Source organism: Plasmodium brasilianum, chromosome 12 (assembly GCF_023973825.1).
Source record: "Plasmodium brasilianum strain Bolivian I chromosome 12, whole genome shotgun sequence".
NCBI classification, from domain to species: domain Eukaryota; phylum Apicomplexa; class Aconoidasida; order Haemosporida; family Plasmodiidae; genus Plasmodium; species Plasmodium brasilianum.
The window spans coordinates 1,769,384-1,876,818 of record NC_090125.1 but is presented as its reverse complement, the minus strand read 5'-3'; the positions used below and the strand labels follow the sequence as shown (position 1 = coordinate 1,876,818).

General features: G+C 26.4%; 26 protein-coding genes and 1 pseudogene across 27 annotated transcripts in view; 14 read left to right on the top strand and 13 right to left on the bottom strand.

Moving 5' to 3' along the window:
- Positions 1-1,152: 1,152 nt before the first annotated feature.
- On the bottom strand, positions 1,153-3,623 carry MKS88_004381 (transmembrane protein 43; the record flags this gene model as incomplete). Its single annotated transcript, XM_067217552.1, has 6 exons — positions 1,153-1,557; positions 1,740-2,024; positions 2,318-2,515; positions 2,913-3,167; positions 3,247-3,366; positions 3,468-3,623. 6 exons carry the CDS (start codon positions 3,621-3,623, stop codon positions 1,153-1,155), a joined length of 1,419 nt encoding a protein of 472 aa, XP_067071969.1.
- Positions 3,624-5,531: 1,908 nt separating this feature from the next.
- Positions 5,532-12,726, top strand: MKS88_004380 (uncharacterized protein; the record flags this gene model as incomplete). The annotated part of the gene is made up of 3 exons (XM_067217551.1): positions 5,532-9,278; positions 9,377-10,859; positions 10,943-12,726. 3 exons carry the CDS (start codon positions 5,532-5,534, stop codon positions 12,724-12,726), a joined length of 7,014 nt encoding a protein of 2,337 aa, XP_067071968.1.
- Positions 12,727-13,869: 1,143 nt separating this feature from the next.
- On the top strand, positions 13,870-14,628 carry MKS88_004379 (uncharacterized protein; the record flags this gene model as incomplete). The annotated part of the gene is made up of 1 exon (XM_067217550.1): positions 13,870-14,628. The coding sequence occupies one exon, from the start codon at positions 13,870-13,872 to the stop codon at positions 14,626-14,628; it is 759 nt and encodes a 252-aa protein (XP_067071967.1).
- Positions 14,629-16,111: 1,483 nt separating this feature from the next.
- Positions 16,112-23,423, bottom strand: MKS88_004378 (uncharacterized protein; the record flags this gene model as incomplete). Its single annotated transcript, XM_067217549.1, has 2 exons — positions 16,112-20,857; positions 21,585-23,423. The coding sequence occupies 2 exons, from the start codon at positions 23,421-23,423 to the stop codon at positions 16,112-16,114; spliced, it is 6,585 nt and encodes a 2,194-aa protein (XP_067071966.1).
- Positions 23,424-24,012: 589 nt separating this feature from the next.
- On the top strand, positions 24,013-25,322 carry MKS88_004377 (pre-mRNA-splicing factor ISY1; the record flags this gene model as incomplete). Its single annotated transcript, XM_067217548.1, has 4 exons — positions 24,013-24,149; positions 24,434-24,578; positions 24,779-24,830; positions 25,036-25,322. The coding sequence occupies 4 exons, from the start codon at positions 24,013-24,015 to the stop codon at positions 25,320-25,322; spliced, it is 621 nt and encodes a 206-aa protein (XP_067071965.1).
- Positions 25,323-26,228: 906 nt separating this feature from the next.
- Positions 26,229-27,602, bottom strand: MKS88_004376 (protein transport protein YIP1; the record flags this gene model as incomplete). The annotated part of the gene is made up of 4 exons (XM_067217547.1): positions 26,229-26,330; positions 26,529-26,615; positions 26,720-26,801; positions 26,983-27,602. 4 exons carry the CDS (start codon positions 27,600-27,602, stop codon positions 26,229-26,231), a joined length of 891 nt encoding a protein of 296 aa, XP_067071964.1.
- Positions 27,603-29,304: 1,702 nt separating this feature from the next.
- On the top strand, positions 29,305-35,681 carry MKS88_004375 (histone deacetylase; the record flags this gene model as incomplete). Its single annotated transcript, XM_067217546.1, has 3 exons — positions 29,305-33,727; positions 33,837-35,313; positions 35,627-35,681. The coding sequence occupies 3 exons, from the start codon at positions 29,305-29,307 to the stop codon at positions 35,679-35,681; spliced, it is 5,955 nt and encodes a 1,984-aa protein (XP_067071963.1).
- Positions 35,682-37,000: 1,319 nt separating this feature from the next.
- MKS88_004374 lies at positions 37,001-44,392 on the top strand (annotated as a pseudogene). Its single transcript has 12 exons — positions 37,001-37,205; positions 37,539-38,337; positions 38,542-38,612; positions 38,730-38,842; positions 39,022-39,099; positions 39,264-39,331; positions 39,733-39,892; positions 40,121-40,165; positions 40,406-40,440; positions 40,994-41,497; positions 41,704-43,960; positions 44,114-44,389. Coding segments are annotated over exons 1-12 (4,611 nt in total).
- A 579-nt stretch (positions 44,393-44,971) lies between these two features.
- Positions 44,972-45,932, bottom strand: MKS88_004373 (uncharacterized protein; the record flags this gene model as incomplete). Its single annotated transcript, XM_067217545.1, has 3 exons — positions 44,972-45,159; positions 45,311-45,472; positions 45,623-45,932. 3 exons carry the CDS (start codon positions 45,930-45,932, stop codon positions 44,972-44,974), a joined length of 660 nt encoding a protein of 219 aa, XP_067071962.1.
- Positions 45,933-46,689: 757 nt separating this feature from the next.
- On the bottom strand, positions 46,690-49,125 carry MKS88_004372 (protein disulfide-isomerase; the record flags this gene model as incomplete). The annotated part of the gene is made up of 4 exons (XM_067217543.1): positions 46,690-46,773; positions 46,997-47,103; positions 47,370-47,697; positions 48,001-49,125. The coding sequence occupies 4 exons, from the start codon at positions 49,123-49,125 to the stop codon at positions 46,690-46,692; spliced, it is 1,644 nt and encodes a 547-aa protein (XP_067071961.1).
- Positions 49,126-50,668: 1,543 nt separating this feature from the next.
- MKS88_004371 (DNA-directed RNA polymerase) lies at positions 50,669-53,371 on the top strand (the record flags this gene model as incomplete). Its single annotated transcript, XM_067217542.1, has 1 exon — positions 50,669-53,371. One exon carries the CDS (start codon positions 50,669-50,671, stop codon positions 53,369-53,371), a length of 2,703 nt encoding a protein of 900 aa, XP_067071960.1.
- Positions 53,372-54,300: 929 nt separating this feature from the next.
- Positions 54,301-56,591, bottom strand: MKS88_004370 (HSP20-like chaperone; the record flags this gene model as incomplete). The annotated part of the gene is made up of 7 exons (XM_067217541.1): positions 54,301-54,438; positions 54,720-54,817; positions 54,960-55,015; positions 55,178-55,233; positions 55,368-55,715; positions 55,864-55,932; positions 56,316-56,591. 7 exons carry the CDS (start codon positions 56,589-56,591, stop codon positions 54,301-54,303), a joined length of 1,041 nt encoding a protein of 346 aa, XP_067071959.1.
- Positions 56,592-58,089: 1,498 nt separating this feature from the next.
- MKS88_004369 (dihydroorotase) lies at positions 58,090-59,172 on the top strand (the record flags this gene model as incomplete). The annotated part of the gene is made up of 1 exon (XM_067217540.1): positions 58,090-59,172. The coding sequence occupies one exon, from the start codon at positions 58,090-58,092 to the stop codon at positions 59,170-59,172; it is 1,083 nt and encodes a 360-aa protein (XP_067071958.1).
- Positions 59,173-59,799: 627 nt separating this feature from the next.
- Positions 59,800-60,207, bottom strand: MKS88_004368 (uncharacterized protein; the record flags this gene model as incomplete). Its single annotated transcript, XM_067217539.1, has 1 exon — positions 59,800-60,207. One exon carries the CDS (start codon positions 60,205-60,207, stop codon positions 59,800-59,802), a length of 408 nt encoding a protein of 135 aa, XP_067071957.1.
- Positions 60,208-60,471: 264 nt separating this feature from the next.
- Positions 60,472-60,826, top strand: MKS88_004367 (uncharacterized protein; the record flags this gene model as incomplete). The annotated part of the gene is made up of 2 exons (XM_067217538.1): positions 60,472-60,590; positions 60,709-60,826. 2 exons carry the CDS (start codon positions 60,472-60,474, stop codon positions 60,824-60,826), a joined length of 237 nt encoding a protein of 78 aa, XP_067071956.1.
- A 1,039-nt stretch (positions 60,827-61,865) lies between these two features.
- On the bottom strand, positions 61,866-63,826 carry MKS88_004366 (GTPase-activating protein; the record flags this gene model as incomplete). Its single annotated transcript, XM_067217537.1, has 2 exons — positions 61,866-62,605; positions 62,803-63,826. 2 exons carry the CDS (start codon positions 63,824-63,826, stop codon positions 61,866-61,868), a joined length of 1,764 nt encoding a protein of 587 aa, XP_067071955.1.
- A 2,681-nt stretch (positions 63,827-66,507) lies between these two features.
- MKS88_004365 (DnaJ protein) lies at positions 66,508-67,398 on the top strand (the record flags this gene model as incomplete). Its single annotated transcript, XM_067217536.1, has 1 exon — positions 66,508-67,398. One exon carries the CDS (start codon positions 66,508-66,510, stop codon positions 67,396-67,398), a length of 891 nt encoding a protein of 296 aa, XP_067071954.1.
- A 1,279-nt stretch (positions 67,399-68,677) lies between these two features.
- Positions 68,678-72,864, top strand: MKS88_004364 (CKK domain-containing protein; the record flags this gene model as incomplete). Its single annotated transcript, XM_067217535.1, has 7 exons — positions 68,678-68,916; positions 69,039-69,588; positions 69,745-70,066; positions 70,793-70,907; positions 71,159-72,270; positions 72,447-72,601; positions 72,718-72,864. The coding sequence occupies 7 exons, from the start codon at positions 68,678-68,680 to the stop codon at positions 72,862-72,864; spliced, it is 2,640 nt and encodes an 879-aa protein (XP_067071953.1).
- A 2,678-nt stretch (positions 72,865-75,542) lies between these two features.
- Positions 75,543-78,248, top strand: MKS88_004363 (uncharacterized protein; the record flags this gene model as incomplete). Its single annotated transcript, XM_067217534.1, has 2 exons — positions 75,543-77,983; positions 78,164-78,248. The coding sequence occupies 2 exons, from the start codon at positions 75,543-75,545 to the stop codon at positions 78,246-78,248; spliced, it is 2,526 nt and encodes an 841-aa protein (XP_067071952.1).
- A 1,778-nt stretch (positions 78,249-80,026) lies between these two features.
- On the bottom strand, positions 80,027-82,489 carry MKS88_004362 (uncharacterized protein; the record flags this gene model as incomplete). Its single annotated transcript, XM_067217532.1, has 1 exon — positions 80,027-82,489. The coding sequence occupies one exon, from the start codon at positions 82,487-82,489 to the stop codon at positions 80,027-80,029; it is 2,463 nt and encodes an 820-aa protein (XP_067071951.1).
- A 23-nt stretch (positions 82,490-82,512) lies between these two features.
- On the bottom strand, positions 82,513-83,404 carry MKS88_004361 (uncharacterized protein; the record flags this gene model as incomplete). The annotated part of the gene is made up of 2 exons (XM_067217531.1): positions 82,513-82,631; positions 83,305-83,404. The coding sequence occupies 2 exons, from the start codon at positions 83,402-83,404 to the stop codon at positions 82,513-82,515; spliced, it is 219 nt and encodes a 72-aa protein (XP_067071950.1).
- A 1,616-nt stretch (positions 83,405-85,020) lies between these two features.
- On the bottom strand, positions 85,021-85,353 carry MKS88_004360 (uncharacterized protein; the record flags this gene model as incomplete). The annotated part of the gene is made up of 1 exon (XM_067217530.1): positions 85,021-85,353. The coding sequence occupies one exon, from the start codon at positions 85,351-85,353 to the stop codon at positions 85,021-85,023; it is 333 nt and encodes a 110-aa protein (XP_067071949.1).
- A 1,406-nt stretch (positions 85,354-86,759) lies between these two features.
- On the bottom strand, positions 86,760-88,301 carry MKS88_004359 (uncharacterized protein; the record flags this gene model as incomplete). The annotated part of the gene is made up of 1 exon (XM_067217529.1): positions 86,760-88,301. The coding sequence occupies one exon, from the start codon at positions 88,299-88,301 to the stop codon at positions 86,760-86,762; it is 1,542 nt and encodes a 513-aa protein (XP_067071948.1).
- A 2,078-nt stretch (positions 88,302-90,379) lies between these two features.
- MKS88_004358 (uncharacterized protein) lies at positions 90,380-92,761 on the top strand (the record flags this gene model as incomplete). Its single annotated transcript, XM_067217528.1, has 1 exon — positions 90,380-92,761. One exon carries the CDS (start codon positions 90,380-90,382, stop codon positions 92,759-92,761), a length of 2,382 nt encoding a protein of 793 aa, XP_067071947.1.
- Positions 92,762-95,912: 3,151 nt separating this feature from the next.
- On the top strand, positions 95,913-99,192 carry MKS88_004357 (splicing factor 1; the record flags this gene model as incomplete). Its single annotated transcript, XM_067217527.1, has 2 exons — positions 95,913-98,618; positions 98,815-99,192. The coding sequence occupies 2 exons, from the start codon at positions 95,913-95,915 to the stop codon at positions 99,190-99,192; spliced, it is 3,084 nt and encodes a 1,027-aa protein (XP_067071946.1).
- Positions 99,193-103,203: 4,011 nt separating this feature from the next.
- On the top strand, positions 103,204-103,752 carry MKS88_004356 (protein transport protein SFT2; the record flags this gene model as incomplete). Its single annotated transcript, XM_067217526.1, has 1 exon — positions 103,204-103,752. The coding sequence occupies one exon, from the start codon at positions 103,204-103,206 to the stop codon at positions 103,750-103,752; it is 549 nt and encodes a 182-aa protein (XP_067071945.1).
- A 3,391-nt stretch (positions 103,753-107,143) lies between these two features.
- The window catches only part of MKS88_004355 (uncharacterized protein), a gene marked incomplete at both ends in the record, with an annotated part of 879 nt that continues 587 nt past the window's right edge, over positions 107,144-107,435 (bottom strand). Inside the window, one exon of the mRNA XM_067217525.1 lies at positions 107,144-107,435. This exon is cut by the window's right edge and continues 587 nt beyond it. Within this exon, the coding sequence (XP_067071944.1) occupies positions 107,144-107,435 (292 nt within the window).

Sequence of the window (107,435 nt, the reverse complement as noted above, 5' to 3'; positions counted from 1 at the left end):
ATTGTGTGTTCATCATATATTCATTATATATATATATATATATATGTACACATATATACACGGTGTATAAGTGTTTTAACCAGAAAAAAAAATTGTAAAAAAATTTTGTTACTATACATAGTATTTAATAATTACAGCTATTTTTATATTATTTACATAAAAGAAAAAGCAAAGGTAAGTAGACAATAAAGTTCACCTTACTTTTTTTTATCATTAACAAAAAAAAAAAAATTAACAAAATAGCGAATGTTAATCGGAAAAGCAAAGAAACAAAATAAAAAAAACACTACTAAAAAAAAAAATAAAAATTTTTTTAAACACTGTAATAATAATAATTCACACAAATTAGAAAAAACAATGAAGGTGTACCATCAGCAAAACTAAAAGGAAAAAATATAAAAAACAAAAAAAAAAAAAAAAAGCAAAATGCAAAAAACGAAAAACAAAAAGTAAAAAGCAAAAAGTAAAAAGCAAAAAGCAAAAAGCAAAAAGCAAAAAGCAAAAAATAAGCTATTAAAAAAAGCGTTACTTTTTTAAAACAAATATTATTAATAATAATTCTAAATTTTGAAAACTAAAGATAAATCGACAAAAAAAAAAAAAAAAAAAAAAAAAATCAGAACTATTTTTAAAAAGTGAACCAATAATTATAAATTCACAATTTACGAAAAGAATGAAGGTGTAATAAGAAAAAAAAACATATATATATGATTTATGTATATATTTACATAATATATATATAGATAAAATTTATGTATATAATATATATGTATTTAATTTATATGTATACATATAAGTATACATTTACATGTTATGTGCATGTATGTTTTTTCAAGTTTACGTAAAAAAAAAAAAACATTTATGCCATAACAAAAAAGCAAAAATTTATGAGAACTGTAGAAGTTCTGTAACAACAGTAGTTTTTAAGTTATGCGTAGGGGCTTTGTCATATTGTAGTATCATTAAATGGTGCAAACACGTGAATCATAATTAAAATAATATTACATCCTACTATTATTAATGCATATATTTATATATGTATATGTATATGTATACATATTGAAGTCATTCAATTTTTTTTTGTTTTTATATATATATTATTGTTATATATTTCCCCGTACGGTGTTTTGCACATATACATTTAAACCGCAGTCACATGTTGTGATACATTCCAGCAGGCGAAGATTCAAATTTTGGCTCGTTATTTTTATTTATAGAATTATAAAAGGAAGCATCACTATTTGAATCGAATATTGAATTAGCCTTATTTTTTTTATTATTATATTCTTCGTATATATCTGTACAGCCGTCTGGAACATTTAAAAATGTATAATTTGTTGGTTCTGTTTTTGCTCTCTTCATATAATTTTTCATTTCATAATATCGATTATCTATTTCATTATTATATAAAAATAATAAGGATATTGACAAGAAAAAAATTAGGACCAATAAAAATAAAAAAACAGCAGTATCACAAAAGAGCCAGAAAATGCATGGGAATAAGCATAATATGATTGCTGATATAACGAAGCTTATGCTAAGATTCCATGTGAAATTCTAAAAGTTTAAAATTAAGTTTTACCATTTGAGAAATTTTGCAAGCTGTTGTGGAAGCATATACAAGTGTATATACATATATATGCATATGTGTATACATGTATATACCCATGCGTATAAACATACAGACACATAATGTTATATATATATATTTATGTGTATTACATGCATGTGTGCATTACCCTTGAGCTATTTTCGATTAAAGAAAATATTTGCACGGATAGTAGGCAATAGGCAATTAATCTAAACAGCCACAATGATTTTATATTCCCATAATTTATATGAATGAAATCTTTAGTCTGATTTATCATTATTTTGTTGTCTTCAGATAGTAATATCACATGTTGCTGCATTATGTTAACTCCGTCTATTTCGAACAAAGTATTTAATAACCTTGATCTTTGAACACCTATAACTGTTGCATGGGTAGACGAACTACCATAAAAAGATATTCTCATGTCACCGACCTATAAATAGACATAAAAAATATTCTTGTTTAGCCCTCTATGTGTGTTTCTTAAAGAAAGAAGAAATATTAAAAATGGCAAATTTTGAATGTAAAATATGATACAAGTGTTTTTTTCTAATTCACAGTTCATTCATTTATAATATTCTAGTTCATAATTTCTCTATCTTGTTAATGTTCTTTCTTTTTTTTTTCTTTTTTTTTTTTTTTTCCCCCCCTTTCTATTATGTGTGTATTTTTTTTGGGAAAAAAAAAAAAATATATCACAACTTGCACATTGAACAAGAATTATACTTGAGGGTTTAGTGGATCTCCAGTATATAAATAATTGTCGTAAACATTAGTATTTAAATGGTCAACAGTAAAAGGAGGTTTTATTTCGGATTCATTAAACCAGCCATCATCTACTAAGTCTAATTTTTTTTTTTTTTGGAAATTTATGAGGGCATTTCGTGGTAGTCTATAATTTCCAGCTTTTGCGTAATTAGCATACTAAAAAAACATGTATTAAAAATGTATAATAAATTTTAATTAAAAACATTTAGTTCTTTCCTAAAGTGAGAATAATATGCAGTTATCAACATTCAAGAGATTCCATAAAATATTCTATTATTGTAAAGCCCATGTATATGTGCATATATATACGCACGCGCTCATGTACAAATGCAAATGTACAAATATATCGATATATATATATATATATATGCAAGTATAACATAATTCCCTATTCGCTCTTTTCACAAGTATCATTTATAGAAAAATTTGTTAAATGACATTTGCATATACAAACAAACATATATGTGTTTTATATATTATATATGTGCATGTTCGTAATTTAAGTGTAGTTCTTGTTCTCTAAGTTATTTCACTGCAACATTTTTTCATTAACCTTTCTCCCTACATTTCCAATAGATGGCATGTACGTAGGATTTTTTTTACTTCTAAAGAAAAAGAGAAAATTGTATGGTGTTTTTACTATATGATCCTCAAATTTTCCTCTTGCAAATAAACCTAAGTATCCTCTATCTCTTACCCACTGGTACATTTCAACTTTTATTTCAAAAAACACACCTCTGAAGGAATATATATTACTACTGAATTCTGGTGGTGCATAAAATATTTCCTGATCTTGTAATGGACAATTCTGTTTTAAATTATTTAATTAATATTTGTTATTTCGTATGCATATATGTTTTTTTTTTTTTTTTTTTTTTTTTTTTTACTTTAATATAGTATCTCTTTTTGAACAATTTTTTTTTCTCATTTATATTGTTTTCCTTCTTTTTTTCTGTTACTATATGTATGATTTTTCCGTTATTTTCCTCTAGAGGAATGCATGAAACCTAACATGAAAAAGATGTTTTAATTTTGAAATATAAAATTTAAATTATAATTTCTTTTTATTTTTTTTAATTTCATATATATATAATTCATGTGTTCCTACTGGTGTAGCATTTTTTATTATGGGTCTTAGTTCTTTAGAATAAGTAACGTATTTGTATTCATTGACAATAGTAAATATTAAAAGTAATATAGTAAGTCCTGTTACAGATATAGATAAAATCCTTTTAGGAAAACAAAACTCCTCATTGTTTATCATTTTATGTATTTTTTCATATGTATATATTAATTACAAAAAATGTAACAATTAAAAATACAGTTTTTCTTTTTAAGTTTATTTTAATTTTTAGACAATCATTTGATTATACAAATACCAGAATAATTTAAACATACGAAAATTGAATTATTAAAGGTATGAGAACAAAAAAATTTCAGAAGGATTTTAGAGAACACTTTTTAAACAAAATAACAGGCTTATGCATGATGAACTTAACCCTTCAATACTTTTAAAAAAAAAAAAAAAAAAAAAAAGGTTAAAAATAAACCTCTTTTTCAAACACACAAGTAGTTATTTATGTAAATAAAAAAAAAAAAAAAAAAAAAACGCATATTCTGTTACTGGTAGAAGAAAGAAATTATAATTAATTTTCTACTGAATGTAAAAAAAATATAAAATTTATTAAACACACTCTTGTTTAATAGTTGTATGCATATAATTTGGTTAAGACAAAACTATATATATTAAAAAAAAAAAAACTTCATTTTATATCTCAGAACTTTTAAATTTTGTGATCATTAATAAATGTAGCAAACGAAAAACTTTGTTTTAAACTTTTCCTCTTAATTTCTTATTTCTATTTGAAATAATAATTATTATAGTATGCACCTATAATATTTTAATACAACCTTTAAGAAAAAAAGCCCTTGTAAAAAAGTCCTTTTAAAAAAATATACTAATTATTTTTAAAAAAAAAATGTGTGTTTATATAGTTTATATTATAATTCCTTTCACATACAGATTTGGAGTATTATTAGGTCTCTTCATATTATATTAAAGAATTTAAGAGCGAACTGTTAAGGTCAATTTTTTTTGCTTTTTTGTTTTTCTATTTTTTTTTTTTTTTTTATGTATCATTGAGTTCCTAAAATGTATATATATTGCATTTATTTTTATAGTTTCATACAATACATTCTACTTATAAAAAAATTAACGTATGTATAGAGATATATAACTACAAATGGAACTAAATGTGTAACGTTTCTGTAACAATGTTTTTTTTTTTTTTTATGCACATTAACGTTTCAATGTACATACATAATTATTAGTTCATAATACATGAACTCTTCTAAATTTTAATTACATGTACATAATTTTTTTTATATTTTCATATGCTCTTTTGAGAAATATTAAGAATATATTTTTAAAAAAATATATACCTTAAATAATGTTTTTGTAATTCCTTAATGATTACTGTTTAACATTCCTCTGTCTGAAAATATTTGCAGTAACGGGAACTAAGAATTTTTGGAAATTGTTTAATATATACTTAGCTGTAAATAAAAAAATATACATATTTTACGCGAAATTTTTCTGAACAGTTCATCTATATAGCCAGAATTTTCTTTTTGTACACAATAAAAATAAAAAAAATAGTTGCAAATTTTGCTAAATTCTAACTGCTACACATCGCTGTATTTATTAAAAAAAAAAAAAAAAAAGAGAAAAAATAAAAAATAAATAATAAAAACAAAAAACATACACATTCGAGTGTATGGATACATACATAACTATCAATTACTCATAAATATATTATACTGTAAGCTGCGATTATGAGAATAAATACATACAATATAACATTTTTTTTTTTTCTTTTGTCTTTTTGTTATTTTATTTTTTTTGTTTTTTTTGTCATGTTGAAACATGAAGAGTAAATTCTACTACCAAGTGGCATGCATATTATTAAATATTTTAAAATTATAAAATTATAAAATTACAAATTTTTCGCATATAAAGAAAAATATTTAAAATAAACTTTTTTATTTTTAAATTGAACTATATAATCCTTTATGTTATAATTTTTGCGCTACTATAAATGTTTTAATTTTAACGTAAATATATGAATCACTTTTTTTTTTCTTTTTATCATTGTCAATGTGTTTTTAAATTATGAAAATACAAAGGGAAAAAACAAAGTCATCAACTCCTCTTAGAAGAATACCTAAAAATAGGGGAACCGTTGTAAAAAATGCCAATGAAACAAACCCATTGTCTGAAAAAGAAATAAAAAATGTGATTGAGGTATACTCTGAAGCTAATAAAGCTTATTATAAAAATTACATAAAAAATGAAAATAACAAAAAAAAAAAAAAGAAGAAAAAGAAAAATGTTTCTAAAAAAACGGAAAGTGAAGAATTTAATTCCCTGAGCCTAAATCCATTAGACTATAGAAATCAAAAATTTGAAGAAAATGGGACTCTATTACATTTACCAGGATCTAGTATTACTCCAAAATATACAACTCAAAACATAAATGCAGATTATAGAGTGGCTTCAATGTCATATGGAACACTTCATAAATCGAACCCTTTATCTTGGGGATGTGAATACAAAAAACATTATGAACTTCCAACTATTTGTTCAATTGTAAAGTCAAAACATCCTATTTATTCAAAACCCCAAAATACAAAAATAGCACGAAACAGCTCAAAAAATAAAATAAATATTGGGGAAAAATGTACTAATAAATCTTCGAGAAAAAATTACAAACAAGACAAAAGCTTAACGATTAAAAAGGTTCCTACTTTCGGAAATTATAAAGAAGACGATTTTTCAGGCTCTTTAAGAGATAAAGATAATATAAACGAACATTCCCATGAGTACAATAATAATATAGAAACCACTATGAAAGATAGTTATGATATAGATAAATATAAAAATACTTCAGAAAATATATATAATTACTCCGATTTTTGCAACAATTCAAACAACAGAAAATTAAAAATAGAAACAAAGAATGAGTTCAGAGATAAGGGAATAGATTTAAATTTTACACTCAAAAGAAACGATAATATTATGGAAGAAAAAAGTGGTTTTTCCAGTATTCAAGATATAGAAAAAAACAGCAAGGACCGAAATGGTGAATTGAATTTTGTAGATCCTAAAAATGAAAATTGTATTACAAGTATACATTCTAATCGTTCTGTAGATAGTAATTTATCAAACTCGACTTTAATGGAATTCATAACTTCAGATACAGAATCAAAAAATGAATGCTACCCGAATGAGTGCTGTAATAGTGGTGTTTCCAAATCTTCAACCTATTTATTACATAGGAATAGACATACTAAAGGTAATGATGCTGCTGACAACTCTAAACGAGTTAAGACTAAATTTTACGATATTACAGGTACACAGGAAAAGGCTAAATATGATGTCCACTATAAAGATAAGAAAATACTTGATAAAAATTTATCAAATTATAAAAGTGAGAAAGAACATAATTTGAAGCCTAAAAAAAATAAGAACAAAGAATTATCAGCAGTACATAAGGAAAACCATTATGAATCTTCTGAAAATGCATCAGTAGAAAATTCAAAAAAGTACAATATGTCAGTAAAATGTAAAATGGATCCAATCACAGATGAAAGTAAACACAAAAGCTGTTTAGGCGAAATTAGTAAAAAAAAGAATAGCAGTAAACTAAAACAGAAAAAACCATGTAAAAATTGTAATTATTTAAAAAATAATTTAGATCATGAAGCGAATCTATCAAGGGATATTATATACAATAAAAGTAAAAAAAAATTTAAGATAAAAAGTTCAAGATACACTAATTATCCGGAACATAAAAATATTCAGAATGACAATATTAGGAATAACAAATTGTATAATAAGATAGACCTATATACGTCAGGGTCACACACCACTCCATTTTTATCTGGTCATCACGATCTTACACACCTTAGCGTTCTAAAAAATCAGCATCTTCACGGGAAACAAAGTCATAATATTAGTATATCTAAACCAAATATTCAAGAATCTTCGAAAATAGGGCAAATTAATATGTGCACAATAAAAAAACCACCTAATGAAATATTTCACATGAGAAATGAATTATCTAATATAGTGCATAATGACGTTCCAATAATGCAAATGCAAATAAACCAAGGAAAGGGAGCATATATACCTAACATACCAGTATATTCATATTCTACTCCAGCATATACACATAAAATACCAACTACCATAAATAATATATATGGAAATATATCACCGAATGGAAAAATAGATCTATCACATGACAGAATAGCTGAAAATAGTTCAGAATTAACTAAGGATAAATTATGCAAACCTGAATATAATACAGAGACATACCAAACAAATGCACTTTTGCCTAATATTCAAACTAATTTAGTTCAAGAATATGGAATCTCGGCAGTGCAAAATCGTCAGCCTGGAACACAATCCCAGATGTTTCATATGCCTATAGAATTATCTCAAGCGCAAATTCAAATACAAACACCTTACACACGAACAGAAGCACCAATCGCGCAAACGCAAGTGCCAACGACACTGACGCGCGTACCAAGTGTGCAAACACCCGTACCGATGACACTCACCTACATACCAATTGCACAAACGCAAGTACCTATGACTCAAACACATATAGGAACTTCCCAATCCCAAGTACCTATGACGCATACGCACATGCCATCTGTCCAGACCCAAATACCTACATCCCAAAGACAAGCTGATTTTTCTGTAATGCAAGAAAAAGTTCCTCAAATACATGCTCAAAATCTTCACGTGCAAAATCAAATAGCACAAACACAGCAAATTCCTTTTATAGAAAAACCTATTGTTATAGACCCAATAACACTGAATGAAGTATATTCAAATAATGAAATGAGAAATGTTGATAAAACATGCAACATTGTAGTATTACCAAATCCATTAGTAGATTATAAAAATTACAACAACGATAATAGTTCATGTATTAATCAAAACAAGGAAGAATCTAAAACAGATAATCGTTTTATTAAATCATTTGATATAAATAGTTATGCACCATATAATAAAACAGAAAACAATTTAAATGATTTAAATAGGGAGCAATATAGTGAAAGGAGCGTTTCAAAATTGTTTACCAAATGCGGTGATAATATTGATGGTATGAATACAAAAAATATTAAACAGAATAACTGTATAGAAAGAATTAAAGCCCTTGACACAGGGATAACTTTTTTAAAAGCGGAAGATGAAATTTCATCATGGCTTAAAGCATATGTAAACATACAACCACCAATTGTAAATGGCAAAAAACCCAATAGGATGAGTTACCCAAATGTATATTCGAATAACGGCAATAAAAATGTTTATTATACTAATATAAACAATAATTTAGCGGAAATTTTTAAAGGTCCCTCGAATTTTGATTCGCTCATTATTCACAATAATAGTGATAATAGCAACGACAACAACGATGGCACCAATAGTAACAGTAACAATAATAACAGTAACAGTAACAGTAATAACAGTAACAATAACAATAACATGAACATTCACGAGATCAATATTCCCCATTATTCGGTAAACAGCAAATGTACTAAGGAATTAAATACATCTCAGATAATTAAGGCATCAAATGAAAAATTAATAAATTTACAAAATAAGCAATTACTGGAAATTTTACATGAAAAAAATGATGTTAAATCAAATAATTCTAACATTATACAAGAAAACAATTACAGTTACAATGATATAAAATATCATGCTAAAAATAACGCAAGTGAAAAAAATGGCCATAATGTTGTAGATAATACAAGTAATTGTTTTTCATTTATAAGTCCAACAGAAAATTCCCAAAGTTTTGAAAATAAAACAAACGGCACAATTTTCTCGGCTATACCTCAAGTTATAAGCGTCCAAAATCAATTAATACAGAATGAAGCTCCATTGACGGGTCATTTAAACTAGTTAATCCCTCCCCTATGGAATGTCAAATTACTCAGAAAAATCCAGGGGAGGGGGAAAGGCAAGAATTACATGTGGTTAAACAAGAAGATAATTTCCTTTTAGAAAAAGAAATAACAAATGAATTGCACAAATCAGACAATGGAAATTTGTTTATTAATGGTTATATTAATGAGACTTCAAAAATGAAAATCGAAAAAAAAAATTCATGTCATCACTCTACCCGATTAAATGATGAAACAAAAATTTTTACACCTACTCAAAATAGAAACAATAATGGGAATACGAATGATAGTATTCACATATTAACAGAATACAATAATGGTAGAGAAAGTGACTCTCATATGCACAGCACATACTCTCGTTGTAAAGGGGGAGATAACAATAATATTGATACTGATATTGATGCTGATATTGATGCTGATATTGATGCTGATATTGATGCTGATATTGATACTGCTATTGATGCTGATATTGATGTTGATATTGATGTTGATAGTAGTAATAATAATAATAATACTAGTATTAATAACTATGGTAATGATTATACACGTATAAATATTAACGCTACGTGTAATAGTGACACCAACGATAATGGCGAGGGTGCAGATAATGCTTCTACTCATTCTGATCATGCTGTTGATGCTGTCCGTGAAGAGGAAAAGGATGGCCTTACCAACAACAGTAAAGATGTTGATAATATAGGTGGAAATACCTACAACATCATCCGTGGTAACAACAATATGAATCACCATATTAGTAACGACTACAATACGAATACACACGTTAGTATCTCTGGAAAGAATGATGCTACTAGTTATAAATACAACGATGGTAATTACACTGGTAATGGTTACAGAGGAAATAGCTACAATAATATCAGATGTAGTTATAGTAACAGCAGTAGTAGTTGCTGTTGTAGCGTTTGCAGTGATAGTGGAATACTTTACGACAGTTCTAAAGAAAATAGAGAAAGCACATACGGAGATAAAAATAACGTAAACACGAGTGAGGGTAGTATTGACCAAGGTAGTATTAACAAAGGAAATGTTAGCAGAGAAGTCAAAAAGGAACAGGAAGTAAAAAGCCCCAGAAATGATGACACAACAATGCTACCACTTTGCTTCAACAAAAATAATAAAATAGAAGAATTAAAAAAAAAAAAAAAAAGAAATGTAAATAAGCTAACAAATAGAGAATGGTTACAAAAGCCGGAAGCTCAAAAAAAGATTAAAAAGAAAGACAAAAATATATGGATGCATGAGATGATTTATACAAAAGAAAATATTAATGAAAGTAGAAACGTTATTGAATATAAGAAGATGAAGAAGAGCAGGTACAATAGACATCCTGAAATGTTAATTGAAAATATGCAAGAGATAAAGGGTCTGAAAAATTCTCTATCGGAAAAGGAGAAAAAGGAAAAACTAAATAATAATAGGGAGTTAGAGCTAATTCTAAAAATTTCATCTTTTTTAGAAAACCACAAATTAAATATTTGTGAAAAGGATAATATAATTAGTAAATATGTTAAAAAAAAAGTTTGTTCAAAAAAAAAAAAAAAAATGAAGAATTTTCTACGAAATTACCAATTATAACAAAAGAAGATATAAAAGAAAAGGTGAAAAATGAAATTTTGCAAGGAATAAATTCACCAGGGAAATCCTATTCTGACGAAAATTCTCTAATTCGGAAAAATTTAATGGATAAAAAAAATGTAAACAAAATAAAAATAAAATATAATTGTGATAAGGAGAATGAGTATGTAGAAGGAGCTTGTGACGTAAATGAAAGCTCTGTTGAAGTAGGCAGTTCAAAAGAAACAAAATTGAATGATATAGAACAAGGTAGTAAAAAATTGTGGGAAATAAACGACAGTGTACCTAATTCGAATTATTCTTTTAAAAGAAAAATAGACACTGTACATAGTAATGAAGGGGAGGAATATATACATGAGAGTGAGGTACATTACTCTGATAAAAATAGATACATTGGAAAAATAGATAAACTGTTTAAAGACTCCAACAAATTTCAAGAAACATTAATAAGTAACGATCAAACAGTTTCTTTAAGCAGTAATATATCATCATGTAAAAATGAATATGAAATATTTAAATATAACTCAATGAACTTAAAAAATAGAAGACGAACAACTGAGGACAAGTGGACGGATACAAAATTATCTAAATGTGGTACCAATCCTATTAATACACTTTTTGAAAAGGAGGAGGTTAAAATGAACGCGTGTGAAATTGTTAAAAGAAAAAATTATATAAGACACAATAAAGAAAAAAAAGATAAAAATACGATTTGCATATCTAATTTATTTTCTAATCAAAAGGATGAATATACAGAATATATGCTGAAAACAGAAAACGAAGCAGAGGAAGTCGTCAATGATAGGAATAAAAATAATCTTAAAGCTGGATATAACGACAAAATATTAGGGAATGTATCACGGATCTCTGATATTCCAGAGAAAGTAGATTTTAATTGCATTCCATTGAAAAAGAACCTGTTACTAACAGTTGTGAATTGGAAGGAACCCTTAAAATTTAAGGAATTAAATGATAGAACCGCATCTTCACTTAGTACTGTAAATAATTTAATGAAAAACAATAGAAAAAATGAGTTCATCGAGAATAAAAATATTTTGAGTAAATACAAAGTTGACATGGAGGAATGCGATCAAAAATATTATAACAACAACACTTTTTGCTGCTCTGTGAAAGCAGACTCTACTGCTATCGCTGCTACTACCACTGTCTGTGCTACTACCGCCGTGACTGGCACTACCCCTACACGTTCTAGAAGCTTACGTTTCATAAAACAGTTATTCAAAAAAAAAATACCTAACGGTGCAGATATCTTAAAATCAAAGAGTGATACTCATTTCAAATTTAAATTGAATATCAATGAAAAATTAGCTAAAAAGAAGTTTACTAATCCTAAAAATATGTTATCATCACGTGGATGTTCCCCATATGACGTTAAGCAAAAACCTAAATTATTTGAAGTACCCATGTTACCACTAAAAAAAGAAAAATATATTAATTTATACTTACAAAATAAAGAAGAAAGTTCTAAAAAATTACATACCTATTATTGCGCAAATTCACATGTACTAATGAGAAATAACAAAATTAAAAATATAAGCCAAAATGATAAAAAACGTATGAGCAAATCTAAATATTCCAATAGAATAACTCATACTAAAAGTTGTAATAGTTTATTAAATAATACATCATCTACTTCTAAGCTTTACCCCCAATGCGAAATTATATGTAGAATACCAAATAAAAATTTTATTAATTATTTTTGCAACTCAAATAATACACCTAAGGTCTTAAATAAAAAAAAGAGAATATATAATAACAAAATGTTGTAGTGTCCTCTAAAGAGCGTATGTATGTTGACACGTATACAGTATAGGACGAGCGAAATTGCGCGTAACGCAACGTAGCGTAAAATGAAATGATAAAAAGAAGTTAGAAGCAAATTTTTGAAAAAAAGAAAGTTCACATATATACATATATATATATATATATATGTAGTAGCGGAATTGTGTTAGAGAGTTCTGTCGTTAATGCGATTAATCAAATAATTTGTTCGTTAAATAAGTGAAGATCAAAGATATGAAGTCACACATATTTTATACTTATTAAATACATTTTCACGAGTAAGAAAAAAAAAAGCTTAAATTTTTAAAATAAAAGCGCTCAAACAGTAAGGTGGCAAAATAGTAGGATATCATATCAGTGAAACAGTTAGACAACAAAACAACAGGCAAGTAAACAAGTTCGTCCTTTTTACAATTTAGCACTATTTTAATTATTTACAAAACGAATGGCAGAATTGAGAACACCTGCAAAAGCAAAGTTTGTTTAACGTTACATATTATCAAGAGAAATGCTGCACAAATAAAAAAGAATTATATATTATCCTGGGTAATAATATAATAAATAATACGTTAAAATATTTTATATTCATTTGGAAAAGAAATATTAGAAAACGCATCAATAAACGTATACATTCTTTAAGAAGTACCATAAATTCCGAGAACAGAAGCCCCTAAAGTGCGCATTAAAGAGCTGTTCCGTTCAAAAAAGAAAAAAGGCAAAAGAATAAGGTGTACCTACACTAAAAAAAAAAAAAAAAAACACGCAAAGTAGCATGCAAAATTGTGAGCACAAATAAACATTAAATGTTGATCACATGAAAATAGTAAAGAAGTTTTTTTTTGAAAGACAATAAAAATTCTGGATCAGGAACGTGTGCATTTCGCTTAAGGGTTTATTTTAGTAGAAAAAAAGGGGTAATGCACATGCGTGTGCACATATATGTATATACATATATATATATATATATATATATGTATACGTGTACATGGGCAGATATATCCTTACATGAAAAATTTATAAACAAATAGTTTAAAAAAAAACAAAACATTAAAAAAAAAAAAAAAAAAAAAAAAAAAAAAAAAAAAAAAAAAAAAAAAAAAAAAAAAGTAACATGCAAAACTGCTTAAAGGATGAGCTTTCAAGAGACCAAGTCAGATTTTTACCCGCGTGATGACCTTCATAATTTCTATCCTTACATATGCCATACAGGAAATGAAAAAATAATTAATAACTCGCATAATGATCGAACGCTATATGGTGCAAGTGATATGTTAAATTTAGAAAAATCGCATAAAAATAATGATATAAATTATATTAATAAAATGTACAACAAAACGCAACTATACTACCCACATGATAGAACAATTCAAAATGATGCAACCAACGTGTTTTCAAACTCATTTTATGAAACTAAAGAACATTTAAATAAGCATATAACAGTAAGTAATGGGAATAGTCGTGATAAAAAAATATTTCGGAAAAATGCCTGTACGCATAGTTGTAACAGATATTATAACTGCCCAGTTGATATTGGCGATAGTGACAATATGAATTGTGTACATAATAAAAATAATAAAGGGAAAAGTAAAATTAAGCTGAAGTATCACTGTGATGATTATGACGATGATAATTATAACGACAGCGGTGAAAGTGACGATTATGATAGAGTTAGTAGGAATAAGGATTATAGTTCTTGCTATGAAAACTCACACAAATATACATCAAAAAAGGAAGGTAGAAATAAAACAGTAATACATATTACAACTGATCATAACTTAAGTGAAGATGATTGTAGAATGTACAATGATGAAAATATACTTAATTCCGAAAAAAAAAAAAAAAAAGACCTAGAAAAAAATTTATGGGGAAATACCTTTTTTCCGAAATAAAAAATTGCTTCCGCTCCCCATGGAATGTGAATGATAAATCTCGTCCATTTTTAACTCGTCCTAATCTTAAGTGTTTTCATTACCTAATAACGGAAAAGGAAAAGGAGCACAGGGGTAGAAAACCAGAAATTTTCGTTCGGTTTTAGTAAGAAAAAAAAAAATATATATATAAAATAAAAAACGTTAAATTTTAAAATATGGAAAAAGCACACTATCACTTAGCTTCTAATGCTTATGTGAGCGTGAGCTTAAAGCCGCTTATGCGTTAATTTGCTATACCATAATTTTGATGCATGGCTTGCACCTACGCCCATGTATATATAGATAAGTGTGCATGTTGATATATGTGGATGCATATATCTGTACATATATATATTAATATTTACACTTATTGCTTGCTACAATTTTAAAACTACACAGTCTTTTCTTATATTTTTCCATAATCGCCATGAATATATTAACGATTTTACGTTGTTCTCATTTAGTAAAAATGACATAATTATTTATCATTTAAAATATTTGTTTGTACATTTGTCTGCTTTCTTTGCCGCTTGTCTATTTTTGTCTATATTTGTCTTTTTTTTTTTTTTTTTCCTTTTTTTTTGTATTTTTTTTTCTTTTTTTTTTCCTTATTTTTTTAATGTTCTTTGTGCCCCTTTCTTACCAGTAAATGTTAACTCTACCCTCAGGGGTGGTTCATAATAATTTATATATTTTTATTATACGTAAATACGTATATATCATATATATATATATATATATGTGTACGTGTATAGTATGAGTGCTTAAATCTTAATAGTACATCTGTTTCTAACAAGAATGTGTAATACATCATAAAAGTGAAGTAAAATAAATGCGTTCATTAGACTTTGGAATATTCAGCCTTCTGAGAATATATCAGTTTGATGATAAAAAATTTTAATCTTAAATTAAAATAAAAGTTAAAATGTTCAAGTAAAATTAAAAATGTAGCTTGTATATATATATGATAACAAATAATGATATATTTAAATATTTATTAAGCCATCACGAAAAAAATTAAAAATGAAAACAAAAAATTAAGTACGAATTACTCAAATTTTTTTTCTAAAATCATTAGTTATACAAATTTATTTTGGGGTACTAAATACTTTTTACCTATTTACTTAAAAAAGTACATATCTCAAAATGGTTTTACGCGAATACATTAGAGTAGGTTTGTACGCAGGAATAAACGTACGCATATTTACACAAGAATAAACATACGCATATTTACACAAGAATAAACGTACGCATATTTACACAAGAATAAACGTACGCATATTTACACAAGAATAAACTCCGCTTATTTATATACATAAGTAAGTAAGTATGTATGTATGTATATAGACCCGCGTAAAACCCCCTTTAATGGCTAAAAAAGGCTAAGCACTAAACAATGGCATGCAATTTATGAAGACAAGCGCAGAAAGGACAGATCAACGTTCTGAAGTTAAATAAATTATTATACACTGTCCATTTTAACAGCTGAATTGTCAAGTATCTTATTAAAAATTTGCTGAGAGTCCTTATATATATTTTTATAATAATCACTTAGTTGAATAGTATTATCATTTTCATTGTTATTATCATTATCACCATAATGATCATCATTTTTAAGTAGATCTGTACATGTTTGGAATGATTCAATAAATAATTCTTTATCAGTTACAAGTTCTTCTATAGTGACAACTTCATTATTTGTAATTTTTTTTTTTTTTAAATTTTCATTACGTTTAAATAGTAATTTTATATTAGTTAACATATCCAATACTATACAATGATTTTTAATAATTTTCATTAAATCTGAATTGTAAATATTTAAGTGTAAATCTAATCCTCTTTTATATAGGTCATTTAATCCCTCTGATTTCATGTTTTTAAACTTTTTAGTTTTTATATTATTTTTTACATTTTCAACATATATCTTTCTTTCTTTAATCATTTTGGTAATGTTTAATTTCTTATTTTTAATATCATATATTTCTATGTACTTGTCTATTTTTTTTACTATGCCTATCATATCTTGTATATTTACGATGGGTACATCCATCTTAATACTGTCACATAATTTAGATTTTGTTTTATTTGTTGAATCACTTTCATGCTTATTTATTCCGTAACAGCCATTTGTTATGAGCTCTACTGAAGAAGATGAAACAGTTTGCCTGTTCGTGCTATTTCCCCCGTATTGTACTCCAGACTTCAGGTTATTACTATTATTATGACTACCGCTATTACTATTATTATGACTACCGCTATTACTATTATTATTACTACTACTATTATTATTATTGTTAGAAATTTTTTTTTTTATATTTTCTAAATATTTATAGTTTCTTTTAAGTACATCTTTAGTGCAACTGTTTCCACTAATATTGCCACAAAATTTGCCGCTATTTTTAACACTATTATTTAAACTGCTTCTGTATTTTCTCGTATCAAATTTTTCATTATTATAAATACTACTTAAAAGATAAAAGGCCCTTTCCGTTAGCTGTAGCTCTGCATCCATTTTTACTTTCAACATATCCATATCATTATTTTTGGACTTAGAATAAGACTTAATATCATCAACAGATTTTTGCACTACGTTTGAATATGATACCAAATTGTCAATACGATAGTCGAAATCTTTATCTGTGAAAACTTCCATTTTGTTTTCCTTCTTCTCTTGCTTACTGCTGTTTGAGCTGTCTTCTACAAACATCGTTATGGGATATTTTTCAAATTTTTCAAATTTTTCCATTTTCACATAATCGCCTGTGTTATACACAGATCTAAACATCTGGATGAATGTGTTCATGTAAACTTTATTGACATTCCCTTCTTCAAAATATTTCGTTTTTACAAAATCGAACCAATCATTATGAAAATTGAAAAGTGATGACAATATTTGAAGGAAATCATCTTTATACATATATAATTCTTCTCTTCTTATAACATCATCATTGATGAGTCTCGTACATAAGAGGCTGTTATAATTGTTTTCCAATCTTCTATAATAACAAATGTTCTTTTCAACATTACTATGTTTTTCATTCGTTTCGTTGGCAGTGATGTCTACAACATCGTTAGTATAATTTGACTCATATTCTTTTTCTTTAGGTAAAATACTACTTGTCATACTTGTACTGTTCTCCCTTTTTTCGTTTAACAGACGAGTAAAGATATTCTCATAATTCGTGCTTTTAAAATGTAATAATAAATCACTTCGAATGGAAAAAATATTGTCTACTCTTCTATCTATATGATGAGCTTTTTTTAAACCATCTATGCTAATTTTATTGAATGCAAAATATTTTTTGATTTCCTTTTCCATATCTTCGTTTGAATTGTTATCTGTTACCGAAACATCCTCTGAGAAGCTTAAAAATAAATTTATAGTTATATTTGAAAAGGGATTAATTGGTACATTTAAAAATTGACTTTTTTCACTATTTTCCTCCTCATAAATAATATATTCATTTAATGTACGTCCCTCCCTTCCTCTTAATTGTAATATATTCCCTGCTAACGGTTTTACCTTAATAAGCATCATATATGTATCATTTGTATAAAACTCCACATGTTTAAAGAAAATATTTTTTCTTTTTCTTTTTTTTAACATAATATCTCTTTGAAAATTTTTTATAATAAAATTTAAGTCACCATAATCATCATCAGTTAATTTTTTTTTTTTTATTCTTACGATTTTTACCATCATATATTTGAATAGGTGGTAATTTTTTAATTCAACAAAAATACTACCAAACGTAAAACTATTTTTGCTATTTATGACAATTTTTTTTAAAAACTTGAACGTTTTCCTGTTACTTCGGTTATGCACATTTAGTTTTATTATATTTCCCCCAATATCATTTTGATCATCGCTTTTGTTTTTTTCTTCTTCTGTCTTTACACCCATCTTTACATCCGTCTTTACATCCGTCTTTACATCCGTCTTTACATCCGTCTTTACATCCGTCTTTACATCCTTCATTATTTCCATCTTTATATTCGTATTTATACCCGTCTTTACTTCCGTCTTTACTTCCATCTTTACTTCTTTCATTTCTTCTCTTACTTCTTCAACATCTGTGTGCAATTCGCTGCTCCTTAACCTTGTCTCACTGCCATTTTTCAAATCGCTTACATCCGATTGGTCCTTAAGTGTTAAATCATCTATGCCTAGTGTTCCGCTTTCTAATTTTGAAGTCTCACTACATAACCTTTGTGTTATATGACAGTCCATCTTTTCCTCGTCATCTTTTATTTGTATTTTCTTAAATTCGGTAGAAGCTACTTTCCCCGTATGTCCCTGTTCATCATAACTGCTATGACTGTCCATACTTGTAAAAATATAATTTTTGCAATACGACGAAATTTCATCAATTTTTATATAATTTTTTTTCTTTTTTATGTTCTCTTCATTAGAAGTGTTTTTACTCTTAGGCGGTGGCAATGCTGCGGTTATTTGAAACTTCAGATCCTTCCCCTTCAGTTTCTCGACATTTTTAGATACCACCAAAAAAAGATAAGAGCACTCCTGATCCTTTTGTCCCTTCTGTGTTTGTTCCAGTCGCTTTTCCTGCTCTTGCTTCCTCCACTGCTGCTCTCCCCCACTATTTATGTCAATTTTGAAAAAAAGATTTTCTAATGGGTATTTATAAAATCCCCCCACCACATTAATGCAAGTATTACTATCCTGTTGTGTGCTATTGATATTTTTATGACTATAATTTTTTTTTTTCTTTCCATCCGTGTACTTTTTCTCATTGCTTAAATTACATTTATGTATTTTACAAAAGTATAAAGTAAGATAAGGTAGTAATTTTAAATTATTTATTTTATAAACTAGATAAAAAAAAGGGAGTCTATTCAAATTGGTGTGTACAAATATGTTTACAGTAAATCTTAGTAAAACTTTGTTCAATTTTTCCGTTTTTAAAATATTAACATCTTTGTTTAAAATGCTAATTTGCATTTTCAATTTTTTTTCAAGATATTCTTTTATCGTCAGAAAAGTGCACTTAACAATTGGCTCGCTCTTCTCACTTTTCTCATTGTTCACACTGTTACCCTCTTTTTTATTATTATTTTTTATTATTTCCCCCTTCATCCATTCAATGAATAAATTGCTATTAACCGAATCCTTGACGAACAAAAAAAAAAGGTGCTCCCTATTCCCTTTAAGGAGCATATCCCTTTTACAAATTTTGTCCGAAAAAATGTAGTTCTTGTACTCATTATTCGATAGGTTATATATAATGCTATTCAGATCAGGCAGAAGGCACGCTTCATCATAACTATTATTACTATTACTTTTATGATTACTTTTGATGTATTCCTCTGAAGGAATGTTCCACGAAACATCATAGTCATCATCATATACCTTTTCTGCTATTTGTGTTATGAAACATTCATAGTCAAAAATGTCCCTAAGCAATAATACATTTTCCAACTTCTCTTTATATTGCTTATTCTTACCGTACATTTTAATATGATTCTTCCCCCTCTTTGTTTCTTCATACCTGCTTTTTATATTGACCAATTTGGCTTTCACCTTTTCGTATGTTCTAAAGTACTGGAAAGGTGCCTCCTCTGCTTTTACAATTTCGTTTTGTTGTCTAACTGCTGCTGACAATTTTTTTTTTTTTTTTTTTATACAAGGAAAAAACGAAAAATAAAATGCGTGCAGCCCCTTAGATGGAACCTCTTCATTTTTGCTTTTTTCCCCATCGACGTAATTATTGTCAGTATTACTTCTTTCACTGCTACTGCTTCTACTTCCAGCATTGCCAGAACCAGGACTTACCATTTGCTCATGATCATCTGTTTGGATTACTTTGCTATCCTTTTGGCTGTACTTTATAGAGATATAACATATTAAAATAAGATAGGGCAAATTATTCAAGTGAGCACATTGTTCAGCATTAGTTGGTTTCCTGTTACTCTCTTTATGTTTACTTTTGTCATACTTGTCACTCTTATTATTATTTTTGATTGCCAGAATTTTGGATGGGGCATTCCGTACATATTCATTTACACATACAACATTAAATTTATTTTTGTACACATAATAAAATATCTTTCTCTTTTTATTATTTTCAAAAATGAAATCGTCATCTATTTTTATTATATAATCACTTGAGTAATTTACGTTGACCACCTCGAGGATCCTTTCGATATCATTTTCGCTAAGCCATTTGTTGGCGTCTTTGTTTTTACCCTACGAGGAAATTCGTACATACATATAAATATAAAGAAATAAAGAAATTATATATATATATATATATATATATATAGGAGGTAAAAAAAGGAGCAATATAAAGGATCACTGAGAGTAATGGAAAGAAGCAACTGAAAAGTGCAGTGCATATGAATGGAGAACACTAATGGCATATGTAAACAGTCAAAGGGGAGACAACATAAAGGCTCTTTTTTTTTATTTTCGACGAAGAAATTCACGGTAAATGACTATAGTGCAATGATAATTAGGGACATATAAGTGTACAAACTACGATATAGCTTGATATATATATATACATACTAAAATGATAAATGATTGTAGCGGCTAAACTTTCATAAGGAATTACTCTTGAAGCAGATGTTCCAAAGGTGCGTACATAACGATTCTATACAAATATATACATATATACATAAGTACATACGAACATAAGTACGTATTCACTCACAGTATCACGTACGTGGGTGTATATAGGGTACCCCCTAACGAAACAAGGGCTATATTTCGTCCATGACGCAACTCAGAAGGAATGGTCTACTCTGAACTTATATGAGTTGAGTTGTATGATTGGTGTGACTATTTTTGCCTAGCAGAACTAATTGATAACAATTGAAAATGAAAGAAGAGAAATTTTTCTTTTTACATATACACAATTATGCTTATATATATGTACGCGTGCACGTGTTCAATGGTGATAAAAGAAGTTTACCCTTTTGACTTGCTTCAAGCTGCTACATTTGATATTTTTATTATCAGAATCTTCATTAATATTTTTTGAATGTTTCAATTTTCTCTGTTCCAACGATAGTATTTCTTTGAACATCTTGAGGACGTTCTCTACATTCTCATTTATGATAATGCTATATTTTCTACCACTCTTATTATTACAACTGATATTATTAGTTCCATCATTAGTACCACTGCTTACATTTGTAGTTTTTTTATTTTCTAGTAATAGCATATTTCTTTTTCCTGTTTTTGAGTCACTGCATTCACCCTCGGAATCATTTGGGTAAAAAGCAGGATTTTCTACAGGTACTAATTCCGCATTGAATATTATAATATGTCCTTGATTGTCTATATATTTATAACCTTTTAATATATCTTTTTTTTTTTTATTAATTAAATATTCAGATAATTTTATACAATTGCGTGGCTTCATATTTTCGCATTTTACCTTTAAATGTTCCTTGTCTTCAAATGGGCATATGAGGAAGTAAAAAGAATTTTCCTGTTCCTCCCTATCACGCGTACTTACGTAGTGATCTCCTTTACCATGGTTATCACTACAACAACCGTTACTATCACCATCACTATCACTATCACTATCACCTTTGTTCATATCATTGATTCTTTCATTACTAGTGGTAATTACTTCTTCCGACTGAACGTTTCCTTCACTAGCTGCCTTCTTCTCCGCCTCTTTGACAAAAGGATAATTTTCCTTATCGCATACGAGTACGGATTTTAAATTGCGTCTATCGCTTAGGTCATTCTGTTGGCGCATCAAAATGCTCTTTATAATATTCTTGTTATTGTAAAGGGTATGATTAATACTATATGCGGAAGTGTTGATATATTTTAGACCAGTTAACATTTCAATAATGAAAAAATGATAATTCGAAAAGCGGAAAACATGGAAGCACTTGTATAGTGCTTTCATAAGAATATGTGTCCATATTTCTCGTTCATTTAATGAATAACATGATATTAATTCATTTTTCTCATCATATGGTAATGTCAAGTCTACAAATACTAAATACCAAGAATTATTTATATATAACTTAACGAAATAATAATTTAATTTATTTATCAGAGGAAATGAGTACACTGTTTGTGGATATATTAACTCGTATAAATAATGCCCACATGGTATAAGAACTTTATTTTCTTTTATTAAACATATGGATGAATAAAAAAATTTTAAAAATTGGATATCTCCAGTATATGTTGTTATATTAACATTTCTATTAATGTAATTTTCGTACGTTACTATACACGCTTCTCCATTTTCTTCTTCTTTACTTCCTTCATTTGAGTAGTAGCTTTCGGGGTCTTTGCTCAATTTTTCGAGCTGTTCTTCATAAACGCTTATATAGTGTAGCAAAAATTCTTTTTTTTTTTTTTCTGCAGAACTATTATCACTGTCAAAGTCATAATTATTATGTATATGATTATATTGTTTTTTCTCTTTTTCTTCCTCTAGTTTCTTGTTATTACCGTACTCGAATTTTTCATTATTATTGTAATTATTATGACGCCGAAAAAAATTTATTTCCCCCCACTTGTGCACATATTTATCAAAATTTTTTATCGATTTGGACTTCAATTTTTGCTTCAATTTGGGCTTCAGTTTTAACGTAAGTTTCGATCTTATTTTATTATTCCTACTTTCATTATTATTATTATTATTTTGTTTTGTTTTGTTTTTTTCATTTTCACTGCACGATGTTAACACTTCATCGGTTACATACTTCTTCCACAACTCAAATGTTTTATTGAAGCTTTCAAATTCTATAATTTTGTTTTTTTGAAATATGGTTTCCATAATAAAAATATTTTATTTTACAAAAATTGTTCATGTGATATCTATCATTTCGGGTTTTCTCTATCATCCTTTGTTAATTTTGTTTCTTGTTATTTGTTATATTGCATTATTATGTATTAAACTGTATTGTATTGTATTAATTTAATGTATTTTTTTCTTTTTATCCCTTTTTAATATGCTATTACCTTTTTCCAATTTTTCCCTCTTTTTCATTCCTTTTTTTTTTTTTTTTTTAAAGTACTATAAGAATGTACAATAATGCTTGTACGTCAAATCCTATTAGTGAAAGTGAAATGGATGAAGGACAGCAAATATAAAAAGTTTAATTACATAAATATATAGAAGCAAAAGCAGAAACAAAATACTTAACTACATAAATTACAATTTTAAAAAGTATGACTCGAAATATTCGTACAATTTTAATTTATATGAAAGGACATAAAACATTTTGGGTTAAAACGTGATAGTAAAAAGTTTTGTTGTCATCCCTGCGTATATGAAAATATATTATATTATATCCTTAAATAAAATTTTTGTAAATCCTATGAGCCATATTTTTTTCTTTTAAAAAAAAAAAAAAAAAAAAAAAATGGCGAGAAATGTTGAAAAAGGAAGATCTATGTTAAATCAATGGCTAAAAGCAAAGGAGTTAAGCGACAAGAAAAGTTTTTTTAAAATTCCAAAGAGAGTCCACGAAGTAGATGACTTGGAATCAGCCGAATCGTAGTAAGCATACAAAAAAGGAAAATTAAACAAAAAAAGGGAAAGCAAAGGAGCGCAAAGGAATGAAAAGGAATGCAAAAAAAAAAATGCAATTTTACAAATTAAAAAAAAAAAATTTTACCATGCCGAATTGCTGCATCCAATATCATTCCTGTCTTTGCTTATTTATTACATAATTTTTCGAACATACGCGGGAAGGTGCATAGATTTACATATATACACATATATATATATGTATATACATATGAGTGTTCATTTGTGTCTGTAATTTATCACTCATTTTGCAGCCGTAAATACATAATCAAAGAAATATGTAGCAAGATTAAGGAAATACAAAATTACAGTTTGAGTGATCAACACATACGAGAATTAAATGATCAAATAAATAAATTAATTTCTATAAAAAATAAATGGGAAATAAGAATTATAGAGGTACAAAGAGGAAATTTTTTTTTTTTAAATTATATGCAACTAAATGAACACTATGACAGTGCCGCAAACAGGTGTTTTTGTACCTTACCTCCTTTTCAATTTTTATTGGCAATTTTTAGTATTAACTTATTCATCTGCATTATTAGTATTATCATCATCATTCTTTTCTTTTTTTTTTTTTTTTTTTTTTTTTTTTGCAGCTTGGTGGACCTGATTATCAAACTGAGTCGAACACATTGATCAACGCGCATTGTATGTTTGAAAAGATCAAACTGAAAGATTTTGCCATTTTTATTAAAATTTCATTTGTACATTTTATTTATTATTATTACTGTTATCATTATGTATTGCATTTTATGCTTTTATTTTATATAAATTTCTTTTTGTACGAATTTCATCTACACTATTCTTGTCTTATTTCAGTATGTATGCTTTTACCCCCACCCCCTTTTTGCAGGTAGTGAACTAAAAGGAAACAATAATTATAAATACTTTGGAGCAGCTAAAAATTTGAAAGGGGTACGAGAGTTATTATTCAAAGAGAGCGATGATCGGAGGAAGTTAGTTTTAAAAAAAAAAAAGGAAAAAAGAAATTTAGAAAAATTTGTAAATATTCATTATTTTGGTTACTGTGATGACGAAAATGAAATTCTGCTTAAGGAGGAATTAAAAATTCAAAAAAAACTAGAAAAAAATGACTTAAAAATATTAAAAAGAATAAGATCACTAAAAAATAATAATTAACGCAAAACAAGAGTACAGTAAAAATATGGGATAAGCCACAAGATATCTTTGGCTGTTCATCCGGAGTGCCTAATATGAGGGGGTGGGTACAAAGAAGGAGAAGTGGTACATATATAACATACGAGGGTGTAGGTGTGCACATAAATATACACACACACATGGGATACAGATAAACAAGTACATGAACACAAACACATGCAAACATGGACATATACACAAGTGTAATAAACACACGCATTTGTAATCACGTAGCAGACGGGGTGCTACATACACGTATGAGTAACTATACACACCACATTATTCTTAAAAAAATATTTTTTTAGTAATACCACTTCAAAAAATCTTGAGGCCGTTAAAGCAGACCATGATATGCAGAAAAAGGAAATGGAGTATCCCCTATTTGACCTGTGTAAATAATAAATTTTTTTTTTTTTTTCATGTATTTTGTGTTTCTCTTATCAGCTTATTCTGATTTATTTCGTACTTTGTTCTGTATTCACATATTTTCATTTTCTTTTATAGATTTATTATTTATTTATTATTTATATATTATTTATTATTTATATATTATTTATATATTATTTATTTATTTATTTATTATTATTATTATTATTATTATTATTATTATTATTATTATATTATTATTATTATTATTATTATTATTATTATTATTATTATTATTATTATTATTATTATTATTATTATTATTATTATTATTATTATTATTATTATTATTATTATTATTATTATTATTATTATTATTATTATATTTTTTTATTATTTTTTTTTTTTATTATATTATTATTATTATTATTATTATTAATTTCTAGTGTAAACTATTTTAACGTAATTCTCAATTTTTCTCATATGTATATAAATATATATACTCATGTAAACATCTCATTTTTACCGTAAATTAATAATGATCGAAATAAGAGACAAAATAACCAAAGGGAGCAAAGCGTATCCTAACATACTTATTGTTCGATACAAGTCCAATGTAGCATTCTGAGAAGTGTTAACAAAAATTCGGAGAAAACACAAATAGACATATATGGTTACTGTTGATGGTAAGTTTTAACGCATACAAATATGTGTACGTACAGATATGTATACGTACTAATATGTATATGTGCATGTATGTATATATACGTCCACATGCAGTATGCACATGTGTGACAAGCATATTTTCCTTCCATTTCTAACCTGGCTCATCATATTTAGTAGCAAATATATACTAAGGCTACTGACAATTCCAATTAAGTAAATGTAACTGAAGGATGCTTTTCCAGCCTGATGAAAATAAATTAAAAAAAAAAAAAAAAAATAGAATCATCCTTTTTTCTTTTTCTTTTTCTTTTTGTTATATGACATTTTCGTAATTGTTTAATTCTTACTAATAATAGTATAAATCCTAGGGAAAGAACAATAATTAAAGGACCCGATAAATCCGAATTTTCAAATAAAGTATCATCAATTCTACGGGAAAAAAGAAGAGTAGGAAATGTTAAGTTGACTACTCCATGCTAGTAACGTCAACATGGCAAATACGCACATGTGCATATGTACAAACGCGTACATGAACAATCATGTAAACGTAAATGTGAACGCATGTATTAATAGGAAGTCTGGTGTGATGCATAAAATGACTGTGTCTAACTTGTAAAACATAAAAACTGATTTCATTCTTTTAGAAATCAAATCAAAGTTAATTCCAAGTTCTTCCAGTAATGGTAGTTCGTCTTCTTCATCCTCGTCTTTTTCCTGTTTATGTTCATTTTCTTTTATGTTACTCTTTTTTGAAGAACTATAATTACTGAAAAAAGTATCACTGTCTTTATTAATTACATCACTGTGTGCATTTGTCTGATTGTTGAATGGGTTTGTAGCTACCACGTTAATGTAGTTACTACCACTGTTGCTATAGTTATTATTAATATTAACATTATTATTACTGTTATTTTGTATATTATGGTTATTATGTATACTGCTAGAGATAATACTTTTACCGTAGCTGTTTATGTTACTGTTACTGCTAGTGTTAATGTCAATGTAATTTAAATTTTTCTTTTGCGAATTATTTGTATATAAATTATTTTCAAATGGTGTACTCGGAAATATGTTACTAGGTTTGCTATAAGGATTGTTGTCGTACAAGTTTTTATTTAAACTAAATGGACTTGTACTTAAATTATTTTCAGCATTAGCAAAATTTGACTCTTTATTATTATCGTTTCTATTATTTGCCCTATTAATGATTTTTTGATTGTAGTAATTCATTTTTTTGCCTTGTTTGCTATTCGCTTTTATTCGGCTGTTTCTCTATGCCGCTTTTCTCCCAATATGTTCTTTAAAAAAATCAATTTTTAAAAGGGCATGTATAATGTACAATTTTATTACTCTCTGTTTGATTTGATCGATTTAGTTCAATTTTTTATTTTTGTATGTACAGTTAATAATATACCCTTTGAATTCAAAAAATTCGACGTGGATTTTTTGTATATATATTTCATAATTTATTTTTTTTTTATTTAAAATTACAATGAAATGGTTAAAAGGGAAAAGAAGTACAGACCAAAAATGTTTTGTACACATATGGTATAAATCGTATGCATATATTACATGTGTATATATTAAATATTATGTAAGTATAATTAGTTACAAACGTATACAAAAAAATGTCCGATAATTATTTACAGCTTTGTTGAGAATATCTCTTTGTATGTAAATAATAATATTAACAAATTTAAAAGAAAACAATATTTATGCATATTAGTCACCTGCTCTTTTTTTTTTTTTTTTTTTTTTTCCTTTCTACTAGTAAAAAATGTAAAAATTTTTAACATATACGTACTATATATTAATTTTATTTATTTTATTCATTTTTTTATGTATGTACGTATGTATGTATATAATAATGGTATTATTTGGCGTATATGACGCAATCAGTATTTTTCTTTCGTAATATTTTTTTTTCGTATTTCTTGCTATTTTTTTCGTATTTTATCTTGTTATTTTGCTTTTATTTTTTCTTATTATTTCTTTTCTTTCACAATTTGTTTTTTTTTTCTTGGATATTTAAAATTATTATTTACTGCTTATTTTTTGTGAAACTATTTTTTTAAACTTTCATATTTTTTTAAGATTTTTAATCAGCAAAGTTTTATTTTTCTATATAATTACGCTTGATATATTAGGTATAAATATATGTATAATATGTATATATATATGTATGTATATGTATAAATATGTATATGTATAAATATGTATATATATATGTATGTATATGTATAAATATGTATATGTATAAATATGTATATGTATAAATATGTATATGTATATATATGTATATATATATATATGTATATGTATGTATATGTATGTATATGTATGTATATGTATGTATATGTATGTATATGTATGTATATGTATGTATATGTATGTATATGTATGTATATGTATGTATATGTATGTATATGTATATATTATGTATGTATATGTATATATTATGTATAGGTATATATACGTATACAATGTGTTGTAAAACGTTTCATTTTTTGACATCGTTTTTAGGTTTTTCCTTTTACCTGAGTATGCTAAAATTTTGACTTGTTTCATTGTTATAATTATTTCATTATTTGTTGTTTCCCATTTGTATGTTTACGTTCAAGCGCTAAATGCTTAGACCTTCACTGGCAGGTTTTTTTCACGTTACCTTTACTTTTTGTTGTTATATTTGATTGCAATAAGTATGTACAAGTATAATTTGTACATAAAACTGGCTCTATGAAATAGTAGTATATAAAAGAATATACATCCATACGGAGGTATATACGTTTACAGTTTAAGAGCGTATATTCTGATATGCGTATGCCGTACAGCATTACGTTTTAACAACCCCTCCCTCTTCTTTCTTTTATACTTTCATTCGTTCATTCTTTCCTTTTTTTTTTTCCGTTTACAAAAATATGCTGGTGAAAAAATGGAAATTTTAAAGGATAAACGAAATATTCGTTACGAATATGAATTGGATAAACTAAAAAAAAAAAAAAAAGATAATTTGTTAACATTAAACATTATTAATAACAAAATAAGCTACATTTGTTATATATTAAAAAGCGAATATAGAAACATTATTAATGATGTCAATTATGAAAATAAGAACGCGCTAGAAACTTGCTTTTATTATTGTAAATCTTATATATGCTTTTTACTTTTATATTACCCGTATATTCATCACTACATAAAATGTCTAAGAAATAATGACTTGAGAATATATAAAAATTTTTATAAGCATATATTAAATTTGCCCAATAATTTTTACACTCTAATTTTTAAGTTAAGAATATTAGACGAAATAAAAGCAAAAAACTGCTTAAACTCAAGTAACGATTTTGACGACTTAAAAAAAATTCACCAGGGAAGTAATAATAACGATAACAACAAGACGAGTAGCTATAACAACGGTAGTAACGAATTCAGTAACACCGACAACTTAAGTCGTCATAACAGTATCAGTGTGTTATGTGACAGCTGCAAATACGATTCAAGTGGTAGATCTCCTCTTACACTTTGCACAGCATACTTTTTTGACGTATTTTCAAACGAAAATTTTATAAAAATTTTATTTTCAAGAATATACATAAAGAAATATCATGAACGTATTTTTAGGATACTCAGAAATGTATTATTCTATCACGCTCTGCCCTCGTTTTCTTTTTCCAGAAACTTTTTTGAAACATATCACAATGTGAAGAAAAAAAGAAGAAAAAAAAAAAAAAAAAAAGAAAATAATACTGCTACTAATAATAGTAATAAAAATGGTAATAAAAATGGTAATAAAAATGGTAATAAAAATGGTAATAAAAATGGTAATAAAAATGGTAATAAAAATGGTAATAAAAATGATAATAAAAATGATAATAAAAATGATAATAAAAATGATAACTCTGTGGTGGAAGCAAAATATGCCAACTCACTAGAAGATGAAAAAAAGAATAATTTATTGGAGAAGGAAAAATGTACGAAGACTTTAGAAGGAAAGAAAAAAAAAAAAAAAAGCAATTTTAAAAAACTTTATTTTAAAACCCCATTTTTTAAACATGTTATTATACCAACGATTTATATTAATGATTACTATAACAATGTAAAAACATTAGTTAAAAATAAACTTGTTAAAGTTAGGAATAGAAAAAAAAGGAAAGATAAAATAGATAACTACGTTCTCTTGTCAGATAACAGTGGTAGTGTTAGCAGTGCAAAAAGTATAAGTTGTTTAAGTAATTCCTCTGATGAAAAAGAAGTAGATCAATTTTTAAAAAAAGAATTTTACTGTTCATATGATGAGGAACAAAATGAAAAACACGCAGATGTTATACCTTACGATGTATGTAATGAAGAGTGCACACTGAAGGGAAAAATGTCGAATGACCATTTGTGTAGTAGTGTTAAGCAAATCAATACAAGTGTAGTTGCTCGCAGGAACTGTAGTCGTGATGATAACGAGGTTAACATTGATGATAAGGATATTGGTGAGGAGGACTATAATGCCAGCTTATGTACTGGTAAGGGAGGTACAGATGCCGATGTTGTGTTGACCCAGCTGAAGGAGGAAGATTGTAAGCCCTCGAATGATAACATGCCCTTATTAGGGAAAGACATAAATGAGCACTTTTTCGAATTCGTAAAAAGTAATAAAAAAAAAAAAAAGTCCTTAAAAGATTTAGAAAAGATTTACGGAAATTATGTTTTAAGAGATATACAGAAAAATTTAAGTGAAAAAAAGGGAGTTGTTAACTGCAAGGATAAAATGTTTGTGCATGATGTATGGAAGAAGTTAATAAATTTTAATATTAGGGATGATAATGAAAATACGTTAATACATAAAGCTTGTTTAATTTCAAATCTTAATATTATTTTTCTTCTTTTAAATTTAAACGTCAATTTAATAGCATACAATGAGAAGTCGGAGCTACCAGTGCACTGCACATTGTACAATTGTGATAAGTATATTTTTTTATTACTACTTCATAACACTGTGGAGTATCTTTTCTTCTTCCTTGCAGAACAACACAAAAGGCGGAAAAAAAAAGAAAAAGTTAAAGAAAAAGAGAAAATAAACGCACGGACGCGTACACGGACACACATGAACACAAGCATAAACACACGTATAGACACACACATAGATACGCATGTACATGTCCACAGTAACACAGCTAATGATAACAATATTTCAAATACAGATAGGAGGGGGACCAGTCAAATGAATGTTGTGGTTAAAAATGATATAACAATGAACCATAAAGAAGAGATTAACGAGGAGGAGGGATTGACTAGAAAAAAAAGAAAAGAAATAGACCTAATTGAGCCTTCTAACGTTGGCAGTAAAGACATCACTGCAGATATAAGTCTGTTCTATGAAAAAAATAATGCGTGCTCACAGGGGAGCAGGGACGATGGCTCTCTTTTGTTTAGAGGCAGAATGGAAGAAAATAAAAATGAAGACAACAGGAATAGTAGTAATAATATTAGTTATGGTAGTAGTAATAATAATAGTAATGGTAGTAGTAATAATAATAGTAATGGTAGTAGTAATAATAATAGTAATGGTAGTAGTAATAATAATAGTAATGGTAGTAGTCATAATAGCAGTAGATATAATAGTATCATTTGTAATAGTGCCAATCGCAATAGCGCTAATCGTAATAACTCTAGTCATAATGATATTAATTTTAGTGAGAAATACATCAAGGACGACTTTTTTTTTTCCCATTACAATAAGAAGACAAATAGAAAATTTATTCACAACGTTGTTAAATTATTTATAAGTGTAATTATAAAAATCATAGAACTAGGAAATTTTGAGTTTTTAAAGATCCTTTTTAATTATAATAAATATATTTTTTGTTATATTGTGCAAAAAGAGATCATGTTTAATTTCTTGTGCTCTTTTGCCAATATGTACAATTGTGCAAACACGTTTATAAAATGGTGTGATAACATTATTAGTCGGAACGTGCACATTTCTAATGTATATAAGAAGAAACAAAATAAGAAAAGAAAAAATGAGGACATAAAATATCTCGAGGAGGAAATGTTTTCCATAAAGAAAAACAAAAAAAATTCTGGATTTTCAAACTGTTCATTTCATATAAACAATTATAAAGATATAGATAATATGTACAATGGGTATAATGCAAAGACTAATGAATCAATTAGTTGTATTAGTTCTAAGGGAGGAAGTTATAGTCAAAATGTTGATGAGCATACTATACATGAAAAGTTATTGGATACGAATTGCGCTTTGGTAGAAAAACAAAAGGAAAGGAAAAGAGAGCAAAATATGGTAGTAAATAATATTAGAGTGAAAAAAAGAAAAAGTGTAAACTTTATAAACAATTATATTATAAAAAAAAGAATAAACAAAGATAATAGATTAGAAATATTTTATTCTAATGAATGTGTAAAACATATTTTTGTACCAGAACCAAGTGACTATCCATATATAAGGAACAAAATTAAAAGTAACATTCCAGAAAATTCTAGTAGATTAGATGTATTAATTTCAGATAAACATGGAATATTAAAGATGAATACATTTGTTAATTTTAAATTAAGGAGGATTCAAAGAAAAGCTGTGGCTAGTGATATCTTAAGAGTACATGACATATCCTACTTAAAAATGTTGTTGCATAAAATGAAGAGATGCACTTTAAATGAATATGATGATACATATAACAACTTTTTACAACAAACAAAAAGAGAAAAAAAAAATTATTTAACCATGTCGGCGCAATATAACAATAGTAGTACTGAGCACAAGGCTTTAGAGCATTTGCTAATGCTGGCAAACAATGACGATATTAGAGGCTTGTGTGAAGGAGCGGGGGAAAATGCTCAGAGTGGAAGTAATAATGTGAGTGGTGATATGAAAAATGGTAGCATGCAGAATGTCCATGTTGATAACAACAATATTAGAGGTGCTAATACTGGGGAAGGACACGCGATGGGAACTGCTGACGAAGCAAAGGAAAAAAATATATTTAATTATGGTTATAACGAAAGGGAAAAATTGAAGGATGATTATCATAAAAAGGAAAAATCAAACGATGGTTATCACGAACCCAAAATAAGCAATGAGGGCTCACACACAGAGCGTACTTGTAAGGAATACTCTTACGAGAGAAAACGTAGTGAGGAAATATCAGAGGGAAACAGTAAATCGAATGAAAAAGTACCAAGTTATAGTAATACAGTATACATGAAGGATAATGTAGAAGTGAGGAATAACATTAGAAGGTGGAGTAGTATGAGTATTGGAAGGGAAAAAACTGAAAAATTAGTACTAATAGATAATGACACATTTGTGAATAAACATTCTTTTAATTGTGCACTAAATGCAAGTGGTGTCGTTTTAAAAGCAGTTGATTATGTATATTTCAAAAAAAAAAAAAAAAAAAAAAATTTTTTGTGTAGTTAGACCACCTGGACATCACCTAGGAACATTTGGTGCAGCACAATTTAATTTAACCGATGAAGATAGAGCAGCAGGAAGTCAAGGGTTTTGTATTTTAAATAATATAGCTATAGGTATATCATATGCGAAATATAAATATGAAAAATATGAAAGAATTGCAATCATCGATTTTGACATTCATCATGGTAATGGAACAGAACAAATTATTAGAAATTTAGGATTAAAAAAAATAAGAGTTAATAATTATGTTGATATATATAGTTGGAAAGGATGGAGGGATCAAAATGACAGGAAAAATATTTTTTTTAGTTCCATTCATGCGTTTGATGGTTATTTTTATCCTGGAACTGGTTATGATACAGTTGAGTTGGAACCTTATATAATTAATGTTACCTTAAAAAAAAATATGAACGAGCAAGAATTTTTACAATTATTTCATAACAATATTTTGATTCATTTATATCATTTTAAACCCAAATTATTATTCTTATCAGCTGGTTTTGATGGTCATAAATTAGATTATGTTAACAATGGATTTGTTAAGAAAAATACATCCACATATTTCTACTTGACAAATTTAATTGTATCCTTACAAAATCAATTACATTTCCCAATAATAAGTGTTTTGGAAGGTGGATATAACACTTCAAATGATATGGCTTCCGTCTTTAGTTTGTCTGTTCTGGAGCACGTGCTGTCTTTCTACTACAGTGATATGTACTTCGTATCGCATAAAAAGAAGCGTGCTAACAGTGGAAGAACGGGCTCAAAGACGCCCAGAGTTATTGGTAGTATTACAAATGGACGCATAAATGGATGCATAAATGGGCGTGTAAATGGAAGCGTAACAAAAGCATGTGGCAGTATTATCCCAGACCAGTACAAGGAAACAACAGCTAACACAAATTGTTTAAAAGGAGCGTGGAAGGATGCAAATTGCGCAAATTGCGCAAATTGCTTGGCCACACGTGGTGATATGAATGTGAAATATATGAAAAATCAAAATAATCAGAAAAAACAAAATAACCAAAATAGCCGAAAAAATCAAAAAGTCAGAAGAAATTCTTTCCTCCGATTTCCTCATATCAGTGTAGGAAAAAATAAAATACATATTATGTTTACAAATTACTTTACTGTTTTTAAAGAAAAAACAAGGGAAACCGAAAATTTGCATTTAACAGAACAAGTAACTGAATATAAGAATTATATGAAAGAATTTGACAAGAAAGAGAATAAAATGAAAAGGAAGGTAAATAGCCTTTTAGTTAAACACAAATTATATTTCGAAAATTTACTAAATCAAGGAAATATAGATTTTTCCAGAATGAAAGAGATTAAATTACCATATGAGTCGTACTTTTATCAAGTAATGAGCCATTTTAAAATTAATTTGGTTGAATGTAAAAATTGTAATAATAAGGACACTCGCACTTTGTCAGAAGAAGCAAATCATTATTTCTCTACTTTGAACAGCCCATCGGATTTTTCCAATTTGGCATCCGACCTCGCTCAGCGGTAACTATAAACGAAAAAAATAGGCGTCATATATATATACGGTTATGCTTATGTATATATCTATGGAAGTATATATGTGTACGTGCGCATATACATGAACATAATATACGCTTTGTTTTACCTAATTTTTTACCACGCATAAAACTTAAAACAAAGAACACATCTCTATGCGAGGATGCATAAGTCATGCGCTTATTCCTGCTTGCGTGATTACATGTGTGCGCAAATGTTTATATATATATGACTAGTTTGGCAAAGCATATTTATATATCTTTTTTTTTTTTTTTTTTTTTTTGTTTATCACATTATATAGGCACCCAAATACGAAATTTGAATTCAGGAATTTGTGGAAGCCCAAGAAGAGTTAAGGAAAGCCTTTTTTTTTGCTATTTTCTTTTTTCTTGCCTTTTATTCGTTTATTTATTTGTATATATGTATGTATATATGTATATACACACATATATATATATATATATATATTTATTTATTTATTTATTTTATATATTTTTATTTTTTTATTGTTCTATTTTTCTATTTTATAATTTATTTATTTTTTTTTGGCTGATTAAAAGGATAAAAATGCTAGATTTATTTTCCTTCGGCATAGTAACCAAATGTGTGTGTGTATATATATATTACGTATACGCGCTTCCCTGTCTCTGTTTATACGCTTAATCTTTTAAAAGATCTAGGTTTATAACCTTTGCTTACGTTCACTTTTCGTTTGTCTTTTACAGTCATTTTATTTTATATTTTATTATTATTATTTTTTTTTCTTTTTTACTTTTTATTATGAATGTATTTTAGTAAAAGGAAGAATATTTTTAAAAAGTGTCGAAAAAATTCATTATAAAAATTGTAGCAGTACGAAATTGTTTTTTGTTTGATTCTATTTAACTTCGTTGTTTTTACCTGCACTGTGCATGTATGTTAATTTCAAACACTTTTCCCTTTTATTCATCTCTTTTTCCTGGAATTTATTTTACCCTTCTCTGAATACTACTGCTGCTTTATTTTTCCATTTCTTTTATTTCCCCCTATTTTTTTACGTCACTTTTAATTTACTTCTATTTATTTTACGTCGTTTTTGCATATATATATATATATATTTTTTTTTTTTTTTTTTCCGTAAAATTTCAAAATATTATATAAATATTGTACGTTAAATATTTGTACTGTGTGGGCAGTTTTTTTTTTTTAAGTTTACGTTTTTACGTTATCCATATATATGTATATGTTTATATATGTATATGTTTTTTATATATGTATATGTTTATATATGTATATGTTTATATATGTATATGTTTTTTATATATGTATATGTTTATATATGTATATGTTTTTTATATATGTACATGTTTATATATATATTATACTTATGTATGTGCATATATAAGTATATACGCGCATTAGAATTATCATACAAAATTCAAGTTATTTAAACTTTTTTGAGTTATCATTCGTCGTATACTGCTTTCTTCTTTGTTCTTTGCACATAAATATGTTAATAAAAGTTAATTAGAAAAACCTATGCTATTTTTTAAAAAAAAAAAAAAAAAAATTGTAAACTAATAATAAAATCAAATAAAAAAAAATAGATTTCCAAAAAAATGTTTTATTATATATATATTTATATATATATTTTTTTTTTTTTTTTTGTTATATGTTATAAAAATGCCATGAAAAGATGAGATTGAAAACGCGTTATTTTAACATAGGTATATTATTACTATTCATATGTTTCATTTGTATTAACAAATGTAAGGGTTACATATTAAACATCAATGTAGCTGACAAAGATGACTTATTTATATTTTTATATAAAAATGAACATTTGTTAGCCGCAAGCTATTACAATTTTAAACCGTCGTATTTCTTTTCGGTCGATGAAGGTACTGTACCGCGTATATGCATATATGCTCCTGTACGTATGTATATATATGTGTATATTTATATATGTATATACACACAAAATGTATGCATGCAAATACTTACATATGTATGTAAATCCATATAATGTATACATGTGTGACAAGTTAGAACATTGAATGTTCGTACGTACATTTGTAAGGGTATATATTAAAGCGAAAAAAAAAAAAAAAAAACATTGAAAAAGTACATCCGTGCTATACGCATTTGTTGCGTGTGCCTTCTGTGTGTTTGCTTTAAATGCTTGTGTGTATGTTTCTATACCTAAGCATATTCATGGAATTCCCGCTTTTTAGGAGAAATAAACATCGACATGACAATTGATTTTAAGGAAAACAAACTGGTAAAAAAGAAAAGCAAAAATCAAGAAATATTAGCAAAGGCAAATAAGAACTCAATAAACATACTAAATAATTTTAATGTTGAAAGAGAATATTTTAGTAAACGGGGGGTAAGTAAGAGTATTTGTAACTATGGGGATAAAAATAAATTGATCATTAAAGCTCATAACAGTAGCAATAATAGCTATAATAACGCTAAGGATAACAGGCACAACGACGGAACGGTAGAGAACGAACTCGACTGGACCGCTGACTACAAGTCGAATAACCTATTTCTAATTCTCATAACTGCGGATCAGTGGTTAAATTATATAAGACTGAAAAATAAACTAGAACCTTCGTTAAAAAATGATGAAAATTATATATTTACATCTCACTTCAATAGTATTAAACGTTATCCATTAAATAAAGGAATAATTAAGAAAACCATAAAAATTAGCCAAAAAAATAGATATATGTTATTTTTAATAAATAATAATAAATTAAAAATTAACTTAAAAGGGAATATTGTTTTTTATGATTATAAAACAAAACATTTATCGCACGATTTTCTTTTTATACCCAATGTACTTTATTTTACAACCATTATACTACTAATTATATTAGTAATATTAATATTATATTTTATTAAATATAGAGAAAAGTCAGATTTATTTATGATATTAAATATGTTGTTCTTTCTTCTTTCAACATATTTTAATTATAAAAATGTAAATTTCATAAGAGATAAGGGATATATGTACCTGTACTTTTGGTAGGAAAGACGACACAAAACGGTTGTACCTTGGCTAGCAAATTTTGCTATTCTTGTCATGCTCGTCCCTGTTTGTTCCCACTACTGTGCTATGCTCATGACTTACTTTGTTATTTTGCCCTTTTATTATTTTGTCCTTTAATTATTTTGTCCTTTTATTATTTTTATATTTTATATATTTTATTTTTTTTTGTTCCGTTTTAGGGTATCGGCAAATATCATGAAGAAAATTCAAGAGATAATTTCCTTCATAATATATTTGCAAGTTTCTCTAGGTAAAGAGTATTTTTCTTTTTTTATTTATTTTTTGATGTTGTGATATGTCTAATTACTTTTTTTTTTTTTTTTTTTCCTCCTTTCATTTAACTTCTATACTTTGCTTCGTTCTTAAGGCGACATGTACATAAGGAGCCACCTAAGCAGAATAGAGATACAGTTTATGATTTGTTTTTCAGTCATTTCCTTTTACACAGGAATATTTGAAATATTCTTGGGAAATTTTCAAGTAAGAAATATGGGCTGTGCACATTTGTGTGTGTATGTATGGAAATGGAAGTGGAAATTTCTTTCGTTCGTATTTGCAGCGGCAACAGGGATTTTCCCACATGTGTACACACGTATATACGTATATGTGCAGTTATACACTTCTTCATTTTACAATTTCTTCTTGCTCCCACTTATTAGGCCCCCCGATATATACTCCAAGCCTTTGCATATTTATTTATTTTTATTGCCATAAATTTTACCTCAACGTTCCTTTCGGTAAAAACAAAAATGGATCATGAAATGTGGATAAAAAAATGCAATTCCTAATAATATCATTTACGTTTATTTGTATTATTTTAAAACGTAATTGTGCAAAATTTGAGCGTTTTTGTGTGCGTACAATTAAAATTTTTGTTCTTCTTTTACTGTTAAATATTCAGGCACGTTTATCAGAAGAAAATTTATCTTTTCATGTTGCTGAGTTGTATAAAAAATATGATATATACAAGTAAGTAGAAATAAAAAACAACGAAATTGTTAAAAAAAATTTTATTGACGTTAATTTTGTCATTTTGCTAGATATCACTGCATTTTGTTACAATTTTGCTAAATTTTGTCCAAACGTGATATACTTTATTAATTCCCAACCAGTTTGCAGCCATTGTTTTTTTTAAACGTCGTAATAAATGGAATACTTGTGCACATATATTTTTTTTTTTTTAAATTCCCTTTTTGCCTTATTCTCTATTTTGTTATTTTTTATCTCTTTATTTTGTTATTTTTTATCTCTTTATTTTGTCATTTTTTATCTCTTTATTTTGTCATTTTTTATCTCTTTATTTTGTCATTTTTTTATCATATTTCCTTTCCCCTTATCTATTTTCATTTCTGTCTTCTTTGAATTAACAGAAAATATAGGGTCATATTTTTTGCTGTAATAATTAAGCCCATTTTGTTAATTATTTACAAAGTTTTGTGCCTATCTCCATCGAATATTGATTTATACAGCTCACATGAGTTTTTGTATGTTTTTTTTGACATTTCCTTTGATATTGTTTTATATGTCACAGTAAGCTAACAAAATGTAAAGAAGAATTTTGTGTATCACCATATTATATGTGGCCCTGCTTATTTCATTTTGCATTTTTCGTTTTTCATTTTGCATTTTGCATTTTTCGTTTTTCGTTTTGCATTTTTCGTTTTTCGTTTTTCGTTTTTCGCTTTTCGTTTTTCGCTTTTCATTTTTTCCCTTATTGTTTTTCCTTTTTTTTCTTCTTTTTTCCCCCTCTCCCCGCAGCTTTTTGTTTTATTTCGAACAGTAAAGCCTATCAAGCTTTTAAAGGTGAGCAACACATTGATACACCTGCATATAACATACTTTTGCATATGCATATATACCTATATATATATATGTGTACATGTGTATATGCAGAAATGAAGCTCAAATATATGTTGTAAGCGTCGACATGTAATACTTGTGCATATGCTCATATACGTATATACGTATACCAACATATATATACATACATGCATAAACATATGCATACGTATGTGCATTTTTTTTTCTTTTTTTTTTTTTTAGCATATTTTAAGCAACGAAAATTTCCACATCGATTAGTTAATAATTCTTCCTTTTTTTAATAGGAGCCCTTTTTAAAAAATGTTCACATTGATATGTATGCATGTTTATGTATATATATGTAATATATGTATATGTTTCTTTTAGTGTTTATTTATTTAATCCTTTTTGTAATTTTATGGTTAATATATTTTTTTTAATTTTCTTGTTTCTTTTACTATCTTTATTTTCTTCTTTTTCTTCTTTTTCATAATTCTCGTTTTACTTTTTAATTACCTAAGTATAATAAAAAAAAAAAAAGTATAATGAACACAAAACAGCTACATTTGTACCATTTAAGAAAACATATAAGAGCAAACAGACTAATAAAACCTTTAATGTATTTGCTGAAAAAGAGCCACAAAAAGATAGAGAAATATATACGTACACGTGTATGTACGTATATGTATGCATATGTATGTACATATATATATATAGCATCATTTGTAGGTTGATAAAAAATGGGGTAGTGTTATAACCAAATATCGGAAGTGATCATCTTTATTTTTTTTTTTTATTATTTTTTTTTTTTTCTTCTTCTTTTGCGTGCAGGTATAGTGTTCATTTACTCTTTTTAAAATTAAAACCCTGTTTAAAATATTATGGGTATTCTGAAATACATTTTTTGAAAAAAGCAGAGAGTGAAAAGAAGATAAGAATTTATAGCGACACAAAACATTTCCATATTTTGAAATGTGTGCTTACCAACCCGTCTTGTGATATATATACAATAATAACAAAAGATGATGTAAAAAAGGGGAGAAGCTATTTTGACATTCACATGAAAGAGCTTAATGAAAAAGGTATATATAGACTTATTATTTTTTTTTATAACGAAAATGATGAGAATAAAGTAGAAGGTATATATATTTCAAATGTTTTGAAAAATTTAAATAAAAAGAAAAATTCATTAATTAGTAAAAATAACAAGAATATAAAGGATGGGATAACTACTAGCCACAACAACTGTTACCACTTATGTTTTCAAAATGCGGAAAAGAAGACATTAAATTTTGATTTTAAAAAAATGAAATTTGAGGATAAACATACCTATACGTATATAAACACTTTTTGTGAATTCTTTTTCCTTCCTTCAATCTTTCCATGTATACAGAGTACTATTCATAGAGTCAAATTTAAATTAAAATTATCGTTTGAAATTAAGTCTAACTATATAAAAAAAAAAAAAAAAAAAGAGACGACTTTTCCTTTTTTATGCCCTACGTTAATTTACACTTGAGAGGTACTAAATGGTCATGCAGATCCAATGTGAAAAAAGGGAAAGAAAAATACGAAGATGAAAGGGAGTTTTACAAAGGTGAGAAGAGGAAAAGGATGAAAAGGAGTGCTGTTAAACTTTTAAGGCCATCCAATCTAGTGGTGAGTAACACTAAGTTAAAAGGGGTGTACCACAGTAAGTGCAACGAGTGTTTTACTTGTTTTCTTTTATGTAGTTGCTTCGGTTACGTGCAGCGTCCTGAGTACGGGCATCGACTTGAGGAGCATACCTGTATAAAGAGTAACTACGCAAGAAGAAAACGGACAAAGGGGGGAACATGTAGAAAAGAATTGTGTAAAAAAATTACAAACCAAGTGAAGAAAGAAAAAGAGTATATAACTTTCGAATTTTATACTACAAGTAAAATAGCAAATTACACTTTTTGTTTATTCATTGGAATATATCACAAAATAGAGTTTAAAATTAAAGGATTTCCTATTTTTATATATATTGAAAATTATAGAAAAAATGAAATGAGTAAGTACTCATATTTTACAAAAATTTTAAGTAAGATATTGTTAATGTTCATGAATATAAGTATATTTAGAAAAAAGTTGTTACAAAATACCTTCTTACAATGTATACTATTAAATAAGTACAAATATGCAGGTGAAGAAAATTACAACTGTGTTACGTTTCTTATATCATTTATTCAAATCAATGAGGAAAATGAAAATGACAATTTGGATAAACTTTTCTTACAAGTCAAATTAATTGTTCATGAAATTTTTCATACCCTTTGGGGAAACTGCCTATATTTTAGAAAAGAAAAATATTTATGGTGTAAGGAAGGGCTAACAAGATATTATGAATTAAAATATACTAAATATATTTTGAAAAAATTGAAAAATAGGAAGCATATAAAATTGACAGTATTTATTTTTATTACGCTTGAATATTACTTCTACGTCCTAACGACGGATGTTCTGAATGCTTACAACCATGCGTTGAACATAGATAGTAACTTATACAAACTTCATGACTGTCCTAGAGTCATAAGCAGAAAAGGGGGTTCACCAACAGCAACAGCTACCTTGGAAAACCTACGCGTAAGGGACGTGCACCATTTTTACAACATTCTCACATACAACAAAGGAATGTACGTTTTTAAAATTATAAGTATCGTGTCGAGACCACACTTTGATACGATCATGAATTTGCTATATTTCACTTTTTACAATCGTTCTATAAACTGGAGCAAAATTGTAACTCTTTTTCATTTTTTTTTCCAACTTTTTCGCATTAAACCTTTTTTCCTTAATTGCCATAAATATAGAAAAATAGCTGAACAGGTAATAAAATTTATCAAAAAAAAAAAAAAATTTTTCACAAGAAGCTTCGTAAAGCTAATAAGGGTTAAATCAGCATGTAAAAGAAAATGGATAAATTATACGAAAAAAAAAAAAGCACACAGGAAAAATAAAAATTTTGCAAGTACTTACAATTCTGTGATCATTCCGCTTTTCTGGTCAAACTTTTTAAAACCATCTTTTAAGAAGTACTTTCTAACCTATTATAGGAAAATACATAGAAGGTATAGAGCCCTTGGAGGGGTTACAATATATAAGGGGAAAATTAACAAAAGGTGGAAAAAGAGCCAAAAAAATGAAAAATGTTCCAACATCCGAACGAACGCAAGGAATGAAAAAAGCCTAGACAACTTTGCACGAGTAAACGTACAGAGTATCACGAAGAAGGCAAAAGTAGCGTACGTGAAGAAAAACAATTTGAAAAATATTCTCGAAAATTATATAAACATTGTTGGCCCTCCGAAGATCTTTTTTAAATTTTTAAAAAAAAGGAATAAATTATTAATTACTCAAAGACATTTTTATTATGATAATTATGAACAAGAGTTTAAGGAAACTAATATTTTGTTTCAAATACCAATCACTTTTACATTTAATAAAAGGATTTATAAAATACTTCTTACAAACAAGTTTATTTTATTAAATGTTGAAATTAAAAGGGGAATATACCCACATAAAGGAAAAGAAAAACAAGTCATAACAAGTGGAAATATATTTACCATAAGTTTAAAGAATATTTCCTATTTTTCCTATCATTTTGTTGATATGTTCTCATTTAAATTTATCGTAAATGCAATAAAAAAAAATAAATGCTGTAAATTTGATATAATTCATATCATCGTAAATATAATTTTGTACCTTCTAGTGCGCGTAAAAACTTTGCAGCACGCAAGAAATTTAACTCTCCTGATATGTAGGCAGTTGTTTTTGGTAAGTCATCCTCATGTATCTGTGGAAATATTCATATCCAGATTAATGTACGTGTACATCGATTCGATATAATGTTATGGCATGAATAATATATGTATGTATGTATGTATATACGCTTACACATGTTTATGCACGCAATACTTCCCTTTTAAGGTTCACAAGTTGCTGAAAACGAAGGTAAGCACAAACGGTGAATTATATGCTACTGGCATTATATTATGTATGGAATTTTTCAAATGCTACATACATTTTATTTCGTCCTTCAGCAAAATTGAAAATAGAAAATTAAAAATAGAATTAGAAAAAGAACTACGAAAGAGTGATCATTTTGATGAAATGCATATAAAATGCTCATTTTTATTAAAAGATTTTAGGATCTATTTATCGAACATTTTCTTCTATTTTAAAGAATCTGCAAGCACATTATCTTGACAGTTTCTGGAGATCGCGTATATTTTTACATTAAAAAATATTGCAAATATAAAATGAAGTTAGTAAACAGTATCATGAACAAAAAAAAGGGGGAAAAAAGTAAATAAGCAAAAAAAACAAAAAAAGCAAGAAAATTCATCTCTTTGAAGCACTGCGTAAGAGTCAAATTTACATAAAATGCACATAAAAGTGGGAATCTATATGTTCATGTAAGAATAAAATAATGTATAACGTAAATATATGGGATATTATGTATAGCTCAAAAAGTATTGTACAGGTATTTTTATCGCAATTCTGTATATTTAAAAGAGTATTATGGGGGTAAAGCCCATGCGCGATATGTCAATAGACATCATCAGGAATAAGTGGAGACGAGTATATATATATATATATATATGCATAACACATAATGCATATATTATGTATAATCTTAGAGGATAGTCTTCACCTCTCCTTTTTTAGAACATGCAGTTTTTATCTTTTTCTTTCTTTTATTCAGGGAAAAATAATCATTGTACAAATGGTTCATAAATTAAAAAAGGAAAATGAGAAAAAAATAATGTATTAATAGTTACGTAGTTACAGCATAAAAATGAAACTACATGTTTCATCATTATTTGATACCGATCTGTCTGAAGCTGTCTTTGTTTGTAACGTTTTCATAATGCTATAACTTATATGTCTTACTTGCTTTATATTTATAAACAAGTTTCCTAACCCACCAATTTTTTTACCGTTTGTAAAATATATACCGTAGTATCCATATCCTGTTATGAGAAAAATTAGTTTATGTATATTTATTTACGTTTTAGCTTAACTTATATATTTTTTTCGTCATCTATTTCGTTCGTTCATTCAATAGTTCCTTTTTGTTTATGCCAATTTTTTTTTTTTTTTTTTTTTTTGTGAACTTAGTACCTGTTCCTGTCAATTTTTGAATTAAGTTTTTGCTGCGACTTATAACTATATAATGCTTGCAGTCATAATAGGTATTTAAGCAATGACTTATAAAATTATAAATATAACTATTGACCCAATATCTCTCTTCTTGTAATTTTATTTTCTTACTTGATGTTATTCCTTCAAAGGAAAATATAGGATTCTTATTACAGGACATATAAACGCGCGTTATACGTATATATAAATATTTATACGTATGTATATATTATTTTTTCCTTTTTCTTACTATTTTTCAATGTTTAGATTAAAAAAAAAAAAAAAAAATTTTACCTATTTCACTGAGGATGTTGCTATCACTTTTTTTCACGTACGCATTTACATATTTCGATATATCTGAAATAAAAAATTTGTGCATAATTTTTTCAAACTTCAATTTATTTTTCTCATTTTTTATTTTTGAATACTTTGAAAGGTCTTCTGCATAATCGTAATCAACTTTATCAGTCCTTATTTCTATATTATCTAAATTATGGAATTCATAATTTTTAGAAAAGTTATTCACTGGATGTATTTCATAGTTATCTCTTTCTTTTGCAAAAGATTTCTCGATACTTATTAATTCCCACACACACTGAGACATGGTGTAAAATATGAACTAGTCAGGTAACTAATTACTATTATTAGCAAACCAATATACTTTTGCCGATTACATTAACAAGGAATGTTACAAGCTGGAATTATTAACAGATTATGTTGAGATATGAAATTATTAACAAGACATGTTACAAATCATAATAATCAACAAGTCATGTTAAATGTAGTCATTATTAAAAAAAAATTCCTTGCTAAAAAATATTATTAATAGGTCGTGTTATTACCCACTATTATGAACAAGTCAGCATATTAGCTATTATTGTATGTTAAAAAAGAAAAAGATTTTAAAATATAACTTTTTGCTAATAAATATTTTTAACGAATAACACAAAAAATTTAAAGGAAACAAACAAATATATTAATAAATAAAATCAAAAAAAATAATCAAATAGAATCAGCAAATCCTTGTTAATTAAAAGAATATGGATTAATGTAAAAATATAAAAAAAAAAAAACCAAAAATGGAAACTTTCAATTTTGATGTGTACGTTTGTCCAAAAATGTCAAATTGCAAAAAATTTGTAGCTCAAGAAAAAAAAAAAATATATAGGTGACATTTAAAACGCAAAAAAAAGGTAAAAAATTATATAAGATAATACAAAAAATTAAATATAATAAAATCAAAAATAAATCATTATAAAATATAAAATAAATCATAATAAAATATAAAATAAAAAAAATGAAACTACGAAATATAAAACAAACGTCTGCAAAAAAGTTAATTGCACAAATTTTTTAATCATTCACAGTTCTTCATAATTCTCGAAAAGCTGCTCATCATCCAAATTTAAGTTGAGAAATTCTAATATATCTATGTTTGTGTTTGTCTAGAAACAAAAAAAAAAAAAAAAAAAATTGTAATTTCAGTTAAAAATTGGTTCATTTCATCATTTAATAATTTAACTGCATTATTATATATACTCAAATTTTTTTTTAAAACTTGAAAAACAAATTGGTGGCATTCAAGCAAAATGATATATTATGTACATATACACACATATATATGAATATGAAGAAATATCACTTTTTTTTTTTTTTTTTTTTTTTTACTTTTTCGCATATCCAAGTGATAATTCTTTCTACAGTCCTTGGTCCTAAATACCTCATAGGCGCCATTTTGTTTTCCTTTGTATATAGATAAACGGTAGGGTATCCCTCTGCCATAAAAGGTAAATATATATGTACGTATGTATGTAAATAACATGTTGCAAAACTCAGATACATTAGACATTTTACGTGAGCAGTGCTCTACCACGCGAATTCGTGAGAGTAAATAATTTATTGATTTCTTTTTTTATTTGTTTTTAAGGAATTATTTGTAATAAATATTTACACATAGGCATAGATATATTTATATATATATATATATATATAGATAGATAGATACATAGATAGATAGATACATATATAGAATAACTCTCACCGATGGGTATATTATATATTTCGTTGTTTACTGCGTCTATTTTTCCTATTATTATATCATTATTAAAATCTTTGAATTTAGCTGCGTACAACTTCAATCTTCTTCCAACTTCTCTGTACACTGGCTCAAATTTATAGCAATGCCCACACCATGGTGCATAGTATAATACTACAACATTTTTATCATTGTTAAATATATATTCATCGTACGTGTCAGCAACTATTATTTTTACATATCCATTATTGAATTCTTCAGGTAATGGTCTTTCACTTTTTCGGTAGAAATATTTTTTTCCCGCCATATATCCATTGATGAAATCCTCTATATTCTGAAATGAAATGCGTGTATGTGTATACATGTATACGTGTGCAAATGTGTATGTGAGCATGTATGTATATGCGTATGTGTGCGTCTATATATGTGCCCCCACACACATGCGTATTTTTAACTTTCATTTACTTCAAACATAAAAATATAAGCTATATGAGGGTACATCATGCAAATATGAAGCGAGACGAATGCAAAAAGAAAAAAAGGTGATATGTATGAATTTGGAACACAATTTGATACAATAGCATGTAAAAAAAGGTAAGTGGTAAAATGCATAAAGAAGCGGTACTAATAAATTTACCTTTTCATTTATTTCTAAATCGTCATTGACAGGTTTATATTTATATGGAATAGTTATATTATTTTTAAATTCAGTAATTCTCATGAGTGGTTTTTTTAATTGTTCTATAAGTAACTCAGATAATAATCTCTTTTCATACACTTGTAAATTTCCAGAAATTGAAAAAGTAATATTTTTATATTTCTTTGCACATTTAATAATATCTAATTTGTTTAACTCATTTATATCGTTATATAATATAAATAAGGTAACAGTATTACTTGAAAACAGTAATGGAAAATAATATTCAGAAAATTTAATAACTAATGGTTCAACTTTTTTCTGAACCCACTTTACTAACATTTCTATTTTTTCTTCTTTTGAACATTCAGGGTCATATAATTTATTTACACTTTCATCAGTTATATAAAAATGTTCATCAAAATCATCATTTTTAAATAAAATCCCATAAATATCTTTCTTTTGTAACTCCACAGTATCGTAATGATAGTTATTTGATATTACAGTGTTTACAAGAAAATGAATTACATTTTCTTGTTTTATATAAAAACAAAAAGTTTTACCTATTAACGTACATATTTCAACTAAGTTATTGACTAGATTTATATCTTTATCTTTTCTGCTTATAAAAAATAAAATAGAATTATTATATTCTTCTAACTCTAGCAATAATGTTAATTTTTCTTTATTATTTATTTCATATATACTTTTGTCTAGATATTGATATATCCATAATAATATTTTTTTGATGCTATTTACACCGTTATATTTATGCATTTCGTCTTTCTTTATCATATACAAAGAAGGATAGCTATAGACACTTAGTTTTTCTATTATTTCACTATTAACTGCAGCATTTATTTTTGCTATCCTTATATTATTATCATACTTTAACAAATTCGATATTTTTTCTAAGTTTTCTAATAATAAATTCGATCTATAGCACCAATGAGTGTATACAACTAAAAATGTAAATTTCTCTTGATCATATAAAATATTGTTGAAATCTTTCATAGTTACGCTGTATATTTCATTTTTTTTCTCAACTCCATCATTTCCCGAATATCCATTTATTAAAAGATAAAGAAATAATGCTAAGAATTCTTTATATATTATTTTTACCATCTTACCTTTGAACAAATTTAGTACGGGCGTAATTAAACAAAGAAAAATGCACATAAAAAAAAATGTATATATATTAAAATTCGTTTTATCCTGAGTGGGTGTTTATCTGAACTGAGCATGCACATACAGGAATGCGTACACACATACATACGTATATATACATATATATACATATATACACATTTATGCAGGGGTCAATTAGATTTTTGCGTTTATGTTCTTTTGTCTTTGTTTTGCACTGCTTTATTTTATTTTATTCTATTCAGTTTTGTTTCTTTGCTTTGTTTTGTTTTATTCGGTTTTTCTTTCTTTTTTATTTTTTTCACATCCTTTGAGCATTTTTCTAATTATTTAATTTCATTTTATATTTTGAAAAAATGCGACAATTATAATAATAACAAATAAAAGGAAGAAAAGAAAAAAAAAATACTAAAAGCTGCAGCAGGTAACTCTCGTTTTATTTTAACTTTTACTCCTGCATCAATATAATAATTACAAAAATTGAATAAAAAGAATATATGTAGACATTTTACCTAAAAATAGACAAAAAAATAAAAATAAAAATATTCTTTTATACGAAGAAATATTATGTTAATTTTGTTTCAGCATCGTCATTATTGCTTCATATATTTTGTTTTTCTAAGAATATAATAATTATTTTATTAAAGGTAAAATAGTGATATAAAGTTGCATGTACTCATTTTGTTAAATCCCTTTAACATTTCAGATTATTTTTAATTTTTTAAAATAAGAACAAAAAAAAAAAAAAAAAAAAAATATACACATATACTTGTAAACATATATGTATATAATATATATATATATATATATATATATATATATATATACTAATGGAAGAACAATACACGTACAATATGAAAAACGAAGGAGCGCACAAATGGACTTAAAAAAGGAGTAACAGCATAAGTTCAAGCAGAAAGGTAAAAATAAACTGATAAACAGAAGTAGAAATATTTAAGGAAGATATAATTTTCCATATTAATTATCCAAACACTTTTTTTAATATTTAATTTTTCAATTTTGTAATTTTGCGATCTTTTAATTTTTAAAATTTTCGAACAAATTAAAAAGAATTTTTTTTCTTGCTTCAAATAAAGCAATATGTTTCATTGTCAAGCAAAGAAAAATAAAAAGTCTGTCAGCGTAAAATATAATAATTGTATGTATGTTTACATGTATATATAATATTTATGCTACATAAATTTTTGAGCATATATATATATATATATATTTTTTTTTTTTTTAAGTACATTTTCCCCTTTTGAAACTTAAAATTTGGGGAAATTAGTAAAGAAAATGCCCGCATATTTCAGTACACATTTTGAATGCGCGCAAGGGCACGTACATTTACATGAGGGTATACATTATAGTTAAAGAGTTAATCGTAAGTTTCAAAGATGAATGGAAAAGATAATACGATAATCTTTTATGGCAATTAAAAAATGGTAACTTGATATAGGACTTCACATATATATGTATATATATACATACATGTACTTACGCATTTATGCATATATGTATAATGCGGCTGATCACAATTTCGACATGGATATATACAGCATTAATTGCTACGTATGAGTCCCTAAAATTTGACAAATATTTGTTCATCCATAGTTGTCAAAATGCAATTTTTAAAGGGGCAAAATTGGGAATAGATAATTATTTTAAAAGGGGAGCAAGAGAAAATTTTTTGTCCTTACAGGTTAAGGGGAAAAAAATACTAAAAAAAAAGACAATAATTGTTGTAGGTAAGAAAAAAGAAGATAGCGGATTAGCAGTAAATAGCCACTCAAATGAATTAGATGAATCAAATAAATTAGATGAATCAAATGAATTAGATGAATCAAATAAATTAGATGAATCAAATGAATTAGATGAATCAAATGAATTAGATGAATCAAATGAATTAGATGAATCAAATGAATTAGATGAATCAAATGAATTAGATGAATCAAATGAATTAGATGAATCAAATGAATTAGATGAACCAAATGGCTCAAATGAATCAAATGGATCAGGCGAATCAAACAAATCAATCGATGAGTATAAAATATTTCAAAGAAGAAATTTCATAAAAAAATATGAAGTGAAAAAAGAAGAGATAGATACTTATATAGAACAAATAAAGAACAGCAGAAGCAGTGGTTATGAACCACAATTTCCAAAAGATGCCTTTAGAACACCAGATGGACTAACTAATATTATTCTAGATTACAAATACAAAAATGATAACCTAAAAATACATAACTATTATTATTTTTTTATGTATTTTTTAAAAAAGATATCAGAGAAAGTGGGAAGGAGGAAAGAACTGGAAGAACAATTAGAAGAAGATGAGGTACAGGATGACAAATTGGAGGATGGAAAGAAAAGAAGAGAAAAGAACACTGAAGATGATAGATTAATAAGTTTGCAAGATCTATTATATCTAAAAAAGAAGGGTTTTTTTGAAGGAGATTTATATACATGGAAAAATTGGGTCATATTGAATAGAGGGGAATGGAAAGATTATATAGGATATCAAGACCATGAGAATAAAGAAAGTGATGATGAATATGAAATAAAGACGTTAAGATCATTAGTTGAACCTAAAATGAAAAGAATGCCTATTGAATATTGGGGATGCTTCAGAGCAATAGATTTTAATGTAAATCATTACCCTATATATAAGAAGTTGTTTGACTTTTTTAACAAGGCCAGTGTAAGTGGAAATGAACCCACGCATGCTCTTTATCCTTTTCTTTTTTATCCTAGATTTAGTGTCGGAAGGGATAGGGCGGGATTAGGTTATGGGGATGCTAACTTTTTTGGAGATTACTCAGATTTTTACAAAAAGAGGAAGGAACGACTGAAGGGAAAAGCAAAGGAAGCAGTAGGAGTGAAAGACGCGACTGGAGTGGACCAAGTGGTCGAAGCGGAGGAAGGGGTCTCAGCTGAGGGTCTGCCTGACGGCGGGGAAAAGGAGAATGTGATAAACACGAATATCCACCGGGAGAATTTTATAGACAAGTATGATTTTGGGCCGAATGATATTAAAATAGAAGAAGCAACTGATATAATAAAATATCCACAGAATGGGAGATTATATCAAAAGTTTTATATAGGACCATTAAATATAACGGATGGACATACATTTGGTTCTTTATTAAAATATGTGTGTCAGACACAAATTTATGGATATGCAATAGTTGCTATAAAAATCCATAATATGAATGAAGATACAAAAATTGATAACGTGCAGGAGGATTTACTAGAAATAGCTTTAAATATATCAGATGTATGTATTTATAGTAAAGAAATAAATATCGAATCCAATATAAGATTAATATTTAAGGGACCATTAATGTTAGTAGCTGGAATGATACCTTTACCTTCTCATTTAAAAATTGTTAATAAAGAACAATATATATGTACATTAAAAGAAAATGGGTATATTGATATATCATTAAAAATTGAATATGGTAAAGGACATTGGTTAACTTATGATAAAGGATTATATAAAAGGGAACTAGGGTCAGATAATGAATGTATGAAAAAACGACAAGTATCAGAAGTTGTTCATAAAAATTATATGCCTATAAGTGCTAGTTTTGGTACATGTAGAATGGTACGTATGGCTGTTCATAAGATTGCAACTAAATATTGGTGTGAAGATAGATGTGAATTTACGGATCCTAAACAAATGTTAGTTATAGAAATTTGGACTGACTGTAGAATGTTACCTAAAAATGTTCTTCTGTATGGTATTAAAAATATTAAAAAAATTTTAAGAAAATTTAGAGAAATGATTATAAATGATCATGATTTTCCATGTGATATTGAAGATAAGGAAATAAAAAAATTATGGCCATATATTGATAGATATAAATTTTTACAAATAAAACAAAAAATGGAAGGTGGACCTCCTATTCAAAATATTGATGAAGATGTTAACAACGAAATGAATAAAAAAAATTTATTAGATCCATTTACTCAAAAATTAGTGGACCCAGCTAATTTCCCCAAACATTCCAACATTCACTTACCCTTACAAGATACCCCTCCTCCTTACCTTGATACCTTAGAATGGTTAAAAATGGAGGTAAAAAAGGAAAAATATAGGAAAAAAACAAAAAATACAAAAAATACAAAAAAAAGGAGTAATTACAAGTTTTCCAGTACACGTACTTTTGACTACGATGATTACTTAAGTGACAGGCTCAATAACATACTGGATGAAAAATGAAAACCTAGCAGTGCGCATACTGTTTTGTGATCGTTTGTAAAGGAACCGTCTAGGAACGTGCATATGTATACATGGTTGCATGTATGTACGGGTGCGCATATGTGCTACAAGTTTGTTGAGCCAGTTTTTTACACCAATTTATTTTACAACTGAATTTTCAAATTAAACGGAGCATCTCCTATGTAGTTCATGCAATATAAGCCAAGTTTATTTCTTCTCCTCTGAGTTTGCTCATCATCAGGGGTTTATATATGCTCTTTGTTTAAATGTTTTTTGCGCTGTCTTTTTAATCCAAATATGAGAGTATAACCATGGGTTCACTGGCATGCTCGCTCGCTCGCTCGTTCATTCATTTACGCAGTGGTTATCATTTTCACTGTTCGTCATTAGCACAAAAATACTTACACACTTCATATTTTTTTTTATAAAGTTAAACCACGTAGAGCATATTATTTAACAGCCTTTCGTTAAAAATTAAAATGAAGAAGACGAAGGGAGGAAGCTAACATAAGCAGTTGTTGTTGAATAGGGTATTAATGCAACATGCAACCAGTATGCACAAGATAACCCTTATATAGTATAAGTGATTATATCCTATGTTAGGTAGCTATTTTATCAGAGTGTATATACATATAAATTTTAGAGGTATATTGCACATATCTAAAAACGGCTCGGCACTTTCCAAAATACTGTAGTGATAAAATGAATATCATTTTTAACAAATTTATGCGTTTATTAGGTTAAACAACCTGTTTTAGCAAAACATGTGTGGAAGTGGCGTATGACGAAGTGGAGTTCAAGGAGGAGATGTATAATGAAGCGAAGTACAACGAAGAGAAGTACAAAGAAGCCAAGTATAATAAAACCAAGTATAATGCCACAAAATAAATGAAGTTAAAAAAAGGTCACTGCCTTATCTTATGTTGCATCTATCCCTGAAACAGTTTTTCCCATATATATTTAAAGCGTCCTAATTTGGGCAAGATCAAATTAACATGTTTTTCATTATCTTTGTAATCGCTAGTTATAATCCAATATGCTTCATCATAAGCTATCTTCCCACATAACTAAAAAAAAAAGGGAACAAAATTTTATTAATTTGTTAATTCTCTGTATTCCTTTTTTTTATTCATCAAGCGAGGTTTTTGATCATTATTTATACTTCTCTTAGGTTATTTTTTTAAATCATTATGTTATTCAATTTTTTTTATTTTATTAATATTTTATTCTTTATTTTATTCTTTATTTTATTCTTTATTTTATTCTTTATTTTATTCTTTATTTTATTTTTTTTATTTTATTTATCTATTTTTTTTTTTGTATTTTTTCTCCCCATTTAATATCACACCTTATGGTCTAACAAAAGAATTTTAACCTTGTTCCTCACAACTTCCAGCTTTATATAATCATCTTTGAAATGAAATAAAATGTCTTCAAAATTCGTTTCTTTTGTAAAAAAAAAAAGGAACGCAAATTAATCATTATAGAACGTTGTTGAAGTTGAACATACATATATATATGCAGTAAAAGAATAAAAAATCTATAGTAACATTCAATTTTTTTTTTTTTTTCGTAATTTAAATTTTACCTTCAAAAATGGGGATATTTATTTCTATGTGATCTAAAGATTCTCTCCAATCGAAACTGCAAGATGAGGGAGACGGAGGAAATATAAAGGAAAAGAAAATTTTATCGATATCCCTCATAACATATGCAAGATATGTACATGCATATATATATATACGTACATATTTACAAAACGGCAACAATATTTGTAAAGAAAATAAAAAAAAAAAAAAGTCTTACTGGACATTATTTAACATAAGACACTGCTCAAAGGGCATATGGAGCAAACCTTTATACTGAAAATTGTTAAATGAAAAAAAAAAAAAAAAAAAAAAAGACATACGGATTCAATGAAATAGTGAATTTTCGATATAGTGAATATTCGACACAGAAAAGGAACGAGGGGGCTGACACTCGTATAATTTCTCACCTTCAACAATGTTTTGGCAGTATCTTTGAATGGTGTTCCTAAATTGTTATCATCGTTCATTGAATTAATTTTTTTATAAATTTTGTCCATATCTAATTTTTCTTCTGGGTTATTTATGTCATCTATTTCATCAAAGGTTTTTTCAATTTTATTCATCATAATGTATTCCTTTTTTACATTTTGATCATCATTTTCATCAATTTCTGTATTGTAAAATGCTTTCCTAACACTTTTTTTTAAACTTTCATCTGTGTTGTTTATTACTTCTTCTACATTGTACATATTTATTTTTTTATCTTGCTCTTCCATCTCCTTTTTTTCTTCTTGTCCTTTGATTGTGCTGCTATTCTGAAAAAGAGAAAGAAACGGGAACTCCGTTTACGCGTTCTAGCTAGACATATATGCACACGTTTATCCCAGTATGCATGCAGGTTTGTATGTGTGTATGTATGTACGTATATCCAAATGATATGGCTTTCGTGTCCTTCTTATATACCTCAATTTCCCTATACAGTTTTAAAGGATCAGCGCCATATTTTCCCTCTTCTATGTCTTTGACTAGATTCTGTGATAATGAAAAAATAGTGAAAAGGGGATACATCAAAATAGTACGTTTTGGTTGGGGGCTACAATTCGTACCCACAGATACATGCGAATATGCGCACATGTGTACATACATAAATACAAACATACATGAATACACACATACAAACATACATGAATACACACATACAAACATACATGAATACACACATACAAACATACATGAATACACACATACAAACATACATGAATACACACACAGAAACATGCATTAATACACACATACAAACATACATTAATATATGCACATTTCTCCGCGCTCATGTGCGCATTTATGCATTTATACAAACTAACAGTGCACCACTGTGTGTGCCATATATGAATGGTTGAGCACTTCATTCTTACCTCAAGTTCGACACCCAAATTATCATCTTCTTTCTTTTTACTAGAACAGCATTTTATCTTATTTTTCTTTTTTAATAAGACTAGGTCATTTTTATAAAATTTTATAAATACATAATTATTCAGTAACTCCTTATCTACATACAGCACATTGTTTATTATTTTTGTATTGTATTTTCTTACATTATAAGGAATATAATTAAGAGTGTTAGATGTTTTCCATCCAAATGAGAAAAGAACGATTAAGAAGGTAATGATTCTTTTCAATAATTTTAGCATAATTTATTTCGCTTTTCATTGTAACCTTATAACACAAATAATAGGAGTTCAAAAAATAGGGGCATGTACCTGGGGAAACATACTTGATATATACAGTTAACTTTTTATCCTAAAAAAAATATAAAATGATAAATATGAAATGCTAAAACAACGAAATGGTAAAAAGGAACAGGTTAGCCTAATAAAACGTGTAACTTTTATTTAATCGCCGTAGCCACATGAATTTTAAATAAAAGATTGCACATGTACATATGCTTATATATACATATATATGTATATGCATGTACATCGGTAGCTAATGGTTGAGAACCCACATTTTGTTCTTCCGTATGCAGAATAAACATACATTTATTTTATGCAAAAAGTAAAAACGTTTCTGATGAATGTCCCTTTTAACTGTTGTTGCGATAGTTTTTTTTTTTTTTTTTTTTTTTTTTTATCTAAAATATCGACAAAATGTAAAAATATATAATTCATATCGTTAACAAACGTTCTTGTTTTTATGTCCTTCATTATTATACTTTACATGTTACTTTTCTTTTCTTATATTTTCTTATCTTTTTTTTTTTTTTTTTTTTTTAACACATTTTTGGGATTCTCATTTTAAATATTTTTCGTTGCTCCAAATTTTATTTATTTCTCCTGATATAGGTAGAAGAACAGCTTAGTATATGACCCAACTGTAAAAACAATTTCTCCATAAGCTTAATTGTAGTTTATTTTTTTATTTTTTTGTATATATAGGCACCAATGTATAAATTTACGCACATATGTGTGTACACCTACCAACACCCGCGTACATACATAAGTAAATCCTCATACGCATAACAGTTATTACTATTTAAGTTACCCAGACGAGGTAAATTAAAATATTAAAAAAATAAATGTACTATATGTATGCACACATATGTATGTTTGGAGGTTGCCAGAATTATTTGCAGCTTATGGTACTTTTATTCTCCATGTAGCTACGTAACATATTTTACTTTTTTCCTAACTAAATGAACTTTCGCGGAGTGCGTTAGGCATATATGAATATGCACATATATATACATGCTAATGTGCACACATCTCCCTTGTTGAATTATAAAGAAAGAGGGTTAAAAAACGATCTTGTAAAAAACTGCCTTATCACACACACATATGTGTAATGTGTTCCCAAAAAAAAAAAAAAAAAAAATAGTAGAACTCACGTCATTTATATTTTCAACATTTTAAATAATCATTGACCATTTAATGTTACAATTAATATTTCATTTTACCATTTGTATTACATTTAAAGCGTAATTTTTCATCCCCTCATTTTTGATTAAATAATAAATAAAGCAAGCCTATTTTACCAGATTTTGCTGTTTTGCTATATATTGCTTTATATTACTATATTTTGTCTAATTTTTCTATATTTTACCTTATTTTACTTTTTTTTGCCTTTCTTTTATTTTTTGTTTTCTTGCTTTTTTTTAATTCGCAAAATAAACATAATAATTACTGCCAACAAATGGGGGAGTCATTTTTCATACCTATGGCGGATGACATGCACTGTCATTTAAGACAAGGAGATATGTTGAAATTTACAGTAGATGCAATAAGAAAGGGAGGGTGTAATAGGGTACTAGTAATGCCGAATACAACCCCTATAATAAGTACGTGCGAAGAAGCCAAGAATTATAGAAATGAATTATTAAAATATGATAATAATATAGAATATTTAATGACGTTATATTTAAATCAGAAGATAGATGAAAATGATATTATGAATAATTATAAAGAATGTAATTTCCAAGGGATAAAAATATATCCTAGTAATGTAACAACAAATTCGAAAGAAGGAGTTACAGATTTAGAACCATATTACAAAGTATTTCATGTACTTGAAAAAATAAATAAAAGTCTTCATATACATTGTGAACAACCAAATATAAATCCCTTATATGCTGAAAAAAATTATTTAAATCGTATATATGACTTAGCTGTTAAATTTCCTCAGCTAAAAATTGTTATAGAACATGTAACAACTGAGGATATGCTAAATGTCATAAAAAAATTTCCAAATTTAGCTGGTTCGATTACACCTCACCATTTATACCTAACTATAGATGATGTTGTAGATATAGATAAGTATGATTATTCAACTGATAATACATCTATTGAACAATATATAAAAAATGTATATAATTATTGTAAACCTTTAGCGAAAACAATAGATGATAAAACTGCTTTATGTAATATAATAAAAGAAGGTTTTCCAAGAATATTTTTAGGTTCTGATTCAGCCCCACATTATAAAAGTCATAAGCATGAACCATATTATAAAGCTGGTATATTTACACAACCTTTTCTATTATCTTACTTGTCACACATACTCAATAAATTTGACGCATTAGATAAACTAGAGAATTTTGCTTGTAAAAATGCTGCAAACTTTTTAAACTTAAACGAGAAAAATTGTTCAAATGAACAACTTGCTCTTTACATAGAAAAGAAAAAATTCAAAGTTCCAGATGAGTATTATGACGTCGTTCCATTTTTAGCTGGACAAACTCTGGACTTTACAATATCGTACAAGAATCTAAGTTTATAGCTTGAGCGTTTTGCTTGTGCTTCGCCATTTATGCGTAACTCCGTACATACATACGTCCATGTGTTTGTACATATATATATATATATATATATATATATATATATATATATATGGATGTATATTTATGCATATATATATTGCTGAAAAAATGTCTACTTTTTTTGCTTTTTTTTTTTTTGTTTTTTACGAAACTCAACTGGAGGGATTTTTAATTCACGCTTTGTGCATAAAGCACAAAAAATCTGTTTGTGTGCACCTTGGCATATGGGAATAAAAATAGCCAGTAATAAGAATGAAATATATATTCATTGTGTTGTTTAAAAGTAATACGCCACGTTAGATACAATGTTTGCGGTGTGAGGTGAAGTGCATACCGCGAAAGGGGAATTAATCCGATAAAATTTTTCTAGTTGTATGTTTTACTTATTGTAGATTAAAGGATAAGTTACGCAAAAAAAAAAAAAAAAAAAAAAAAAAAACAATAGTAAATAAATCAAAAATTACATTTTTAATGTTTAAAAAGTTGAACTCTTATTATTTCTTTCTTTTTTTTTTTTTTTTTCATTTTCTTCATCTTTGTTCCCTTCATATATTTTTTTTTTTTGCGTTTCATAAACCGTCTATTTTTTATAGTACTTCCTCCTTTGCATTGATAGATTTGTCTTCTACTTCTTCATTGTTCTCTTCGTCCTTTCTTTCTTCTTTCATTTCGTCCCTCATTTCTCCTGCAGAATGTGGAGAGTCAGGCCTATCGTTGTCATTTTTCTTTCCCTTGGTAGAAGAAAAGACAGAAGATTCTTTTTTTATTATATATAAATAAGTTTTTGGCTTTGTATCCCCTTCTATATCAATATCTAAATCAGCATAAGTTGCACTTTGATCTTGTGAACATATTTTAACGAGTACAATTGATAATATGGATAAAAAAAATGTTATTGTGCTTAGTAAAAAAGCAATTTTTATAATTAATTTTTTGTATCTTTCTAATGTATATATATTAGTTGAAACATCCAAAAATGAAAAGTGCCCTCTCATTTTTTTCACACGTTCCAGTAACCAGCGTTTTAAATAGTACAAATAAGTTACATAAATGCACAAACAAACGAGTACACAAACACATATATATATATATATATATATATATATTCACGTATGCAGAAAAAATAATTTAAATGATTATTTCCGGAGCATATATTTTCCAACATTAACTGTCTATTAAGTCATTATGTACACATAAAATTTATATACATAAAATAAAATTTATGACTTAGTATTTTTTATTTCACATTTGTAAACAAAATGGTAAAACAAAAAAAACAAAACAAAAACAAGAAAAGTAATAAAATATGTGAAACAGAAAAGAAAGTATTTAAACATATGGATTATGCTTATCATCATTTCATCTTCCCATTTAATTCGTGCGATTTAGTATATACATTTATTTATATATACATATGTATATTTTTATTTATTTATTATTTTTTTTTTTTTAATATAGCCAAATTTGTGCAGTATTTACCTGACTTTGTCATGTAGAAAAAACAACAAAAAAAAAAAAATAAAAATAAAAATAAGTAACAGTAACAGTAACAGTAACGATAATAATAGTAGTAATAGTGACATTAAGAACAAGAACAAAATTTTAGAAAGATAGCTACATCCTATAAATGCTAACTATAAAGTAGGAGCACTCACGGTAAACCCACAAATACATAAAGTACAATACGTAAATAAAATGTACACACATTTATTATATGTTAAAAATGAAAGAAGAAAAATACGTAGGGATCGAAGAATATTTCAAGCATTTTCCATTAAAAATATACATATATAGATATATACTGGTACATGTGTATATATATATATATATATATATATATATATAGACAGATATGTTAGCAAAGAAAGTATGCAACAAATCGTATATCAGTGTATGTCACGAAAAAACATGCATAAAATGCAACCCCTAGAAAACAGGAAATTATAAACTTGCTCAATGTTAAGCATTTTTGTCTTTTTTTTTTTTTTTACCCTTTTTGCTTATCATTGTTTATTTTTGTTCATTTTTGCTTATAAACTATATTAAAATACTAAATTTCCTAAAAAAATTTACTTCGTTACAATTATTTGGTTAGGTGTCTCCAATTTTACGTTCTGAACTTTGAAAAGTACAAAATTTATAAATAAAATAAAACCAATTAATTTTTACAGAATTTTTTTTTCTTATGACAAATTTGTAATATTTAAGTTCTTTATAATTTAAAAAATGTAAATAAAAAAAAAACATTAAAAATTTATTAAAATTATAAAATCAGCGATATAATAAAAAAAGGAAAGTGAATATTATATAAACGTTTATAATTCACCTATTTCCTGAACAATTTTTTTTAAAAATTGTGTGAAATAAAAATTTTACGGTACATAAATACGTGTGAATCGAAAAATATCGAAAATTGAAATAAGCAGGTTAAAATGGCAAAGGGTTACATGTGTACATATCTGTGTAGGCACACTATATATATATACATGTATATGCACATGTATGTATATATATACATCCACCCGTCCATACATGCATGCATATTTACATAAATATGTATAATTAAAAAATTGGGTGAAAAAAATGTGGGCATTTTTTTTGGCAAATCTCTTATACCGTGTAAGGTTAAATTTCGCATAATACGTGTAAATAGCTAGCCAAAATATATTGGGAAATCTTCATTTCTTTTGTTAATTTTTGTGCCCTCGGATTTAGTTTCTTCATAACCATGTTCCATATTTTTTAATTCAAGAAGTATTTCATTCAAATGAAATACATTTTGTTGAAGTTCTAAGCGATGATTATCACTCATTAGATTAAAAGATAAGTTATTTAAGTTGTCTATAATTTTATTTAGCTTATTATTAATGTGAGCTACCGTTGTTGTGGCACTTAAATTTTTGGATTCCTTATTTAAAGGATGAATATTGACGTTAGATTTGTACCTATTTCTTTCTATGTATTCATTTGCTGTATTATTATTAACATTATTCTTTATACTGTTCTTGATTTGAAATGTACTTAAACTATTATTTATATTTGTATTCATGTGTACGTTAAAATTATTGGAATTCATCATGTTAACAGTATTGATATTATTTGACACTGGTGAGTCATCTTTTTTAAAATTTTTCTCTTTCTTCTCACTTCTTGATTTGAGTTTAAATGATAAATCAATTAATATCCTTATATTTTCTACTGGTGGGTATTTAAATAATCTTTTTAAACAATAATTCTCATCACTTTCTAATAAAAAGGATCTAATAAATAAAATCATAGATATGGCAAAATAATCTACTAAAGGAAAAACATTCGATGTCCTATGAGCTACTTCTATTATATCTCCATCGAATTCAAAATGAAATCCATTTTCCCAATTTTTCAAGTAACAGTCTAAAAAAAAAAAAATAAATAAATAAACGAATAAATAGGATAAAAATGATACACGCATATATATATTTACCAAATATATGTATGAAGTATCGTACACATGTAGGCAAATAAAATCCCATGAACAGGTCATAATTATTTGCACATAATTAGGAAATGTAAAAACATGCGCTCGTTCATGTACAGTTAAAATGAAAAACCTGAAAAAAAATTATCCCATAGAATAACTGTGTCGTCAATTTGAAATTCTCTACAATAAAAGAGGCGAATCCATCTAAGTAAAAAAATTTGTGGTTCTATACTTAAGGATATTAAATGGTTATATAATAACTTGTCGGAATTTTTTAATAATTTATGAAATATATATGTACACTTTTGTAACAATACAGTTTTACAAGAATTTTTTGATGACTGTATTTTTTTTTCTTCCGGGGATGTAAATAAATATTTCAGCCCCATATGCATGAAATGGTCAAATATTATATACGTATCTGACTCAATTTCTTCTTTGTCAAATAGTGTACAATATTCTTTATAATACTTTTTATTCTCAAAATTTAAAAAATCATTATAAACTTGTTCCCGATAATTAACAATAAAAAAAATAGCTACAATTTCATTCATACCTTGTTTATAAGATATGGATGGGTTTTTTTTGGCCCATATAAATAATATTTTATTTAATATATCTCTTATTACTTCATTTTGAAATATTTTTTTTTCTGAATATGTTCTTAAAATGTCTTGCTTTATTTCTTCATTTAATTCTTGATTCTTTTGCTTTAATGTCCATGGATTTTTATCATCTGATGATAAAGGATGAAAAATTTGAGGATCTAATTTCTGAATATTTAAATTTGTTTGTTTAGTTATATACTCCTCTTTATCTTGTTTATATGAATTTCTTTTTTTTTGTATATCTTCTATTAATTTGTCCAAATTGCTGGAATTGTAAATTCCCAATAAAAGAGGCCAGTAAATCCTTCTAAAAAGAACATTGCTCTGATTGTCATTTAGGATATCATTCGCCAAAAATAACAATGAATTATGTTTTTCATCAAATTCATTTTGTTCATAATGTTCATTCGAATTAATTACTTTAGCATTATCTAAATCACTGCTACTTGTCACTGTATGCTTCTCTTTTTTAACTAAAATAAAACTTTTTAAAAAATCCTCAAAATTTATATTATACAAATCTTCAAAACAATTATTATCATTCATCGTTTTAAAAAAATATATGCTATGTTATTCATTTTCTTTACATATTACACTTTAATATAATGTATTTTTTTCTTGTGTAAACTCATTGGCGTAGGTAAAAAGCCATAAATTGCACATATATATATATATATATATATATATATATATATATATATATATATATATAAATGTATAATTAATACAATAAGAACAATTTATTTTATACTAGCAAACAAGGAAAAAATAAGATTGCACTCAATATTTACTATTTATTACCAACTTTTACGACAAAATATTTGCTTGTATCGTAGCTTAATCCTTTATTGTATCATATATAAGAACGAAAAAAAAAAATTTTTTATATATAAAAAGATGTATACGATATTTTAATTTTATTATTTATATTTTTTTTTTTTTGTACCATGCACATAAAAAAAATAAAATTAAATTTATAATTGCATATAATAATAGGTACATACAAATGTGCGCTATTCTATAAATGCCTCAAATCAACTAGTTGATATTGTCTAAATAGATTTTTTTATTTTTATAAATACATTGCATAATAAGCTCTTTCTTTTTATTTTATTTATGTAATATTTTTTTTTCCTTGTTTTTAATAAATAAACGAAAAGAATATTTAAAAGAAACTATAAATAAATGTAAAAAATAGTTATAAAACACTTATGTGTAAAAATTACAGTATTTAGTTTATTATGTATATATGTACACATAAGCCCCTTTTATTTTTTATGTTTGCTTCAGCAAAACTATTTGTAGAAAAAGGAAGAAACGTTTATGTAAAAAAAAAAAAAATCTAAAAAATGATCGTTCAAATTTAAAATAAAATACCGTTTACATGAAATATGCAAAATACGCAAGAAACCTTTATTTATATATATACATATATACGCTCTATACTTGTACAATTTGTTTTATTTTAGGTTTTGTTCATTAATTTAATTCTTAAATTGTTACACATTTTTCATATTTAAATGTTCGTGTATGAATTTATTTTGTCAACAAATTTATTTTTTTCATTTTTAAAAATAGTAAGAGGATAGAGTGTATATTTTTTTCAAAAAATTGAGCAAACATATTCCTGAATAAACAATGTAAATTTTATTAAACTACATTAATTGTTTATGTAAAAAAAAAAAATTACAATTTTTTTTTTTTTGAATATTCTTTTTTGTTTTGTGTTTTTCATACAATTCGTGGCGTACTATACAGTACTTAAGACTGCAAAAAAGTACCATAAATACATACATATATATATATGTATAAATACTACACGTATTTATGTAAATATATATATATGTTTGTATGATTACTACTAGAAAGATTTGGAAATGGGTACAAGCTTCATTTGTAAAAATGCAAATTTACTATGTACTACTGTCAAACAATACTCTTGTCGAAAAATGTTACGTAAAATGGCTAAATTGATGACAAGAAATGATTATGTACACCTTCTGAAACTGTATTATTTAAAATCTAAATCAAAATAGCATATTATACATATACATATGTGTATGCATACATGTATTCAACAGTTTTAAATGAATTAATGCATTATGAAAAATTAATACAGATAATTTGATGCTTCCTATAATTTTAAAAGTTTATTACAGAATTATGATAAATTAATTTTTCATTTCAATTTTTTTTTTTTTTTTATGCTTTTAATTTATAATTATAATAAAAAGAAATAAAGTCTTAAAGGATGATAAAAGGACGAATAATATTATAAATATGTGAATAGTAAGTGGAAAATAAATAATATAATATTAAATGAAAAAAGAATATGAAAAATTGAGAAATAAAAGAATGGATAATTAAATAGGTAAAACGAAATAATTGGATTTCCAATACAGATGTATAAAACCAGCTTAGTTTATACGAATAAATTAAAACTTTTTTCTTAATGTTTATAAGCTAAAAGATTACTTTGTAAATTTAAAACTGTGAGTTAATTTGACAGTCTTCATTTTTCCATTGGAGAGTTTGGAAAAATATAATTTAATTATTTCCTTTCGTGTTTTTTTTTTTTTTAATTTGTTTATAACATATATATATATTAAAAATAAAAGCTATCGTCACCTTTCAATGTAGTTCTTTTTCGTATGTTTCTTTAAAAAAGTACAAAGCGCGATGAATACATATATATATATATATATATATATACATCTTTAATTTACGTTGATAGGAGAAATTTTAAGTATTGTATTCCCTACACCATTCTTTATTAATGTTTCATTTAAAATTACAGTTTTGATTAAAAGTATTTTCTTTTTAAAAAAAAAATTATCATTTTGCAAAATTTTTTTTTAAATATTTTTATTCTACAAAAACGTTTGTAAACTCTTTTTACATTTTCTTGTTATTTAATAAGTATAAAACATATTAACAAAAATATAATAATTTTGCTTCACGTGCACTATTTTGTATGTATATATGTAAGTGTATACATGTATGTATATGCGTCAGTGTTCATATGAGTAGTTTTCTCTTCATTTTTAAAATCGCTTGATTTTGTTTTCATAAATTTTATTTTACTCAAGTGTAAAATAATAAAGCAGTAAAAAAGTAAAGTAATAGAGAAGCAAAATAATATATACATATATATATATACATACATACATACATACATACAAACATACAAACACACATACATAATACACAACATTTTAAAAAAGAAGATGAAAAATGCTCAAAAATTGAGCCTTTATGAAATCCTAGGCGTTGGAAAAAATGCTAGTATAAAAGAAATATCGAAGGCCTATCGAATACTTGCGTTGACCTATCATCCAGATAAGTTTTTATCGAATAGCAAAAAGATAAATGATGAAGAGAAAAAAGCAGAATCAGTCAAAACAAACACAAATACAAACGCCGATGAACCACTTACTTTAGAAAAATGTAAAGAAATATTTTTGCAAATTCAAAAAGCATATGAGATATTAAGGGATCCTGAAAAAAGAAAAAATTATGATGAGTTTGGATTAGATGATGAATTAACTGAATTCAAAAATTATCTCGACCCAAAATTATTTCATTCTAGAATTAAAGTTGAGGATATAATAAATTATGAGAAAAAATACAAAAATAGTGAAGATGAAAAAGAAGACCTGATTCAGTTTTATAATAAGTTTAATGGGGAACTAAAACATATTCTAGAGTATATCCCTTTTAGTGATGAAGCTGACTTAGACAGGTATGTGGGCATTTTTGAAAAGTTGTTTAAATCGAAAGAACTAAAAAAAACTGCTGATTATGATAAATCGTTAAAGAATGTAAAAAATATTATTAAGAAATATAAGAATATTGTAAAAAATGATACCAAAAAAAATGGTAAGAAGAGAAAAAATGAAGCACCTATTGATGATTTAGTTCTTGCAATTCGAAATAATGAAGCACAAAGGACATTAAAAATAAATTCTCTTTTATCAAATATTGAAAAGGAGTATAACAAAAAAAATCCAAAAAAAAGAAAACAGAAACCACCAACAGAAGAAGAGTTGAGTGCTATAAGAAAAAGACTAGAAGAAAATAAAAAAAGAAATATAGCACTGAAAAAAATAAGGAGCTAATCTTTTTTTCCCTCACTTTTTTTGTAAAAAATTTGTTACATTTATCAGTACCCTTCAACTTTTCCTCCTATTGTGTAGATAGTGACAAGCGTTTACACATATATCTAACTGCTCGTATATTCGCATACACACATATGTACATATGTACACACATAAATATATATATGTATGTGTGTGTATTCATCTACATCTATATATATATATATTTGTGTGTGTGTATATATTTACACGTACACCCTCACTTAAAAATAAACGCACATGATGTATCACGTTACATTTTTTTTTTTACCTATTTTTACATACCTCCCTTTTTTGTATTTTTTTTTTTTTTTTGTGAAATTTTATTTTTATATATGATTAAATCAAAATTAAACAATTTTTAAACAAAAAAAAAATATTGTGCAGTGTAGTATATTTTAAATCAAAAATTATAAGCAGTATAACATGCACTTTAGGCCCACCTACCCCCAAAAAAAAAAAAAAAAAAAAAAATGTAATACGCGAATTAACATGATGTAAAACAAAATAATAATGTCTTCTTTGAAAACTATTCCTATGTTTCAAATTTTTACCTTTTTTTTTTTTTTTTTTTTTTTTTCTGAATTTTGGAAAACCCTATTTTACCATGTATAGGACTGTCTCTTTATTTCATCCTACCTTAACAGTGAAAAGTGTATAATTGTAAAGTCCAATGCAGAATCGTAGAATAAAATAAAAAAAAAAAGTAGAAAAAATGAAATATGAATAAATCATTGTAACATATAGCAGGTATTTTCACAAATATGTTCATTAAATTCCCAGTATAAAATTTTTTTTTTTCTTTTTTTTTTTTTTTTTATTTAAATTAAGATAAAAGCTTTAATATAGTGTCCTGAAAGGTGCCTTTTTTAGTTTTCCATTAAGTGTACATCTATAAATACGCCTAAGTAATCGTGCGCAGTCGTATGTAGTCACATGCAATTATATGTAGTCATACGTAATTATACGTAGTCATACGTAATTATACGTAGTCATACGTAATTATACGTAGTCATACGTAATTATACGTAGTCATACGTAATCATACGCAGCCATACGTAATCATACGCAGCCATACGTCCTCCTTCATGTGCATTGCATATACATTCCAGGTAAGAAGACAGAAGAGAGGGAAAAAATTTTTTACAAAACTACCATATTGTTTTATTTAAAATTTACGTTAAGAGTAACTGGATATATCTCGTGTCATGAAACTTGGCGTGCTGTATTTGTATATCATATATTGAGTAACAAAAATAAGATGAAAAGAAGTGAGAAAAATATAGAATTACAAAAATGCTACCCACATGAAATTAATAAAAATATCTTGTGTAAAAATGAAACGAATATAGAATATCCTTTTTATATAAATTATGAAATCTTACTAAAAAATTGTAGACATAAACATAAACATAGACATAATTACATCGACTTAAATTTAGAGGTGAATTACAATTTGGAAGAAATATTAGAAAATAAAGACAGCATTAAAAAAAGCTTGTATTTGAATAATATAACAAATAACAATAATTTACATAAAAATAAAATTAATAATGAGGGCTATAAAAAAAAAAAAAAAAATATTATTATGACGACACTTGTTATTATGTGAACTTAGCAAGTAACCCTAATCATGTTAATTGTAACAAAAAAAAAGAAATCAAAAATAGGTGTTACCAAAATGAATATAACATCCCAAGCAATTGGTCTACCTCCGACAGTAGTAGCTACTGTTCAGATATTTCTGAAAATTCTTCAAAAAATGAAATAACAAAATTTATGAATTTTTCTCAAAGAATTACATATGATAATGATTTAGTAGATAACTTAAATTTATTTGATAAAATAATAAACGATAGGGAGGAAGTTGACAAAAATAAAAAACATATCACATGTAGTTATCTGACTACTCAACTGAACGATAAGGAGAGAGGGAAAAAAAGAAGTAAACTCCTCTCATCCTTTGTCAGTAAAACGGGGGATAACAGCGACAATAATAATGACAATTATAGTGATAAGCATAATGATAGGCATAATTATTGGAATAGTAATTGCAATAATGAAGATGCTCAAGGTGAACCTAGCTCAGTGTTCAATACAGAAAAGTCAAAACAATGTCCTATCCCCAGTAATGCGCCCTGTAGCGAGGAAAGGAGGGGTAGTAGCTACTTGGTTAACATATATTAGTAATTGAAACATTAGGAATTATTAGTGCTTAGCAGCAATTACAACTGCGCAGAACCAATTATTGGCTGCCTAAGCGCCAGCCATAAAACCCCTTAACAGTGTAAATAACAGCATGCCTCTTTTTTATACCTTTATTTGTAGAGGGACCAATCCGAAGGCAATTTCACTGAATATAACATGGAAAATAGCCGTTCGGTAGATATGAAAATATTCAAAAGCAGTAACAGCTTATGTAGTAGAAAAACAGAGGAAGAAATATTAAATAAATATGAGAAAATAATAAAAATTATGAAATATTTAAGAAGAATAAAAGCCAAATATCCTGAAATAGAAACTACTGTTTCTATTTTATCCAATCACATTAAAAATGTAACATTCAACTGTGAAAAAATGTTTCAGTCCAGACAAGAATTAAATGAATTCCTAAAAAAGATATACATCTATCAAATTTTTCTCCTAAAAAGTATACATGCATAGAGTAATTAACTCATTTGTGCATGCATACATGTCTGAATATATATACATGTATGTATTATATATAATTACCACCATTCGGTATAGGCTACCATCGCGCTTAGTAGTTCTTCACGTACAGCTTTTGTTTAGTTTATATATGTTTATACTGTTTTATTAGACTATTTTATGCTATTTCAGACTATTTTGTACTATTTTATTCTATTTCAGACTATTTTGTACTATTTTATTCTATTTCGGACTATTTTGTACTATTTTATACTATTGTATGTAATTTTATATAATTTTAAAATGTTATTACAGTTTATTAAAGCGTCTCTCTGCATTTATGTAACACCTTATATCACTATTATTATTTAAGTGAAGGAGAAAAAGATATTGCTATTAATATTTATAAATATACATAAACAGTATGAATAGCGTAAATAGATAAATGTAGTTGCTTTAATTTTAAAAAAATTTAGATATCCTTGTCACTATTTTGGTTAGCACTACAGTAAACATTATAGGGGAACGAAAGCTTGAGCCTTCAAATGAATTCTTATAGACGCTGTATTTTTGCCTTAATTAGAAATATAATAAGAAATATAATTAGAATGACATAAATATATAAACATATAAATATATAGAGAAATAACGACACTCATAAATTGTGCTATTCCAATTAGTGTAACATACCATTATTTTATTTTATTTTTTTTATTTTTTTATGTAGAAGTAGTTTTTAAAATCCCTAAGACTAAGAAGGATGGAGATTTTAGTAGATGCAGCAACAATAACGCGCCAATAAATAAAATGCGATTTATTTCTGCTGATCAGCAAAATTTAAGGTTACTCACAGTGCGTAACTGTAGAAAAGCACACATGCATGAATGGATATATACATATAAACATATGCACATATATGTACTTATATATGTACATATTCGTATGTGTACCTCCTTTAAAACGTTTCGATAAAACTCGTGTATATGGAAAAAGCAAAGAACAATAATATCATTAATTTACCTAAGCCCCCCCATTAATCAATAATTTGAAAGAGATAACATGTGTAATTTGTCTTTTGTTAACATTTGTTCAGGGATAATACTATTATACCAGACGAGACTAGCAGAGAAGCTATTTACATGCTTCAACAATTAAACAAAAACAAATCCTTCAAAATACCAAGAAATATATTATATCAAAATGAACAGAATAAGGAAAATGAAAAGTTCAATATAAAAAGAGAAGATTATAATAAAATAAGATATGAAAAATGTTATGGTAAAATAGATAACGATGTACAAGGAATAACAAGTAAAAAAGATGAAAAAAATGATAGTCCAAATAGAAGTGAAGAATATACAATGTATGAAACGTATGCTGGTAGAAGCGGAGGAAGTAATCATAAATACGATGGTAGTAAAGTAGTTAATGAAAAAATACCTAAAAAGGATACTTACCAAGGTGATATAAAAAAAAATGAAAATAATTATAAAAACAGGTTCAACAGTTACAACACCGAAGATGTAGAAACAGCTTGCTCACATTATGCTGATGCACAAGATAATTATGAAGAAGCGTTAAAAAATAATATGTATAAAATTGAAAAAAATATTATTAGTATGACAAAAAAGCAAGGTCAGAAGAAAAATGAACATATTTTAAATGTTAACGATGAATTGAATGAAATAATTATCAATCATAAAAGCGATAGAACAGATGTTTTACATAAAAATAAAACCTTACCTGTTAATACAAAAACAAATTTATATAATGATTTTGGTAAAAGAAAGAACATACCTTTTAACAAATACTTAAATAAATATGAATCCAACAAGGGAAATTTAAGAGAATCATATAATCTTAACAGTAGAGACAATATATCAAATTTAACTCATAAAGAAAGGGATACTTTAAGTGATGCCTTTAAAAATGATTACTTAAATGTTATAGACAAAAAAACTAAAAAGGAAACAAAAAAGTTTTTATTAAAGGATGATTTAAAGTTCAACGCACTTAACTTAGAAAGCGACGATATTGCTATAAGAAAAAATATGTCGAAAAATGAAAGAATTTCAAACGATTGCCCTGATAATGTGAAAAATAGTAAAAAAACACTTGTGTTATATTATGACATAAACAAAGAATTAAATGTAATTTCTAATAGGGACTCCGTCATACAAGCCTTAAAGCAAACCCTCTTGAACAGTACAAAAAATGGAATTTAATGTAGAAAAGCAAGAATAGTTAATCAGCATTTGTAGAGGTAGAAGTAGTAACAAAGGTAGCAGCATTCGTAGCCGTAGTAGTAGAAGTGGTCGATTCTAATTTTCATTTCACACATATACATGAGCATATTTACATTTTTTTACACCTTCTGTTAGAACCCCAAAATTTTACGGCTCTGCAAAATTTTCTATTTAAAATAGACGTCGAATTAGTGGAGTACAAAAATTTCATTTTGTTGATAACTAAGAATATAAAGAAACCTCACTTAGAAGCTTTGTACGGTTTGAATGACTTTTCTGTATTTGAGAAGGTAATTAAATTAGCTGTTATATATAATTTGATCATTTTGTAAACTATTTTTTTTCTTTTTTCTAAAAAAATTAATTTATATATTTCACATTATTTCGTATATACATACTGGCTTAGGTGTATGGGAAAAAGGTGGCCCCTCGATATTTAGTTTCAAGAAAAGTTAAAATTTTTTATAAGTACGACATATTTTATCAAAGCTTTAAAGAGCTTGAAAATGCACGAGGTTTCAGCGGAATAACTGACGCAGTAGAGTTAATTTAAAAAGAGCAATATAACGAAAACAAATATGCATTATTCCATGGGTATTTGAATTCATAAATTAAAAAGGTATATACTTTTACTATTACTTCTTTTATTATAAACTGCCATTGTTTATGATATGTGCAACGTGTATTCCGGACAATTTACTGGCTTGCGACGAGACAAAAAAGGCATAAAAAAAAATATACATATATATATATGTATATAAATATATATATACATATTTATATATGTATGTATATTACGCTTAAATATGCAAATGTTATTCCCTTTAAACAAAAACTTACATTTTAAATAGTTTAATTTTTACATTTTGCCTTTTTTGACTCACATCTCTCTGTGTTGCAAATTGTGAAACAAAAAAAGTAATATACGCGCATGTATATACACACACATTTACGCACGTATACACACATATACACACATATATACACATATATACACACACATATACACATACATATACACACACATATACACATACATACACACATACATATACACACACATATACACACACATATACACAACTTATACGTATAAATCGCATAACATAAGACCAGATGAGTAGTTACATAGAGCAATTTGTTATCTGATATAAGAAACCAAAAATAGTGCACAATACAACTATAAAGAAACAAGAAAAAGAAAAGGAGTTTTTCTTTCCTCTATTTTACTGTACACACCAATTATATTTCTTTTCTTAAAACATAACATTAAGAAAAAATGTATAAAGGAAAATTGTCGATTTCGTTATAAAGACATTTTTAATTTTTATGTTATTTTTTGTTCTTTTTATTTAACGTTCATAATTTTTTTTTTTTTTTTTTTTAAGATGATATATTTTAGCTGTTTAACATAAAAATTTATAACTTGTACATGATAAAAAAAAAAAAAAAAAAGCAAATAAATAATCAATCGAACAATTAAATAGACAAAAAAATGAATGAATGAATGAATGAATAGAAATAATTTTGAATGTTGATCATTTATTATACATTAATTATTAAGTGAATATCGCAACCTTAACCCTTTTCAAAACAGATAAAAGAAAAAAAAAAAAAAAATATGGTAAAAAGATTAAAATAAGTTACAACGAAATTTTTTCTTTTAGTTTCATCACCTTTTTCCAACTTACATGATGCTATATTAGCACACCCAAAAAAAAAAAAAAAAAATTGTGTTAACTTAAAATGTTCACACACAAGATATTTCTACAATTCTTTTCTCCTCCCGCTTCTCCCCGCAGGTTTTTTTTTACCCTTTGCATGTTGCTCTCTCTCTCTATACGTATATATATATATATATATATATATATATATATATATATATATATATATATATACATATATATATATAGGTATTTATATACATGGAAAATGAAATATTTTAAAAAAGTAAGACACTATTATATAATGTAAAAAAGATTATGAAAGTAACATCATCGTAATATCACAATATTAATTTATTAACACGCATGAATGTTCATTGAACCTTCTTCCTTTTTTTTTTTGTTAATTCTTCTTGATTTAGTCTACACATAATGATTTCCTTTTGAAGTTTATTTTCCATGTTAATATTTTTCCCTTTTTGAAAACTTTTTACATATTGCTTTAATGTTAATTATTTTAATGTTAATTATTTTAATCTTAATCATTTTAATCTTAATCGTTTTAATCTTAATCGTTTTAATCTTAATCGTTTTAATCTTAATCGTTTTAATCTTAATCGTTTTAATCTTAATCGTTTTAATCTTAATCGTTTTAATCCTAATCGTTTTAATCTTAATTATTTTAATGTTAATTATTTTAATCTTAATTATTTACTTTTTAATTTTCTTAACAGTCTTACTATTCTATCATTTTATCTTTTAATTTGAATAATTTAAATACTATAGCTTAGTAACTTTTTTTTATAAAAATTTAAATTAATGAAAATTCTATAATTATTCACCTTTTCAAATATGGCTAACATTAGCTAATGAATTAAGGGGGAAAAAAAAAAAAAAAAATAAAAAAAAAAAAATGGCTAGTAGACAAAAATATAAAATGAAATTAGTAATAAGTAATAATAAGGAAGGAAAAAGCAAAAGATAACTGAAGAATTTCCTTGTTCCGTAAAGGGAAGTCCTACTGACAAAAAAAAAAAAAAAAAAAATCATTAGGCATTTCTCTTGATAAAACAAATGTTAATGCTATTTATAAAAAAGAGAAAATTTTAAATAATAAAATAATAAAAAATTCAGAAAAAGATATATTACTGAATTTAAAGAATAATGAAATTAGTTCAAAGGATAATATTTCAAAAAAGACACAAGCGCGGAATATTTTTTCAGTAAAAATTTAAAATATAAATCAAAGACAAAATTTAAAAAAAACCATAATATTACGCGAACAAATAATAGAACATAGTCCTTATAAATATCATAATAAATTACGAGAAAGAAGTTCTTAGATTATAATAATAAAGCAAAGAACTCTTAATAAATTATATCCTTTGACATAATAGTAACAGTACAACTGATAATTCATTAGAAAGAGCAAATATAATTTACTCAGAGAAACAAGTGGGCGACCAAAAATTAAATAGAATAAAAAGGATCAAATAACTTTTTTTACAAAAAATATAATTTCTTATAACAATTATTAGAACAGGGAGCTAGAAGTTACAATATAAATATGGAAAAAACAAATCGGAATATTAAGGAGAATGTAAAGATATATTGTTCGAAATATATTAAAGAACTAAGTAAAGACAAATACAAAGATTCGGTATATTTAGAATGTACTCCAAAAAATAGAGATAACCCAAACGAGACTATACATCAATTTGATAGATTCAATGAAACAATACAAGATAAAAATATGGATGATAACACTTTAAACAGATACAATTACACGGATGGGAAAAAGCATAGTGATAAAGCACTTGCTAAGAATTCATCCAGTGACAATATGAAGAAGGATGAAAAGGTAAAAAATATTACTACAAAAGGAGAAAATATAATAAAATATAATGATGAGCAATTAAAAAAGACTTATTCTAAAGGGGAACAGAATAACAAAATTTCCAGAATGGAAATTTTTTCTCATAAATATTATGAAAAGGAATGTGTGAAATATCACAAAAAATATTACGACATGAGCAATAGTGGTATTAAAAATATTATTTATAAGAACAATATTCATAATGACCATAAAAATGCTAACAAAGATTTGAATCATGATAACTCAGTAGTTGATAGAAGAAAAAAAAAAAATAGTATTACACTGAGTGAAATGAACAATAACATAAAGAATGACATGAATGGTCATAAGAGTAATGGCACGAATGACAGTGCTCCTAGTGACATAAGCAAACGTGTGATCAAAGGGGAAAATATTAGTGATGACACCATTGATGTTGCATGTAATGGAATAAATAGTGACAAAATTAAAGGCATAAATGGAGACAAAATTAAAGGCATAAATGGAGACAAAGTTGAAGGCATAAATGGAGACAAAAGTAACGGCATAAATAATGAAACAAATAATGATGATATAAACATTGTCAAAAATGAAAGTAGCAACATACACAGGGACATAAATAATTCTGTGAGTAGCAACTTGAACGATCATATTGAAAATGACATAATTAGCGGTATGAGTGACAGAATGAATGACAGAATGAATGACAGAATGAATGACAGAATGAATGACAGAATGAGTGACAGAATGAATGACAGAATTAATGACAGAATGAGTGACAGAATGAATGACAGAATTAATGACGACGTGACATGCGGCAAAAGACATGACAATGATGACATTGAGACGTCAGAAAAAGAAGACAATGAGGAGAGTGGGAACTGGATTGAAATAGAGCAATCTTTTAACTTTTGGGATGCCCTAAAAAATAATTTCAAAAATGTGTTTTTAATAAAATCAGAGGGTAATGAAATAAAGAATGAAGCGGGAACAGAAGTAAATGAAAAGGAAAATATATGCCAAAATGAAAATAGATGTGTCTGCCAAAATGAAAATAGAAGTGTCTGCCAAAATGAAAATAGAAGTGTCTGCCAAAATGGGGTTGTACTTTTGAAAAAAAATGAAGTAGAATGCGAGAACAATAGAAATACCTTCCCGTTATCCCAAGATGCGTATGTAAAATGCCTAAATTTTTTAAGCGCAGAAAAAATTTTAGAGTATGAGTTAGTAAACAAATTAACAAGTGAGGTTATCAATAATCGAATTGATGTATTTATATATGTTAAAAAGTTAAATCTTGATGAAAAATGGTCAAATTTACCAATTTATAAAAGACAGTATTATTTACATCAAATGAAGCATATTAAACATATTAACACATCAGAAAAAATTTACTCAGGAAATGGAATGTATATACATGAAGTAGCAGCAATCATATTTCAAAATGTATCGAACTTAAAAACTTTAGAATTATTATCCCCAGAATATTTTATGAATGATAATACACCTAGACATGAACCTTTTGCATTATGTCCATGTGTATTTAAAAAATTAGAAAAATTGACAATAATAGGATGTCAAACATTAGAATGGTTACATATATTTCGTAATTGCTCATTTCCATTATTAAAAAAGTTTGAGATTTGTTATTACCCTTTACATCATGATCATTGGGTTTGGAAGTTTGTTTTTGATTTTACCATTTTAGGATTACAAGGTTTATACAAAGTGTTATATACAATGGAAAATCTTCAAAAATTAATTATAGGTTTTGATGTCATATTTGATAATATTGAGGGGTATTTATATAACCCTGTACAAAGTCATAGAAATATATTACAAGAATATAATATAGCTAATACTAATCAAAGATATACCAATAGTTTATCTCTTCCTTCTGCTATTGGACATCCGTCAAGGAAATATAAAAGTTATAGAGGTAGGTTATGTGAAGAAGATTATAGTGATATATTTACTATTGCATATTATATATCTGGTAAATGTGGAAGTTTAAAAAGAATTATGATTAAATATAGAGAATCTTATGATAATTATGATGATGAAATGGACAATGCTGCAACACTTAATGAGTTTATTTCGGAGGCTACAAATACTGCTTCCAGTTACTACAATTATGTTCTTAATTGGTTTAGGTCTACAGATGAGGTTCTTCCAAGGAATGCATAGCAGATTATATAGAGTTCTTTTTTTTTTTTTTTTTTTTTTTTTTTTTTGGTTTATCGGGATGAAGGATTTATCAGTGGCGTGTGCTTCTTATATATTGAAAGTATGTACTTTTTTTTTTTTCTTTTTTTTGTATATACACTTCTCAGGTATTTGGGATATTGGTTACGGAGCCCTAGTGTGATGCCCCTATCATTTTTAAGTGAAACGTTAAAAGAATCCCAAAAGGCCTAATGCTTTTATTTCAAATTCGCGCATATATATAATTGTATATATGCATATCAATTCATATATTCACTTGAAAGCTTATACTTTTGTAGTCTATATTAATTTATTTTTTTCTCAACAGTTTGTGCGTTTATTACATACTGAGGAGGTACATTATGTGTTTATTTTTTTATAAAACGTTACTTATTAATATGCGCGTGTGGCTATTGGTATGTATATATATATATATGTATATACATATATACATACATACATACATACATACATACATATATATATATCTATGTATGCGTATTTTATTTTTTAGTGCAAATTTCATGTTAATGGTTTATATTTGTATGAATTTCATCCTTTTGTTATTTTGTTGTATTTCTGTGAAGTCCTTATGATTCGGTATCAAATTCAAAATGACAGTAATTCACTTATTTGCGCTGAGTATATATCTATCCGTATATGTATATGTACATGTATACATGCGAATACACTACTCAGTTTTATATTAAGAGTGCATCATCTAAAATAGTGCACTTTTTTTTTTTTTTTTTTTTTTTTTATTAATAGTAGTTATTATTCTACGTATAATATATATTATTAATAAAAGTAGTGCTTTTTGAAAACTGTTTATTATTCGACATTGTTTAATTTGATTTAATTCGACATAATTCGAACTTCCTTGACATATATTGGCATAATTTGACTTAATCCGAACTTGACTGACTTAATTTTATATTATATTTTTTCTGATGCGGCTGTCTTTATTCTCATACTATAAAGTGTATAAAGTGGTGTCCCTTCTTAATTACCTCTTTTACAAAAAATTAAGACTAACTGATTTTTCTCTCACGTTATGTTTACATAATCATGACTTTATTTGCCTTATTTTACGATTTTACGATTTTACGACTTTACGATTTTACGATTTTACGATTTTACGACTTTACGACTTTACGATTTTACGATTTTACGATTTTACGATTTTACGACTTTACGATTTTACGACTTTTCCTTTTTTTTTTTTTTTTTCTAATATAATTTGAAAAATTATTTAACAAATAAATTGGTATAATTTTATTTTTCATTAAAGTGTGTGTATGCATGTTTGGGGACGTTTAAATATCATCTACATAAACACGCGAATTGTTGTATAAAATGTAATATATAATATGTAATATGTAATATGTAAAATATATATGTACAAAACTTTTAATAAGTGTAAAAAATGAAAAATAAAAAAGCGGGGGAAGAGGTGGGGAAATAATTAAGGGATATAAATAAAACGTACGCACATGTACATGTTAATGTATGTGCACAAGTTTTATACTTTAGCATATACATATTTTAAGTATATGATGGCAAGCAGAGAGTTAAATCAAATGTTTTTAATTACACAAAAATGTTGTGTGGGCAACTGAAACAAATATTAAACACATACACATGTGTCAATACAGTTGTTAAGAAGTTTTGCACGAAAAAAAAAAAGTAAATACAGGAGTGAAAACAGCGTACGTGCAGAAGTACGTACAAAGTAAATATAGACGTGAAAACATCGTAAATGTACGAGTAAAAACAATGTAAATGCACGAGTAAAAAGAACATAAATGCAAGAGTAAAAAGAACATAAATGCAAGAGTAAAAAGAACATGAATGCACGAGTAAAAACTATGTAAACACACAAGTTGATAAAATAACACATGCCCCTGTACAAGCAAATCGACGGGGGAATCTATCACATCCAAGCAAAAACGAAAATTTCTAAAAGCAGTAAATTTCTTCAAAAACATGCTCTAAATAACTGTTGGTATTTTTCCTAATTCAAATGGTGTGTGTATTTGCTGGTTTGAAATTTCAGCTGTGAGGGGTTGTCTAAATTTTATTTTTTCTACATGTAATAATGGGTAATATATATCTAAAGCAATATCTTCATGATTTATTTTTTCATTGTTATTAATATTTTTTAAAACAGTAAACTCAAATGTATTATTTTTTAAAATAATTTTATTATATAATGCATTGTCAACATCAAAGCGATCTCCATTTTTACATTCTTCAATTCCTTTTATATAAAATATAGCATTATTAAAAGGTTCTGAACATGGAAAGGTATATATAGTAGACCTGTTTTCATTATAACTATTTAAATTATGATTATTAATTGATTCTAACGATTTAATAAAATTTTCATTAAAAAAGAGTATTCTCTTCTTTAGGTTATTCTGTATATAATTTTGTTCAAACAAAATTTCATTTTCATTGGTGAAGGGTATTTCATTTAATTTGTTACTATCATTATTATTATTATTATCATTACTATTATCGTTATTATTGTTAAATTGAATTTGACTTACCATTTCGTTTAATTCATTTTTTGTAGTATCATTTTGTCCTCCTACAGGGAAATGAGAATTTCCATTATAATTAAAAGGATTGCTTAAGTTTGTGTTTCCAACAACAACTTGGCTACTACGTTTGAGGCTGTTACAACTTAAGTTTTTCCCCTGCTCCATTTTGCCGACACCACTAACATTGCCTATAACACCACTGCTAATATTACTGTAGAATGCATTGTTCTTGTTCAAGTTATTTAAATGACTGCTACTCGCTACAAGACCATCCGAACCCATTACGTTTGAGTTATTCAGCGCAAAGTGATTTCCACTGTTCATGCTGTTTGTGCAGCTACCATTTTGGAATAACATATTATTATTATTATTATTATTATTATTAATATTATTATTATTATTATTATTAATATTATTATTAATATTATTATTATTATTAATATTATTATTAATATTATTATTAATATTATTATTAATATTATTATTATTAATAATATTATTATTAATATTGTTATTACTATTACTATTAATGTTTTGTAAAAAATTCGAATAATTGGCTAAACTATTTGATTCATTATGATTGTATGGTAAATTGGCATGGATATTTGTCCCATTCCCTCCGTTGAACAGAGCATAGTTAACCTGCATAGGTTCACTATTCGTTGCACTGTTGGGAAATAGGTATGGGTTATGAATGTTATTGGGGAAATTATCGGAAATGTTAATGGAATTGAACCCCCCTGAGCCTAGTTCACTGCCCCTAGGTGGTAAACAGCTATGTGCATTCGAAAAGAGACCATTATTAGCACCACTTCCATTCACATTACCCCCGTTCAAATTGCTACTGCTAACATTATCATATGCGTTGAAAGTTAGGCCGTTCTGCGCGTTTGTTACGATACCGGCATTTTTGGCCATAATACCATTGTTATTACATGCACTGTACATGCCGGAAGAACAATTCTTTAAATCATAATTAACAGTAGCATAATTGCTACCATCTTGATTACCTACGTGTAGTACATTGGCATTCGTAGAATAATTAACATTTGGATCATTCATTGATAATGAAACTGGATTTACATTTTTCATATGTGTGAAAAGGAATTTTCCTTCCCTCAACCTGTTACCAAATATTGACTTATCTCTACTTACAAAATCGTTGAATCGAAAGTGAGGGGATTCGTTTCTACCTTCGTTCCAACTGTTGTTTGTAATTTCGTTCATAATGTCATTTTTATTTTCGTTTTTAAATTCGCTTTTAATTTCGCCCTTCCTTGTGCCCCTACTCTGGCTTCTTTTTGCGCCTCTATATTCGCCCCTATATTCGCTTCTATATTCGCCCCTATATTCGCTTCTATTTTCGGCCCTATTTTCGCTTCTATTTTCGGCCCTATTTTCGGCCCTATTTTCTCTTGTCACATTATTAAACAGAGGGCTATTTTTGGGTCTATTTCCAAAAATTGAAACATTTTGTTTAACTTGAGTAAACAAAACATCTTGGTTGTTGTAGTTTCGTCCTTCTTCATTGTTCATAAAAAAATTAATATTACTTTGTAAATTATTAATATCTATATTGTTATTTATGCTATTACCAAGCATGTTACTATTACTACTATAGTCATGCGCCAGGGGGCCTCTGTTAAAATGTTCATCTACATACATACTGTTAATAACCCCTTCAGTAGAGTCATTAATATTACTATTTGTGTTTTTCATACCATTCCAAAAGTTATTATTATTGCTTACAAACATGCTATTACAGAGGTTAGGGGTCTTATTAGCTCTGTTTGGAAATAGGGCACTACTATTTTGAATGTGGCTACTACTATTTTGGGAAGGAACACTACTATTTTGAAATGCGTTTACTTGATTTAAGCCGCCATTAAAACCATTGTTGTTCAACATTTTTTGAAGCATCCGTTAACCTGTTATCCAAGCAGTATTATTATTATTATGTTCGTGGTATTGCTATCACTATCGCTGTCGTCGTTGTTATCGTTATTGTTGTCGTTATTACTGCTGCTAACGTTTCTGCTATGCAGAAGTTCTATTTTTTTCAAACGTAGGTTCTTGTATAGGTCTCTTTTTTTTTTTTTTTTTTTACGCTTTATTCGCTTACAACACAGATGGAAAAAGAACTGAAATAATATATTTTTTATTAAAACATTTATGTAAAAAGGGAAGAAAAAAAAAAAAAAAAAAAATTTGGCACGTTTTTGTATAGTTTCCTCTGACAGGTAAGCGAAAAATTGTAAATATATGTTTAGTCGCTAAATGTAATTCTACGGTACTGTACATGCATATTATATACACGGGCGAACTACATACATATATATATATATATATACATAGTACATAATTACTACGTACATTTATAAATTCGTACGTACGTATATACATACGTAAATACATACGCACATACTTAAATATATAATACCTTCCTATGTTTTATTAATGTAAATTAAATGTAAATGAAAAGGTTGTTTTATTTTGAGTACCTCAAATTTTTATTAATGTGACAAATATATATTTTTTTTTTTCTTACTTTTTTTTCTCATAAAAATATGTCTCCTTTTATCATTCAAGCTTTTGTGTTTGTGCGAATATATTATATATGTTAAATATTATATGTTATACGTTATATATGTATATTTTTTTTTTTTTTTTTTTTTTTTGCATATAAATTTGTAGTAAATATAATACAAATGTATAAGTAATACTTAGTGCTACATATTTTTTTAGTTTAATTGTAATTCTATCAGTATTTTTGCCATTTTTTGCCTCCCTTTGTTTTGTTTCATTTTGGTTAATGCAGTTCATTTTTTTTTTTTTTGCTGATATAATTACGCACAAAATTATATGCGCCTTTCCAATATCATTTTAATATTTTGGCATCAAATTTTTATATCGGAAGAAAAGTATTTTATTTGAACAGTTGAATTGTTGTAGAATGTTTTTTTTTTTTTATTTATTTTTTTATATTTTTTATTCTTTTTTTTATTCTTTTTTTTATTCTTTTTTTTATTCTTTTTTTTATTCTTTTTTTTATTCTTTTTTTTATTCTTTTTTAATTTTTTTTACTCCTTTTTTTTTTTTTTTTTCTATTGAGGTGATATTATTTTATATAATTTGTGAACAATTAGAGTAATGCCATATTTGGTCAATACATGTAAACACCCAGTAGGTGTTTACTTCTTTTGTATAACATTTTAAAGTAAGCACAAACACACATGTTTTTAATTAATTCCTTTTACTTGGGGAATATTATGAAAAAACTCTTGAAAATGGGAATGCAAATTTTTAAATAGCATGCTGTAGATCATATAAATAAAATTGTATAGAGGTATTATATTTACCTTTATCCCATAAAGTAAACACCCATGTGTGCATAAACAAAACTTGTTGGTTAAGTTTATATGCAAAAACGACATACCACAGCTAATGGAAAAGCTTTTAATGAAAATATATTTCCTTGTAATGTGGACACAGTCGAGGTGTTGTTTATTTAACGGTTTTACATTTTGTTTATATGTATATGCACATAAATAAATTTATATATATGTATATATGAACGAATACCCATATGCCCCTGCCGTAATACGATTAATAATGTAGTTATATAGTAATTTTTTTTTTTTTTTTATTGTTCCCCTTTCCTTTGATTGTATAATCCTTTACACATTATACCATTTTTCAAGGAGAAATGTGTTAGAGGAACATAGACGGGAAGCTTAAAATTGCTAAGATGGTTTTCAACATAGGCTTTTTATTGTTTTTTTTTTTTTTTTATAATTTTGGTTAAAATTTTTTTTTTTTTTTTTTTAAGACAAATGTTTAGCTATATATGCACTTGTATGTATGTATATATATATGCACGTACATACATATATACATTCGTGTAAAAAGGGTTAACTTATTTTTTAAAATGTAAAATTTACCATTAGTTTTTATGTTTTAATATTTATAAGAAAAGGATAAGGAACTGGGAAAAACTAAACATGACAAAATCCTTTAAGCAGCACAAATAAATATGAAAATTCCTACCTTCTTGTGCGGTAAAAAAGGATAAATAAGTTCTCTCTTTGTAATATGTACATATGTATGTGTGTATGAATGTATGAATGTATGTATATATGAATGTATGTATGTATGTATGAATGTATGTATATATATATATATATATATATATATATATATATATATATTTATTCATTTAATTCGAAAAAGCTTGAAGCAAAAACTTAAGATACAGTCATACATGTCTTTCTCATTTTATTGTAAAAACTTGTCTTAAATATTCACATTATCATTACTCCTTTTCCTAACATATACGATATTTCCTGTTAACGTTTTGTAGCTCACATTTAATTGGTCATTTTTGTATAATTCTTTTAAATATAATACCCCTCAATTTATCCCTTTCAAAATAAGATATGTTAGTAACCTTTTTCATGCTCTTCTCGTTTTTTCATTAAGTAGTATCCAGCAGTTTCTTCATCGTCTATATTGTAAAATAATAAACTTAAGTTAATATTTTTTTCAATTTCTTCAACTAACTTTTGTGCTGCTTCTTTTATGTTATCAAGTTGTGAAGAAGTAGATGCTAATAGTCCACCTTTTCCAGAAGAAGCAATTTTACTTAACAAAAGGGAAGTCCCTTTCATGGCAGCTAGTGAACCTCCAGTTTTCGCAAAGGAAAGTTGAGCTAAGCCCGCTTTCCATATTAGGGGAAATGCAGACGATAAAAGCAGAGGAATTTCGATAGTCATATTAAAATGACGCTCTTGTTTTATGTATATATTTTTTATTATGCAGTAGTATTTTTTTAAAAAAAAAAATTCAAAAAAATGTTATAAATAAACGGGTGAAATGAGTGACAAGCGGCTAAACATTGTTCAGGTGAAATAGTATCGATCTGTTTACTACTTCATACATTATTGTTGCTTTTAAAAAAAAAAAAAAAAGAAATTTACCAAAAGGAAATTCTCAAAAAAGAAACATCTTTAAAATAAGTGCTACTGTTTTTAATGTAAAAAAAAAAAAAAAAAAAAAAAGTAAAAGTAGGAAAAAAAATTATCGTTTGAAAGATAGAATAGCCCCTTACACAATTAAAAGTTTATTTTTTTACTCGTGCAACATAACAGGAAAAAAAGAAAAAAAAGGATATCAAAATTAGATAAATACATATGTATATATATATGTATACATATATATAAAATATACATAAATATTTATATACATGTACATTTACGCATGTGCAGAAATAGGGAAAAAGGCGCAACCGTATTTAACAGTAAGGCAGCGGTTCCACTTTACCAAAATGTAGATATATTGCATACTGTAAAATAGTACATAAAAATAAAAAAAAGGGAATAAACGTTCAAAGAAGGAATATAATGTTCAAAAAAAGGAATAAAAACAGAACGAATATTCCCAAGATGAATATAAAATAGCTCGTCAAAGAGCTAACATATATGCTTATCTTTTTGGGACCATACATTTACGACTTTTTTTTTTTTTTTTTTTTTTTTGGTGTCATAAAATGTTGTGCATATTTTATATGGAAATGTTTAAAAATTACGAAAAACACAATTTTTTGTATTTTTTTTTCTTTTTTTTTTATTTCGTAGCTTTTTTGTTAAAATTATTCTTCCAATAAATATACATATTAGTTATACGTATTAGTATATATGTACCTGTGCATATTTTAAGGATATTGAAACAAAAAAGAAAAAAGAAATTTTAAAAAAATATTTGTCCCCAAGGCTACAATAAAATTAGCAAATTTTCATTTAACATCACCACCATCACACACGGACGTATACACACCTGTACATAGACGTATGAATATAATCCTACATTATCAACATTGAAGTAATGGGTAAATATAATTTTAAAAAATAATTTTTCGTGCATAAATGGGTGAGGCGGAAATGGGTGAGGCGGAAATGGGTGAGGCGGAAATGGGTGAGGCGGAAATGGGTGAGGCGGAAATGGGTGAGGCGGAAATGGGTGAGGCGGAAATGAGTGAAGCAGCAATAGGTGAGGCGGTAAATAGGAAAAGGATAAATTCTGTCATCGTTATATACAAATTAAATACAATTTTTTGGCTTTTTTTTTTTTTTTTTTATTTTTAACCCAAACTGAATCAGAATGAATAAAATTTATATATTTTCTATTCCTTTGTGACTTCATCCTGTGCCTCATGCATATTGCAGGAGCTCACATTTACAAACTCCGCATCGTTTTTATATTTCTGTCTGTTTTTATAATAATCAATGTAAAGCTTGTTAATTCTTCTTTTAAATTTTAGAGCTGCTATGGCAATTTCCTCACTTCGATGATCCATTAACTTATAGCATATATCGAATATGTTAGAATTGTTTATATGATTTAAGCTAAAGTGAAAATTATTGGTAACATGTGTTAAACCATTTAATAAAGTTTTCACATCATTTTCATCTCGTGACTTTTTCAATTCATTTAATTTATTTAAAAAGCTTTCAAACTTTTTCTTCTGTTTTTTTTCATTTGAAGCTGTAATTACGTTCGTTTGAGTAGAAGAGTTTACTTCTTTTACTTTTATACTGTCCTTTTTATTTATATCATTTTCTTCTTCCTTTTTTTTATTAGACTTATAAATAAGATGCATTAGTTCAGGACACTGCTCTGAAAAAATATCATTTATAGATCTCTGCGTTGTTGTTGGATTTTCTTCCTTTGTTATAGTATCCTTATTTTTTAGAATATCTATATTAATAGCTTCATTATTCAATTTTGAGTAGTTGTCTAATTCTTTTATTCTGTCATTAATTAGCTCCATTTTTTTTTTTTTATCCTTAACGACTAACTTCTTTGTGTACATACCTATGATGGATTCGACATCGAACGTTTCTTCGTTATGCCCCGCGCTTTCTCCTGCTACTTCTTCCCCTCCTTTGTTCTTGCTTCCTTCTTTTTTTGCTTTTTTTTTAGCCCTACTTTCCTTATCATTGTCCATCATGTTAGTCGTGATTGAGCTGTTTTCCGCTTCTTCACCTAAGTTAGTGACAATATCATAAGTCAGATCCTCATTGACATTTGCATTACTATGCTCATCTTTCCCATATGCACTGTTCATGGTTCTTTTTTTCCCCTTTTTCTTTCTATCCTGCTTAATGTGATATTTACAGTAATTTCCTGATAGAGGGGTATACAAAATAATTTTACAACCTTCCCCATTTCTTTTCCTCCCTTTGCATTTTTCCAAATGATCAACTGATCCAATTACTTTTAAATTATTGCTATCATGTACTTCTAAAATTCTTGAATTATAGTATTGAGGATCTTTATCTTTTATAAATGGATTGACTAAAGCAACAACTATCCCTTCCTTTTCATTTTCATTTTTTTCACATATTTCCCCTGTTAAGAATAACCTAGACTGTGTTTCTTTTAAATCTGACACATCCCAAAAAATATATTTTTCTTGATTATATTTCCTTGTTTGATATGGTATATTAACAACAGTACATAGAATAATTATCTCTTCTTTATCTTTTTTGTTTTTTATATGATCATCATATTTTGAAATATATTCTGACAAATGCATAATTTTCTTGTTACGAAAAAATTCTTCACAATTTTCTTTGCTTTGTTTCCATACCTTTAAGTGTAACCAAATGTCATTAGCTTTAATTTTGTCCTCCTCTATTACTGCTGATTCAGTGTTGTCCATTTGGATCAACATGTAGAGTAAAAGTAAGTGCAGGCTTGGGGGAAGAGGACAAAACGGAAAAGGTGCAGCGCCAAAATAGCTACTTCAAAATTTGTGTGCACGGGAAATAGCTATCGGGATGCAGCGAATTTGTAGAAATAATGCACTATTGGCAATGCTTGAGAAGTTTACATTTTCCCCCCTTTTTGGCGTTCCACTGATTGGATGTTTAATATTTCGTGGACTGTTTTTATTATTTATTTTTACTGTTTTTACTATATTTACTGCATTTATCCTTTCCTTCCCTTTTTTTCCGCTTTTTTTTTTTTTTTTTTTTTTTTTTTTTTTCCTCCTTGTGCTTTGAAAAATAATCATATTTACACATTAAAATATAAAATTATATCACTTCTTGCACATAAATCTGCTCGCATTTGTCTTTTCGTTGAAATGCTTCAAAAATGGAAATGCAATTGCAATAGTATATGCATGTACATGTACATATATAAACATGCGTGACGTGGCATATGTATGAACGGACAAACGTACGAATGTACAGATGTATATATTGCCCAAATGCATATGTATACACATGCATATATATCTACAAGTTTTAAATGAAAGGATAAAAAAAAGTTTGAAGGAATTGCTAAATTTACTACTTCATGAACATATTTATTATATGAATCTCTATTAAGCAAATAGGATTATAAAAATATGTTACATAACAAAAGAAAGGGAAAGGGGGGGGAGAAAAAAAGGGGAAAAAAAAAAAATTATACTTCAAATTAAATCATAATTTTGATAACTGTGCTTAGTATTGTACCGTCATTATGTAATTATACTAAAAATATGATTAAAAAGAAGAGGATATAATAGTTACACAGAAATAAATTCTGGAAAATGTTCTGGAAAAAGAACATATATTCCTTAAGAGACTGGAGCAAGCTCTATTTTTTAAAGAAACGTAAAATATATCACTTTTAAAAGAGTTTTTATCATATAAGCCAAAGGAGTGGCATGCACTGGCTTACCGTGTTATATATTTTTACAAATATACGTACACGTATATGTAGGTATATTTGTACATGTACGTATGTTTGTATATGTAGGTATATTTGTACATGTACGTATGTTTGTATATGTAGGTATATTTGTACATGTACGTATGTTTGTATATGTAGGTATATTTGTACATGTACGTATGTTTGTATATGTAGGTATATTTGTACATGTACGTATGTTTGTATATGTAGGTATATTTGTACATGTACGTATGTTTGTATATGTAGGTATGTTTGTATATGTAGGTATGTTTGTATATGTACATATGTTTGTTTATTTACCCTTTTTTAGTTGCCATTTTTAGGCAATAATGCATTAGCAAGAATTAATTTTTTATTAACTTAATTTTTCCCCTTTGGAAGGAGAAAAGTTGATTTGATACGTTTTGTAATTAGCTGACTATTCGTTATGAAGTTTGTAATATGTATGTATGTATGTACATAAATTGGCAATACGAAAAATTGCATATCCCCAATTTTTAATGAATTTCCTTTCCTAAGCAATGATAAAAGTGCCAAAACAAATGAGTTATCACAGAATGAGAGCTAATCTGCTTTGAAAAAAAAAAAAAAAAAAAAAAATAATATAAAATAAAATAAAACAACTAAAACGATGTTGTTTAAAAGTAAAAATCGAAACAATTTAAAAAAAAAAAATAAATGTACATATTTTTCTACACGCTGGTTGAATATATTTAAGACTTTTTTTTTCTTATTTTTTTCTTCTTTATTTTTGTTTACGATTTTGCGCGTAAATTATTTTAATTTTTGTCACATATATATATATATATATATATATATATATATATATATATATACATATTTTACCTACTTAAGTTGTTTCTTTTTCTTAAAAAATTAACTCCCTCGCTAAATGATTTGAAGTGCTTGTTGGAACAAGCTAAGCTTTATTCTTCATTATGGTTAAAAGTTCTGACAAGCGTTTTAATGTTTATGTATTTTGCTATTATTTCCTTTGAAAAAAAAAAGGAAAAATGAAGATGAAAAAGAAGTGTTAAATTGAGTTATTAGGCTATAATGAATAATAATAATAGTAACAGTATTATCAATTGTAACAGTAATAGTATTAAAACGAATAATTATATTTATAGCCCTGGGAGGGAGCAAAGCTATTTGCACGTAAATAGTGGCACAATGAAGAATGATCAAGTCAATCATAGCAACATGAAAGAAGGACAAAAGGAAGGTCTAGCAGGTTTAAATATAAATAATAAATACACAAATAGTGAACGAGTAAAAAGAAACTATCACAACGATTTCAAGTACAACAATAATGAAGCAAGGAGTTTTCCTAATGCAAACATGATAAATTGGGGTTATAAGATGAATGGGAAGAGGAATAATGATAGGAATAAAAAAGAAGAGGAAAAAGAAGAAAAAGGATATATGATACACCAAATGAATAAAGTGGCATTGGCAAATAACAGTTATTTGGAAAATTATTTTTCGTCCTACTCAAATAAGTATACAGATTGCAATGCAAATAATTGTGAATCGTATAAAAGCATGAACAGTCATAACTCAGTTAACAAAGGAAGGGGATATTATACTATTTCCACTGCAGAAACAAATGTTTATGGTAATGGTAATATTAGCTGTGATAACAGTAATAGCAATAACTACAGTAATAGCAATAACTACAGTAATAGCAATAACTACAGTAATAGCAATAATTATAGTAATAGCAGTAATGACAGTAATAGCAATAACTACAGTAATAGCAATAACTACAGTAATAGCTATAATCACAGTTACAGGAATAAAAACAATAATGTCAGTAATTCTGGTGAAGGTAATTACTTACATAAAAATGAAGAACCCCATTTAAAAACTAATAATAAATCAAAGAATTTGTATAAACAAAATAGCGTTAATTATGTTGAGAATAACATGAATGTATTTCCTAAAAATAATTTCATCCATAGCATAAGTAACAGCATGAGGGGGGATAATAACATTAACACCCTGAATTATCATTCTTATGGTAAAGTTAAAAATTATGCCTACAAAAATGTACATAAAAATGTTAACTATAACAATCATAGTAATGTTTTGTCGTGTGTAAATACAAGTACCAAATTTAATAGTAGTAGATTCTTAAAAGGTCGTACAGGAGAAAATGTAAATCTCATAAACGATCAAAATTCATCGAAGACATATCAATTTAATGGAAATACAATGAGAGATGGTGCTGGCGCATACATGTATCGTTTTATTTCTTCTCCTACCATGGACAGAGGGATGGAGGGAAAAGCGGACAGAAGAGGGGAGGGTCTCATTGACATTAGCACTGATAGCGTCATCGGTAGAAATGCTAGTTGGAGCTGTCATCTTACCAACATGAACAAAACTTGTGTGCCAAAATTTGCACGCCCTTATAAGAGTAATAGCAGAAATTATGAACATGTAAGGAAAAAAATCAAATATCACAATAATGTTCACGTAGTGGAGGAGCACAAAATGGAGGAGAGCAAAATGGAGGAGAGCAAAATGGAGGAGCACAAAATGGAGGAGAGCAAAATGGAGGGGAGCAAAATGGAGGATCACAAAATGGAGGAGCACAAAATGGAGGATCACAAAATGGAGGATCACAAAATGGAGGATCACAAAATGGAGGAGAGAAATATAGAGGGAAGTAAAACGAATGACAAGGTGAACCCGATAGATTATAATACAAAAACTAATAAAAGTGTAAATAAAAACCTGATTAAATTTGTCTTCTGCACCCACTGTAATAAAAACGTTGAAATGAATATGTTAGAAGAGCATAACCAACAGCAGCACATGAAATGCCCAATAGATAATTGCGGTCATATATATAATATAGACGATCTTGAATTTCATTTACTAAATCATATGAAGAATGATAAGAATGAGATTATTTTAAATGATTCGAAAGAAATAGAGAAATGGATAAGTGAAAGAAAAAAAAATTATCCTACAAAAAGGAAAATTATGAACAGTAAAAATGATAAAACAATAATAATAAAAAAAAAAAGAAAGAAACCGAGTTGTTTAATTGAAGAATTATTATTTGAAAGATATTGTTCTGCAGTAGGAAGGAATATATATTATAAAAGAGAGTCACAAAAATCAATCTTTATCCCCTTACTATCGAAAATAGCAGAAAGCAATTTTCAAAATATTTATGAAAATAATTATTACAGCATTTCAAATAATAAAAATGAAAATAAAAGATATAAAAACAACAATTTTGCAAAAAAACAACTTATTGACACTTTGAATATTCATAAATCATCACCTTTACTATATCAGTTAATGAAAAATGATATTTATATATATGAACAAAAATTAATGGCGTGTATAGAATACATTACGGAAAATAAATTTTTCGACGATATTTTTGACGTGAAGGAGGACATTATTGAGCTCAATTAAGACACTTAACAGAGAATTATTAAACAAATTGAGCTCATATTCAACTGTGCTAATGTTTGTCAATGAACGCTTTAGGATTAGTCTAACTTTGCACTGTGCTGTATACAACTTTTTCGATAAGGGCGTATCGTGATATTACGTCGTAATTATCTAGTTACCACGTTGTTATGATTGTATCACTATTTTATGTCCACTTTGTTATCATTTAATTTTTTTTTTTTTTTTTGTGTACTAGTAAAAATTGCAGCCATTATCACGTACATGTGTATAATGTATGTGTATACGGGCGTATATATATATATATATATATATATATATGTGTATGCATATGTGCAGATATATATTTAAGCCTTGGGCTCTGAACGCCTCAGCTTTATCATTATTTTTTAGAACAAATTAAAGGCAAATTAAACTCATATTAATCCTCATATTGAAATCAAATTTTGAATTATTATTTTTTTTTTTTTTTTTCTCTTTTTCTTTTTCTCCTTTTATTAAAGGTAGAAATAAATCAACAAAAGAACAAAAAGCAGGCAAGATACTTAAGAATTTAAACTTGCCTGAATTTCATATACCACGACTTTTAAAATTTCCCAATTGATATGTACATATATGTGTATATATACACGTGTATGTAATTACATATGACAGGCTACCATATTTCTTCCCGTATATGTGTGCCTCCTTTTGAAAGATACATGTAAATATATGCATAAATATATATGTATAAACAAGTATATATGTACACTTCCCTTCAAAGGTGGGTTTTGCAGAACGATGTATTTACTTATAAAGAAATCGAATATGTAAACATTACACTCTTTTTTTATTTTATAATGTAGTTTCATGCTTCATTATATATATTTATGGAACATTCATTTTGTAAACTTTATCTATAATTATTGTTGCACGTAAAACTTTGTCAATATATATTATGAACAGAAGCACTGTTCCTGAAACATGAAAATGGAAAAATATTTACCCCTAATATATTTGTGTGCATTTTGTACAACTTTTTCGTATTTTTTTTTAAAGGAGTATTTAAGCACTAGCAAGTACACGCGCGCAAGCTCAAACATACATAGTCATGCATACATGTTTACATATATATATACATATATGTATACATATATACATGTTAGGACAGGAACGATATACCTTACCTAAGTATGGAGGTTCTCCCCCAAGTTTGCTCGTCAAAAAAAGCACCAATTCATTTTTACCTTCAAAATTTTGACAGTGGTAAAAAAAGCGCACACTACAAATTAATTAAGACCATTAATAAAATAAAATGGAGAAAGAAATCAAAACATTGTATTTTTCAAAACATAAATATATGCCCATTTTCTTTGACATATTTTACTATGTATATATGTGTTAAAATACATAGTATTCTATGCCCTTTATGAAAAAAATAAAGTTTTCGTGAACTAGGAATAAGGCGTTAAAAAAGAATAAATGAAATATGTTTTTTCCCTTTAATACTATTCAAAAATATTATTCCCAAGATTAAAAGATCATGATTTATTTATTTATTTTTTTTTTTTTTTAATAATATTGTTTTCAAAGCTTTTCAAATTATTGGGTTTCGGGATACTATATGTTATTGAAAAAGGACATCTAGTTTTTTTCACTCTATTTTTTCAAGTTTTACTTTTAATTTTGTCAAATTTTAATTTACATTTTTCATTTTTTCTTATTTTTCCCTTTTCACATTTAATTATTATTTTTTTTTTATATGATTTAAACAATTTAACATGACTACTTTTACCGCTAACAATTTTTACGGTAAAAATATTCCATTCAGACAAATAACAAAAAAGATAGTTAAAACTTTTTTACCCTTTTTATTCATTGCATTCAAAAAATTTTACCAAAATAATAGTATTTTTACTATCGCATCATTATTATTTTTTTTTACAATTTTTATTTTTTTTACAATACTGTTATGATTATTTTTATTATTCTTATTATTTTTATTATTTTTACTATTTTTACTATTTTTACTATTTTTTTATTATTTTTACAATTATTATTTTTTTACTATTACTATTATTGTTAATGCTATTATTTGTATTTTTACTATTTTAGGATATATTTTGTGCAACAAAATAAAAATGCTTTAAACGATTTTTGTGAAACTTCTATGTTATTGTAAATAAAAAGATGAACATTTATATAATACAGTAATAACATTATTATAAATAATGTATAATAATATGTAATACCATTAATGTATGCATTTCTTTTGTATATGAATTCGCCAAAAGCAAAAAAAAACAAATGTAAAAGGGAAAACAAAAAAAAAAATACGTAATATATATACACAAAAATAAGTATATAAATACATATATATATATATATATATATATATACGGTATTACTTTTATATATGCTTTACTTAAATATGCAGTACTTTCTATTTTTCATACAATAATCAAGAGAAAAATAATTAAAAAATGAATTATAAGCAAAGAAGAGCAAATGACATGACCTTATAAAAGAGGAATATGAAGTTCTTATTAAAATTACGTAAATCAAAAAAAAAAAAAAAAATAACATAAATAAATAAATAAATAAATAAATAAAAATAAATAAAGAAAAAACAATAAAAAATAAAAAGCAAGAAAAAAAAAAAGAAAAAAAAAGAAAACTCTGGTTTTAATTAAATAGTAATTTACCTCAATGTAAAACAGAGAAAATTAGATAAAAGGGAAAAAATGAAAGAGCATATATGATCAACAAAAAATAAACACAGTAAATTTTATATGCGCATACATGTATATGTATATATATATATATATATATATATATATATATATATATATTATATTACATATATGTTTATATGCGTATATATGATTGCCCTATTATTTTATATGTGACTTCATGACAGATTTGGAAGAAAATCTGCCATTGGTTGAAAACATCTTCATGTAATTGAATAAATTTTGGTCATATAATAACATAAAAGAGGAAGAAAACACACATATATCATATATGCATACAACTTCCGCAGTACATTATACCTTTTCACATAGGCAGTATTTCACATGCATAATTCTTCTTCACATATGTGCATGTCCTCACTTGTGCATACTTTTATGAACATGTCATATTTTTCATAAATTTTAAAAAAAATGTCCTGAAAATGGAAAATAATTCTTATTTTGACGAAGTAGAAAAGCTGCTTGAAAATAAAAACAGCTGCAGCAAAAATGTGAACGGAAATGTTAAGAATGAAATAAGCGAAAATATAAGAGCAAGAAATAAAAACAGAGTGAATAATAATAAGGATAACAACAATGACGACTGTGAAGATACTAACTGTGAAGTTATGAACGGAGAAGGTATGAATAGCGAAGGTATGAATAGCGAAGGAATGAATAGCGAAGGAATGAACGTTGATGAAAATAATTGTGAATACAGTACTCGTGAAGATGAGGAATTTGTTTTAAAAAAAGGCAGTTCCAAAAATAAGAATAATAATAGTAAAAATACACTAAATGGAAAAAGAAAGAGCAGTAGAAGGGGAAAGCAAGTTAAGGGTGAGGAGGGTGATTGTAATACCGAAAAAGAAAATGTAAGGACAAGAACGAGGAGAAAAAAGGTTCAAGAGGATAATAATAATAATAAGAAGAATGAAGGTAATAATGATGATGGTAATAAAGACGATGGTAATAACGATGATGGTAATAATGATGATGGTAATAGAGACGATGGTGATAATGATGAGGATCTAGTGAAGGAAAACACAAACGAATTAGCAGAAATAACAAATAAGAACAAGAAAAGTACCAGGAAAATAAATAATGCGCTGAACGGGAAATATGAAAAAGATGAAATGAATAGTTTTGACAATTCAAATAATAATGAACATATAAGAAATGGGGAAAAAAATAAACACAAGAACAGTCATATAGAGGAGGAAGCTAGAGAAAAATCCCCATCCCTTGAAAAGAAGAATGACGCGCCATTAGAAGAAACACAAGTTCAAATTAAAAAAGAAACTGACAAATCGAGAGGAAAAAAAAGGAAAACGCATAGAAGTTTAGTTATTGACGATCGAGAAGATGGTAAGTGTAAGGGCGATGAGGATGATAAGGATGAGGAGATTGAAAGGGGTAATGAGATCGATAAGGATGATGAGACTAACAGGGGTGATGGGGCAGATAAGGATGATGAGGTTGATGAAGATTATAACGACAATGAAAGTAGTAGTGGAAACGAAAGGAAAGACATGGAAAAGAATAAATTGTCCAGTAAGGACAATGAAAAGGAATCTAAAATAAGGAAAAAACACAAATCTGAAGAATGTTCTTCAAACTTATCTTCAGTAGAAGATCGTAGTGATAATATAAGTAAACATAAAGTCAAGGTAAGAAAAGAAGATGATGAAATAGAGGAAGACAAAGATAAGAAAAAAGAAAGACATAAAAAAAGAAACTTGAGTGGTGAACGAAGTTCATCCAATAAAATACGTGCAGATTATGATAATGATGATGATAAAAAAAGTTGTTCAAAAGACAGACATAAAAAAAGAAGAAAAAGTAGGAATGATATGCAAAATGAAGAAAAAATGATAGATCAGAATTCCTCGTCAAATGAATACTCTTCAAGTAATGAAGAACATAGTCATAAAAGAAGAAGGAGAAAATCGAGCTCTAGTAGCGCATCCAATTCTAGCAACGTAGACGAACAGTATCATAGGTCAAGAAGTAGAAAAAGAAGGAAACATGATAGGTATGAAAAATTGTTGAGGAGGGAAAAGGAAAAAGATAGAAGAAGACATAGAGATAGGGATGAGGACAGAGATATGGACAGAGAAAGAGACAGAGAACGAGATAGGGACCGAGACAGGGACCGAGACAGGGACCGAGACAGGGATCGAGACAGAGAACGAGATAGGGACCGAGATAGGGATCGAGACAGAGAACGAGATAGGGACCGAGACCGAATAAGAGAACGGATAAGGAGGGAAAGGGAAAGGGAAAGAATCAGAAAGGAGAGAGAAATTGAAAGAGAAAAAGAAAGGGAACGAAGAGAAAAAAAAAGAGAAGAGAGGAGATTAAAAGAAGAGATGGAAGAAGCAAAAAGAGATGATTTAACTGTATTAGTATTAAATTTAGATTTAAAAGCGGACGAAAGAGATATATATGAATTTTTCTCAGAAGTGGCTGGAAAAGTTCGTGATATTCAATGTATAAAAGATCAAAGGTCAGGAAAATCAAAAGGAGTAGCATATGTTGAATTTTATACTCAGGAATCTGTTATAAAAGCATTAGCAGCTAGCGGATATATGTTGAAAAATAGGCCAGTTAAAATAAAATCTTCACAGGCTGAAAAGAATAGAGCAGCGAAAGCTGCAAAACATCAACCAATTGATCCAAATGATATTCCATTAAAATTATATATAGGAGGTTTATTAGGTCCCTTAAGTAATATAACAGAGCAAGAATTAAAACAATTATTTAACCCTTTTGGGGATATATTAGATGTAGAAATACATAGAGATCCATATACAGGAAAATCAAAAGGTTTCGGATTTATTCAATTCCATAAAGCTTCAGAAGCAATTGAAGCTATGAGTGTTATGAATGGAATGGAAGTAGCTGGAAGAGAAATAAAAGTTGGCTATGCCCAAGATTCCAAATATCTTCTAGCTTGTGAGAATACTCAAGAAAGTCTTCTACAAAAGCAACAACAAATAACAAAGAAAGTAAAAAATGAAGAAGATGAACAGGACAATGAAAAAATTGATCATGATGATGATGACGGAGGAGGATTAATAGCCGGTGCAGGAAGTAAAATTGCTTTAATGCAAAAACTGCAAAGGGATAAATTAATGGATAACAACGTAATTTTTTTTTTTTTTTTTTTAACCTTTTAAATATAGTTTATTTTTTTTATAAAATTTTTAACAATAGCACAATATATCTTTTGTTTTCAATTATATTTGTATCTTGTTTATTTTTCATAAATTATGAAATTGTCACACTTTTTGCAAATAAATTAAGCACATGTCTTATTTTATTTATTTTTTTTTTTTTTAGATATCCAATAAATACGCTACTGGAGCAAATGCAATAATGGGTAAAACTGCATTAATATCACCCACTAATCCTATAAACAACGTTACACCTAATTTAGTGTTATGTAATATGTTTTCACAAAATGATGATAATATAGGAACTGACCCAGACTTTTTTAATGATATAATTGAGGATGTAAAAGAAGAGTGTAGTAAGTATGGTAACATTATGAAAATATGGTTAGATACAAAAAATATAGACGGTAAAATTTATATTAAATATTCGAATAAGGATGAGTCATTAAAAGCATTTCAATTTTTAAATGGAAGATATTTTGGAGGTTTACTTATAAATGCATACTTTATTATGAATGAAATGTGGGATTCCATATGTAATTAAATTGAAAAATAATTTTATATTATAATATATAACATTATTTTTTATTTAGTAAAACAGAATTACATATATACGTGTGATCAAAAAATAAGGTAAATTTTTATGCTCAATTTTAAGTATAAATGTGAAGCCTGAATTTTTCCTATTTATTTTTTTTGGGCGTCTTTCTGAATTTTTTTTTTAATCTACCATTAATACATCAAAATATTTTTATTTATTTTTCGCTTTGCACATTGTTCACACATTGAGTATACATATATATATAATTATAGATAGATAAAGCTGTAAAAAAGAAAACGAATTTATAGGCGCAGAGGCATATAATGGAGAATATATTCTTAATGTGTTTGGAGGGAAAATGAGAATAAGTATATTATTGCCAAAGTGTATGCACATATCCTTTATTTTGATTGTTTATTCTATATAAATAATATATACATAAGTGAGCACTGAAAAAATTGTAATTGTTTAATAAAATGAAAGTGAGAGCCGGGAAAAAAAAGGAAATTTTTGTCCCATTAATTGTTAATACATATACATAGTACAAATGCTTATACGCAAAAAAAAAATAAAAAAAAAAATAAAAAACTATAAATCATTTACATGAAGAAAAAACAAATAATATTAAAAAAAATTATTTGCAAAGAGTTAAAATTAACTATTTATTTTTTTTGTCATATATGGATTAACACATATAATTTTATTTTTTATGTTTATCATTTAGGGTAATTTACAGAATATATGTATTAAGAAAACAAAAAAAAAAGTTTGGATATTCTTGAGTTCTTGGTTATAATTTGTATACACCTTTACCGGATAATATGTACTTATATATTTACGCATATATGTACATACGTAAATATATATACGTACACACGTGTGTATATGTGTTTGTATACTTACGATTTTTCTGTAATAATAAACGATTAATCGTTATTATAGTTCAAAAAGGATAAAAAAAAAAAAAAAAAAAAAAATTAATTGTACGTTCAGTTTTTTTATTTTTTTTTTCTTCTTTTTCCCGAAGATGTTGTAAATATATAGAAAAATCATTAGGATTAAAGCATTATTTTAAGGCTATCTTAAATGTTTCATTTAAGTGTTGTTTTAAGATTTACTAAAACATATTCATTTTATGAAGAAATTCAATATAAGAATTACTTTTCTTTAATGTAACTTACCGTAATTTTGATAATTTAAATTCTGCACAATTTAAGGTTTTATGAATTATAAAATGAAAAAGTGTGGTATTCTGCTATTAATAAAAAATACAAAAGTACATAGCTACATACATACATGCGTACTAACATATATTTATTTATGTATTTTATTCATTTTTTACTTATTTTTTTTTTTTATAGATTTCCTAATGCTATAATATATGGTTTGGATTTTTATGACCTTAATTCACATCACCATATAAAATGGAGTAGTAAATATTCTTTGTTTTTTTAAATGTTTTTTAAATATATGATATATTATTAAAATATTATTACAGATGTCTAAACGTGAGTACATTTTTCTTATATTTTTTAAGCAGATTACTTTCATAGATTGTATTAAATGTTATTTCCTGCAATGAAAATGTATATTTTATATATAAAATATTTCATTAAATTTGGAGTAAAGTTAACAAAAAATTAAAAAACACATAAGCACTAATGTGTGTTTGTGATATATATTTTTTCTTTTCTTTTCTTTTTGTCTAATATATGGCATTATGTAATTATGGTATTTGTTTTGTTTTTTGTATTATGTTTTTTTCTTCTTTGTTTTATCTTTTTTGTTTCTGAATTTCTCAACTGTTTCCATGCTTTCAGGTTAATATCTTTTTAATTTTTTCTTTTTTTTTTATTCATTTTTCATCATACTGTATTATATATATATATTATTCGTTTTTCCTTTAAAACTACTATTTTTATGAATATTATATATTTTTTAAATATTGCAACATTTTTTTTTTTTTTTTGGAGGAAAAAAAAAAAGTAATTAAAGTAAAAACAACATATCAATTTAATGGTACTTTTTTACCTGAATGGGAAACAATTCATATATAAACATATATTTATATGTATAAACATATAAAACTAGAATGCTGGTTGATAATATAAAATTTTTTTTTTCCTTCTGTTCCTCATAAAATAAAAAAAAAAATATTATATACATATATACATATATACATATATACATATATATATATATATATATATATATAATAGTAATATACTATTAAATATATCCGTTTTGCTACTATTTTTTTTATTTATGTAGGATTTTTTTCCCCTTACTACAAATTGTAACAATCTGCATTCAATAGCAACAGTGTTGTGAATATATTGTTTTTATTTAAAAATATATTAATAAAAAAAAAACAGTAAAATAGTATAAAAATTAAAAAATCAATTTATCCATTTTTATATATTTATGTATAAATTTACAAAATATATATTTTGTATGAACGCTGTTCTTTTTATAGATATAAATAATAAACTTATTCACAAAACACTTTTGCAATATTTTTTATAATTTTTTCTTCTACAATATTGTATATATAAATAAATCTTGTATTTATATATGTTTGTAATATTATGTTATATTTTATGCATATATATATAAATATGTACGTAACATATATAATATATACGTATGTATATAAAAATTTCTTTTTTACATATTATTATATTCTAATAAAAATAGTAATAATAATGAATAACAAATTTTAATATATATATTATACATAAATATGCAACATGCATATAATACAAACTTTATAAAAAATTTTAAATAATATTCATCTTTTTAGTAAATACATTACTTCAAACTCTTTTTTTCTTCCTGATGAACCTTCAATGATATTAAAATTCTTTTCAAAAAAAAAATATAATATTTACAAATACGTACATATGAATGTACAAATGTATGTATGTATGTATAAAGGTATATATAATAACGTATGTATAATATAATTTAGTATTTATAGTAATTCTTATATGATATATATATATATTTTGTATATTACATAAATAAATGTAGCATTTTCGTATATATATACATATATATATAATATAATATAAGTTTATGTATATATATGTTTTATCAGAGGACTTTTTTATTTCAGCTGGAATTAGCTTTCATTTTTCTTCCTTTTTTTTATTTATTTTATCGGATAAGTCGCGTATTTTTTTTCTCATTTTATTTCTCAATAGATAAAATTAGAAATATAACAAAATTGCATATAAAAAAGATTCATGTTTAAAGTCTTTTAAATAGTAATATTTATATTGGTATTTTTTTAATTGATAATAATATAGAAACATAAAAAGTCATACATAATAATTTATATCATAAATGCTATAATTCAATTAATTATGTGCATATATATCTATATATATATGTATTTATGTATGATTATATGTTTGATTATATGCATCGTGTATAATTAAATTATTATCCTTTTAAGAATTTTTTTTTTTTTTTTTTCATAAAAAACATAAATCAAAAATGATTTTTTAATCTACCCTTAGCTTTTTATTTCAATTGTATTGCATATATTCTTTTTCTCCACGTTTATTTATTTATATACGTAAGCTAATGTATTTGAAATGTATATATATATGATTTTTTTTAACCTTCAGCATATATATTTTTTGTTATATATCATGTACATATGCGTATATACATTTATATACAGAAATGTATGCATTTAATTTAACACCTTTTTTTTTTTTTTTTTTAAAATAGAAAATTTTTTATTTTTTTGTGACGAATCTAAATCGTTTCTTATACAATACTTACCAAAGGGGAGGGAAAACAAAGCAAATTGTTTTGTTCTTTTGTTTGTTTGTTTTTAAATATATACGCGTATATATATATATATATATATATATATATATATATATATGAACATACGTACATAGCTAATACTCCCATACGCTTATCCACCCCTGTATGTCGTTCTTTTGCTATATCTGATTGCGTATTTTATGTAAGTTGTAAAAACAATTGTGTACAAAAATGGGGGGAGAAAATAACTTTGATGATTTGTCTTTTTTTGAAAATAATGAATTTCAAAACTTGAATAGGGAATTTTTAAGAGGATCAATGGATGGTAATCGAAATGAAGAAGACAAAGGGTTAATACATAAAGCTATAAATTTGTCAAAAAAAGGAGCAGAAAATATTCAAAAGGGTATAATAAAGACATTAGAAAAAACAAATTTAAATAATGCTCCATCAATAGTATCAAATTCTACTACAGCAGATACGGGATCAGTCTTTTCAAATTTTCCATCATTTAATAGTCAGACAAGGGAAAATGAATCGAATTCGCTTTTTGCCTTTACGACATTATTATCTTATAAGAATTTTCCAATTTTTTGTTTGTTATTTGGAATTAGTATACTATTTATGATACTATCCTTTTTTACCTTACCAATGATTGTAATATCCCCGAGACAGTTCGGTTCTTTGTTTACCATATCGTCAATTTGTTTTGTTGCGTCCTTATCATTTTTAAAGGGTATATCAAGCCTCTATTATCATTTGATAGAAAAAAAACGGTAAAAAAAAAAAAAAAAAAAAAGAAAGTGAAAAGGAAAAGAAGCGAAAACGCGAAAATGGCAAAGTTCATGTGACGCATCTATAAAGGAACATTTAAAATTTTTTGCTATAATAAAAGTTTATTCATTTTCAAGAAGTTTCATTTTATAGAGCTTATTTTCTTGGTTATTACATATAATTATAAAAATTACATTAACGATTTATTTATATTTTTATTTCTTTTTTGTTTTTAGCCTTCCATTTACTGCTGCTTATATATTATCTTTACTTTCCACCTTGTACTTCACAATAATTAAGCCGTTGTATTTATTGGTAAGCACATATCTTATGTTCATAAAAGTAAATACTTGTTCGATTAGGCTTATTTGTAGTTATGTATTTATACGTATACGTGTATATATATATACTTGCTTTTATATTTACATGTATATGTATACATACACACATGTACATTATGCGCGTACGTACAGGCATTGATTACGTCGGTTGTCCAAGTGTTAGCACTTATTTCATTTATTGTTTCATACATACCAGGTAAAAAAAATTAATGAAACAAATTCGCATATTCCCACGTATACATGCATATATATATATTATATATATAATATATATATATATATATATATTTATCTTATATGTATTCACATCGTTATGCCCATCAATAGAATGTTATATACATATGAAGTTTTCTCATTCATTTACGTGTTTCTTTTTATTACGTATTTGTAGGTGGATCAGGTGCAATAAAAATGCTTATCAATGCGTTGGTCACATATATTAAAAACTTGTTCAGACAAAACAATTCTTCAGATTTACCGTTTTAATTTTTTTATTTATATATAAATTGTCCTATTATATTAATAATTTTTTAATACCTTGCGATGTTTCCTATTCACCCATTTTAAAAATTTTGCACGTATATACAAATTATATATATAATATATATATATATATTATATATTTATATTTATAATTATGTGTTTTTACTCTTTTATTTTTTATTTTTTCCCTTTTCATTTTTTTTTTTTTTTTTTTTTGTGTATGAGTGCGTGAATAAATGCAATTTAAACTTTAAAAAAAAAAAAAAAAAAAATACAATATTTGAAGTGAACTTTGATTAAATTAGGGTAAAATAGTTAAAGCCCTAATTTATTTTATTGAATATATCATATTAATTGTATAATGTAGCTCTTTTTCTCATACTCCTTTGTATATTTATAAGTAATGGATTACTTATTTTCAAGTTATAAAAATTGGTTACAGGTGTATTATGAATATATATATTTAAAAAAAAAAATTTTTTTTTTTTTTTTTTTTTTGAAGTTGTAATGGAATGTAACAAGAAGTTTTGTCTGTTTCTTCATAAGAGGAAAAGAAATAATAAAAACTGTGTAAAAATGAAACAAGATAAAATGTACTCTTTATATCATTATACTCTTTAATTCTGCGAGATAAAAAAATATGTTTTCCGCTTTTTTCCCGACTACGTTATTGTGGCTGTTCGTTATTTAATTTATTTATGCATAGTTTAATGCATGAACAGCAAAGATATTATATTAAAATGTTTACAATTTAACAAATTCATTTTTTTTTTTTACATATTAAATTATTAAAAAAAAATTGTGTTATTCTGAAAGTAGAATTTAAAGTAAAAACTACTATTAAGTGGGTAGCCTTTTATTTTTGCGTCTCCAATTGTTAAAAGTAATTATACATACATATGTGCGTACATATACACACATATATATATATATATATTTATATATACATATATGAAAAGAAGACCGCTTTGCAAAAATTGAAAACATAAAGCCTATCCCCCAGCCATACAAACATACACACATACCTTTGCATACATATTATATAAATACATATATGAAGGATATAGAAGAAAGAATCAGGACAAGGTATCTTACAAAGTGCTAGCACATACAGTTAAGCATATACCATTATATGTAAGAAGAAAACAAGTACTCTTCTATTTTACCTTAATTACCTATGTGATAGGAGTTCGCTTTTTTTTTTTTTTTTTTTTTTTTTTACTTAGTTTTTGCTTTATACCAACATATTAGGAAAGATTACAACACCGTAATTATTCATGTTACTGCAACAGAAGAAATGCTTCTTTTTATTTCTTATCTAATTAAGAAATACTATTGACATAAAATTATATACTTGCTTATATTTTGAGTATTTGTTTTGACGTATTTTAATTATTATTACTTTACTATTTTTTATCTCTACGCTTCACAGGTATAGTCAATCGAACTGCTTTTTTAAGAAAGGGGGTTTACATTGGTATTTAGAGCATCCGAATAAGGTTAAGGTACAAGAAAAAAAAAAAAAAAATGGAACATTGTACTTTCGTAATAGTGTACATAATACGCACACATACGTACATAATATATACATATATGCCTGCGCTGCTCGTTCTGTTGTATGTCCAAAATTATACACAACATTTTTACTCATTTGGACATATTTTTAAAGCAATTAAAAGGTGTCGCATAAATTATTTAAATATTTAATTATTACATGTGATAAACATTAAAAAGTAAATTTTTTTTTAAATTAAAGATATATTCACGTAAAAAAAAAAAAACAGGAAAAAAAAAAAAAAGAAAAAAAGCAAAAAAAAGCAAAGAATAAAAAGAATAAAAAGAATAAAAAGAATTAAAAGAATTAAAAGAATTAAAAGAATCAATAAATGAATGCAAAACACAGTACAGTATAATATAGTACAATATATAATATAATATAATAATATCTCAACAAGAAGAAACCGCCACCCACCAAAGGAAAAAAAAAGGGGGAAAAGGTAGATACATGCACATATATATATATATATATATATATATAAAATACACATATATATAAATACATATATATACATATAAAATATACATATATATATGCGTAATTTCTCCGACATGATAACGAAGGGTGATACATAATGACCACGTAATGTCGGTACATTTTAATAAAAATTTATCCTTTTCAGATGAACTTTCTCTTCCCTTTACTCAGCAACTCACTGACTCGCACATTACGCATATATATATGTAATATGAATAAAAATTCGCAGATGTTACAAATACTTATTTAGCTTCATATATTCAAGAAAAAATACGCCCCTTGTAATTTTTATTTTATCGCTGTTCGTAATTTGTTAAAGGAATATTTGGGTAGCGGTAAGATGAGAAAAAAAAAAAAAAAAAATACTTTATAACAACAATTTGCACACTTTTTTGTGTACATGTGCTCATATATACCTAACAAATTGGTAGTGCACAAACGGAATATGCATCATACGCATTATAGTCTTTACACTATGGGTTCAACATTAATCGGTACTACCGCTAACGTTGATGCTGAAATCGCTATGCTCACCACATCATGAACATGCGCCGGGAAGGTCATCCAAACCACTACAACGAATCAACTCCTTGTTACAATTTGTTGTAGCACAGTTATAGCACTTCTCACTACAAGGACTACCAAATAAGCAAGGCATCCAACAGTTTGATCGTCCACAATCTACTGACTGTCTAAAACATGCTACACAAGTGTCTGACATTTTTAAATTTCGTTTGGCTAAATGCTCTTGAACACATATCATCGTTTTCTCACCTGACCCTATGTTGTCAACAGAACATTGTAAGAGGGTGCTAAAAAAATTATTACTG